The 144,179-nt window shown below is 37.3% G+C and overlaps 7 protein-coding genes across 7 annotated transcripts; 3 read left to right on the forward strand and 4 right to left on the reverse strand.

Moving 5' to 3' along the window:
* Nucleotides 1-5,841: 5,841 nt before the first annotated feature.
* LOC128855042 (pyrokinin-1 receptor-like) lies at nt 5,842-7,905 on the forward strand. The gene is made up of 2 exons (XM_054089629.1): nt 5,842-5,981; nt 6,957-7,905. Exons 1-2 carry the CDS (start codon nt 5,842-5,844, stop codon nt 7,903-7,905), a joined length of 1,089 nt encoding a protein of 362 aa, XP_053945604.1.
* A 590-nt stretch (nt 7,906-8,495) lies between these two features.
* LOC128855403 (ras-related protein Rab-1A) lies at nt 8,496-23,099 on the reverse strand. Its single transcript, XM_054090273.1, has 5 exons — nt 22,677-23,099; nt 9,860-9,980; nt 9,742-9,789; nt 9,435-9,662; nt 8,496-9,361 (listed from the first exon to the last, which is right to left on the reverse strand). The coding sequence occupies exons 1-5, from the start codon at nt 22,694-22,696 to the stop codon at nt 9,164-9,166; spliced, it is 615 nt and encodes a 204-aa protein (XP_053946248.1). The 5' UTR covers nt 22,697-23,099; the 3' UTR covers nt 8,496-9,163.
* A 1,529-nt stretch (nt 23,100-24,628) lies between these two features.
* Nucleotides 24,629-25,743, reverse strand: LOC128855404 (AP-2 complex subunit sigma). The gene is made up of 3 exons (XM_054090274.1): nt 25,621-25,743; nt 25,407-25,556; nt 24,629-25,229 (listed from the first exon to the last, which is right to left on the reverse strand). Exons 1-3 carry the CDS (start codon nt 25,621-25,623, stop codon nt 24,954-24,956), a joined length of 429 nt encoding a protein of 142 aa, XP_053946249.1. The 5' UTR covers nt 25,624-25,743; the 3' UTR covers nt 24,629-24,953.
* Nucleotides 25,744-27,726: 1,983 nt separating this feature from the next.
* LOC128855407 (isopentenyl-diphosphate Delta-isomerase 1) lies at nt 27,727-28,966 on the forward strand. The gene is made up of 2 exons (XM_054090276.1): nt 27,727-28,143; nt 28,200-28,966. The coding sequence occupies exons 1-2, from the start codon at nt 27,742-27,744 to the stop codon at nt 28,656-28,658; spliced, it is 861 nt and encodes a 286-aa protein (XP_053946251.1). The 5' UTR covers nt 27,727-27,741; the 3' UTR covers nt 28,659-28,966.
* On the reverse strand, nt 28,860-33,023 carry LOC128855405 (3'-5' ssDNA/RNA exonuclease TatD). Its single transcript, XM_054090275.1, has 5 exons — nt 32,456-33,023; nt 30,946-31,294; nt 30,770-30,881; nt 30,525-30,694; nt 28,860-30,446 (listed from the first exon to the last, which is right to left on the reverse strand). Exons 1-5 carry the CDS (start codon nt 32,682-32,684, stop codon nt 30,308-30,310), a joined length of 999 nt encoding a protein of 332 aa, XP_053946250.1. The 5' UTR covers nt 32,685-33,023; the 3' UTR covers nt 28,860-30,307.
* Nucleotides 33,024-47,590: 14,567 nt separating this feature from the next.
* On the reverse strand, nt 47,591-107,855 carry LOC128855409 (neuropeptide SIFamide receptor). Its single transcript, XM_054090278.1, has 6 exons — nt 106,874-107,855; nt 69,466-69,565; nt 53,881-54,329; nt 53,645-53,819; nt 53,011-53,576; nt 47,591-49,227 (listed from the first exon to the last, which is right to left on the reverse strand). The coding sequence occupies exons 1-6, from the start codon at nt 107,847-107,849 to the stop codon at nt 49,016-49,018; spliced, it is 2,478 nt and encodes an 825-aa protein (XP_053946253.1). The 5' UTR covers nt 107,850-107,855; the 3' UTR covers nt 47,591-49,015.
* Nucleotides 59,344-60,349, forward strand: LOC128855408 (uncharacterized). Its single transcript, XM_054090277.1, has 3 exons — nt 59,344-59,466; nt 59,539-59,648; nt 59,966-60,349. The coding sequence occupies exons 1-3, from the start codon at nt 59,455-59,457 to the stop codon at nt 60,102-60,104; spliced, it is 261 nt and encodes an 86-aa protein (XP_053946252.1). The 5' UTR covers nt 59,344-59,454; the 3' UTR covers nt 60,105-60,349.
* Nucleotides 107,856-144,179: the final 36,324 nt, after the last annotated feature.

Consider the following 144,179-nt stretch of genomic DNA (forward strand, 5'->3'; position numbering starts at 1 on the left):
AAGCCTTAAGGGGTAACACCACTGTAGAAATTTCAAAAAATTGATTTTTTTTTATAAGCTTAAAAAATTCTTTGAACCTTTTAGAATACAGAACAAAAAGTTTTATACGTTACCGAAGTTTATTTCATAAATATTTTAAGCTTTTAACCAAGCGTTAGTGACTGCTACCTAACGACTTCTCCAAATTTCGATACTTCAAATGCGTTTTTCTCAAAACACGTTTTCTGAAATTGGCACGCAGCATAACTCAAACAATTTTTAATATTTTTAATCAGGTTTTTCACTACGTCTGTATAATAACCTTCTTAAGAGAAGAGCGTAGGGGTTTTTCGATAGATTAATTTAAACGATTGTTATAATTATTTAAGTGCCGTTTTTTTAGTGCACAATAGAGTTTTTTCCTTCAAATGCTTGCTAATTCCACAAAAATAAATATTTTTTAAATCCCCTACGTGTTTCTCTAGCTATTTTTATCTAGATTAAGAAAAAAAATGTTTCTTTGTTCCAGATTAAAATTTGCACCCCCTGTGCTGCGTGCCGCGGAGCTCCTTCAAGAGAAACCACATTACAAAAATGTCTCCAATGCCGCCATTTTGTAAAATTTTTCGATCAAACTTTGTAGTTTTGTATTTTAGTATATAAGTAATAACTTCCCAAATCAGAGTGATTCCTTTCCCTTTCCTTCTGTACAAAAAAATTCTTTAAAAATCGTGTTTATTTTACGTGTGTACAGTGGTGTTACCCCTTAAGACCTACATCTTTATGCAAAATACGGTGTAATGACGTTTGTGAAATGCCTAATTCCAAATTTTTTTCTTCAACGCTTTCGGCTACAACAGCAATTTTGGGTTTTCTTCAACGCTTTCGGCTACAACAGCAATATTTTCGGCTGTTCTTGAGCGACGTGCACGGGTTTTATTCTTCACATCACTAACTTGTCGCAACTGCTCGAATTTTTTCACCAATTTCTGTATTGCGGTCCGACAAGGTGCTTCACGATGACCCAAAAATGATCGAGTTTTACGAACCATCTCTGCCAAATTTTCACCATTTTTATAGTGAATTGTAATCATTTCAATGCGTTGCTTAAGCGTGTATCGTTCCATTTTTATTAATGGCGTAGTTTCTACTTGTCAAATATCAAAAAATGACAACTTCAAAAGTGGCATCTATCGAAATAGCGGCCATTTCCAAATAACACCTGTTATTGGAAAACCCTTTATTTCCATGACTTAGAATGGAGAAAATGTAGTTGAGTCGACATCACCGCCGTGTAGGTGGTGTTATGGTATGGGGAGCAATATCGTACTATGGCGAGTTTGAATTGAAAATCGTGGACTACAAAATGACGGAAAACAGTTGTTAAAAAAAAAAGTTTTATTCCATAAAATGAATTACCTCTAATCAATAACTTTAATTATTCCTTCAAATTTGTTAGTATGTTTTGACTGCAGTCGGAAAATGAATTTCAAATAAGGGCTCTGATTGGCTTTTGTGGTAAACTCGGTAAATCTTTCACCGAAATGAACAAAACGCTTCAAAAGGCTTACAAAGCTTAACAGACGGCACAAGCAATTTCAATTGGGTAGAGAGCATTTAGTAACGATAAGCGATCAAGTCGCCCATAGAGTGGCATTAAAATGTGTGTGATTTCATTGAAAATAACACTCTTGTAGTTGAAAAATATATCAATGTCCTAGTTTCAAATGGTTAGGTGAAAGCCAGAGCCGTAAAATTTTTGGAAAAATATTTTTAGTATCAAACGAGAGAACAAAGACGTAACAATTGAACAAAACTCCTACTTTAACATTTTTCTGAAGAAAAGATTGCACAAAATTTAATTTTATTGAAAAAATTATACTGGAATCCACAAGGAGCACAAAATAGAGGACGTCCAAGGGGCTCATGACGGAGTAGCAACATCGATGACTTCGATCATATAGACGAAAACCTGGCATGGGCACAGGTTTAGGCAAACGCTCAAAGCCGATATCAATGGAAATCATTTGATCTAGCACTATGTGCCCAGTGATCGGCGCGATAGCAATTAATCATTATTCTTGAAAAAAAAAATATTTTCGCCAACTTAAAAATGCATTTTAATACCTGCAATTTGTGCTCTTTAACACAAACAGAGCGGAAGAAAAAATCGCAGCGGCAATATTAAGATTGGATATTAATAAAGTATAAGAACATCTTTTTTCGCCAGAAACTTCCAAAGGTTGAATGAGTGGGGAAGGAGCTAACGTGTTGCCATGTTGCAATATGCAGCCAAATCTCGGCAACTTGGGCCTAAACACAGAAAATGCGTGACCGCAGCCACTCCATGACACCATAAAATTGCCTGCATTCGCAACTTTGAAATCCTTGCTTTCGTTGGCAGCTCTCTATCCTTTCCCACCCACTGCTGACTTTGTTGTGACAAGTTTAGCCGTCTTACTTAGATATTTGGATCTCATCCCCAGTGGCTACTACGCTCATCCACTCTCTGATTTCAATAAGAAATCATTATTTGTATGTGTCTAATGTGAGCCACTCATTTGCACAAAGTTACTCAAAAAAATTGCTTTCGGAAAATACTCACTTCTTCAAATTTCGATTCCTCCTTTCACAAATAAATAAATATAAAGGGTCCTTCAAAAGACGCACCCAGATGTTGATTTAAAATAAAACACGTAAACATTTAGATTCTCTCGGATTTTCGTTATTCTTATTCAAATTCATATTTTTAACGTCCACGGGTAAAATTCGCCAAACGGTCGATTCATGAATGCCTATGTAATTGTTGAGATATCGGATATCGATGTGAAGGTTGTTCAGCAACATTTTGCGCTACAGCAACAATATTTTCAACAGAACGTTCAGTTTTTGGTATGCCAACCCTTTTTCTATTCTCAAAAGAACAAGTTTCTTCAAATTTTTTCAAAAAAATTGAATTTGCGACTCATTTGGACGATTATTTCCACGAATTTTGCGACCAGTTGTTCTTACAGATCGACTATTTCCATAGTAAGTTTCAATAATTTGAAATCGTTGTTGTGTTGTATAAAACTGTGCATCGGGCTACTTAGCAAATGTCAAAGATAACATAATAAAAGGCACTGTCTAGGAATTATTCTTTAAATACTCTTTATTTTATGAATGATTGTTCAGTTCCAGAATTACTACTACCATACTTTGCTATGGTATGCCCGCCCTCTTTGTATGGCGCAAAAGCTTGGACGATGACAACATCCGATGAGGCGTTCCTTTGAGTGTTTGAGCGAAAGATTCTGCGCGAGATTTTTGAACCTTTGCACGTTGGCGACGGCGAACATAGTAGGCGATGGAACAATGGACTGTATGAGCTTTTCCACAACATAGACATAGCGCAGCGAATAAAGATCCAGCAGCTTCGTTGACTGTGTCATGTCGTCCGAATGGATACAAACTCTCAGACTCTGATGAAAGAATGATCGCGCAAATCAAGAAGAAGAATACTTTGAGTATTGATTGATAAAAAATAGAGTATTTATCACCAAATATGCACTAGATGTAATTATAAAAAGTTCGGTTTTTTTGGAATAGAGTGTGCATGCACACACATAAATACGAGTTTGTAAGTAGTGAATAGATTGCGGAGATGATTGAACCAAATAAATTAATCTATACATAATCTGCGTTGTGGGTAAAAGTAGCTTTAATGCTACATTTTTGACGGTTTTTACTATGGAAAAATAGTAAATTTTCTTTATACTAAATATATACTTATATATGTAAGTGCGTAAATGAATTCAAATAATTATCTACATATTTATGTATCATAGTTAAATGTGGAGAGAAAGTGCGCAAAACTCCTACTAGGTATTTGACTATGGGCTTTTGGTGTAAAGTAATGAATCAAACTACACTGCGAACCCCGATTAAATAAATAAACAAATCGTATGCTCTTTTTGTAAGACGCTCAGATCAAGCTCGATCTCTTTAGAGCCATATAATCGAGAAGAAAATATTTGGTGTTTAATTCCTTGAACTTCTCCATTACAGACTAACATAGATAAAACCCGTGATGGAAAGAATATAGAGAGGCCGCCTATCGTGATGCCGTTACTTTGCTCTCAGCAAATTGGACAATGAGTGACGTCGTATTAGCACCAGTATGGGCAGATCACCATTTTTGTAACTTGATTTAGCATTTTTTTTTTGCTATTTAGTCTCGGAGTTTTAGCTCCTTCTTCATGACATTTTTCTAGCCAGTTCTAATTAAAATGTCATGTTTATAATTTTTTTGAATATACATTTCTTTAAAATGAGTTCAATAATTCATCCAGTTTTATTTAGTTTTACTTTTTTTTAACATCTGGCACTGCCCGTGATTGCGGTTGTTGTTGGTGTTCTTCTCCGCTACTGCAGTGTTGCCTAGCTTTGGATATAACAACGCACTAAAATGCCCATTAGAGAAAATAAAATATCAAATTTTTATTGAATTATTTAAAAACCTTTGAATGCGTGACAAATTATCTTTCAAATGCGCGTTTTTTTAAATAAATGTGTTATGGTTATATACAATTTAATTTATGAGTTTTTTTGTTAAGAGAACGACTTTTTTGCTGTATTTCTGGTTATGTAACAAGATAAGATACTCTTTTTGTTAAAATGTCGTTATGTTTTTTCAGTATTTTCTAGTATTTTGTTGCTTATTTTTACTATGAATACATCTCTTCATGCCCTATGTCCCACTAAGGATTGAGGACCGGAAGAAACGATTACACCTCTATGAATTTAACTCGCATTCACTAAATTCAAACGCTTTTTAAAATGTATAAAAAGGTTTTTAATGTTAAGGAGAGTTGAAAGAAAAAGATTTTATATCCTAACATAACCTCAAAAGGAGCGAAAATTAAATTTTCACTTTCAAAATATCAAATTTTATAAGAACCAACAAATTTTCATTAACGCTAAAATCTTCTCAGAGTGACCTTTTTTAATATTCCTTTGTTTAATAATACATTTGTTTTTAACTTACAGCTTCGGTAGGTTTAAATTAAGAATAAGAAACAAACACCAAACATAAAAAATTTCGCATTTTGGGTATAAAAAAGTACTAAATTTATTGCGAAGAGCAAATGGTTGGCAACACTGCACAACTAAGCTAATGCGACGTCACGCACTCTCTCATGAACGCAATCTTGCATCTATCATTCTTGGATAAAACCGATGCATTAGAGACAGATAACATTAGTTTATTATGCCGATATACTTACAACCATACCTCCATATGGTCAGTTAAACGCAATGCTTGCACGCCGACTCTCGCATTCTCTTTGATTACTTTGGAGCGTGTGCTGCTGCTTCTTAATAATGATAATTTAGTCTCTGCAGTGCGCCTAATGGCTGACACTGGGACCTTAAAGATCTATCCTACTACCTGTTTTAGAAGTAGTTAATACTGAAGTCCTAGAAGTAGTATTTACTGGCACTATGATGTATTACATCAGGTTCTCTTTAACCTAGATGTTCCCTGCTTAAGGTTGAGTATTGGTTGAAAACCAAATTCTTGCACTAAATTGTCCGCCTTGCGGGCGAGTTTCAAAATATCTGCAACAGAAGCATTGTTGCATAATCGCACGATCTTTTCCAGCAGCAGGTTAAAAAAGTTACACGACAGCGAGTCACCCTGCCTGAAAACTCGCTCGGTATCAAACGGCTCGAAGACGTTCTTCCCTATTCTGACGGCGTTGCTGGTATGGAGCAACGTCATTTTGCACAACCGTAGTAGTTTTGCGAAGATACCAAATTCAGACATCTCGACATATAGGAAACTATTTTCGTACTGTCGAATGCTGTTTTAAAATTGACAAAATGACGGTGTGTGTCGATTCTCCTGTCATGTGCCTTTTCCAAGAGCTGGCGTATTGTGAATATCTGGTCGAATGGTGTTCAATATTGCAGTTGATAAAATTTAAAGTAGAACTAGCTCAAGGTGGCCTCGGTAGTCTAGCGTAAGTGCACTAGCCTGCCATCCCAGAAGTTGTGGACTCGAATCCCACGTAAAGCACGACCCTCGCACTTTTCCAAACTTACCTACTTTCCTAGTTTCTAAAAACAAAAAAAAAAACAAATAAATTCATTCCTCAACCCTAAAAACCTTATCCTTCCAATTCGCACTTCCGCACAAAAGTCAGCGCATCAGTTGCATTGTGGCTTATAAAACAAGCAAAAAACAAAGAAAAAGACACAGTCATCAGTGGCGCCATCAAGAGGAAGCGGGCAATCACGGTAATGGCGCAGACGCACACCAAATTTAGCGAAGTCCTCAACCATCTGTGCGATCCTTCTGACAGAAAAATGTGAAACATAGAAGGCGTTGTTCCTAAGCAACGACAAGTGGGCTTTTCCACTATTTCGGACTGGTAGAGGCAGGCTAATCACCTACCCTGCCAGGAAGCTAAATAGATTAACGAAACCAACGCAAGACTGAGTTTTGTCGAGGCCCTATGCTCCCGAGTGGAGTGAACAAGGAAAGAAAAGCTCAAGGTAAGTGGACTGTCCCGCAAAATATGGGATAACATTTTTAGTTAGAAACCACCAGGAGGTGGGTGGCACCCAACGCATTTACTAACCATAGTCATTTGCAAAGAGCTTACAACAACGTTTCAATGTTCATTTAATACAAAAAATTTTCAATGGTTGTGTGAGATGTTTCATGTTTAGTTAAGAAGTATTTATAATTAAGCTGATTTTGTGGATGCGACCGCATGGCGCTTCAAATATTTTAGAAGAACTCTGCTGAGCTGCATGATCGCTGCCTGAATGCCCTAGCATAGCAAAATAGTTTCAATTGTTTAAAATATCGATGCACATACATACATACATTTTAATATACCTACACAACTATCTATGTAAATAATATCTCTTTTCTCTTCTATCCACTAATCTCCTCATTTACTTTACCTTTACTTTCCGCCTATCGGTAGTCCTATCGTTCTAATCGCCACCTTTCGCACGGAACGTTACTACGATGACACTGAGGTGGCTGTATGCTTCACATCAGCGGACACTTTTTGGTCAGCCTTCTACTTTATTGCTTGCATTACAATATTCTTTGTTTTGCCCTTCATTGTGCTGGTTTTGCTCTACACCGCGATTGCATACAAACTTCTGCGTCGCAACATCGACTTTCATCGACCCACCACCGCCGCTCACGTACCATCGACCACCTGCTTAAGCTCTGTTATACTGCGACAGCAGTCGCTGAATAAGCTACCATTCCAAATGCCGCAGCAAAATAGCGCAGGCGCTCAACAACTAAGCACCGGCATGCGCAAGCATCGCAAACAAGTGATTTTCATGTTAGTCGCCGTAGTTGCCAGTTTCTTTCTTTGTCTTTTGCCCTTCCGTGCTTTCACATTGTGGGTTATCGCTGCGCCCATGGAGGATATCGCCGATCTAGGCATTGATGGTTATTATGGTGTCTTATACTTCTGTCGCATAATGTTCTATCTGAATTCTGCCCTCAATCCAATACTCTATAATCTGATGTCATCGAAGTTTCGCACTGGATTCTGGCGTTTAATTATCTCCTGCTGCGGCCGAAACACAGAACGTACCAACGGGCGCCGTAATAGAGGAGCTGCAACCACAACCACGACTGCAAATAGCCAGCGTCAAATGAGAGCCAAGCAATCAGCAGTTTTTGACCAACGACGTCTCAAATTCAAGCGTGAATCAACATTTGTGGTGAGCTCGTCCATTTCCACATCGTCAGGCACGGAGCGGAGCAGTAGCGTATCGGCAAATGCCGTTCGGCCACTTATGGTTCAACGATCGGTCGTAGGTTCGGCAATTATCGATATAACCCGAAGTACGGTGACAAGTGCGTGCCCATTGGAAAGTGATGAATTTGTAATGCTTGAGAAAAATTAAAGTGGACTACACACTTATTTATGTGTATGTGTACCATATATGTATGTTTGTACAATGCGAAATGAAATGCATTTTTAGTAAGACTGATAAACCTCAAAGTCAATAATATTTTTCGTAAAAAGGAGCTAGCTGCTTGCGGTCCAAGGATAAAATGTTATATGAATGTTATTATTATGTAATGGTTTCCCAAAGAAATGTTTGTAAAATATAATCATAGAAATTAAGTTCATAAATCAATATAATAAATCGCCCATTATTATCATTAATCTTCCTATTATTACTTAATGAACTTCCAGCCAAGAGGGTATAAAACTCTTGTGTCAAGATTCGACTACGAGTTATGGTACATAAAATTTAACTGGGAATCGTCAGCACCGAAAACTTTGCTTTACAAATTAGTGCTTTAACGAAATAATTCAAGTGGAGTATGCCGTAAATTTTATTCCTGCCAGTTTTACGCTAATTAAACAGTTCCAGGTTTTCTTTTTTAAATTTCTTCCAGGTTTCTTTTTCAATTTCTTAAACTGGGTATACACAAACTTCTTGTACTTCTTGTACATCTCCTCTAGAGCATAAAAAAACAACATTCATTTAACTATTTTCAATTAAATTGCGTATGTCGTATGTACTTTTTATTTATTAAGTAAATAAACTAATATTTGCAGCAATTCAGTTGCCCAGACAACCAATAGTGGTCAGCTGGACTATCGAATTGGCTTAAAAACACAAAATTTTATATACTATGGATTTTTAATAATTATAAAATGGTAGGGGAAATTTCAGACGCCCGAAAAGACACTACATCATAACTTCATTAATATGATACGCTCACACTTTCGCCCCCACATCTGTTTGCATTTTCATTCCCTCCGTATTTACGCTTTTGTTTACATTTAGGTTTCATTTAAACATTAGTTATAAGTATCTTACTTAAAGTTTTTCGCGCTGTTTGTTGTGGTTTGTTTTATAGGTTCGCCGTCATAACATTACTTCATGTTGCTATGTACTTAAAAAAATGTGATCTTTTTTTTATTTATTATGCTTCTTTGTTGTTATCATCGTAAATTGTGTTCCCATTTTCATCTGTGTCATTATCGTTACCATCGCATTACAAATGTATTAGCTCAGCAGCATAATCATTTGTTTCTTTATCATCACCATCTTTGTTGTGATACCTTTTTTATTTTCAATTTTTTGTTTTTTTTGTATTTTAGTATAATAAAATAATGTGTGTATATGTTTTCACATTCGGAGTTATTCAGCAGCAACCGGACTTGGTGTTTTCCACTGGACGTCCTTGATCAATTTTAACTTTACTGGCATTCTCAGTGGCACTTGAAGGCGGCCCAACACGATTCTTTATCTCAGCAGCCATCGTCAGAAAAGCCTGCTCAACGTTCGTTGCATTTTTTGCTGATGTTTCGAGAAATGGAATGCCTAATTGATTTGCATATTCCTAAAGAGGGAATAAAAAATCAAATGAAAAATTAATTCTATAGTATAGGGTGGCCTAAATGCGAACAAATTACCGCAGCTGTTGTTGTATCGACGACTTTCTTTGTGGTCAAATCACATTTGTTGCCCACCAACAACTTGTTCACATTTTCGCAAGCATATCGCTCGATTTCCTCTAGCCATTGCTTTACATTGTTAAAAGACTCCTGGTCTGTGCAATCGTACACAACTATAATACCGTGAGCGCCACGATAATATGACGAAGTGATTGTACGGAAACGCTCCTGTCCAGCGGTATCCCACTGTTCAAAATATAAAAGAATAAAATATATTAGTTTTTCTGACGTTTTAACAATACGACACTGCAGTTTGGCTACATACAATTTGCAACTTTATAGTTTTGCCGTCCAATTCAATGGTTCTGATTTTCTGTAAATTAATAAAATTCGCATTAGGCATACACAGGATTTCATATATTTCTCATGCAAAATGTACTTACAAAATCAACTCCGATTGTGCTGATGTAACTCTCTGTATATGTGTCGTCGGCAAATCGCAACAAAAGACAAGATTTTCCTACGCCAGAGTCACCGATCAGTAGAAGTTTGAACAAGTAATCGCTGTGAACAATAAAATTGGATTAGCTAAAATAGGTTACTAAAATAAATATAGTAAATTTTTTTCACTTGAAAAGTTATAGAATATGATCAGAGCTTTGTCGCTTTTACTATTGCTTTGTACTATTTGCTTGTTTTGAAAATGTGATCAGACCCTTGCGTGAAATGCCACGAACAATCTGCGATCACACGTCAATAAACACAATTTTAAACACCTACATCCATACAGGTACTGATCCGCTAATTAACTATACCCAGGTTAAGTTTTACAAATATTTGGCTCTTTTCCACATAGGAATACATTTAGTGCGTATTTTTGGAATAACTTCAAGACACAGGAGTTCGGACAAACACCCAATCAAGGCACAAATTATAGATACATAAAACTTTTGATAAATCCAAACCAAACTTGTGTGGTACCCTTCACCCGAAGAAGGAAGCTAGGTTTATATATATATATAATTGGCGCGTACACCCTTTTTGGGTGTTTGGCCGAGCTCCTCCTCCTATTTGTGGTGTGCGTCTTGATGTTATTCCACAAATGGAGGGACCTACAGTTTCAAGCCGACCCCGAACGGCAGATATTTTTATGAGGAGCTTTTTCATGGCAGAAATACACTCGGATGTTTGCCATTGACTGCCGAGGAGCGACCGCTATTAGAAAAATGTTTTTCTTAATCGTGGAGCTTCACAGAGATTCGAACCAACGTTCTCTCTGTGAATTCCGAATGGTAGTCGCGCACCAACCCATTCGGCTACGGCGGTTTAGGCTTGGTTTAGGTACCTTAAAACTAGGGAGTGAAACCTTACGTCTATCCGACGATATGAAGTATCTGGAAGTAATCTTGGATAAAACATTGGCCTGGAAAAATCATTTATGGTACATCACAAATAAAGCTTTGAAAGCAACATACACGAGTCAAAACATGGCGCCCGCGGCCTCTGATGACATGGTCTTATAAGACAATAATAGTACCAATGATCACCTACGTCTCTTTGGTATGGTGGCCAAAAGTAGGCCAAATTAAAACTCAGATGACACTTAACAAGATATACAGAATAGCCTGTCTGAGCGTATCGAGAGCAATGCGAACTTGTCGCACAACGGTTTTAGGAATGGTCACTGGACAATTTCCACTCCAACTTGTAGCCAAACGGTCGGCAACTACTTTAGCTCTAAGGCTTCTTAATCTATTTCATCTTAAAGAAGACAATCTTTCAGGGCATGTAAGAGTTCTGGGTTCAATCCTGAACTCTCCGTGCCAGACTGTCTATGACAAGATGAAAAGAACACTAGAGCTCTGCAAGAATTTCGAGCTGGTCATCAGTGATCGCTCAGCGTGGAGAAATTATGAAACATCTTTATAACAGTGCTCACAGGTGTGATTTACTGATGGGCCCAAAATGGAGACGGCAGTGCCGGTGCGGGGATTATCGGACCACATTTCAAAAGGCGGAGATCCACAACTTAGAGCTATGTGACAGAGAATGACTGCGTAGAAGCACGCGTGGCGTCAATATCAACATTCTCACTGACAGTCAAGCAGCTCTACAATCGCTTGATAGCTTCTCATTCAAATCAAGGTTGGTCTAGCATAAAGAAACTTTGTTACGCTGATGTAGGTACCGGGATCTGAGGGGCACGAAGGTAATGAAATTGGGGACACTTCAGCGAAAAAGGGTGCAAACACTCCCTTTATAGGTCCTGAACCTTTTGCGGGGTAATTAACAGCTTCAAAATGGTCTTTCTAATCGAATACTGGAGAGCCCTAACGGCCATGCAGCAATAAAAAAAAAAGACTCATTGATCCAGAACGTATAAAGGTAGAGGCAATCCCTAAGTCTCAGTAGAAATGACATCCAACTTTACACTGAACTATTAACAGGACATTGTAAACTTATTTACCACATGAAAATAATTGATTTGGTAAAAAATGATTCTTGTAGAATGTGTAAAAACGCATAAGAAGCAACAGAATATGTTCTATGCGACTACCAGTAGTGGCACAACGCAGACTAAATTACCTGGGTAGAAATTCTACCTCCTGGTAGAAACTAAGCCTACAGCAGTTATAGAATTTATTAATAGCCTAAAACTGTTTGAGTAGGCTACATGGCTGCACAATATATCTTTTAAGGTCGCAGTGCATAAATATACATTTATAATAATAATATTAAAAGGTCTTTCAAAAGATGCGCCTAGATGTTGTTGTAAACTAAAAATGTAGATTCGTTTTCTAAACGTTGAAAGGTTGTTCAGCAACACTCTGCGTTACAGCAGCAATAGTCTCAACTGAACGTTCAGTTTTTTGGCCTGACAGCTCTTTTTCTATCCTCGACAGAACCAGTTTCTTACAATTTTTTGAAGGAAAATTGAATTGCCGATTCATTTGGACGATTATTTCCACGAAAAAAAATCACGAATTTTGCGATATGTTGTTTTTAAAGATCGACTATTTTAATTCAAAGATTTCAATCAATTTTAATGCCTTGTTCTTGTAAAATTGTGCATCTGCCTACTTGACAAATGTCAAATTTGGTATACAAAAAAGGTACCGTCTAGGAATTATTCGCTACCAACATGTACGTGCCACTTTTGAAATACCCTTTAGCTTTGGTCCATGAAGTTTTAATGAAATTAAAATTAATAAACATTCGACTTTCGCAATGACGGAAAATTATTTTTGTTTTTATTATATATACAGTTTGTGTCAGAAAAAAGAAACCGCGATTATTCATGAAGTATAAAAGATATAAAGGGTTTTCCAATAACAGGTGTTAGGTTTTAAACAGGACAGATGATTCACGATTTTTTACGGCCGTAATTGGAGTATATTGATCTGGACAACGTTTATTTTCAACAAGACGGCGCTATGTGCCACACAAGCATCGAAACCATTAATCTTTTACGGGAAAAGTTTCCGGACCGTGTTATCTCTCGAAGAGGTGATCACAATTGGCCACCGAGATCTAGTAATTTAGCACCTTATGACTTTTTTCTTTGGGACCACTTGAAAGAGAAGGTCTACGCCAACAGCCCAGGGTCGATTCCAGACCTCAAAGATGGAATTCGTGAGGCTATCGAGGACATAGTGCGTCCATTTTGCAATTCAGTTATGGTAAATTTCATGAAAAGGATATTTTCCTGTAAGCGTGGTCGTGGTGGTCATTTGCCTGATGTTATTTTCCACTATTAACGGCATACCTTCCTCTTTATAATGATCATTTATATTAAAAAATAGCATTTTTCTTTAAATATCAAAATAACCTCTTATTAAATAACCCTATATATTTGAAATTTTTTTGCATGAAAGTATGTACAAAACTACGAGTCACAATTACTCAATAAGCCTTGTAGGCTTCATCATTGTCGAGTATAGCCTAGTATCTTCTTCATGCTTTAAACCAGCTTTTCTGCGTAGCTCGTCCACAAACAAGACTAAATTTTGCGAACTTGACGCCCGAGTTGCTTTAAGGGGTTAAACGCAGTTATGAAGCAAATAAAAGACGGGTTGTCAAGGATTTATCCTGAAGAAACTTCAGAATATTTTAATTTGAAAATTTTTGGCGGTTATAAAAGCATCCTTCAAGAACGTAACAAAATTTTTTATTTATGAAAATGTTGATTATAGAGCGCGCTGCAGGCGATTTCTGGAACCTCCTTTAAAAAAAGACGATTTACGGTGTACATCGTAACTCAGGATTGGATTATCTGAAATCAAAAAACCAAACAAATTTTGTTAATATATTAGATTATCTAGTAATTAATCGTTCGGCTAATCAAAATAGTGAATTTTCACAAAATGGCAGCTTTTAAAAGAAATGATTTCGATTTTTACGTTAAAATTTGGCCGTAAATTGATTATAAAATGGAAAATAAGTATCAGATTTACAAAAGGAACGATTAATTACTAGAAAATGTATCTTTAAAGATTGAGTTAAAACGGTTGACCGATCAAACAAGCCGTTTTCGAGATATCGTGTACACCGACTTGAAAAATGCCGTTTTGAAAAAAACACGTTTAAAGTTTCAATACCTACCTTAAAACGTGCCGAGGCATCTCTACATATTTAGGTATAACTCCGAAAGTATTGCTTAGATCTACTTCAAATTTCGTGCGTATACTTTTGAATATATGTACATTACAAAAATGCAATAAAAAAAATCGATTTTTTTGAAAGTCATAACTGCGTATAACCCCTTAAACCATGGCTTGCCTTCCGGCAAGATGTGTTTTCATAGTTCCCCACACATTTTCGATGGGGTTGGCGTCTGGGGACTGGGAAGGCCAGTCCAATACTGTGACGCCATTTTCTTGTTTTGTTGTTTCTCAAAGTGTTTTTGTGAGAGCAGTGGTTTTGATGATGTGGGACGGTAGGATATGATCGCCTCCTTCAGTCGACGTTCGAGGCTGTTGATACTCACATCTATTCCCTTTTTAGCAAGAACTGATCGTGCTTGGCGTAGTCTCAAAGAAGGGTCCCGCTTAAAAAGTTGGACGATCGCTTTAGCCTGCTTTTTTGTCGTCACTCGTGTCAAGCCGCGCTCGGAAAAGTCATCAACATTTTTGTACACCTTATATCGCTGATTCCACATCACAACAAACTTTTTTGATTTTTTAATAACTTTTGCAGCCGCGGCTTAAGATAATTTCGGCCCTTTTGAATGCGTGCATAAAAATACCGCCTCAAAACGTTTCGCGTACTTCTCACTCATTTTTGTTTGGTTGCGCTTTCGGGAAAGTTTCGAACGACACTAACCTGAGTTAGCACTGGCATCGTAGCCCTTGAGTGGGACTATTATGCAGCAAAAAGCAGAACGAAATATATCTTGAAGTTACAAGAAAAAACCGGTTCTTCTCTTCTGACACAGGCTGTATTTTTAATTGAAATTATAATAATAGATTTCGATGTGGCAAAGCATTTGTTAAAAACAAAAAAAAAAAAATGAAAGAAATATCACCCAAACAAAGGTACTTTAGTGAATATGAATTAACACTAGATTTAGCAGCTGTGTGAATATAACTATTTCAACCAAAACCAGTCAAAAGGTTACCAGCTTTTATTTACCTTTAAAAGTGGCAAAATAAAATGAAGAATACTCATTGTAATAAATAAATAGATATATGGGCTTTATCAATTAAAAACAAAAAATGTTAATAATAACAATAATACATTCCATACATTCCATAGACATGCAAATTTGATTTTCCAAATATGCAGAAGGTTTAATTCGTTTCATTCCTTTTGCCATTTGCTGGTGATAACTATAAATAATAAGTTAAAGCAAAGAACCGCCACAAGTCGTGCATCAGAATCATGGTTTTCCGCAGTCCTAATAATTGTGGAGCTGCCCCAATGCATTTTCATCGCTTAGAAACTTGCGTCAGTCATTTTGACTGGTAGTGGTATAAGTGTCAATAACAAAAAATATGTTTGCTTTAGATAAAATAATATAAAGTCCAAAAAACTGATGCTTTAGTTACAGCCACAGAAGTCATCATAAGCGCAGAAATAGAGAACATATTTTGCCAAAGTGATAGCGATAGTTTTGAAGAAAATATTGGTATTGATCAATGCGGTGAAAAACTTTTGAGCAATTCTTTAATCCTTAAAAAACAAATATTTAAAAAATACCACACGCATTTCACCTGTAGTTAAAGAAATTCTAGTCGAAATTATTTAAGGGGGGACCCTGCTTTAGAGGCTTCAAAAAATCGATTTTTTTTTTTTGCATAAATGTCTTCCCAAACTATCCAAGAATGGGTCCTCAAAATTTCAGAAGCAAATTCAAAATATTTTCGGAGTTACAGAAGAAATTGTGAGCAAGCGTCGAGCAGGTATACAAGCGGCCGGATCGCTTGAAGTGCGATTTCTCGGTTTTTATTTTGCGATTTTTCCTAATTGCCGGGAAAGATAGGGAAAAAGTTAAACGTCCTATCGAAACGAGATAACATTGTATTCGGAATTAAATTATCTTCTAGTTGAACCTAAAAAACCTTAAGTAAGTTATGATTAACCCACTTTTTAAACAATCTAAAGTGAATTTGTTTTTCCAAAAAAATTATTTTTTTTTTTAATTAGCGAAAAATGGTTGAATTTCTCACTTTTGGTTTAATTTTCTTGGTTAACCTAGAAGCTATACTATACCAAAATAAAAACTTTTTGGGTTTTTGGTTTCAGATGAAAATTGCGACCTGCCTCTTTCCCGCTGCACGACACATGCACACTCGAGGCGCCTCGGCAAAATATTATGCAGGCATAATATGACATAATATTTTAATGAAAAAATTTGAGAAGACTGTTGAAATATATAACAATAAAACTAGAAATTTTCGTTTCAATCGAATATTTCTTTCCTTCCCAAAAAATCCACGAAAAAATCGATCGAGCCTCTAAAGCAGGCTCCCCCCTTAAATTTTTATTTAAATCTACGCAAGTGCTTTTATTTTAAATTAAAATGCAAAATATTGACAAATGTATTTAGGAGCTTGTGAGAAATCGTGGATTAAAAAAAATATAAGCAATTAGCTTTTTACTTTAGAAAAATAATGAGTTCTTATTTGCGAGAAAGCGAGAAAAGTTGTGTGTAGCCATCCAACAGTAACAAATTTATTCAAAAAAAGAGAGTCAGGATGATCATTTGAAAGGATCAGGGTAGAGTTGGAACTAGGAGGAAAACATATCCCCAAAGAGAAGGTGTTAATCGTGGGATTTGTTTAAATTATTGTTTTAAACACTTCATAAAAATTGGGACACCTGAAGGAACAACGCAATGTAGCCATAAGTTTAAGAACTGTACGCAGGAGGCTGCAGGAGTACCGCTTTAATACAAGGAAACCCCCCGCAAAAACCACTTTTGTCTAAAAAAAGTGAGACTGGCTCGATGTGAATGGGCAAAAACGCACCGTAACTGGTCCTTAATGCATTGGACAATGGTAATATGATCGGATGAAAGCAGATTTAATTTGCACTGCAACGACTATTTACCGTATGATCGCCGATTTCCAGGGGAACGCTGTGTTGCGATAACAGTTAAACATCCTGAAACCCAAATGGTCTGGGCACGCTTTTGTTTCCGTATACGGTACCCTTTACTCTATGTTGATGAAATGATGAACACTTTATACTTATGGTTAAGAAAAGTGTCAATTGTCTCTATTTCGTTTCTTGCAGGGCAGAAAATATTTGCAGATTTCAGAATATCGCATATGGCGTGGTCAGAAAATTATTCCGAGTGGCTCAACACACACCAAATTCTAAGGCAGAAATTTTTGAAAACCTGGTTTCTTCAATGCCTGCCCGGTCCCAAGCATTTATTGCCTGCAAAATTGGTTCAACTGCATATTAGAGCATTTACTCAAATATTTAGATATCAATTTTTTATATTGAAAACAAACGCAAAACTTACTCGGATGTTGCAAAAATTTTAATGCATAATAAAAATTCGCATGTGCATGTATAGAAAAATTACCTTCATAGTTAAAAACTAATAATTTTTTGGTCAAAAAATTTTCATTTATGAGGTATTATTTCCTATTTTGTAGATGTTTTAATTTTCAGAAAGATTTGGTAAGTTAACCTACAGTAAGTGGGGAAAAATGCGGATAATTTATTTTCATTATTTTTAATTGCCTAAAGTTATATAAATATATTCTAGGAGTATATATCATGAATAAAATTAAATTAATGAATTCTGGCATAAAATTGACTGCTTTTAATCCACAAAATTAAATGCGCTCCAAACGCAGAATTTCTATCAAATAAATGTGTACGCACAAGGTTAAAGACACATAATGAAATCCTCGTTAGAATTTATGGCAATTGGTATCTTGAAGGAATTTTTTTCTGACGAAATGAAAATGTTGTTTTTTGTTGTAGAAGTTCAAAATATTTCCGACTTAACCAAAACTAGTTCTATTTCGCCGACTTTTTTAAAATTCGACCGTAAATCTGCAAAGATTTGTGAAAAGCAATGCGAAAAACCAAAACCGTACCCATTAACTTCAGCAGCAAAAAATGTATGGATTATTTGATGCTGGTGCAGCAGTAACACAGGGATTGTTCGTAGAAGCAGTATTATAGCTACACACCACGATTGATGATAGAAAAAGTAGTGTGGAAGTATTTGAATCAAAAGTGCTTGTAGTTATTAAGACAGAGACGGTGCACCTAATATGTTGCTGTTGCAAGAAACCAAAGCCAAAATGTAAGTGAATCATGCAGTGCAACAATACTGCAACAAGTCCAACCTTAACAACGAAAATCGATTATTTAAATTTCGAAATCCTTACCGGAAGGGTACAACCAAAAGTAACTCATAACCCTCCCTCCCCAAGGATAATCTGAGAATGCTCACCGACATCCTCACAGGCCACTGCAGACTGCGAAGTCATCTCCACATGATCGGGATTTGGTCTACGGACTCTTGCCGTTTCTGCGACCAATCCCAGGAGACTCCAATGCACCTTCTGCTGGAATGCAGCGCTATAGCGCGGACAAGGTTAAGACATCTTGGCCAACTGCAGCCAGAGGAAAGGCACGTACCACGACAGTCGGTTCTACGTTACCGAAACGACCCGGATTTATATCCGGCCAAGAACTGTCACTCCAGCAGCATTCACCGTATGTAAGTATGGGGAATGTTTATGCTGCTACAACAACAACAACATATACACTCAATCTAACCCATCTCTATCCTGATCTTAGTAAGGGAACTGGGCTTGGCTAAGGTACTGTATGTGTAGATGGCACAAAAAACCATGAGGTCGAAGTGCAAACCTCATTCATACATCTAATCTAAATTTCGAAATCTCGGGAACAGCAAGATACTGCAAGATTTTCCATCGCGAAGAAGAAAAAAAGCGTCATCTTCAAGGAACGGGATCCCAAAACATTTACCTGCCTCTGTGTTTCCCCCTATGTTTGAATAAATAATAACCAAAAACAATTTTGCAATTCTACAATTCATATTTAACTATTTGTTGTATTTGTTATGTAAAAGTGTATTCGGTGAGGTACCGTGCACTAGAAAGGGCAAGTTTTCTGGGGCGGGAACTCTTGGTCGGCTACCAAGGGAAGGGTAGAACAACAACATACGTTTTTCGTAAGATTATCATTGACGTTGTATTTTAACCGATGCGCAAATATGCGGTGATATTGCGAACTCTCTAAAAATTTCAGAAAGAAAGGATTCTAACAGCAACAGATCAACGAAGGAAAAGAGAAACATCTACAATCCCAGATAAACCGCGAGCTTAACTAAAACCGCCCCTGCGAGAGGACAGTCCTAGTAGCGTTGGACCTGAAGAAGGCTTTCGATACAGTCAGCCATTCCACGCTACTAGATGATATTTATCAGTCGACACTCCCGCCAGGGCTGAAGAAGTGGTCCGCAAACTACCTGAGCCCTGAGCGGTCGGCACTCGTCAGTGATTTTTCGGGATCAAACATCAAAGCAGAGGAAGATTAAGCAAGGTGTACCGCAGGGTGGTGTCCTTTCTCCCTTGCTGTTCAACTTCTACATCTCGACACACCAATTCCGACGGTAAATAACCCCAAAATTTTGGGTGTAACCTTTGACAGTTTGCTCTCCTTCTCTGCGCACACAACCTCCAAAATCGCAACAAAGTCTTCAAATCGCTGGCCGGCAGCACTTGGGGCAAAGACAAAGAACTGTTGCTTTCGACATTTAAGGCAATTGGTCGGCCGGTTCTGAATAATGCTGCGCCTGTCTGGTCGCCTGGAACTAGTGACACGCAGTGGATAAAGCTACAGACATGCCAAAATACCGCCATTCGGACAGCGACCGGTTGCCTCCTGATATCTCCCATTCAACACCTGCATAACGAGACACAAATGCTCCTAGTAGTGGAGCACAACAAACTGCTCAGCAAGCAGTTCCTGCTGGGATGTTACCGCAGGTTTCACCCCTGCAGACACCTGCTTGACCCTGAGCCGCCTCCCAGGCACGTCAGGAGACACCTTTTAGACTACGCTGACGAAATCCAGGACAAAACTGACCGCAACCTACTGGACCGGACAGTATTTAGACAGTCAATAAACGACATCCACCGGGAGACCGTCACCACCTTCATGAACTCCAGTCCTGTGAATGCCGTAATCGTAGTCCAACCACCACCTATTGCAGACGAAGAGCTCCAGCTTCCCCGTGAGACTCGTGTAACACTGGCACAACTACGTTCTGGATACTGTAGCAGGTTAAACTCCTTTATATCCAGAATCGACCCCGACATTCCAAACTCATGTCCGGCATGTGAAGCTACCCCGCATGACACTAACCACCTCTTCACATGCCCCTAAAACCGAATCATCTAACAACCCTCTCCCTCTGGACCCAACCTCTCGAAACAGCATGTTTCCTGGGCCTACCCCTAGATGAGCTAGACGAAGATGACCGGTGATATGCCTACACTGACAGGGCTACCAATACTGTTAAAACAACAACAACAACAACAATAACAGAAACATCTACGTGTTCCCATGTAACCGGAACGACCCGGATTTATATCCAGCCAAGGATTGTCAGTTTGTATTCCCCGTGCACGTATGGGGAATGTATGTATATGCTGTTACAACACCGTCGTATAAAACTGGTACAATGAAAATGCTCGTCTTCGCCCTCCGAAGAATTCCGTAGAGGTTGTTGTTGTTGTAACAGCACAAACATTTCCCATAAATGTTTGGGGATGTTGCTGAAATAACAGTCCTTGGCCGGATATAAATCCTGGTCGTCCCGGTAACGTAGCAACGACTGTCGCGGGATGGTCCGGGAAGGTCATCCAAAATCAGATGAAAAAGTTCCAGAAAATCTTGATGAGCTGGGCGAAATGATGGATCAACATTATCCAGTATACTAGCCCTGTCTAGTGTACCGTATTCTTTTTTTTTTTAGCAACATCATCATGTCACATACCCTGAGATTGAGGCATCATTGGGCATTAGTATGACGAGCATCAATAAGGTTTTACATAAAAAAAAATGTGAACACGCACAAGTGGACCCCGCCCACACAATTTGAAAACAATCACTGAAATGCGACTGGACAATGAGATTCGAAAATTGGTTCAAACGAGTAATAAAGTGATCATCGATCATAATGGAGAATATTTTGAAAACCATTACAATATTTTCAACCACCAAAGTTCATTGTTCCATTGTTAAGTCAGAAATATTAATAGCAACCCTCGCTCATATAGAGAAAATAGCAGCAATAGTCATCCAAGCAGACGTAGAATGTCGATAATGAACATGGTAGTTAAAGGAATTTTCCCACATGGAGCTTGAGTTGACGAGTTGCTGTCGGATTGGAACAACACAAACAAGTTTTTTGTCTTCCATCTTTGAACTTGGAGCGGATTTTTTTCCAATGATGACACATTCGTCTTTTGTAGGAAAGGTTTCCAAAATAAACCGGTCGACGTTGCAGAGTTTCTAACTACCTAAACCAACCTCCTCCATTTTTGTTGTTGTGTACTATGAAGGGCGTATAGTTTTCCTTTTACTATGGCCAATAAAATTACTGCTGACACATTTAGAGATGGCATTTATTATTTTCTGTTATTCTACATATTTTAGACTAAAAATCAAAAATTTCTGATTTTTCTCTTAAATTCAAAAAATTGCGCTTTTTTGTGTTTATTTTTTTCTTAAATTATTATAGAGGCATTTTAAACGGAAATAACTATAAAATTTCCCGAGTTACCAAGCGCCTGAAAATTAAAAAAAAAAGTATATGTTCATATTTTAGAGCTTTCGCAATAAATTCATATTTTAGAGTAGCAGCCAATGGTGGGGAAAAAGTGTTCATATTTTGAAATGGTCATATATTTAATATTAATATTAATACGAATTCACTGTATATATATATTTATTCAGTGCCAGGACTTAGAAATAATTGCAGCAACCTTTCGAAAGTGTTAATAACATTTGGAAATTCTTTTCAACTGTTAAACCTTGGGAATACTTTGCCCAGAAAGTTTTCGCTATCAAAATGCATTTGATGTAAATGCATACAAAATGCCTTTTCACTCATCATATATGTATATATGTATGTGTTTAGTTTAAATTGTTCCTCCTCTAATACATAACACAACAATTCGACAGGGTAGGTATGGAGTTATAGAGATCAAAACGAAAAGTTCAATACACAAAACAGAGAATAAAGCGAGCGAAGCAAGGTGGCAGGTTGTAATCAGTTGTTAATGCTCCCAATCAAGGCGAGGGCAGAGTCTATGATTGAGTGAATAGCTCAGAGAGAACCGTATATAGTAGATCTCTTTTTAACTAGTGACTCATCCGCCCCATAATTCCATAGCATAAAACTTCACTATTTGCAATTAGGCAATATTGTTAATAACAATTATTCCCAAACCATTTAAACATTGTACAACTGCAGTTCCAGCTATGATTTGATATCGACTTTAAATGATATTTTCGTATTAAATTCCTGCATCAAATGTAAACACTCCCTACATATGAGCGCAGACTGCCACGAAGAGTTATTCGATGCTCATAGTATGTGGTACGACGTTGACGGTGAATGTGACGGCGTGGATAGACGAAATCGAGCGTCATCATCATATCAAATAAAATGAAAAATGACGTCGCAAAAATATTTAAAACGTATATATAATATTATTATGCAAAATTATTATAGAATTAAATATCTGCACTTACTATTCTGGATTCATAGCCATTTTTTGCTATGACTTTCGCTACGTTAGACTGCTTTCTGGGAAAACTAAAACTTTTATTAAATTTTCTGCTCGTAGACGAATTTGAGCTGTTGTTTTTAGTCTGCTACTGCGCTAATCAAATGATTTTTTCTTTCTTCAGCTGAGCCACACTTTCCACTGCTGTATTTCACCCCAGCGAAGTTTTATATTTATATTTCCTGCGATTCACACAGCTGTGAATATCTTTTATTGGCCTTATTTTGAAACTTATTCTTTTACTTTAAATAAATTCTTTTCTACTAGATATATTGCAAATGAATGCTGTAACTTTTTATTTTTCGCTGGATAATTTTCAACGACGGCAACGACGACGAAAGAACAATGGCGACGAACAAATGACGATGAAGAAAATTTACTAGTACATCTCGCTTTCACACAATCAATTACATTCTGTTGTCCTAGTCGCACACACACAAAGTAGCTCAATTTTCTGACACATCAGTTGAACGAGTGATATAATCGAATTGCTTATCGATAAACGATTGCTTTATGGCTGCCAAGGTTATAGAAATATTTTAAGTATTATCATCTTAACAATAGAAGAGCTCTAATCAAGATGTGGAGAATACAGAGTGCGCGCCATTCGCAGATCGCTACATTTGTCGTGAATCAAACCTCAATATTCTTAATTTTAAACTAATCAAAATAACGAAATTGGAGTCCCACGTATTAAATTATGAAAATAAGACTGAATAAAGCACCCAAATGCAGGTTTTCTATATGTTTTCCAGCACCATTTTTCTATCATTCTAGCTTTCCGTTATTCTTCCTCTCTTCACTTGGTAATTTGTTTGCCAGTTTTAATGTCGGCATGGCCTCGCCTGGCTAACGGTTTTCGAAATTCGCCATTTTTAGTATTTTTTACATCACGACTTACATTCTTATTGAAATTGTAGCATTCAAACCACCAAATACCAAAGTTAAAAAATATATATAAATGTTCAAGGCGAATAGAATACAGCAGGTGGCGCCTTCCGAAAACCGTTACTTTATTTTTCGTGATTTCGATCACCAGCTACGTCTTATTATCTTAATAATATGCAACAAATAAACACAAAAACAAAAGGAAGAGAAATTACTTGTTTGCAAATATTCAGTGATTGATTTGTTTATATTGTAATGAGAAAATTAAAATTAAACAAACTAATGAAAATAGAGTACCGTGTGATAAATTGTGTGTGTATGTATATAATTGGCAGTTTCTATTGCTTTCGCTTACTCTTCTTCTCCACAAGCAACTAAGTTCCCTTCCTTTTGCTTGTATATTCCCAGCGCATGACGTGGCAGTGAATTCGAACGGCGCAATCTTGTATTCTATCATTCTTGGTAAATGATGTTGTTATCCCTACCATGATAACAAATCAGCTGCCATGGTGAACAAAATTAAGAAAAATCGCTCATCCTTGATCAGCTGCCATGGTGAAAACAATTAAGAAAACCCTCTCATCCTTGATCAGCTGCTGTAGCGAATTCGCCTTATGTAGATTTATCTTAGCATGGATCAATTACCACAATATAGAAAATATTCTTGACCAATTAATCTCATCTGGCTAATATTTGAAAACAGTTTCCATTTGGATCAGAAACCAACTTGATTGCAGCACTTAGTAGAGCAACGCAAAGGCAGGTCTGCATATGTAACAACAAAGGGATAGAACAAAATGTAAAGTACTTATAGATGAGATTTTGCCCACTTAATAGATCGTTAGAGTGATTTAAGGTCCCTTCTCGTACCTGCACATCTCGAGGATCCTTTGAGAAAGCCATGCTGTATGTCTAGTTTAGTAGGTATTATGCATACTTCTGAAATTAGACAGCACAAGAATCTAAATCGCGCTCCGTTAGGGTGGATACAACGGACATTATTAACAAAAGAAGTAACTGCAAAGTATATACATATTTTATATCTACTCATATTTGTTTATTTAAATATCATTGTGATTTTGAGTGCGAGCATATACGTAATGCACATTCATTTATATTATGTCTATAATAACTTTATTTAACCAATACTTGTACCATGACCTAAATGGGCCAACAAGTAGCTTGAGAAATATACATATACTAACATAATAGTAGGGAACAAAAATGAAAAATTCGAGAACAGAGGTTCGACTATCAAAAACTCCGCCATCTGTTAGGTTAACATTACGCTTGTAGCATAACTAATTTTTGGAATTAACATACATAAATGGAATGCGTAGATGGCAGCAGCTTCTTATTCCAGCGAATTGAGAGTCAATAATTGTTTAAGCACCTTTGTCTGCGACGTTTCCCGTATCTCTCCAGCTAAGAACATTTCATCTACTACTGTGTAAACTTTATAAAAGTTGAACACTAGATCCAGTTCACAGACATTATGGAAATACTCATTGAGTACTTCCACAAAATTGTGTATCGCTTCAAGGTAGCACAAATTATTGTCGTTAACATCAACGCAGATGCAGAAATAGAGGCCGGCATAACGACGGTACACAATCTTGAAGTTTCGAAACTGTCAATGTAAAAATACAAACTTTGTTCAAGAGAGGAAAATTATTTTATGTTTATAGGTACATGAAACATTCCTTAAAAGTTGTGTTGCCCAGATCTTACTCCAGGTCAATCTGGCAAGAATTAAGAATGCTACATGCCCAAATTAAAATAAAAAATTTGTACATTTTCCACTCACCTCGACAAAATTTGTGTGCTTTGCATCACGCACTGTCACCACTGCATGTACTTCTTCAATCAGTTTTTGCTTCTCGTCATCATCGAAGTTCATATACCACTTTGCTAAACGGGTCTTGCCAGCGCGATTTTGTATCAGAATAAATCGTATCTGCCAAAGAAATAATTGCATACATAAGTATTTAACTTGGAGGGGCGTTGCACTGCTTACTTACCATGATTTTCGACGATTTTTGTGTTATTGGCTACTGCAGCAAACAAATCAGTCAAAATTCTGATAATGAATTTCACTGATTTTTTTATAATATGCATGAGCAGGGTTGCAGGCACAACCCGTATTCAGTGTTGTGCACAGTGTACAGATACTAACGGTGGCGACTTCCGAAAACGGCACTTAATATTTTGCGATTTTAACAACCGGGGAACGTCATAAGTTATGGTAATGAAAACGAATAAACAAAGCAAACAAAAGAAAGATAAATTATTTGTTTGAATTCGTTTTTTTATCTTTCACATTGTCCATTAAGATGTTAGCATAAAACAAAATGAGGAAAAACCGTCCCATTCGCACTATTCTCTTCTTCTAACTTCAAATGCAAGTCGACTGCTCGAACTGCATTAATTTCTGCATTCTTTTTATCATGATATTTTAATGTATAAAACGTTGGTCTAGTACCAATACCGTTAATAAATGTGCCTTGGTTCATATGCATATTTAAATTAAAAGAAATCCGTTAATTAAAATGTATTAAAAACTTGCATATATGACCGTATGTACAAAATGCTATCACAAAAACGGTATGTTTTTTACGGTATTCATTATTCATTGAAAGGTAAAAAACTCGGGTTCTATTTTATTAAATTTAATTTGGACTGGCTGTTCATTTTTAGAATCAAAGTAACACATAGACAATGCGAGTTGTAGCTTGTAACATCAGATGGACGTACGGAAATCTGGTGTTAATATATAAAAAGTGGGCATGGTGTTCGTTTGATCCCAATAATATTTAAATCTCATATAACTAAGGAGCGATACGTGTACGTAATTGAGACAACTTAGGAATTGTCATTTTTCAGAATTTATTTTCATTGGTTTATCATCATTTTGAAGTTTACAAGTGGGCGATTAAATGATACTATCTGAGGCTTAATGACACAGCATTCCAAAATATAGAGCGAATAGAAGGAGATTGTCAAAATGGAGTGTACTGTACCAAGACGAATCTATTAAAGGGCATAACACTTGAGTTAACATTTACATTTTTGTAAAATTTCCATGATAAAGAAAACAAAGAAAGCATCAACAAAAAGCAGGCTGCTTTGAAAATCAAGAAACAATAGAAAAATCAGCTGATCTAATGCCATCACCTTGAATAAACTCGTTTTGAAACTGAATGCTTGCATATCATTTGAGATGTTGGGATGCTATAGAATCATCGGTATCGGTAGCAAACGATGATTAAGATGTGAGTATCGATACCAATATAATATTTGAGTTGATATTTTACTCATTTGATATATAAAGCTTTCGCTATTGCAGTATGTTAGAAATAAAACACAGACGAATTATTATGAGAGGTACACTTACAGTTCAATCTTTTTTTTATGCGACCATAGATAGAGTGATAAATAGATTTATTGGAGGTACCTCATGGTCTTTTGTACGCTCTACTCATCACAATACTGCATCCAGTCCCATGTTTGCATATATTCCTATATAATAAACGTATGGATGCCGTAACGTATCATGATCACATACTGGGATTGATTTTGGAAGGGCACAAACTATAAAACGAATAATTACGAAGCAGAACCTTATGCAGTATCGGGAGGAAATACCCAGATGTGTATCAACAGTACTGCCGCATACAAGGGGAGTTCATAGATGCGTGCGCTAGAGAAACACCAACATTTACAGATATTTTGTTTTGCAAATGACAAAGTTTCAAAAAGAAAGTAAACAAATAAATAAGACAACCACGAAGAAGCAGGGCAATTTGACATCACAGCAGTCAACAGCAAAAAAACCAATTAGCTGCTGTAAGGACAAGGCGCATTCATTAAAGCTAGTGATACTAGACCGACAACAATGCTTTGTACGTTTGATTGTCATAGCAAAGTATTGGCAAAGTAGAAAACAAAGAATGAATTTGCCTTGTTTCAGTCTGGGCTGATGGCCACATGGACACGGTAAAAGGAAAAACGCAAATCAGCTGATTTACCATTACCACCTTCAATATCTTCGCCTTATGTAGGAAATTCAGCTTATGTGGTTTCGCTTTGGCCACATAGATATCGAATATCGATATAATTGATATCGCAGCAAAAGTAACGATATGAAAATTATATCAACAGTAATGCAACATCCCAACAACCTACACAAGAATTTGCCATACTACATATCATCTCAGAAGGCGTTGAAAATGTTATCAAGCACTAGTATGTCACTTTTCCGAGGATTTTGTCGACAAATATTAACTAGAAACTGTTCTGCGGCAGCGGTAGTTGCATCGGAGTCTGGAACCATGTCTAGAGTACATGATGCCCAACAGGCACTAGCGTTAAAGGAAAACTGTATTTTGGTGGATAAGGATGATAACGCCATCGGCGCCAGCAGTAAAGCTGATTGCCACCGCGTGAATCGTGAAACTGGCGAGGTCAAATTGCATCGTGCTTTCAGTGTCTTTCTGTTTAATTCGAAAGGAGAGATGCTTGTGCAGCGACGATCTGTGCACAAGGTACTTTCTTTGAGTTAATTGATTTTGTTCTTTAATCAAATTTTTTCATTTTGTAGATTACATTTCCCGACACTTACACAAATGCATGTTGCAGTCATCCATTATATGACATTGAATCGGAAAGGGAAGAGCCTAATGCGATTGGCGTACGGAGAGCAGCGCAACGACGACTCAACTATGAGCTTGGCATACCAATGTCACAAATTAAGCCAGAAAACTTTCACTTTTTGACGCGCATACATTATCAAAACACTGGAGATGGCGAGTGGGGCGAGCACGAAGTCGATTATATACTGTTCCTGCAGAAGGACGTTGATCTTCATCCAAATGAGAATGAAGTGAGTGAAGTGCGTTTCATTAAACGAAATGAAATTGACACCGCTGTAAACAAATTTGAGGCACCATTGACACCTTGGTTTAGGTTAATCTTAAAGCATAAACTCAAAGAGTGGTGGGATAACTTACATCAATTAGAGAGATTTGAAGAAGACAAAACTATATATCGCTTCTCTTAAGCTATGATGCAATAACAATTGAGCATGCTCATAAGCAAAGGAGGAAATAACCTTTTATTAGCGAATGGAACAAGGGAATTACACCAAAGAAATTTTCAACGGCACTTTGACCGAAAGGGGTTTTGTTTTGTTATTTTGGTATAAGAAATGGGATTCACTTGTAGAATTTATAAAATCAGTCATTTTCAATTTTTTTTCTGCTTTATTTTCGCTTTTTTTTTTTGGTTTATTTATGGTTGTAAGCATACATTTGTATATGTTTATTGGTATGTATATAAATAACAATAAAATATAGTAATGTAAAATGATCACATTTACTGTGTTAAGCTAGCCACTAACGTATGATATGTTCGCGCAAATTTGCGAAATTTCACAAAATGTTGGACGTTAGTGGCTGGCTTAATCATGCACATTACTTTTGTCTTACAGGCTATTCATACAGCTAGTGTTTTATGTATGCATGTATGTTATTAGTTGGCGAAGCACAATAAACATTTCGCAACACAACAAGAAATAACGAACAAAATGAATAATAAATATTTACAAGTTTTGGCGTAAAAAATCTTATGAAATAGTAAAACAAATAAATGAGAAACTATAATCAAATCAGCTGCAGCTTGACTTGGTTTTTCTATTTATTTAAAACTTCAAAGCACTTTGAATTGAATGCGTAATTTACGTCGTTCAATAGCTTTAAATGAACGTTTTGGTCCGGGCGCAAATTTGTCATGTCAGTGGTATTAAATATGTATGTATAACTTTCCTCTATTAAAGGTTATTTGCAGTGCTCAGCACTCAGTAGGACCGCATAGGCGTAATATAATGGAAGCATTTGCCCATATTTTGTTATATAAAAAAACGTATGTTTTGAATGCAAAAACGAGTTTTTTCTTTTTAATGAAAATACTCCATGGGACGAAATGAGATATTTTCATTTACTTTTTAAAGTACATACATAGCTTTTTCTTCACACACAGGTTTTAGGAGAGACGGGGACAAGCTCCATACGCGGCATCACAATAGGTTATGAGCCTAAGTATGTCCCACAGGACAACCGCTTCAACCTAACCTAACCTAGCTATTTCTTCTATCTTTGGATCAACATCCACATCCTGTTTCTAGTCTAGTCCATTATGCCACTTTATAATGTGTACTTTTTTTAGTAATTATTCTAGGATATCTAGGATAGATTGTATGTAGTTGCAACTAACACTAAGGCGATTCGAATATTTGTATTCGAATCGTTCAATTGAATCAATATGAGTATATTACAGATTGGCATGCGCTTTAAAAACACGTCGTTGTTAGTATTTATGTATATATATATATGTATATAACAAATAGTAAGTGTCGATTTCGTAAAATATTTTCTGTTTAAGGATTTTTTTAAATCGTTTGTATAGTATTTGTCGATTTTCACACTTGATTTAAGGCACTTTGAAAGTCTTGTAGTTCATAGTGTATGTATATAGGAATTCACGTAAGACACTATATTACCACATAAAAAAAATTTGGCACTTTCATTTTGAATTCCTCTCTATGCATTCACTCCTTATTTTATGATTGAAAAGCATGTGCTTTAAGTGTTATTTGGTCGCACTAAGCAATTCTATGACAGTCTACAAAAGTAAAATCACAGCCATTGATTTTTAGGATAGCCCAAAGAGCTTCAATGCATTGAATGCGGTGGCTAGAGCTACTTCATCTGGTGTTTTCTTCATAAAAGCAGCTATCATTTCCACTATGGCGGGCAAACTACAAGGCTCGTTACGCTGAAAAGTGCAGTACCTGGAAGTAATACAATTTTTCAAAAGTGCAAACAAATTTATGCATTTATGTGCTAAAGAATTTGTCTGCTGCACCCACCTATGTAAGTATAATAGCGAACGTTCTGTAATTCCAGTCTTAACATGTTGCGGCAGCTTAGAAGCTCTTGTATTTGGGTACATAAACGGCGAGTCCGTTTCGACCAGCAGTCTATCGATCGGAAGAGTTCCATTTTCTAAGAGTTTGCGTACTCCACTATCCGATTTGTCCTAAAATACATAAGCATGCGTAATGGTAATATATTAATTTTTTTTTACTATGTATATGTTTTCAATGGGCTCTACCTTGCATAAATAACCAGTTAAACTAATATAGAATCTTCTATTCAGATATTTGACTGCTTCGTCGGCCGTTCCCATGAATCCACGTATGATCACAGGCGGCAAATTCTCAAACCTGCAAGCACATTTATGTACATATTCTTGGTAAATTTTCAGGTATGTTTTTATATAAAACTTACTTATCCAGTATGTCGAGAACATTCTGTTGCGCGGAACGTTCATGTATAAGCAGTGATTTGTTTAAATTACAAGCTAAATGCAACTGCTTTTCAAAAATCTCCTTTTGTGCCTCAGGGTCGGAGAAGTCCCGTTGATAATCTAAGCCACAGGGGCCAATAGCGACGCATTCCTGCGAAGCCGCAATATGTTCGAACTCGAACCAAGTGTTTGGTTCCTCAATGATCGATTTGGAGTCGTGTGGATGGATGCCAGCAGTCGAATAAATTATATCGGGATAAATGCGTGATAAACGGAGCGCTTCTTTGCTAGATTTCACTGAAGTACCTGGAACCATAATTTTCTGAACACCTGTCAGAATATTAGAAAAAAAAAATTAATAAAAGAATAAAAATTTAGTTGTACATAAATATAACACTGCCTGTGACATCAGGGAAAATCACACCACGCCTAGATACGATTTAGCTGTAGCAACTTTGACTTCACTCAGGTCAGGTTATACATTTGCACAAAAATAATTATTTATTTGAATGTATGCGCATAATAATGGGTGTGAGAGCATTTTCGTGCGTATGCACATAGATATGAGTGTGAATAGTCATAATAAGACAAGGCGTTGTCACATCCTTATCTAAGAATATCGAAAAAAAATTTCATCAAAGTACTATTGTGTCTTCAATTTTATGCGCATACACATGAAGTACATAAATTATATACACTTGTGCTCATATAAATAAGTTACGCTATAGTGCATAACTAAATTTGACAAAAGTGCGTATTTGATTAAGAGACAAGAGGAAAAAGTTGAAAAATTAAAGTAATAAGATTTGTAAACAACTTATTTCTGAGTTTTTCTAATTCAAGTTGATCAATAAACTTTTAAGAGTAAAGCAATTCATTCAAAAAGATTTCCTTCTCATATAATTATTGTAAGTAATCTGAAAAAATAAAAAAAAAGTTTTAAAACAACATTATTTGTATTTTTCTCTATACTTTGTACTGCTGATATTTTATTTTAAGCCCCTTATAACTTCCACACATAGCTTACACATAGAGTAAACCAGTTATTGGCACTGTTCGGCAAATTATGGCAATTTGCAAAATCCTTTGTACATGAATCCAGTTATTTTGCCTTGAATTTGTAGCACCAGAACTCACACCATAATTGATGAGCTACCCTGTTTAGTGTACTTGGGATTTAATTCTTGCAGTGGGCATCTCACGTAGGGTATCCCAGTTTGAAAATATAATGGCAAAAAACCAATTTACGGTTTTCAAATGGGGCGACCCAATTATGAGAGCGCAGACGTATTGATCTTCCGCGGAACACTCACTTTACCACAAAACTTAGAAAATAGTAAAGCCTATGCGTGCAGTATTGCTATTAAAACAATGAGGCCGTTATGTCAAATATGTTACTTTAGATTTTTTCAATTTTTACTTCCTAGCGACTTAATTTTATGAGCACAAGTGTAGGTATATTGCCCTTTGTTATATTGGCATCTATCTTACCCGCATCTTTTGCTCGTTGTATTACTGATTCCAAGTCGCGACTATATTTTTTGTTTGTCAGATTAGCGCCTGCATCTATCACAATGAGATTTTCGAAGCAATGCTTCATATCTACTAAATCTATATCCACACCGACGTCCAAGCCTCCGCTAGTGCCTACTGGGATCATTACACCAGCGCCAGCGCTACTGTTGCCGGAAGAGGCTGCACCAGCTAAAGATTGAGCCATATCGTAGTTGCTTGGTTATTTGCTTAATTTCGGCAATTTGAAGAAATAGTTTTTGTTATCTGTATGTTGAGTGTGGCCTGCACGATTATTTATGACGAAAATAGGGATGACGAAATAACAATACCAATACACAGAAATCTTGCAAATGTAAATAGTGAACGTTGTTGACGGGAGTCTAGCCGTAATTGCCACGTTATTGATATAAAGATCAAAATTACAACGCAAAGTCAAGCACCTTTAAAGCGTTAGTTTTGTATAAAACAAAAAATTAAAATGTTTTAGAAATTTTCCACGACTGCTGGCAGCTGGCGGTAAAGAAAATTAGTAAAATACTAGAATTACAGTGTTGCCGCTAAGCTGGGAAATATTTTAATAGTTGGAAAACTCGAAAATAGAATACACAGGGTGTAGTGAAAACGAAAAATATTCGAAATATTAATGTTGTTTTCTCGAGAATGATAGAATGCAGATTGTGCCCTCCTTGCGTCGTAAGAGCCCATTAATAAACAATCAAAAGGAAGGGGAATTACTTATTTGTGGAGAAGAAGAGTAGGTGAAAGCAAGGAAAACAACCAAACACAAGAAATTGTACGAACACACACATACTTTCTGCCACGGCGTCTTCCACATAAAAACGTAACCGAACTGCGTTTGGAGGCACTTCGATTTTATTAGTTTGTTGTATTTTAAATCTCACAATATTACCAAGCTATTCACTGAATTTTCACAATGCATGCAATTGCTCCTTCTTTTGTTTGTTTTGTATTGCAAAGGGAGCTGACGTCAGACTTGTCAAAATCGCGAAAAATAAAACAACTGTTTTTTAAAGATGCCACTTAAGGTACCAATTCGCCTTGACGCAATATGGTAGAATACCATAGCGAGGCGAATTGAGTGTCCAAGGTGGCGCCATTAAAAACAGTTACTTTATTTTTCGCGATTTTGACAAGTCTGACGTCAGCTCCCTTTGCAATACAAAACAAACAAAAGGAGGGCGCCGTGGCCAGAAAGTGTGTCTATGTGCCTATAATTTCTTGTGTTTGGTTGTTTCCCTTGCTTTCGCTACTCTCCTTCTTCACAAACGAGTAATTCCCCTTACTTTTGTTTGTTTATTCATGGACTCTTACGACACAGTGAATTTGGAAGGCGCAATCTATTCCTCTATCATTCTTGATACCACGTCTTCCGAATTCAATGCCACGTCATCGCTTACGAGTATTCAAACAAAAAGAATGGAAATCAGTTGTTTATGTAGAGGAAGAGTAAGCGAAAGCTAGTCCTAATTATATTCATATACACACAGCGTGACGGCAAAAAACTGCTGATAGTTCGCAACTAATAGAGGAAAAAATAATTCAGAAAGTTACTCATTTTCCTGCTGTTCCCCTTTTTTGGACAAGAGCATTCCTCGTTATTTAACGACACTTGAGCACGAAGAAAAAAAAAAAACAATAAAGCAAAGTTATTGAATTTATGTATTTATTCAAGTTATGCACATAAATCTTTTTCCTCGAACGTACACATGTTTCTCCATGATTCCTATCTTTTGCGACGAACATTCTTCCTCTAATTCTTTAGGGTGCTCAAAAACTACTCCTTTATTTAGCGTTTGGCCCGACGGAAGGAGTAGCACTATGCCCTGGAAACAGTTAAAAAAACTTGATTTTAGAGAAACTTTGTTTGAGTCTCGGAAGCACCATTTCTTTCATTTACCTATACTTGGTCCTTCATAATATTTTGGCACAAAAAAAAAAAACATTTTTTGTGGCGATAGCAATGTGATGCCGTTTTGCAAAATTTTATCACATTCCCAAGATATCAGGCATAATATTTTAATGCTGTAAATTGAATGTGGAGGATGGTTCCATGTGTAGAAGTCCACGCAAGTGGGGAAAGTTATTGATCGCCATTCACTTGGGAGTGGCCAGGACGATTCTTCTACATATGGTTCAAGCAGCTCACAACGTCCGGGATTAGCCCACATATCCTCTGGTTAGCTTCCGAACACCCGTTCGGGAGTGAGCTAACGTGAGAAGGCGAAGCATCTCAGGATAGCTGGTTGTGCGCTGGGTTTGGGACCCGCCACTTAAAAATCCCCCCCAATGAAAAGATTAAAAAAGCCTCGGATGAGAACTGCCTTTACTGATGACGACCCCTGCAAACGAAATAAGGAATATGATTTGAGGGCATGCACCTGGAATGTCCGGTCCCTTAATGGGGAAGGTGCCTCTGCCCGGCTGGTTGATGTCCCCGTGAGAGTAAAGGCTGACATCACTGCCATCCAAGAGATGCGATGGACGGGGCAAGGTAAGAAAACCATAGGACCTTGCGACGTCTACTACAGCTGCCATGTAAAGGAGCGCAAATTCGGTGTCGGATTTGTTGTGGGAGAGAGACTTCGTCGCCAAGTACTGTCGTTCACTCCGGTGGACGAGCGTCTCGCAATAATCCGCATCAAAGCGCGATTTTTTAACATCTCGCTAATTTGCGCCCACGCCCCGACGGAAGAGAAGGACGATGCGACCAAAGATTCGTTCTATGAGCGCTGCCCCCGTCACGACATAAAAATCGTGCTTGGCGACTTCAACGCCAGGGTGAGCAAGGAGGGAATTTTTGGTCCCACAGTCGGAAAATTCAGCCTGCACAACGAAACATCCGGTAACGGACAGAGGCTGATCGACTTCGCCGGGGCCCGAAACATGGTAGTCTGCAGCACCAGATTCCAGCATAAAAAGATACACCAAGCTACCTGGCTGTCTCCTGATCGAAAAACGCGAAACCAGATCGATCATGTTGTGATAGATGGAAGACACGCTTCTAGTGTATTAGATGTACGTACTATCTATCGACTCGGATCATTACCTTGTTGCAGCCAATCTGCGCACCCGCCTCTGTGCAGCAAAAAACGTACATCTACCTACGCAAAGAATGTTCGACATCGAAAAGCTGCAATCACAACAGACAGCCAGAAGATTCGCCACTCGACTCTCACTCCTGGTCTCCGAAAGCACTGCCCAACAAATCGGCATGCGCGAGCAATGGAGCAACATTTCTCGTTCCCTACGTACCGCCGCCGAAGAAGAAATCGGATTCCGGCGAGCCCGAAAAAACAATTGGTACGACGAGGAATGTCATGCTGCCGCAGAAAGAAAAGATGCCGCATATAGAGCCACGCTGCGATCGGGCGCAACGCGAGCCATGTGGGATCGCTACAGAGAGCTGAAAAAGGAAGAGAGACGTGTTATCCGACAGAAGAAACGAGAGGCCGAAATACGTGAGTGCGAGGAGCTTGAGATGCTGGCCAATAGGAACAACGCCCGAAAATTCTACCAGAAAGTTCGGCGGCTTACAGAAGGTTTTAAGACCGGGGCGTTTTCCTGTAAGAACAAAGACGGCGATCTGGTGACGGACGTACAGAGCAATCTTAAATTATGGAGGGAACACTTCTCGAATCTGTTAAACAGTGACAGCTGCGCATGTCATAGAGAATGTGAAGATCCCGATACCCCAATCGATGACGACGGAATTGTAGTTCCGTTACCCGACCATGACGAGGTGAGAATAGCAATATCACGGCTAAAGAACAACAAAGCCGCGGGCGCCGACGGACTGCCGTCTGAGCTATTCAAACATGGCGGCGAGGAGCTGGTAAGGTGCATGCATCATCTCCTATGCAAAATATGGTCGGATGAAAGCATGCCTGCCGATTGGAATTTAAGTGTGCTCTGCCCAATCCATAAGAAGGGCGATCTTGCAATTTGTGCCAATTACCGCGGGATTAGTCTTCTAAATATCGCCTATAAGGTTCTAGGGAGCGTATTGTGTGAAAGGCTGAAGCCCACCGTCAACCAACTGATTGGACCTTATCAGTGTGGCTTCAGACCTGGAAAGTCTACCATCGACTAAATATTCACAATACGCCAAATCTTGGAAAAGACCCACGAAAGGAGAATCGACACACACCATCTTTTCGTCGACTTCAAAGCTGCATTCGACAGTACGGAAAGGAGTTACTTGTATGCCGCGATGTCTGAATTTGGTATTCCCGCAAAACTAATACGGCTATGTAAGATGACGTTGCTCAACACCAGCAGCGCCGTCAGAATTGGGAAGGACCTCTCCGAGCCGTTTGATACCAAACGAGGTTTCAGACAGGGTGACTCACTGTCGTGTGACTTCTTTAACCTGATGTTGGAGAGCATCGTACGAGCCGCAGAACTTAATCGCTCACGCACAATATTTTATAAGAGCGTAGAATTGTTGCTGTATGCCGATGATATTGACATCATTGGTCTTAACAACCGCGCTGTTAGTTCTGCCTTCTCCAAACTGGATAACGAGGCAAAGTGAATGGGTTTGGTGGTGAACGAGGACAAAACGAAGTACCTCCTGTCTTCAAACAAACAGTCGGCGCACTCACGTATCGGCACCCACGTCACTGTAGACAGTTATAATTTCGAGATTGTAAAAGACTTCGTTTATTTAGGAACCAGCATTAACACCGATAACAATGTCAGCCTTGAAATCTAACGTAGAATCTCTCTTGCCAACAAGTGCTGCTTTGGACTAAGTAGGCAATTGAGAATAAAGTCCTCTCTCGACGAAATAAACTAACACTCTACAAGACTCTCATTATGCCCGTCCTAACGTATGGCGCAGATGCTTGGACGATGACATCATCCGATGAAGCGACGCTTGGAGTGTTCGACAGAAAGATTCTGCGTAAGATTTTTGGATCTTTGCACGTTGGCAACGGCGAATATCGCAGACGATGGAACGATGAGCTGTATGAGCTTTACGACGACATAGACATAGCGCAGCGAATAAAGATCCAGCGGCTTCGTTGGCTGGGTCATGTCGTCCGAATGGATACAAACGCTCCGGCTTTGAAAGTATTCGATGCGGTACCAGCTGGTGGTAGCAGAGGAAGAGGAAGGCCTCCTCTGCGTTGGAAAGATCAGGTGGAGAAGGACTTGGCTTCACCTGGTGTGTCCAATTGGCGCCGGTTAGCACGAGAAAGAAACGACTGGCGCGCTTTGTTAAGCTCGACCAAAATCGCGTAAGCGGTTATCGCGCCAATTAAGAAGAAGAAATTGAATGTGATTGCAATGTAACTGCCTTCTTTTCTCGAACTAATAGGACTATGAATAAGTTCGTGCGGTTTTTTTTCGAAATTTGAAACTTTATTGACGTAAAATGGTTACAAATTTAATATTCAAAATATTGTCCATCGCTTACTACTACTTTTTCCCATCTTTCTGGCAATTCACGGATTCCCTTTGTGAAAAATTCGGTCGGTTTTGCCGCAATCCACGAATCGATCCATTTTTTGACTTCATCGTAATTACGGAAGTGCTGGTCAGCCAGGCCATGTTGCATCGATCGGAAGAGATAGTAATCGGATGGCGCAAGGTCTGGACTATACGGCGGGTGGGGTAGGACATCCCATTTGAGCGTTTCTAAGTATGTTTTGACCACTTGTGCAACATGTGGCCGAGCATTGTCATGTTGCAAAATAACTTTGTCGTGTCTATCGGCGTATTGCGGCCGTTTTTCTCGCAGTGCTCGGCTCAAACGCATCAATTGTCGTCGGTAGACATCCCCCGTAATCGTTTCATTCGGTTTCAGTAGCTCATAATACACAACACCCAGCTGGTCCCACCAGATACACAGCATAACCTTCAGGCCATGAATATTTTGCGCCGACGTCGATGTTGAAGCATGGCCAGGGTATCCATACGTTGCCCGACGTTTTGGATTGTCGTAATGGACCCACTTTTCATCGCCAGTCACAATTCGATGCAAAAAACCCTTTCTTTTGTGCCGTTGAAGCAGTTGTTCGCATGCCATAAAACGGCGTTCAACGTCTCTTGGCTTCAATTCATACGGCACCCAATGGCCTACCTTTCGGATCATTCCCATGGCTTTTAAACGTTTGGAAATGGTTGATTGATCAACTCCCAAAGTTTTTGCAACCTCTTCTTGCGTTTGAGCCGGATCTTGATCGAGCAATTCCTCCAATTCGGTATCCATGAACTTTGGCGGCGCACCCTCGCGTTCTTCGTCTTCCAAGCCAAAATCACCACTTTTAAAGCGTGCAAACCACTTCTGGCACGTTCGCTCAGATAGAGCATGCTCACCATAAACTTCCACCAAGATACGATGACTTTCGGCTGCTTTTTTCTTCATATTAAAATAATGAAGAAGAATTCCCCGCAAAAACACATTATTTGGCACGAAATTCGACATTTTCAAGTGTGGTAAAAATATTGTTGTTTACGCTTCAAATAAAAAACTTATACTGACGTTTGTGCCTTACGACAGTAGCTCTCCAATGAATGTTTGGAAATGTGGATCGATGGAATAATAATCAAGTTACGCCATCTGTTGTAAAACCGCACGAACTTATAAATAGACCTATTATTTATTTATTTTTTCACTGCTTTGTATTTATCTTTTCAGTTTTAAGTTCACTTCCTATTGTACTAGAATTAAGTTTTTAAAATTGGTGTAACTTCCATTTTGGAAATGTATTATAGAAGATTAAAGTTGAAGTAGTCGTAGTAATTCTTTATTTATTTATAAATAATAATTCATTTAAATATATAAATACATAAAGAAAGAAATAAAAAAATGCGTGGCAATAACAATGTTGTCTGTCACAGCTCAAAAACAATACTCTGCAATAAGAAATTCTCTGTAGCGTAAGGCTGAGTAATAAAGCAATATAGTCTTTTCCAATTGTGGCCACTAAGTATATATATTACTTCTGCTTCATTTAGCTTCTCTGCGTTTAGGTATCCTTTATCTGATCTCCTTCAGTTTAAATTGCAGAGAGTGCATATTTTCTGGGTATTTCCATACGTGATTGCATTTAGCTTTAGTAAACTACATCTTGCTTTGAACATTGTGGTAATGTCAGCTAGTCGCATATCTTCTTTGTTTATAAATGTTTATAAATTCGTGTCGCGCTTGACTGCGGTTTTTGCCTTGCCATGTTGAAATCTTTTATTTTCATTTTTGTAAGAAGTTGCACAGTTGCGATAATGCCAGTCTATGTGTAGCGGTGATGTTTTCTTCAACCTTCAGACCGAACTCCATTCCTATGTTGTTCAGATGCTTAAACCAAAACACATTTTTACTTAAGATGCCTTGTGTTAGTTTGTGTGGGAGTCTGTTGCAATTGTATTTATAAATGGTTGTCCAGATATACTTCAAGAATAAATGTGGCTATCTTCTAAATTAGTTTCTAATGTTATTGCGGAGTGAACTCGAGTAGTTTGAGTTTTCTTTTAATGAAGTAACGTTGAAGTTTATTTACTTCATCGAATAAGGCATACGCCTAAAATTGCGCTGCGTAGTTTTGTAACGCTTTACATAACGTTTGGAACAGCTTCCATAATGATTTTAATGAAATTAATGGCTTCCTTAAAAAATCGTTCCATGTGCAATTAGTACTAGCTTTTGCTGAAGTATTTCTGGCTTCTAAGTGCTTGCCGAATGCCATTTTGGGGTGTGAGAATGACACCAAGATATTTATATTCGGCCACTAATTTAATTTCTTTACTTTGGTATCACCATTTTTCTGCCTGCGAAAGTCGTCCACCTCTTCTAAAGACCATCATCTCCGATTTATTTGGCTTTACTTCCATATTCCATCCGGCGCAGTATTTCTCCAGGTTATTAATCATGGATTGCATGACTTTAGGGTTATCCGCTAGGAGAACAATATCATCGGCATAAAGAAGAAGACGTATATTCATGCCCTCAACCAATAGTCCACCTTCCAAATAGTCGGGCAAATCATTTAGGTATAAAGTGAAAAATAATGGCGATAACAACAAGCATGTCTTGTTTCACACCAGTGAAGGTTTCAAAATAGTCGGACACTTCTTTTCCCGTCCAAACCGCAAATCTGAGTAGTATTAACGTAGATGTTTTCCATCAGGTTCGTTATTTTACTAGATATTCCCATCTGTCGAAGTTTTTAAATCAACGTTGATTTAGATTAAAGTTGTATATACCCACATATTTTAGTTAAATAAATTAAAAATAAAATATTCGCGCATAAAGGATAGTTAGAGTTTAGTAAATGAATCCACAGCCTTTTTTTCAGCATGGGAAAAACTGCTTTTTTCTGCTCCTCAAGTTCTTCGCCTTCTCTCTCTTTTTGCCTACTTTGAGTTTAGTAAATGAACCCATATCCTTTTTTTCAGCATGGGAAAAACTGCTTTTTTCTGCTCCTCAAGTTCTTCGCCTTCTCTCTCTACTTCTACGCATTAGCCTTTTTTTTTAATATTCGTTGAAGAAAAAGTCAAAATCTTAACATTTCAATTATTTTTGATTTATTTGGGTATTTTTCTATTATCTATTTTAATGTAGTATGTACTTTGGAATATCTAACGATGATAACTTCTTGAATACAGCATGGCAATAAAATCGGTTATTTTTAGTATTGTACGTATATTTTTATCTTTTATGTTTAATGTTTCATGTGGTTTTAGCGTTAACGCTTACATGGTATTTATGGCATAATCTGCTGCATATTCTTTATGTAGGTATTTATTTGTTTAAATTCATCTCTTTTTTATCAGCTCAAACTTATAGTTCTTCTTAGCAAAGTAATAAAAAGAAAAAAATTGTCTGCACTCCCGCTCTCTTATTAGTAAATATTATTGAGTACAAATGTGCCTGCACACGCACACATACGGATTTGCTTGTGAGGCTTGTATGCACACACATACATATTTCTTTATATACTCATATTACTGCAAATTAATATACTAAATCATATGCTCTCTACTCGTATTGTTTCAGGTGTGCATTTAGAAAATATTATATAATATTATGTTCTATATTCCTCGAAGTAAATATGTAGTGCAATGTTTTGTTCTTTCACACATAACTTACATACATATGTACATATGTATGTGCATTTATAAATCCATATTTACTTTTAAGTTTGTATGCATCTAAGGTTGTCTGGGTACATTTTTAAAATGTAATACTTTGTTGAATACGTCATGTGAACAACGGTTTATTATAGCAATTATCGGTGCATACGAGAGTGAGTCAATAAGTCTCTCAAAATTAGAAAATATGGCGGGCTTTTTCATTTTTCTTGGCAAGAATTATCTGCTTAATAATTTTTGAAATAGTAAGCAATAAAAATTTTCCTAAAAATTGCAAAAATTATTATTTATTATTAATATTTATTAGAATAATATAAAATATTACACTAATTTAAAAACAAAAAAACAAAAAAGAGCTGCTTGGGTCTTCGGTGCTTGGTAATTATAAGATTATGTTTAAGTTTTAAGGTATAAAATAAATGACAATTTTACACGCTTTCAATTAGGCCGATTACCTTAATAAAGTTATATATTTTAATGACATTCTCTGTTGTGGTATTTTTCAAAAGTTCAGAGGGGATTTCGGAACCAAAGATAGGTACACGTTTAGTATTTAAATTTGCACGGATGTCTATTATGTATATAAGGTTACGTTCATCGTTACAGAAAGGACATGTGGGAGGAGACGTGGATAGAAGAAGGTGCTCACGGGTTAGCCTGGAGTGACCGAACCTTAAACGCACGAATACAGAAATTTGATTCCTTGATAACTGCTTTTTCACACTCTGGGTTAAAAGCTTTATACGGGTTCCTGAATTGCGCCCACGATGCATATTTTTGTCGAAGGAGATAGCTGTTTATGTAGGCTTGAAGGTCTTTAGAGACAAGTGGAGACTGGGATTGGTGCATGTATTTGGCCGCTAGATCTGCTGATTCATTTCCTAGAATGCCTTTGTGACTTGGAATCCAGACGATACGTATTTTGTCTCCATTTTTTATTAAGTAATCCCGTATTTGGGAGAGAATTTGACTACTACCATAAATGTTGGATAGCCCTTGTATTACCGAAAAGCTATCAGTAAATATGGCAAATTTACCTTTCGATTTCGACGCAAAGTCCATTGCTTTAAGGAGAGCGGTAGCTTCGGATGAAAATATTGAGCTATTACTTGGTAACAAGGCTCCTGTTATCAGTGCACCATTATTGTGTACTACAGCGAAAGTTGCGCTATAGCCGGATTTAAATTAATTTATTTCATTACATTCCATCAAAACAATAACGCAGAAGCAATCGAGACAGTGGACTTATTGTGGTAAATGGGACGATGTAGGACAACGGCAGTCGGTTCTACGTTACTGGAACGGCCCGGACTTGTATCCGGCCAAGGACTGTAACTCCAGCAGCATTTCCCGTTCATACGTGGGGAATGTGTATGCTGATAAAACAACAACAACAATAGCGACGAAGAGCAACGTTATAGCGACAGTTTTTTTAGAATTTGCGCTGTATACAGTCTGTGTCAGAAGAAAAGAACCGGTTTTTTTCTTGTAACTTTAAGATATACTTCGTTTTGCTTTTTGCTTCATAATCGTCCCACTCAAGGGCTACGACGCCAGTGCTAACTCAGGTTAGTGTCGTTCGAAACTTTTCCGTAAAGGCAACCAAACAAAAATGCGTGAGAAGTGGTATTTTTGAGGCGGATTTTTATGCACGCATTCGTAAGGACCCAAATTATCTTACGCCGCGGCTACAGAAGTAATTAAAAAATCAAAAAAGTTTGTTGTGATGAGGAATCAGCGGTATAAGGTGTAGAAAAATGTTGATGACTTTTCCGAGCGCGGCTTGAAACGAGTCTCGACAAAAAAGTAGGATAAAGTGATCATCCATCTTTTTAAGCGGGACCCTTCTTTGAGACTACCCCAAGCACGATCAGTTCTTGCTAAAAAGGGAATAGATGTGAGTATCAACACCATCGAACGCCGACTGAAGGAGGCGAACATATTCTACCGTCTCACATCATCAACAAAACAATAAAACAAGAAAATGGCGTCACAGTATTGGACTGGCCTTCCCAGTCCCCAGACGCCAACCCCATTGAAAAGTGAGGAGAACTATGGAAACGCATCTTGCCGGAAGGCCAGTCCATGATTCTAATTCAAAATCTAGTCCTGTTTGTCGATGAGCTACGCAGAAATCTGGTTCAAAGCATGAAGAAGATGCGAGGCTATACTCGACAACGATGAAGACTACACGGCTTATTGAGTAATTGCGACTCGTAGTTTTGTACATACTTTCATGTAAAAAAAATTAAAATATATCTTTTAACTTCATGAATAATCGCGGTTCCTTTTTGTCTGACGCAGACTGTAATTAACATCGATTATCTTGAAAAGGTAAGGCCATTTGACGAGGATTTTAAGCGCCATCGACTGCATTTGGATAAAATTGCATGAATTAAGTTAGGAATTCAGCGCCTAACTTCAGATTCAGCACCTTGTGATTATTTGCTGTCTCCAAATATGAAGAAAATATTGCATGATTCAAGGAAAAAAACGCCTATTTTCAGGGCGGAAATAAATCTTATTATTTGGCGTGCAAAAAAGGTAGAGGAATTTGATGAAGTGTATCGAGCATAAATAAAACCAATTTGCAAAATAAAACGCTTTGTTGTCGCGTAGAGAGGAGTGTTGCTTATATCAGTTTGTAGAGAAATATTGACCCATCATCGTACATTTATTTTCTTATTTATGTTAGCTGATAAAGTTTTGATTTTATGTATGATTTTGTTCTTGTATAATTATATTAGTATATGTTGTTAACATCTAATAGTTAATATTATACTTTATGTATTAAATACGAACATACAAAAGCGGCTAAGTACATACATACATATTTATATGTATGTAAATATATGCAGTGTGTTGCCTTTTATTCAGTTGAAGTTTCTTTCTTTTACTTTGATTAGTTCTATTAGTGTTTCACTATTTATAAATATTTACTATTCTCTAAGTAATCTTTGGTATTTATTTCAAGTATTTGTATTGTTTTCCTTGTTGCTCTTTCGGTTCAATGAACGGTTTGCAAACTATGATATATATAAATATATATATAATATATATATAAATGTATATATAATATATGTATATATAAATATATATATAATATATATATATATATATATATATATACTACATACATATATATATATATATATATTGTATATTATATATACCTTTGTATGTATATACTTCGTTACTGCATTTATGCAATTACGTGCACATCTATGTATGTATGCATGAAGTCTAGTAACTTTTATAAAACTTTGAACATTTTGTTAGACTATTGTATTTTGTGCCGAATGACAACGACGATTGCGTTTGATGTCTTTAATTTACTTAAATACATATTTTATATTAATGTATATTTCGTACATACATATGTTCGTGCGTGTATACACTAAAGCACACTTGTGAGGCATATGCGCTTTCAAACATACTCGTACGTACACTCTAACACGAACAATGTTTGGCGAAGCATTCACAAATGGGGAACATTGTGTTAGTGTGTTCGAGCTGGGGAATAATTACCGCTTGCTGTCGCTGAGCTGTTAAAAAGAAGTATGGAAATTTTAACCTATTTAATAAGTAAATGATAATAAAGTAATAATAAAGTGAGTTACAGGAAAATGGCAGGACGAATACGGAAATCAATTTTTTTAGCGTGCGACCATGCTTAAACATTTTCTTTGGGATTGAACCTTTCTAGTGGTAAGATCTAAAGTAGCATGACCATTTCTTTTTGAGCAAAAGTGGGCAACTTTTTTTATGATGATGGGCAAGATGACGCAAAATCAATCACCCTAAGTGAAAATTTATAATTTTTGCCAATTGTCGTACGTCAATAAATGTTTGACACTTGTGAAGTAGACTACTGCAGTATATAAACAGAGAACCAATGGAGCGCGTAAAGGTCAAAAAGATAAAAGATGGAGATAAAGATTTCTAACACTCACAATATTTTCTATTTTTATTTTAGTGGAAACATTAAAAAAAAAGATTAATGTTACTCCACCTTGTAGTAAACACACATATTTTGAATGAAACAAAATAAATTTTCAAAACGAAAAAAGATATATAATATATCACTTCAAATAAATTCTTAAATATTTGTTTGGGAAAATGGGTTAAAACTATTTTGTGCTCGATCTTTAGCTTCTGGGCAATGTCATGACTATTAGCATGTCGGTCGAATTCGATTATTTCTTTGAGTTTATCGATATTTTTGACATTATTGATATTTACTTAACATCAAGAATGCCTGAACGGAAACGACGAAACAAAAATTGCACGTAATTAAGTCTGTTCACGTAAAAATTATCCAGTAACTTGACAGTAACTTAATTTCCGAGAATTCCCCCTCAAAGAGAAAAATATAAAAAAAGTGCATAAACGCAATCCCAGTACCAATTTGCAAGTTTTACGAACAACTGATTAAATTGTTGGCAGGAAAAATCACAAAAATTAAAAAAGTTTTCACTTGAGCTACCTCGTATTAAATTAAAAAAAACTATATTAAAGCAAATAAAATGCAAAATAACGAGCTTACCATTACATGATGTTATTTTGCCTACAATAATTTGTTCCATTTCATCACCGCCGTCAGATGAAGAACATTTCTTTAGCAATTGTATTGCTGTAGCAATCACATCAATTCGCAAATTTTAATTCGAGTTTATTTTTACTTTCCGATCTGCTTCTTTTCTCACTTGTAAATTCTTACAAGTAAAAATTTATCCAGTAAAAACTTGCAACTTCCCCTCAAATGAAATATCATTTGGCTCTCTCACTTTCCTCTACTTTGCAAGTTTTTTGGGTACATGAACAGCAAAACGTTAAAACTTGTAACAATTGTTACAAACTATTTGCTTCATGAGCAGACCTATTAGCTGTTACAGTCTCGGCTCCATAAACACCATTCACAATTTCAGGGGCCTGGCTTGCATTTTCGCCTTTATTGCATTCAAAACATTAAAATGTACCTAATTTTCTCTTTGTTGACTTCCATTGTTAACACCCTGTATTTCACAACTAAATAGAACAAAAAAAACCAGGAAAATAATTTTTTAGTGCCGAATGTAAGGCCCCCAATGAGTCGACATCCAAAAAATCAAGTTTGGAGGAGTCAAAAACCAAGTCGATGCTCATTTGTTTTTACGATTCCAAGGGAATTGCCCCAAGGAGTTCATGCCAACGGGCCAATGCAGGTTTCTATCTTGGCGTTTTGAAGCGTTTGTTGCATCGCATTCGTCGAATTCACCTTGAATACCGCGAAGGAGGAGGATGCCGCTTATTGCATGATAATGCACCATCTCATCGATCCCCTCTTGTGATCGATTTTTTGACTTCTACCTATTCGGAAAATTGCATTTGGCAATGAAAGGAGAACGTTTTGTGTCCGTAGAGGCCATCCAAAAGGCTTGTACCGACATCCTAAAGGACATTCCGGATTCCGGTCAATGACTTGAAGTACTTTTTCGAAAAGCTTTAAGATCACGCAAAACAGTGCACCGAGGCCAGAGGGGACTATTTTGAATAAATAAACTCGAAGTTATTAGAACAAATCTCTTGTCGTTCCTATTTTATCTTAGTCTTGTTTATTTTGGACTTCACCTTGTATATATCAAATTGGCGCCTACACCTTTTATTGGGTGTTTGGCCGAGCTCCTTCTGCTATTTGTGGTGTGCGTCTTGATGTTCTTCCACAAATGGAGAGACCTACAGTTTTAAGCCGTACTACTTGTGCATGTGCCTCATAAATGTGCATAGCATACTTGCACATACATATGTATGGGTGTGAATCTAATTCACTTTTATATACAAGTAGGTATATCTGAAAATACTAAATATATATTAACAAAACCTTATGCCAGCATATTTTTTTCTTTTACATTCATGAATATGCCACTTTCAGTGAGGTTCTAAAGTAAGCTTAAATTTTTAATGATACAAAGTACATACCATACATAAACATATAATATAACACTTTTTCTCTAGCAATATTGATCTGTTTAACGATACTTGTAACAATTTATAAATGTAAAAGTAATAACAAGAGGTGTAACATGAAATATAATGCAATGTAAAACAACTACTATTAATGTAAAAATGTATGTATGTATGTAAATAGGCATTATTAATAATGATTTCCTCCAATGTTTCTATTCATGTGGGTATGTGTGTATGTAAGCAGTTAACTATGAAATTGTTAGACAGAATTATTGCTTTCTTCCAAATCAATCATCAATATAAATATATAAATCTTAAGAACGTTCTTAATACAAATTTTCGGTTAGTAGGTACATTGCATTTAGACCTCGGTGTGATTCAAACATACATATAATCATACATATGTGTGTGTATGTATGTATGCATATTGGACAGTTTTAATCATTTTTCTATTCAGCGTGATTTCTGAACTCTGATATACTAGTATGTATGTTTGTTTGTGCTTGTGTGTGTGTGTGTTGAGTTAACATTGCCTATTTATTCTTCTTCGATTTTGTCCTGCCTCCTGCCTCCTGTTACACATACTATTTATTTATATGCATGTATGTATATTTTTGATTTGAAATTCCGTCAATATTCTTTACTAAAATACTCATAAAAATACAAATTTTAATTTTGCATCACTTTCATTATCAAACATTTCGTTTCAGTAAGTCTGCATCTACAGTATAGCAAATATCATAACAATCATTTAAAACATTAAATTTGCATAGTTATACATATGTATGTACATATATCCGAAACTATCATATGAAACTCGTACAAAATTCATATCACCCATCATTACTTACCGTGGTTGGTGTGATGCCCGCCCCGAGAATTAAAAACAGTACTTAAGTTTATACGCACCCATAACTAAGCTAGACTTACGTACATACACATTTACAAACCTGTGTACATACACTACATACATATGTATGTGTATGTGTATGTGTATTTGCGTACAATAGGCATGCTATGTGCAGTTACTATCCCTTATCCTTACTAACAACATACGTCCTTACATAAGTACGTATATCAAATGTGCGTCCTGATTACTGGCATTTGCTGCTTCACTTTTGCTCTTCGATCTGTCAAACTACCTATAAGATATGTTAGATACCACAATCAATAGCGTGGTTTCATTACACCTATGTGCACATCTACATACTTACATATGTATATGCATATGCATACGCAAGCATGTAGGTATGAGCTCCATTGTCAAGTGTAATTAGTATAAATCTGTTTTCTTTTTTTTTGTAGATATAATGTATAGAAATTTGTATGAATAATCATTTATGAAATGGCTACTTTTGTTTAATTGATTATTTCGTATTTTCTCTTTTCATTTACTATAAGTATGTAGGTATTTAAAATTTGTTGTTGTTGTTTGTTAATTATTGTTAATTGGTATTATGCGTCTAAATTCAATTACTCAAATATTTCTATATTACGTCTGGGCGATGTGAGTGCATTGCCAAGCGAACTTTCAGTTTTCTTTAGTATTGAGACATGATGGCCGGTGCCGTCGCCTGTGCGATTATGGCATGCAATTATGGAGTCTTGCTTGTTGAGCATACCTCTGCGTTGATCGGCGAAAGATATAACAGAATCCTGCTTTACCAACTGGTGACGTTTGGGTTCTGCAAGAAAAAGAGTCGTACTTAGTGCGCGAAATTAACAGTTGTCTGTTAAAATTTATTTGCTCTTTAAAAACATTTTTAGTTCCTCGGCTGCCGGTTATTATTAATTTATAATGGTGCAATAACCTAAATTCTACAACATATTTATATTATAATATTATCACCTGTTATGTGTACAGACATATGTAGTGGAGAAATGTGCCTGTTAACAGTTTCTGCAGGGAATTTTAACATTCTTTGGTTTCTGATCCGATTAACATTCCTTACTGTAACAGCGCCCTCTGCTTTGTTTGTAAACACAAAATAGCTGATTGACAGATTTATTTTTGACGTGATAACGTCTTATAATTCGATTTAGCTGGCTGCACGCACGAAAAAATGTGGCGTTATCTTGCTCAATCGTCCTTATCTTGCTCATTCGTCGTTATCTTGCTTATGCGTCGTTACCTTGCTTGAACTGCAAGTGAGAGCGCGGAACGAACGTCAAAGAGCACAATCGGTACCCCGCATTCGGCAACGTTCGACATCTGGCTCTCTCCTACTTGAGTGAGCATATATAAGTATGTATATGCGCATTTGTATATAAATTCACATATTTGTATTTGCATATGCCTTCTTCCAGGTGCATGGTAATGAACCATTTCTCTGTTGAGAATAGGACGATGATAGAAAAAGGAGGAAATGAAAGGGGGTGTTTCGAGTGTAAAGTGTCTTGAAAAAGGCAAATTGATGATTTTGCCTCTTAGTGTTGTTGACTTATTAACGTCTGATAGACAATCGAAATTGAACATATTTTTCATGAATTTGATAAACGTTTCGTCAGTTTTCACGTTTGTGTAAATGTAACTTGACCTATTCCATTGCGATTCTATTTACCTCCTTCTCTATATCCATACAAAATATCTATCAAACAAATAAAATTAAAATTTTGTTTTGAAAATTGCAACCATTACATCAGTATTTTTTTATGACGTCGTCACGTTAAACTATCGTCAGTAAACCGACTTTACAGACAACCTCTTTTTTGTCAATGCGAATATTTTAATACAATGAGTTGCAATGGAACTCTTTTGTGCCACTCAATCACAATTTTTCTACATGCATTCCATTTTATCATTTTTTATTTTTGTTATTTGAAAGCAATTTTATTTATATTTTTCTTTTGGGTAGTTGTTCAAGAGTTATTTTGTTACGAATTCGACGTTCACTGCCCTGACAGAAGAGACTGGGAATCTTATATATGTTTAAGCGCTGAAAATTCACAGGACTGAAAACTTACCCGGGATCTCTAAAGCGAATATGTAATAGTCTAAACAGATGGTGGCGTTAATCGGGATATTTTACTTAATTCGGAATTATCTCAGGAATTAAGTGCAACTAATGCAGATTGACAACTAGACCTTATTCTCATAATTTAAGCGGATTAAGGGAATTTTCAATGACCACCTTGCCGAAAATGACAGTTAATGTCTATTGTGAAAGAAAAATAATGAAACTTTTAAAGAGAAGAACAAGAAAGACTGGATGCAATGCTAGCTTGCACTAACACATTCAAAAGTACATTAATTGCTTTGATATTTCGGAGCATTTTGAGAAATTGCAATTTAAGATTTTTTTAAATAAATAATTATTTCTTAGTACCAGGGCAGCTATACCCGTACTTGTTGCCTGCGGTTCCTCTTTTACTGACAAAACTATCCCATAGGCAAATCAACTGTTCACTAATTCGCGTACAACCGTCTGTCACACAGCAAGTTTATCATCAGAATTAAAAGCACCGAATCATCAGAATTAACCCCGAATAACGCCGCCGTCTGTCTCGCCAATGAAATACTAACTACTAACAGGACTATTGTTACCATTGCCAGAGCTTTGCATAACGACTTCTGTAAGAGCTGTAAAGGCGACGAAAAGTTAAGTTAAAAGTTCAGTCAGCCATATCAGATTTCTGAAAAATCAATCATTTGACATAGTCTCGCTGGAGGGCTGATTGGATTTACCAAAAGATCGGCATGTTTTAATGACATATTGGCATAGGAATAGGAAATCTTTCATGAGCATCACAACCGGCGCCTTCCAAATTAAGCATTTTTAAAATGTTGAGAAAATCGAATCGAATTTGCCTGACGCTAAAAATAATATGTAATGGGAGTTTTTGCATGATCCCAAGAGTTTAATTACTTTACGACTTTTGAATTATTTAAATGTATTTTAAGACTCGCTTCGGGACCCTTTATCTTTTTGTTTTGGTTAAATTCATTTCCTGTAGGAAAACCTCTAGGAAAAACTCGTAGTAACACCTCTAAACACCGCAGTACGTGATGGAACGCATATAACAGAATGGCGTTTTTTATAATTACCAACCAAAGGTTTGGTTTATGCTTTATATTTATGGCAAACTTTGTACCTAGGACGAATCGTGTGTGCGTCTTGATGATGTTCCACAAATGGAACCTACCGAATGATAATTCCGCTTAAATCTATGTGGCCACTGAGCAAGTATTTCACAAGCCAACTACAGTAGTAACACATGAGAGGCTGAATAGTCCCGGACCTAACACATAGATGACACTAGTTTTATTGCATTCACCACATTTTCTCTTAGTACTGACCTTAAAAGACGGAGTAGGGGCAGGGATCTATTGCGCAGAGCTAGGCACGAGGCAGCCATTTAAGCTTCCTGACCACTGCAGTATCTTTCAAGCAGAAGTCTTTGCTGTAGGTAAGGCTGCGGAAATATCATTCGCAAAGACATCAAGCAACACCAAAATAAATATATGCGTTGACAGCCGAGCGGCCATAAAAGCAAAAAACTCATATGAAATTTCAACTAAAAATGTTCTAAGAAGCAGGGGAGCCATAGAGAGATTAGCCGCAGACAGACGGTTGCATATCTATTGTGTACCCGGACAAAAGGGCATTGCAGGAAACGAAATTGTAGATGAGATTGCCAAAAGCGCTGTTTACAGACAATACGAACAAGAAAACGACATATTGAAACCTTCAAATACGGTATACAATGACATTGCAGCGGACATGAAAATACAGATAGACAAGAGGTGGAATAATCTAGCCACTTGCAAAACCGCGAAAATCATGTGTACACAGAGTGCAGATACCATAAACACGTCCGATTCGTACTAGCTCTGTCTAGAAAAGAAAGCAGAACTATCGTAGGTATGCTGACAGGCCACAATTTGCTAGCGGCGCACGCATACAAGATAGGAATTACAAACAACGATAACTGCAGATTTTGCAATGAACTGAAAGAGAGGGAAACGCTAGAACACCTTCTATGTTCTTGCCCTGCGTTAGCTAGAACCAGATTAAAATACTTAGGAGGTTAGAATGTCTCTCGTGGATAGAGCTTCAGAGTTTACTTAGATTCGCAAAAGACGCAGATGTCTACTACAAAGAAACGTAAAGTTCTAGCTCCATCTGGTAACACTAAGGATCAATAGGTCTATGTGATGTCTTTTAGCCAGCCAGGTCAACCTAACCTTAAAAGACAACAAATTTCATATTCTATTCATTAGTCAATATTTATCTCCCATTCCAGTCCATTGGTTTGGGAGGGGCCGAAGCGAATCGACTTGAAGGCTCAGAATGGCATACCATTCATTAATTTAGGAAAGTCGCAAGGATCGGACTGTCGGAAAATGAATGGAGGCAATCGAATGCATCAAAACCAATCTTGTCCCAAAGTGAGTGCACCTCGAACTGATGCTTGATAAGTACAATGCAGAAGAGGAAAATTATATTCTACAATTCGTGGTTACTTACCAGGTCTTTGATCAACAAAAGAAATCACCGAATCTTGTTTAACAAACTTTTGTCTTTTATATTCCAACATGGCGCCACTTGTACTGGGCGAACCGTAGTTGTGTGGTGTGTCCAGTTTAAAACTTGTGCCTCGTCGCGAATCAATAGAGATTGTATCCTGTGTGGAGTACGCGTCCTGAGATTTATCCAACTGCCCTATACGCCTTGCATCCATGTACGATACAATCGAATCCTGTTTGGTTAGCGAAACTTTCGAGCCGTTGCTATCCTGTTGACAAAGCATTCGACGCGATCCATCACTTGAGGCGCTCTCTTGCTTGATCAAAAATTGTCGAGAGCCATGTGAGTCCTGCTTCAAGAGCATCTGCTGTGACAAATTACTATCCTGTTTCAACATGGAATTTTGATGATGACGTCGAAGGGACTGATGCTCATAGATATAGGAAAGAGCATTCGTTTTGCGCAAACCGGGACTGCTAGGGCTCTTGCGTGAGCTGTTGTGATGATAGTGCGAGGACTTACGGGTGCTGGTTGTAGAAGAGGCAATCGCAACATTATCATAATATCTGGAAAATGTATTTGGAATTTTATTTATTTATTTATTTAAATTCCATAAATGTGCATCATAAATAACCTTAAACGACCACAGCATGACCTGGATTGCATAATAGCGGCAAAACCGCGTCGGTACTTCTTGTTGAAAAAGGCGTATAAAATTGGGTTGATGCAAGAATTGGATGAACCCAGCCACTGAGCGAAGGGAGTTACTTTATTCAGTATCTCACTTTCTTCCACCGAAATTTCTCCACCTAAAAAATATCAAAAGTTAATTTTCTATGCATATAACTGTTTGCATTTGTATGTACAAACCGAATTTAATTCTTGCAAAGATCACATAAAGCGGCAGCCATGACAATATAAATAGTATAACCACCGCTACCAACATTTTGATAACCTTCACCTTCGACTTCTGTTGCATACGATCCATTTGTGCATCCTTCGAATCGCCGGGGATTGAGCGTGTTGACACTTTAATCCAGATCAACACGTAACACAGCGTAATCAATGACATGGGCAGTAGATAGCAAGCCACTAGATGGGCTAGAAGAAAATATAAATTGCCATTCGTGCCAGGTGGCCACACCTCTTGGCATAGATAAAGATTTGGTGCCGCTGGGAAGGACTCAGCAGCCGGCACGAGTTCGAAGAAAAGCACCCACGGTATTGTTGAGCCCAAGGCAATAAGCCAAATGCATAAAATCATAAAACGTGCGCGACTTTTTGTCATCTGTTTAAGTGGCCACCAAATCGCTATGAATCTGAAAATATGCGAAAATTATGTACAGACAATGAGGTATCTATAAAAATTGCATTTAAGAGGCTATCATTGAAGTTTAGTAGAATATTTTTTATGACTAAGCACTTTGCACTTTGCACTCTTCGCTCGTAGTGGCTGCGCTGTTTGCTCAAACAAGAAATTTGCATATTTCCCAATTGTATTTCATATTTTAGCACGTGCTGAGACTTTCGCCAAACGCTTCCTCATGCCGTACCCACAGTTCGCAAATGGTATTTATACATTGTGTTTAAAAGGTGCCCTGAATTTCAATAAATGAATTTTTGTCGATTATTAATTGATTCCCTTCAAAGTAATTTCCTTCGCACTCAACAGATCGACTTTGAAATCACCTCAGCGCTTTCAATTTCTTTTAAGAACTCACCTACGCTTTCCGCGTTGGGATAAGTGTTGAGTTGTGGGAACCAGAAAAGAATTCATACTTGTGAATATGAAACACATGGAAGTGGTTTTTCTTCAAACAGTCACTTGCAAGATGATATGGGTGAGTCGGAGCGCGATGAAGAAATCACAATGCCGTCCTTTTCTGGCGCACATTTGCTCTCAAATATCATACTTTTGTCTGCCCTACCACACTACTTCAATAAAAGAAAGGTATCAAAAACCGTGATTGTTTATCGAATTTTGTCTGGGTTTTATACATTTGACCGAGAAGAGTGCTTCTAATGCGACAGTAGTGCAAAAATATTAGTATTCTCGACTCAAACAGCGCGTCAGCTTATTTCATTCGCAAACATCGTCCACGTAGCTCTACACTGAGCAGCAAGAAACAAATATTGCCCGCCATCTCGCTAACGCGCATTCGACAATCTTGGCGATATTTTTTTGGTGAAATTTTTCGATGTTTTCCGCACTCATAAAGGACAGAAGATCGGAACGAGGTAAATTATAAAATATAGATGGCCCCTTTGCACCCGTACGTAGGAACGTTTGAGTTTTCGACAATGTCAGGTCGCCGTAGGCAGTCGTTTATGTTTTCAAGGAACAGTCGTTCATATTTTCAAGGCTTTCAAAAATGATTTTTATAGGAAACTCAAAATTTCGGATAAACTTTTTGTTTGCTTAGCTGAATTCGGTATAGCAAAATATTCAAAATATACCAAGCCAATACTTAGAAAGCTTTAATACACATATTATTTCATCTAGGTATGGCCTATAAACGACTGACACCTGCTTTAAACTAGCAAAAAATGCTTTTGACAATATCTCAAGTATAATTTGTTTACATGAAACATTCCGAGTACAATGACGGGAGTAGAAGAAAATGGGATTTTATTTACGACCTTGTAAAGACATGTATAAGGTGGCGCAAAATTAATCACCCCATAAGAAGACTTAACATTTTTGCAAATCGCGTCGTACGTCAATCATATTTGAACTTTCGAACTAGACAGATTCAGTATACCAACATAGCGTTGTCTTGGAGCGCGTAAGGTCAAGAAAAAGATTTCCATTAAAATTTTTTTTTTATTTGGTAAAAAAGTTGTTGAAAAACAAAATTGGATGACTGATGTTGCGCCAGCTTCCACAATGGAAAACGCACAAACGTACAACCACTGCGGCGGCTTAGCAATCTCATATCTACACGATGAGTGGAAACCAAATTTAAAGGGGCCTCCTTTAAGATTTTGAATAGCTGGCGCAACGTAATGAAGGAACTTTTTATTCATGACCCAAAGCAACAACCGACCGATTACCGACCGTGCGATAAAAATCAAGTTTTTTTGTCACCTAAGAAAATTTCATATGCACGTGAAACCATAGATTTTATATAGTAATGCTACAGATTCAGAATTTTCTAATTTCAAAGTTCAGCTATTTTTTGACGTTTTTATAAAATAGGAAGAACTATTTGCAGTAATGCATACATCAGCCATAAGTATACCATTTTATCGTTTTGTTTTTCAAAATAACTCAGTAGGAAATTTTAAGAATATTTAAGCACACATTTTTCAAAGGACGAAAAGTAAAAAAAAAAAATGTTAATAGCTGGATAAATTCTCTTTCGTTTGATATTCATAATAATATTACTCTATGACAAGGTATTCAAAATCATTTTTTGAAAATTTAGTACTTTGAAAATTTAACTTTACTTCAGTTGAAAGGATCCAATAATGTCGAAAGGGAGAAAATACACCCTAGCTCTACGAAAAGCAATCATAGAGTTGCAGAAGACCGAATTATCTTACAGTGCTATTTCAAGACAGTTAAACGTTTTATAAACAAAGGATTTTAATGCTTTGAAATATTTTTCTGACTGTAAAATAGCACAAAACGTTCCCAGAATAAAGGCTATTAGCCCTATTGATAGGATGATCGTTAGATTGTCAAAACAGGATCCCAGAAAGAGTGCTGCTAATATGCATTGAGAAATTTTTGCTCACTTGGAAAAGCCAATAACGAAAAGAACAGTTGCAAAAGCAGGGCTTCACGGTCGACTGGAAGAAGCCATTAATGACACCATCACAATGACAGCGCCGAATTGTGTTTAAGCAAACACTTATTCTGGGCTCAAAATCAGTGGCGCTATATTTCCTTTATTATTTCTCACATAGAGTTGGTCTAGATGGTAGGGTGTACATGCGGCCAAAATGTGCAGCATTCGACCCCAAGTTCGTCTCACAAATCATAAAGCACGAGGGAGGCTCAATAATGGTGTGTGGTAGCTTCTCGTCGAACAGTGTCGGGTCAGTTCATCGTATTGAAGGTAATATGGATGCGGACAAAAATAGATACTTCAAAATGTAATGCTTCTTTATACGCACGAAAATTTACCGGTAATTTGGAAATTTCAACAATTTCCTATAGAATATTTTTGGAGTGTCATAAAAATGCACACCTGCAAATCCATTCCTGTTTAACGTTGTAGAGGTTTAATAATGACAATGCGCAGGTGCTGTGCAGCAGTAATAAAGCAGAAAGAATTTACAACAAAATTTTAATGTATAATTTTCCTTTTCGCCTACATTTTTTATGGTTTGTCTACTAGATTACAATAGTTTTGCTTGGTTCTTAAGAGTCTTTCTAGAAGAATTTTCGAATTGTATTAACTTTTGTGCATGAAGTAAAAAAAAATATATTTGTCTTCGAAAAAATGACTGATACAGACTGAAAACAAAATATTTATGCGATTTTATAGAAAAAAGTCTGAAATGGATAAAATTGGGTGATATTCTTAAGGGGTTAGGGGAAAAATTTATGATTTTCAATAATTTTTTTTTGCTAGTCAATTGCTTTATTTTATTTTTATTTTTTTTTTATTTTCAAAAATAAAAACATATCATTAATACATCCTGTTTCGACTTGACTTAAGCAAAATTTCAAAAAAAAAAAAATTAATAATTGTAAAGTTATCGCTGTTTGTGTGGAGCCCTTTTCTCCACAAGTCCCTTGCGAAGATCATCACAAGTCCTTGGAGATTCATCTTAAATCAATCGGACAAGAGAAATTAGTTTTATTAATAGGTAATCTTGTGTCTGAACGAAGCTTAGGAAATATTTTTCAGAATTTCGAGAAAAAAACCGACAATTAATTGTTTAAAAAAAATCGAAATTTTCGAAAAACAAAATCTTTTGATCAGGCATGCGTTTTTTATGTTTTTCAAAAGCAGTATAAATTTTATTGAAATCTACCAAGCGGTTTTTAAGTTACAGTTGATCACCAGTTCAGAAAACATAGTTTTGAGAAAAACGCATTTAAAGTTTTGCCATCGAGCTCCGGAGCGCCCGAGCGTCCTTTGTCAATTGTTGAATAACTCGAAAAGTATTTATCGGCTTCACTTCAAATTTTCACACAATATTTTTAAGATATTATTATTTAAGAAAATGAAAAAAAAACGGCTGTGTGTATGTAGTATATACAAGGTGGCGAAAATTAATCATCCAATTGTGTTTTCGAATAACTTTTTTACTAAATACAAAAATACAAGATTTCGTGTGATGAAAATCTTTATTTTGACATTTGCCAAAACTTAGCGTCTGTGTTCTGCAGCTGTTTAGTTCACAAGTGTCAAATATGATTGACGTATGACGCTAGTTGCAAAAATTATAAGCCTTCTAATTGGCTTATTAATTTGGCGCCACCTTGTACATAAGTTTAGCTACATGAAACAAACTTAAATTTTTCTGATGTTTTGAAACACCCTGTATAACAAAATTATACATATTTAAATAATTTAATTTATAATTTCAGAAGTATCAGCTGACATTGTAGGAATTTTAAATTTACTTTCTTTGCTGACCATGAGACTCTGTTGCTTGTAAATATACTTGCATATACTGTATGTATATTTAGTATTGTATATTTATACTAAATATATATACATACAGGTATGTGCATACTCGTACATATATGCAAAAACTTAAACTCAAAACATAGCTACACATCACACATCACATGGTAAAAAATGCCTTGCCAAAACTACCTTACTAACTGCTAGTAGAGCACTGGGCTAGGAAAGCAACAAGATTTATGAAAATGCTGAACTTGATCTTATTAGCTATCAATAACAGTGAATGAAAATACAGCACAGTAACAGCATTGAAGCAGCTGCTGCATCGATCATCGATAAAAAGTGGGTGACAGGCTAGTCATTCCTACATATACTAGGCATGTGCACATACATATGTATGTATTTATGTGTGTCGACATACGCACAACCCGCTTGCGCCGTTAGCGCCGGTGCCGCTATCGCTGGCGGTGCTTGAATGAATACCCGTACATTTGGTATTGCCTCAGTTGCCAAGTGCAACTTTTCAAAAGTTTCATTGAATAGTGTCAATCTACTCGGGGCCCACGGCAAACTAAATGCTTTGCCGTGAATATGCCATCACCTCCACCACTTCTACCGCTTCTACTGCTCGTATGCTAGCAACCAACTTTCTAGTTCTAATCTATTGCCGCGGCCGTCCAGTTTGCCGCATTTAAACTCTAGTCCAGCGCGAAAAATCGTCAAAATTGTATAAAAGCATTTGAGAATTCGGTACAATACAACAGTCAAACAAATCCCTCCGTTGCAATAACAACACTCCTTTCAATACTTTCAACAAATAGTTTCTATTTTTAAATCCTTTCTAACAAATTCAAAAATGTACAAAATCGTAAGTATAAAAGGAGACTACGGTAGATCAGAAAATTTTAAACTTTTCCACATTCCATGTTTCACATTACAGGTGCTTGTTCTCTCAGTGATCGCTTTTGCTTGCGCCGAGCCTGGTGTGGTGGTAGCTCCAACCGTGCCCGTGTCCCCGATCGTGCATCACGGCGCGCACTCTGTGCACTCGTAAGTACAAATAGTGGTCGGATGCCAGACAAAAAGGCATTAAGAATAAAAATTAAAATAAGTAAAAAATAATTACACTTACATACACTTTTGCATACATATTTACGATTTTCAACTGACTGCTATGAGGAGTCAATGTCGCATTGAGTCGTATGTGCATTGAGCTTTTATCGTTATTTTTCTTCTTTCTTGTCGTCTACATACTAAACTATCATTGAACATTGAACAAAATTGTATGGCGGTTTTATTTTTATTTTTCTTTTCTGTTTGTTATTTTACGCACTCCTGATTCTTGAGCATTTCGGTTTCTTTTGCAGTCACGTAATCCATCATCCCACTCCAGTAAAGACTGTTGTAACACCAGTTATTGCCAAGCAAGTGGTGCCGATCGTAAAACCGGTTGTGCCTGTAGTTCCAGTCCATCATGCCCATCCGGCCGTTGTTGTGCATCACTGAGTTGCGGCGACGTTGCGTCGGCAGTCGCCCCACGTCCATGACCGATGATGAACGAAAGGACTTCTCTAGTTAATCGAATGCAACAATGGCTTAAAGCGCTAATATATAGATTACAAGTACCCTCTGTCCCATCCTTTCATTTCTACTTTAATACTTTACTACTTGCATACTGTATGTACACTTCTCTACCAAATCCCCGAAATTAAATACAAAAAAGCAAAACCAACAATAAATTGTTCAAATCATTGAGTTCGTTTGTGTGGCAGACAATAAAGTATGGAATGCGAAAGTACATCAAATGAGAAAGAGGGAGAAACAAAGAGAGAGAGAGTGAGAGAGGGTGGGATGGCTTACCAGGATTTAAGCTTACACATTTACTTACAAAAATATGTGCAAATATGGAGTTTTGGTAAAACCACTTATGTGACTTTAGCAGGTTTTGCTTTATTCACAATTCTGTTCTATCTCAGAAAAAATTTAGTGTTTTACTCAACTTTTATTAAGATGGTTACTGAAACAAGGGTATGAATGATGATTCTTTTGTTTATTTGAAAATTGGAAAAGTAACGAATTACAATCACAATGATTTTAAAAGCATTAGCGGCTAGGCCATCAGCTTTATAAATGATTAATTGATTGAATATTTGGAGCAAAGCAAACAATTTAGTGACTTACAGAAAAATAGTGTAAGTCAACTTAAGTAGTTTTATCGAAAGTATGCAAATTTTCATATATGTATGTATGTGCTATGTAAATGCTAGCGACTGCATTACCGTAATCCTGCAATACCCTTTTTTCAGGGATCGAAATACGTCAATACATTTTTGAAAGAAAATTTACAGATGTTACCTTTTTATCATACAAAAAAGTAGTAAAAGGAAGCAACATTGCGAATTCAAGAATATAAAGGGTGGTTAACTTTCAAGGGCCGGTTTTAATTTTAAATAAAATACAATTTTTTTAGGAAATTATTGTCATTTCTCTTTATTATGATAATATTGATGTAGCTCAATTACGTATGGAACAAAATATTGGCCAAATGATCGCCGCGGCCTCGGCGGCACACCTCCATTCGATGGTCCAAATTTTCGATGAAGCTGAGGCATAATTAAGGTTCTATGCCGTTAATGTGCCGAATTATCTCATCCTTTAGCTCTTGAATTGTTGCTGGCTTATCGACGTACACCTTTTCTTTCAAATAATCTCAAAGAAAGAAGTCCAATGGTGTCGTCGACGTTTAGGTGTGATTCAGATTCAATATCGGCCCTTGAAATTTAACCATCCTTTACAATCCGGTTCACTCGATTAGAGGCAATAACTTTTATAGGAAAAAAGGTTATTAAAGCATCCGTATTTGATCTAGTAATCCAAGGTTTTCTGATAATTTAAGCCATGATTTTACTTTGCTCGAAAATAAACATGCATCAGAATATCATTTTATCTAACGGTATTTCACAGCAGTAAATCTTCCACAGCTGTAATATTGTGCTTGATTGATTGGTTCACTTGCATAGAGGCATTCAGTTAGCGTACATTATTTGTGCATTAAATCTGTGAAAAGGAATCGTTTTTTTAAGCGCCATTGTTTTTGGTCGAAAACTTCTTAATTCTAATTAATAAAATGGGAAACCAGAAAGGTTGAACAGATCGGGGGAAAAGACAAATCGCTATCTTAACTTTAGAAGGGCTTTCGAATCGTCAAATGGCCAAAAAGATTAGTCGAAGTCCAAATGTTGTGGACCGTTATGAGAAACAAGGTGCGTCTTATGGTCTTAAGCACTACAAAAGCAGAAATGCGATGGCTTTGACACAGAAGGAAACAAGCAAAATCCTTAGGATTGCAATAAATTCCGCCCACAGCAAATCCACTGTTCGAATGGATATTCTAAAAGCGCCATATCTGCAGCACAAAAAAAAAACACCTTTGAATAAATTTCGCAAAAACGTTGCCTCGATTTTGCAAGAGACCACGACCATATGGCTTTGAGTTCTGTTACAAATAGTGATCCCGGTGAATCGAAAAAAGTAGTATTTAGTGAGGAATCAATCAGGATTACAGTTACTGTTTCCATGTACAAATCCAAGGTTTTCTGAAAATTCAGTGAAGGCTGTACTTAGTTCGAAAATAAACATGCATCGAAATTTCATCAAAAATTCCATGTAATGGTATTTCGAAGCAGTAAAACTTCGCAACTAAAACATAGGCGACCATAGCCAAATGAGTGGGTGCATCACTACCATTCGGGCATGCGTATATTCGAAACTCCGTACATGAACATCAAATAATAGAAAAAGTTTTTACTCTAAGCGGTCGTCCCTCGGCAGACAATGGCAAACCTCCGAGTGTATTCCTGCTTCCTCCGAGTGTAAAGCTTCTCATAAAACCCATTTGCCGTTTGGAGTCTTCATAAAACTGTAGGTCTCTCCATTTGTAGAATAAAATCAAGACGCGCACCACAAATAGAAGGAGGAGCTCGGCCAAACACCAAACAGAAGTGGGCGCGCCAATTATTTATTTATTTATTTAAAACGTCAGCAGCTGTAATATTGTGCTTGATTTATTACTCCGCTTGTAAATACACTAATTTTTTGTTTGCGCTGCTACCTCATTTATAAATTGCTCTGCACGATTTGTGCAAATTCTCCGGATAGCCCGGTGAAGTTTCAGATCAGGCCGCTTTAATGATTCGAATTAAAGCATTTTTGTCTTCAAATTGTTGTACACCCTCATAAACCTTAGGATCAAGCCATCCCTATAGATTTTCAATAATGTTCAGATCTGGAGAATACGGTGCCATTGCTAAAGTTTCAACGTTTTGGGACGCAATTCAAGTTTTGACCACACTTGAAGTGTGTACAGGTCCATTATCCTCTGGAAAAGATGATTGCAACAGAGTTTTATAGCTGTTTACCGCTGTTTTGCAGTCCACGATTTTCAATTCGAAATCGCCCTAGTACGATAATGCTCCCTATACCATAACACCACCTTCACGGCGGTGATGTCGACTCAAGTACCTTTCCTTCTTTCTTAAGTCATGGAAATAGTACCTGTATCCATTCGGCGCTCCCTGATTGATTCCTCACTAGGTACTACTTTTTTCTATTCACCGGAATCATTATTTGTAAAAGAAATGGATTACTAGATCAAATACGGTTCCTTTACTATCCGTTTTCTTCCATAAAAGTTATTGCCCATAATCAAGTGAACTGGACTGTTTATATATATAACGGAGCTCTCTCTCCAATTTGTGATGTGCGCCTTGAAGTTTTTCCACAAAGCTCTTCTTACTTACAAAGTGATACTTTCATTCGGCAGGTTTTTTGTGTAATAAATTTAAATTACGGAGAGAAGACTCAAATTAAAATATTTTCCAATCTTTCAGGCACATTTTAAATCTAATATTTGAACCAGGAATTTCCAATTTTATTGACGTCTACTAGTATTTTTAGTGCAAAGAGGAATTTTAAGAAAGAAGATAAAATATTTCCTTGTAACCAAAGCTCCAAAAAGTTGCATTTAAGTGAATACAATTTAAAAAGTGTATTAATCTATGATATTTCCTGCTATGCCCTTATGCTCCACTGGGAGAAGAGGATAATTGGAAGTAAGTTCCTGCTTTAAGAACTGTCTGGTTGTATAGTTTTGAACTAAATCTAAATTTATTTGATTTTAGTTTTTAACAAAATACTTAATTTTTTTACTTAATTTGAGAAAATTATATCCCGGGTTCATATTAAATATATAAGGCCCGCCATCTATCGTTACGGATTTGAACTAGGTATTATTTGAAGAATGGTAACACTTAGTTGTCATCTGATTTGACAGAAAATTAGTTTTATTCTTCCGCTGAACGAAAATGGTTGTGTATACGCTCAAAGAACGCTGGGAAATATTGCGACATTACTTTGAAAACCATGGTAATGTTGCAGAATGTGTACGAAAATTACTTGATTGGTCCATTTTTCTTCGAAAATGAGCGAGGAGTGGCCGTAACCGTCAATGGAGAGCGTTACCGGGCCATGTTGAACGAATTTTTGTTCCGAGAAATTGAAGAGGAGGATATTGATGGCATTTGGTTCCAACAAGATGGCGCTACTTGCCACACAGCGAATGCTACGATCAATCTTTTGCGCACTGCCTTCGAAGATCGCATTATCAGCCGAAGTTCTGATATCGTTTGGGAGCCTCGGAGCTACGATTTGACGCTGTTGGATTATCATCTTTAGGGTGCCGTCAAAGACCAGTGTTACGCCAAAAAACCAGCAACAATTGATGCACTGAAGACCAACATACACGATGTCATAGCTGAAATACAGCCACATACAATCGAAAATGTGTTGAAAAATTGGACCGATCGTATGGGATGGTGCATGGCTAGCCGAGGCAGCCATATGAATGAAGTTGTGTTCCATCATTAAGAGGAAGGATTGTACTCCAAAATAAAAAAAAACAGTTTGGAAAAATATTGAGTAGTTTCTTTTTTATAGCATTTTTAATTCCGTAAAGTTATATGGCGGACCCTGTACATCCAGGGTACAACAAACACCACCAATATTGGCATCTCTAACAAATATCTGCATGAACTCATAAAAAGCCAACAAAGTAGAAGGATTACGATGTGATTGCGCCAGCTGATGGTTAGCGAATTTCAAATACATAATAACTCATAGTTTGAGTACTATAATGTTTTGACTATTAAGAAAACCAGTTTAGTTGCATCGTTGTGCATAAAGTCTTAATTAAATTCTATCATATTTTAAAGCGTTTATGTGGAACAACTGATTGAGGAATAAACAAAACTTCAATGACGTTTGAAGAATATTACTTTTAAAAAGTCTGCATAGCTTCTTTTGTTAGAAAAGTGTTTAGCTCAAAATATGACGGAATTTCGATAAAATATATAATAATACTTTACCAATACTGTTTGAAATCGGCTATCTTAGTATGATTGCTAGGCGTTGGGTACCAAAACAAAAATTGTTTTTAAAACTTTTGTAAAATAATCAAATCACATACATTTAAATGAGATAAGGGAAGCGACTTTTTGGATAAGTAGATTTTCCATCTTTCACTGCCTATCACAATAAACTCTGATAGCCAAGTTAAAGTCGTTAAAGAAGCTGACTACGAACTAGGCCGCGCGGATAGTACAGAGCCCGGCATTCGATGTGTAACCAATTTCAGACCGCTCGCGCAGCAGTCTGCACGGGCATCAGTTGTCTGTTAGTTGGCTAAATGACGGCCCAGAGTATTGTTTACAAGCGCGCGGAAGCATTTTGCCGAGAGTAAACGCGAAAAAAGAAAATCAGTATTGGACGTAATACGTAATAGGACGAAACGTAATAGTGTGATTGCATTATATTTGGCTGGAAAATCATAACCAGCGATTGTTCGTGAGCTCGAGCACCTTAAAGCAAATGGTAGCATCGCGAAACGTCATGGAGGTAGTCATCGAAAGACTGCAACGCCACGTGAAACGGTTCAAAAAGTGAAGAAGCGACTTGAGCGAAATCCCCGACGAAGTGCCAATGAAATGGCGAAAAAACTGAAAATGTCTGACCGTGGCATCCGCCGCATACTGAACAATTATCTCCAAGTCAAGCCTTACAACATCCAAAAGGCGCATGATCTCACACCAAAGCAGCAACAAGTCAGACTTGAGAGAACGAGGAGTTGCTTCGCTTGGCCGAAAACGGTCAATTTCCGAACCTTGTGTTTTCTGAAGAGAAAATATTTTCAGTTGAGTAATTCGTAAACTCCCAAAACGATAGGGGTTATTTGACTTACCGTTCATACTAAAATTTCAGTCATCGATTGGCCACCAAGAGGCAGCACCCGCCACAAGGAATGGTTTGGGCCGCTGTAACCGCAGGTGGGCGCTCTCCAATCGTTTTCATCGAGCCTGGCGACAAAGTAAATGCGAAATATTATTGGGAAAGTATTCTGGAGTTTGCTTTGCAGCCGTGGGAAAGCAAACATTTCGGTGGCAGACCATGGACTTTTCAGAAGGGCTCGGCACCATCTCACAAAGCTCGAGTGCACCAAGAATGGGTAAGAAACAACGTTCCAAACTTCATTCACACATTTACTCTCAAATTCACCAGACACGAACCTGGATTTGGATTATTCTCTTTGAGCCATTTTGGAGAGTAAGATCCGAACTAAGAGATTCACCAGTCTCGAGGCGCTGAAAAAAGCCATTGCCCGCGAGTGAGTCAAAATACCTGCAAGTCACATTCGGGCAGCTTGCGATTCATTTCTGGACCATCTCAAGGCCATAATCAAGGCAAAAGGTGATCTTATCGAGCAAAAGGAAATTTATTCTTAATTTTGTAGTCTTAATTTAGAAACTGATCAATGAAAAAAGATTTAATTTTATAATCTCATTACACTGTTTACAGGACAATGCCTTATGAGGGCGAATGACTTTTGACGCAGCTACAGCAATGAGAAGGTGGCGGAAAACGTCAAGCATTAACTCTGCCAGTGGCATCACTAGCGCACATTTAGAGCGTTTCATTAGACGAAAATAAACGTAATGGCTTCACATGGAAGAAAAAAAGTTCACCCGCTATGGTCCATATGGCCTAACTGTGCACAGTCTCTCTCTGCACTCTGCGCCTAATAAAGACAATCAGAAGTCGTTGCTCCCTGCATTTTGTATTTAGAATTTTATAGTGCAAAGAGAAACTTTACATATTCAAATTGTGCAGCGATTTCATTCAAAACTTGTATCAACATACATATAAATGCAAATAAGTATGTATTTAGCTCAACTCGCGTTTATCTAATTCATTAATTGTGCTAATGAAGTTGGCTTTCTTGCAAATACACCGCACGAAAAAATCATAAGACTAACTAAATTTTTTATACTTTTGTTATCAGTTTAGGCCGAACAATTTAGGGTTTTCATATTACTTTTTCAATTGTACATGTTTTAAGAATACCCTGAAATAAGCACACATTTCTCGAAAATTAAATTAATTATTAAGAAAAAAATCTTTAGAAGGAAAAAAGAGACAAATGTTATTATATTTAAAATAAACAAATATAATTCTTTTGGTTCGTTTATAATTTGGAGCTTAGTAATTTGTGTTGGATTTCCTTTGGTTATAACTTGTTGAAGTTGTCGGGGCATCGATTTGATTAATTATTTTTTTAATATTAGTTTGATGAAAAGAAATCCATTATTTTTGCGTAAAATGTTTGCACAAACGGTTTAAAACTGTTTTATGACCGATTTTTAGCTCTTGAGCGGTGCTACGACTATTAAAATCCCCTTCAAATTCGATTATTTCTGTGATTTTATCGATATTTTCGACATTATCGACATTTTCTTTAAAACCAAAAATTCCTGAACGGTGTCGATGAAACCAAAATTGCACGTAATTAGCTGGTTCCGTATCGGCACCATAAACACCATTCACAATTTCAGCGACCTGGCTTGTATTTTCGCCTTTATTAAGGGTACCGAATTTTCTCTGTTTTGACTTCCATTGAAACCCTAAAATGTACCGAAATTTCTCTTTGTTGACTTCCATTATTAACACCCTGTAACTCATAATTGGATGGAACAAACAAAAAACAGCAAATGCATTGTTTTAGTCTGGAGTGTTACCTTGACAACGAGCATAGAATTTAAATTGTACCGAGAAAATAATGGATTGCCTTTTCCCTAAACAATTCGACGTTAATTTCAGCAATTTTGAAAACCGATTGAGAAAGTATTGCCCAGACATTTTCCATTAGGTTAAGGACTCTTTTGTTAATTTGGTCGCATGAACGGCTGCACTGCCTTCATCGAAATAAATCATTAAAAGTAATAAGTAAGTAATAAGTACTTTATGTAGAGGTTCTATGTACTTCACACTATTCATTTTATAAACCTTATAGGCATTTTGCCTTTGACACTAAAGACTGACCAAACCATGACAACATCAGCTCCGAAACTACGAGCCACTCTCTCCTGCTTTTACTTCCATTTATCATGTCAATACATTTGGGAACCATCTGACTCGTCCAGATTGAATTGTTTTTCATTAGAAAAAATTAATTTTTCCCAGTAATCTTCCCAAAGTTAGTACTTTTCTGAAAATGTCAAACTAGTCTGTTTTCTTTTTTGGGTTTCTACCACTTTTCTTCGTACATCCGTACTTTTCTTTTAAATGGAAGTAAATGCAAAATGTTTCTATTTAGTTTTGAAACAATCTCTCACTTTATACAGGGTTTGATTGAAAAGTAATGAGCCTTATTTTTTTAAGCAGTTTTATTAAACCTTTTGGCGTATACAACTAATATTCTTCAAAATAGTACCCTTGAGCGTCAATACACCGCTGGTAGCGGTCCTTCCACTGCTGGAAACATTTTTTAAACTCATCCGCCGGAATCGCGTTCAATTCGGCTGTCACAGTTTTTTGGATCGCCTCGATGGAGTCGAAACGCCTCCCTTTCAGCTTTCTTTTCAGGCGCGTAATGCGGTGACCCGTCTCATGCCCAAATCATTGAAAAAAATCGAATGGCACAAACCAATCGATATGTCTAGGTCCTCATCAACTTCTCTAATGGGTGTTTCGACGATTGGCCAATACCATTTTCTTCACTTCATCATTCGACTGTTGTTGAAGTGCTCGGGCATCCGGCACGCTTATCGTCGTTCACATCTTCTTGGCCTCTGAGAACATTTTGTACCACCGATAAACGTTGCTTTGGTCCAAAGTAGCTTCTCCATATGACACAGTCAACATTCGGAATGCATCCGCGCACTTAATTTCGTTTTTCACACAAAATTTGATACAGGTTCTTTGATCCATCTTTTGGAATAAGTAAAAATCGAAGACGAGCCGAAACACGTGCAAGCAAAGCAGCTGTCAACAATTAACTGAACATTCAAAATAGCCGAGCTCGTCGATATGAGTGAGAGACATGAGTAGCAACATATCGCCACAAAAAAATCGAAATTCGAATACGAGTATATGTAACCTGCGAAAATTCAAAATTCGCGATACTTTTTGAACACACCTCGTACATTCAATGATATTGGGGCATTTTTCTATTACTGCTTTAGATATCATCATAATCCTCCTGGTCTTATAATCTTTTTGTGCGCTGTACATTTTTGCTGTGAACCAGAATAATTACCATATAATTAACCGCTGTGAGACTTAGCAATGCCTGTTAGCCTTTTTCGTTTCGTTTTGCTTTTTTATTTCTGCGTAAGTTAGGAAAAATGCTGTTGAAATTGATTTGACTTTCACTTACATACTAACAATCAAGGGCAACAATGCTAATTTACATGTTAGACGAGAAAGCTAAATTAAGGATTTTTAATGGGGCAGGAGTATGAGTAAATGTTTCACTTACCTATCTAACGATACAGCAATTAGACTATAGACAGATGCAGCCACGGATACGCCTTGTATATATGGGACGGTCTTACACATCAGCCATCCCAACATCCAGGCTAAAAGAAGAACATTAAAACAAAAGCAATTAATTAGAGTAAGGAACAATGAGACAGACAATTAACATAATGGGCACGCTGACACACACATATACTTGAATATACATATATGTATATATACACACACACATACGTAGAAAACTTTCGGCTTTTTCTCGCTAGTTAGAGAATAGTTTTAATTATATCAATTTGATTTTAATGCTTCTAATCAACGCGGGAAAACTCTTCAAAAAAAAATATATATATATAAACTTTTGTCTGAATACATTTTTATGTGACTTTTCCAAGTATTTAATGTAATATAAACGCAAAAAAGTAGATTAGTATCTGCTCATCTGGTGACACAATTTAGTTACCAACTTAGTAAAATTTATTCTGCAGATGGTAGCGGGAAAATACAATATATTTTATGCCGATGTTACTACAAGTCATTTAGGAGTATCAGCTACAGAAAAAGTGAAAATACATATCTAAAATTTTATATAAACACTTGTAATTTTCAGGTTTGGCCTTCAGCTATAGTGAAAAGCGAAATGGGGTGAAAAACATCGGCTACGACGTCACCGGGTACTCAGGAGTAGAATTCTGCCCGTTCATTTCACACGTATTCATCCACTTGTCGCAATCTATGGTGAAAAGGTTTCGAAGGTGAGCTCTTTAACATACCGTTTTTCGGCTCTGAACGAATTTGACAGGAGCAACTGATAGGCTGACGTCCCTTGGGGTGTGCGTATAAAAAAACTCGAGCTACTTCAACCAATGGCACTTCGCTGCGAAATATAAAAAGAAATTAACGCAGTTTTCGCTCATGAACAATGACTGAAGGAACGAGTGTGTGAAATGGTCGTGAAGAATTCGGCTGTCGAATCCCCAAGTGATGTGGTAGCCAAAGTTCTGCTCACAAAGTTAAAAAATAAACCTTGAAATCTATCATCCTTGGCCCCAATCAGTTGTTGTGCAGACGGCAACAAAGCAACATGAGCTATGGTTGTGTTGATTTTTTTTCGTATACAATCTACACAATCTTATTTTTTTCGTAACCAAACCGCTGTCATGACTCCGGTTACGTTCGTTAGTCAATCATCTGATTCTTTGAAATTTGCTGAGAGCCGGTCAGCGTTTTGATATTGGCCAAACCTTTTACATTTTTTCACAATGATTTCATACTATCTACACAAAGCACTGGGTAAATTTTTCATCATATCTCATTTATAGTAATATTAAAATTATAACTAAATCATTGCGCAATATGTACCTATAAGCATAGAAGGTATGTAAACTTCGGCCCAAGGGGTTATATACACTTAGAAGGCCGAAAAAAGCGAATTTTCCAGAATTTTTTCAGAGAAAATTTTTAAATTTACAGATCTAAAAATTTGTGCACATATTATGTTATCTTTTAACTGTATTTTAAGACTTAGTATTGGTAAAACTATTTATTTGGAAAGGAGCTACAGCTGATCTCCGGGAGCTCCTCTCAAAAAAGACGTTTTGCGGTGGCGATTATATCTCTGAACTGGATCCTCTGAAATTAAAAAACCAAACAGATTTTAAAGTGAAAGTAATGGTTAATCTAGTAATTAATCTAGGGAGTATGCAAAATAATTTTTTTTGACAAAATGGCGGTTTCCCAAAAAAAAAAAATCGATTTTTGACCAAAATTGTTATAAAATTAATTAAATTGTTTAATTGTTTATAAAAAAAAATATATTTATCTCTGAGAAAAAATTTTCGATTAATTACTAAAAAATATATTTAAGAAGTTCGTGTTAAAACTTGAAATTAATCGGTTCAGCCGTTTTCGAGTAATATTGGCCACCGACTTTGAAAACACCATTTGAGAAAAACGCGTTGGATAAAAAGTTAACCTTTTGGATAAAAAGTTAACCTTTGTGTGCACTCTTTAGTTTGTTAGTGTAGTTTAATGAGGCGCAAAATTAATTAATCTACTAGAAGATTTAAAATTTTTGCAAATGGCGTCGTACGTCAATTACATTTCACACTTGTGAATTAAACAGTTGCAGTATACGAATAGACGCTTGTCTTGTAGCGTAGAGTAAAAATCAAAGTACAAAAGTTAGTAAAAAAGTTACTCAAAAACAAAATTGGGTGATTCATTTTGCACCACCTTGTATGTGCGGTTTCTTTTTTCATATGGAGTGTCTGTCCGCCTGTGTTACAAGTGTCAGTTGCTACTGCATCACTAAGCATTTAACTAGCGAATAGCGTAACCAAGCACTTTTCTAGGCCAATGTAATGCAAGGCGAGAAAAGTTTAACTGATACATACTCCTGAAACTTCAACGTATGTATGCCGCTTATATGTATGTATCAGCGGCGCTCTTAGAACCACACCCACTGATGTTCCGAATACTCTTTTCTTCTTACCCTCCCCTAGGCGTGGTTGGTAAACAGAATGCAGGTAATCCTCCGCATCCGTTTGATATGGGTATCAGGGCACTGTGACATACCAAGGAATTGTAAGGCAGACAGATTAACGACAAAGGGACTACTTATTATTCACCCTTATACTAAAGTATTTGGCGCCTCATTTTTTATTGTATTTGTGTTGAGTTTCTTATACAAATAGCATTTAGCTGTAAATAATAAAGGACTTTCCAATAAGAGGTGTTATTTTGATATTCAAAGAAAAATGCTATTTTTAAATATAAATGATCGGATGTCTATTTCATTACAAAGAGGAAGGTATGCCGTTAATAGTAGAAAATAACATCATGAAATTTCATGAAATTTTCCATAACCGAATTGCAAGTGGCTCCCCTATGTCCTCGACAGCCTCACGAGTTCCATCTTTGAGGTCTTGCATCGACCCTGGGCTGTTGGCGTAGACATTCTCTTTCACGTGCTCCCATAGAAAAAAGTCATAAGGTGTTAAATCACAAGATCTCGGTGGCCAATTGTGATCACCTCTTCGAGAGATAACACGGAAACTTTTCCCGTAAAAGATCAATGGTTTCGTTGCTTGTGTGGCACATAGTGCCGTCTTGTTGAAAATAAACGTTGTCCAGATCAATACCATCCAATTCCGGCCATAAAAATCGTTTATTATCTCTCCTGTTTAACACCTAACACCTGTTATTGTAAAACCCTTTATTTAGCTGTGTTATATTAATGAAACAATGAAAATCAAAAAACTTCTCCAATATTTTAGGAACGGTAAAATTTCTTTCTTCCAGTATAAATATTTCATAGTAGTAGGTATTAAATGTAAGAGGAAATTAAATCAAAATTAAAAATGTTTTTGTCTACAAATACAAGTTTTGCAGGATGCAAAAATGTCCCATGAAATTTGTATTGCTCAATATGCTGGAAGATTCCCACTGCATATATATATTCCATAAAAATTTATGTTAAAGATTATTTTAACTAAAACCTACCAAAACTTTATGTTTCCTAGAAATATTTATGATAGAGAAAAATTCTGAATGTTTTCCGCTAGATGACTTTAGTGAGCCATATCTTGGGTCATGCACCAGTGGGCGCAAAATTAATCATCCAATTTTGTGTTTCAAAAACTTTTTACTAAATAAAAAAATAATTTTGAATGATGGTAATCTTTATTTTGACCTTTACGCGCTCAAAGACAAGCGGCTGTTTGTATACAGCAGCTGTCTTGTTTACAGGTGTCAAATGTGATTGACGTACGACGCCATTTGCAAAAAATATAAATCTCCCGATTGTGTGATTAATTCTGCGCCACCTTGTTTACTGTGATTCGAAGGTGATAAATGCTTTAAACCAAGTTCTTATTATTCTTAGAGTCCAGTATAAAGAAATAAAAAATGTAGTTTTCCTTCTATCAAATAATTTAAAAATTTCTTTTCAAATTTTGTGAAGCACAATTTTCAGAGCCAACCGAATGCATAGAAGTATTGGTAATGCAGATCTGTTCGGGTAGCCCAGTAGTAAAAAAGAAATTGTAAATAGAGCTCTCCTACTGCCCTTTCCTGAATTTCTACACATTTGAAAGCTCAATACCGAAGTCTCGTGCCCATATCTAACTCATACATACCATATTTATTTGTGATTCTGTTTATTTGCAGATCCAGACTTACACATGTATGTACACATAAATCTATGTATACGCAAATACTTGAGAACATTTCTTTCTAAACGCATTATCAGCAAAATAGTAACTGGAGCGCACTTGACTTTGCACCTACATATGTATATTTATTATGTGTTGTACATACTTAAACACATAGCTACTCTTTCCGCAAGCCTCCTTCAGTTTGTCATTCAGCAAATGATGCGTATACGCCGTGAAGGACAAGCGATGCTAGTGCAATGGCATTGATAAGCCAAACATATGAGTACATACAAACACACTGCTGAATATGCATATATGCATATGTGTGTGTGAATATACATATTTAGTATACAGGTGAGAAAAATGTCATTACCACCAAAGTGAATTAAGATGGCGAAAAAAACCCACATACGTTACACTTAATTACACTTGAGGTTAATACGTTCTAGGGATGTACATACGTACTTGTGTGTCCTTTTTATGCCCCTATTTATTAAACACCTATTAAATCTATGTGATAAATGTATAGTTCAGCACACGCTTGATTTAATGTTGTTATGGGAGTATAGCAGACACGTGTAAGAATAAAAGTTTAACTTGAAAAGTACCCAAAAAAATGGGACGGGGTTGAGAGTGCGCTTGTTGGATACTTGCAGTGATAGTGACTACTGAGAGTTGTAATGTTTTCTATGTGGGCGTTAATTTTTTTATTGTATAGTTCTATATTAAATCGTTTATATTACATACTATATACAGGTACATATAATTGCCTTAAATTAATTGCAGTTAATTCGTACTCCTTCCCATACGAGGTTTGCTATTTATATTTCTGGCCTTGGGCACTTCTAGTATTGTCAGGCGCTTTCCGAGAATTCCATTGAAAAGTTTGACATACATATAATATTTTACATTAAACATACTCAGAGTGAATTTCTTCATTTTCGGTGTTCTTTTTTTTTTCTTCATTGGCGCTATAACCGCTTCAGAGATTTTGGCCGAGTTTAACTAGTGGTCGCTTACCGAAAAATTCCGGGAAGGTAGTCCAAAATCAGTGGTTGTACCAGAAAATATCGACGCCGCGCGCGAAATGAGCAAGATGGTGCAAGATCATCATATCATTTTTAGGATTTTTTAATAACAAAACCATTTTCAACAAAGATTCTTAATTTTTCCATTGTGAGGCCAGAAATATAAACAGCAACCCTTGTATACACTCCGTCGCATACTTGTGAACAAATCACTATTTTTTTATAAAAATATACCACCTTGATCGAAAAGTTCCTGTAACAACCGCCAGGTGGCGATTTAAGTCAACTGATTGGAGTTCTATTTTTTAAATTTGATCGACATGCTTCAAAGATAATCTTTCCATGTGTGAATCTTCAAGTGCATCATTACTGGAGACGAGACGTGAGTTTATCAGTACGACACGCAATCCAGACATCAGGCGAGTGAGTGGCCATTATACCATCCAACAGCCCTCGAATTGACCTGATATGACTCCCTGCGATTTTTATCTGTATTTTTGCTATAGCCATCACAGTTTACGATTTTTCCATCACTTCCTTTCGGTAGTTAAAACGCGTTCCCGTAGTAGTTTTTGACTCGATCAAACAGAAAAAAGTCGCAGCGGACGTTATCAGGTGAATTTGATGGCTGTTGGATGGTATTCGCTTCCTTTTTGGTAAAAAAATCACCAATAGTGATGGCACTGTGAGACGGTGCAGAAACTACGAGTTGTTTTCTCACATATTCTTTCTTTTTTCGTCCGACCTTTTGGCAAAAATTCGTGGTGAACATCGCTTTCTTTCGAGACTAAAAAGCTTTTTGGTCTTGGCTTATTAGGAGCTCTCCACTCATTCGCCTGATGTCTGCATTGCGTGTCGTACTCAGCCCACGTCTCGTCGGTAGTAATGATGACTTTGAGGAAAGTTAGCTCGGATTCACTCAATGACAACATCCGATGAAGCGACGCTTGGAGTGTTTCAGAGAAAGATTCTGCGTAAGATTTTTGGACCTTTGCACGTCGGCAACGGCGAATATCGCAGGCGATGGAACGATGAGCTGTATGAGCTTTACGACGACATAGACATAGCGCAGCGAATAAAGATCCAGCGGCTACGCTGGCTGGGTCATGTTGTCCGAATGGATACAAACGCTCCGACTCTAAAAGTTTTCTATGCGGTACCAGCTGGTGGTAGCAGAGGAAGAGGAAGGGCTCCTCTGCGTTGGAAAGAACAGGTGGAAAAGGACTTGGCTTCACTTGGTATGTCCGACTGGCGCCGGTTAGCACGAGACAGAAACGACTTTGCGCCAATTAAGAAGAAGACGAAGAGACCAACTTTGCAGCAACACGATGCAAGCCCAAATCATTAACTACAATGTTCTGAACGGATCCAAGGTTTAAATAATCTACCAGCTTTCTGATAGTTACTTTCACTTTATTGATTTTTCCATCAGTTTTCGGCTGTTTTCTTTAGAGTATCATTACCGAAACAGTTTCCTAAAGCTTTCACACCATTTAATCTATTTTTAATACAAAATTTAATACAAACTTGTTATAGCAAATTTAAATCCATTTAAAAAAATCGAAAACTCGTACAGAGATATATTAGATTTACTCAGGACGGCGCAACTTTTACAAATGTCAAGTAATGGCGATTGGCAGGAATATTAATCACAGATGTAGCAACCTAACAAACAAAAAAGACCTCAAATCAGTTACGGTAGAGCGCCACCTGGCGGTTGTTCCTGGAACTTTTTGATTAAAGTGATATAATACATTCAAGTCCAATATCCAGTTTTGAGGCCTTTCTTATATGGAAATCATCCTTTCGCAGTTTTTAAGTGGGTGCTGTGCAAGGCGAATCTATTAAAGGTGGTATCGGTAAATCAGCTGATTTGTTTTTTTCTCTCGCCGTGTTAATGTGGCTGTCAGCCCAGTATGAAACAAAGCGAATTTATTCTTTGATTTCACTTTTGCCAATACTTTGTTTTGCTAATCAAATGTACAACACATTGTTGTTGGTTTAGCGCCATCATCTTTAAAATGCGCCTTGGTGCTGTGTTTCAACAAGAGTGAGTGTTTTTGGAACTAAATGAGATAATAAAAGACTGAGGCGCAAATTGCTTAAATTCATCCCTCCGATATGTCAACAATACTGTCAGCAATGCCTCCAATGGGAGCAACTGAATGGTAGTCTGGTAGTCTGACGATAAAAAGGCTCCAAAAATTTAGAGAAAACGATTTGTCGATATGCAATACCATAGGAACGACATCAAGACGCGCGCCACTAATAGTCGGAGGGGCTTAGCCAAACACCGAAAAAGGGTATAAGCGCCAATTATATATACATATGTACATACTTATATATAATACTATAGGATACATATTTTTTTCACACAAAACTTCCGGCGATTCCAATAGTATGAAGGGTCTTTGTTCACGAGACAATTATTTCCCATAACTATTAGTTTTTATTAAATCTATTCAGAAAATAGCAGGAATCACCACCACATTTTGTTACATTGACATCCTTATATTATAGTACATATAGACTACGTGGGAACTGCTCATGTCAAAGGTTATTGCACATAAACATTTTTACTGACATTTAACCGAGCGTTTTTCCTTCACCCGCGACATAAGGAAGTTTTTGCTTATATTTATATGAGCAATAGAGTAACAACCCAAGTGCGTATTCTCGTTTTTTTCTTTTATCCATGCGAGTCGCATGTTAATGTATAGCGGAATCCAAAAATTTGTTTCCGAAACAGCTTCCATACTCCTTCCTATTGCTTTACAAGAATTACATGTCACATTTTTGCGTAAGTTTATTCATCTGAGTGCCCATGTCTAAATACATACGAATGTACGGATGTGTATTTATATATACAAATGTACGTATTTTGGAGTATACACGCACGTGATTTTGGGCATAACTTTCAATGTAAATACAACAAATATTTATTAAATACCCATATCATATTAAAATCTAATCGAATGCGAAATACGTGAAGTGAAATTCAAAGCTTACTTTTGTCGCATTAAGCATTGAGTGAAAGCTTAAGTAGACGCGATTAGGGAGTAGCGTTGGAAAGTAAAATCGTTGACATATGTAAGCACATACATTTTCATAGACACTTCTTTGCAAAAGTAAAGTTTCGGCTTCTGCGGCAAGAATCTCTGGGGAGTACTTTGTACGGTTGATATCTGCTTCTCAGCGTAAGCGATACAGCAGCTAGAAACGGCAGAATATTCACGCATGTGTGTACATACATACATATGTATATGTGCAGTCTGTTTGAAAGACTCATATATTATCAATAAATATTTTCGGTATAAACAATAATGTTAGTATGGCGGGGGCAGCGCACCTAGGAACTTTCCGCTCGCTTATAGACGGGCTCTTTGCTCGCATCATCCCTTCTTTTCCATTGGAGTGTGAACAAAAATGAGAGAGTTGTTAAATAACCGCGCTTTGATGCGGATTATGACGTGATAAGCCAAAATATTGGGAGGTTGAATTAGTTTTAAAGGTTTTTTTCGAAGATTTGGGGCTTTATTGTGAAAAAACGGTACAAAATATTTTATTTGAAGTATTGGCCATCGCTAGCTACAACTTTCGCCCATCTTTCGGGCAATTTCCGGACGCCGTTTCTCCAAAATTCTGGTCGCTGCTTGGCTATCCATGACTCAACCCATATTTTGGTAGCCTCGTACGAGGAGAACCGCTGGTCCGCCAAATCGAGACTCATATGCCGGAACAAATGATAATCGGAGGGAGCTATGTCTGGACTATACGGCGGGTGGGGTAACACTTCCCAGCCAAGCGTTCCAAGGTATTTTTTGACAGGTTGAGCAACATGCGGCCGAGCGTTGTCATGTTGCAAAATAACCTTGTCGTGCCTTTTTACCGTTTCCGGCCGTTTTTCTTTCAATGCCCGGCTTAAACGCATCAATTGCAGTCGGTAACGATCCCCCGTGATTGTTTCGCCCTGTTGGAGCAGCTCAAAATATACGACGCCGACCTGATCCCACCAAATGCAGAGCATGATTTTCTTGCCATGAATATTCTGCTTGGCCGTCGACGTTGATGCGTGGCAGGGCAAACCCCATGATTTTTTGCGTTTTGGGTTATCGTAGTGGATCCATTTTTCGTCGCCAGTCACCACCCGATGCAAAAAACCTTTCCGATTTTGTCGCTCGATCAGCAATTCGCACGTAAAAAGTCGCCGTTCGACGTCGCGCAGCTTCAACTCGTACGGGACCCAATGTCCTTGCTTTTGGATCATTCTCATCGCTTTTAGACGCTTGCAAACGGTTGATTTATCAACGCCCAATGATTCAGCAAGCTCTTCTTGGGCTTGGCACGAGTCCTCGTTTACCAATTCCCCCAATTCCGCGTCCTCGAACTTTTTGGGCTGGCCAAGACGCTCCTTGTCTTCGGTGTGAAAATCACCACTTTTGAATCGTCGAAACCAGTACTCACATGTTGAAATCGACGGAGTATGGTCTGGGTAGGCCTCCTGCAGCAATTCACGGGCTTGGGCTGTATTTTTTTTCAAATTGAAGCAGAAAAGTAAAGCTTCCCGCAAATTGCGTTTCGACGGCACGAAAGTTGACATACTCGGAGCACGAAAACACTGCGTTGTTTATACTTCAGCGAAATGACAGATACTGATAAACAAAGCCTAGGGATGAGGCTTTGTCATGAATATATATTCAGTATTGCCAACGCGATAAAGTGATAAATAGCGCCATCTGTGTGTCACCTTTAAAACTAATTCAACCTCCCTAGTATGTGGCGACGAAGTCTCTTATCTCTCCAATACCGAATTTTCACTCCTTTAAGCTGCAATTTGTGGCACCGCACCGTAGCGATAACCGTAACCATAGCAATCAGCTGTTCTGATCAAACATATGGGCAGCACTGTAAACGATTATAGGTGCCGCACCATTAACGCCGTAACCATAACAGTAGCCGTATGTATCTATTGGATTTCGGGTTTTCTCCGTAGCCGTAAGCAGCTGTGAAATACTTTATATTTGTTTTGATATTTGCGATAAAAATTTGAATATTACAAATGTTTGATCAAAAACGAACCAAAATCATCGTTGAAAGTCATAGAATCGGGGTTGAATATCTCCAAAACCTCAATTTATTACATTTTAACTGATCATTTGGGCTTACGAAACGTCTGCGCACAAGTTAACTGAGGACCAAAAATTTCTCAGAATTCAACATTCGAAAGACCTCATTAAAGAGGCGCGAAAAGACGAGAACTTCTTTTAAACATTGTAACTGGTGATGAAACGTAGTGTTTCCAACATGAACCTGAAATTAAGTGTCAAAAGGCCAAATGGAAGGCTCCAGACGAGCCACCATACAAAAAATCACGTTTGGAGAAGTCAAGTCGATGCTCATTTGTTGGAATTGCCCATAAGAAGTTCATGCCAACGGGCCAAATCGTCAATGCAATTTTCTATCTTGGCGTTTTGAAGCGTTTGTTGCATCGCACTCGTCGAATTCATCTTGAATACCGCGAAGGAGGAGGATGGCACTTATTGCATGGTGCATCATCATCCCATCGATCCACTCTTGTGACTAATTTTTTGACTAGAAATCGCATTTTAACCATCAATCACTCACCGTATTCGTCTGATATTGCATTTGGCAATGAAAGGAAAACGTTTTGCGTCCGTAGAGGCCATCCAAAGCCTTATACCGACATCCTGAAGGATATTCCGGATTCCGGTTAATGACCTGAAGTACTCTTTCGAAAAGCTTTTAGATCTCGCAAAAGAGTGTATCGAGGTCAAAGGGGACTATTTTGAATAAATAAACTCGAAGTTATCAGAACAAAGCTCCTGTCGTTTCCATTTCAGAATGATTCATTGGCACATACTATATACTAGAATGCTGCGTATACCTTATAATGATTACTACAGAAAATGCTGAGCTCAAAAGAACAGGGAAAAAGCGAATGACTTCCTCTGTGATTTTTCGGGTTCATTAAGGAATTGGAGGGCTACTCGAGGAACATTTGAGTTCTACAGGATTTATACAACACATCCTACACAATATTCTCAACTCAGAGTGGAATAAGTGGGAAGAACTGATTTCCGTGCTAAACCTTTCTATTTAATAGGCAGTGCTCAGTAACAAATATTTACATAGCAGCTTCTTGAAAGTTTTCGCAGTTTTCAAATCTACGATAATTTCTTGTATGGGTGTGCCATAACGCTTATTCAAAATGAGTCAGACAGCTCTGTTTTGAAATTTTCTATAGGTTATAAATTTATATATCGCTTGCTATGAAAAGGTCTTTGAACAATATATGAAATTCGGTTCAATTATAGATCTGCAAACCTGCATTTTATGCCTCCCTCCCAGGTAATTACATCATTTTTTCATGAGATTGATTTTCTGTGCAATTTTATTTTGTTTTGTTATTATCAACTTTTAACTTTTATCGATGTACACTTGCCAGAAAAAGTATCCCTACACAAAGAAATGAAAGCAACATATTAAGAGATTCAAGGTTATATTCCCATCTGTGGAAGAGTGGCACACTACTCCAACATGGCTATATGATGGGACTAGGAATAGGAGGGCGTAGAGCACACAATTTTTTAACACTCGATACAGAAACTACAATTTTCCATGCGGAGCTTTTCGTCATTTTCGGCGATTCGAAAAATTAAAAATTAAAATACTTTCGAACTGTCAATCAGACCTCAAAGCCTTAAATAGCTTTACGTTTAATTCAAAACTCCTTATAGAGGGTAACAGTGCACTCAAAACAAACTGGCGACGCTTATTAGGTTTTCTGGATTTGGATACCAGGACGAAAGAAACGAGAAGGCAGACTAGTATGCCAAAAAAGAGGTAGAAGGGCCATTTATTGGATCAACCCGATTTTTTAGCTTTAACAACCTACCAACAACCCAAAACAGGGAACTAAGAAACGAATCCAAATAAAAACCAAGGAATACTGGAACGGCACAAATGACCTTAATCATTCCAAAAAGTTCCTTAACATTAATACCCACAGAGAAAAACCTGCTCTAACCCTACATAGATAAAAAGAGCCTCACATTACTCTGTGGAGCACTTACAGGCCACTTTGCCGGCAATAAGCATTTCAATATAATAGGACTATTTACCACTAGTTTATGCAGGTACTGCTGTGATGAGGAGTAGTCCATGGAATACTTAATTACCAACTGTGAAGCCTTAGGTCGCAGGAGACACTAGCGGATGAAGACTTACAATTGCTCCCCCCTAAGAAGCTGGCTCCATTCCTCGAAATACTAAATAATGAAATTAAGCAATTCGAGGCGCACAATAGATTAATCTGGTCGCCTAACCCGTACAACCATTGCAATTACCACTGCTTCTTAAGGGGGCAGATACCTGTAAAATTTCGAAAAAAAAATTCTTTTTTTCGTAAAATGTTAATATAATCCTTTAAGAATATGTTAAAAAATTTTTAGAAAGTAAATTTAAGTATTTCTTATATTATAGATCGTCAACCGTGACGACTCTATTCTTTGCGTTTGAGCGCTGGGAGAGGTATTGTTACATTGTGTAAAAAAAAAAAAAAAAAAATTCTTTCAAAGCAAAAATAGTACGAAAATTCGTCCCAAACTGATTTTTTTAAAGCTTTTTTTCCATTTGTTTTTAATTCATATAGAAATTAAGACATTAATAAACAAAACATTTTTTGGTTTTTTGTATTCAGGTCACTGACGCCGTTGCTGCAATGCTGGCGGATTGAGAAACCCCGCTGCGACCCCGAAGAAAGCCATTTTAAATGATTAAAATAAAAATAAAAAAAACAATTATATAATTTTAATGTATAAATAAACTGTATGCCAATTTTGAAAAAAATATATTGACTTCTTCACTTTAAATAATTTTCATGAAAATCAGGGAAAATATGGACGTTTACAGGCATCTGCAACCTTAAATTCTTTTATCTTACATTTGTAAATTTTTTTTTACGGGGTTAATATTGTATTAACTGCTCTGGACAGAGTAGTATGATCGTCCTAGCCGAATGCGTTGGTGGGCGACTAGCATTCCGAAGTGCATAGGTTCGAATTTCCGGGCATAAAACTTCAAATGATAAAAAAAATATGTTCTAATGGCGGGCGCCTCTCGGCAGGTAATTGCAAACCTCAGAGTGTATTACTGCCATGAAAAAGCCCTTCAAAAATACCATCTGCGCTAGGACTCAGCTTAAAACTGTAGGTCCCTCCATTTGTGGAACAACAACAAGGCGCTCACCACAAATAGGAGAAGGAGTTCGGCCAAACGTCCAATAAGGGCTGTAAGCGCCAATTATATGTTCTAAATATATGCACATACAAGTAAATAAATAAGTATACGTACAAACATATATTTGTGTATTGCAAAAATTCAAAATATATATGTATACAAACATACATGTAAATAAACAATGTGGTATATCTTTTCTTAAAAACAAGCACCTTCGTTTTTCATTATAATTCGTAGTAGGCTACACCTTGTCGACGATGCTGTCAATGTTGACATTAACATGCAAGTGATTGTTACCCATCGCTCGTTTTTGCTCTGCCGGGTTGCATTGGCTTGAACAGCAACTGCAACGCGAATGCTCGAATATAAATAACCCTGACGATTAGGTCATTGAGCAAAATATTTAGGTCAATTTAACCAGCCGCAAATAGCCTTGGATTCACCAATAACCTTTCACCTGCCCGCCATCCCGTCAGTTATCCCAACAATTTGCTCACACACACACATACATATGTACAACTATGATTGGACACATCACTACCTTAAATATGGTTACCACCTACACAGCTATAATACACGCCTTCAAGTTTCATACTATGTATACGTCAAGTGATTCCGCTTGAGGGGTGCTGGCATCCAAAGAAACATTTTGCAGACAGCTGCCACACATAAACTGTTAGTTGGACGCTTCTTCATTTACTACGTATATGTACGTGTATGTGTGCATAGTGTGGGTATACTTTTATTTCAACATAACATTCATCTACTCTACTTGCACTCACTCTCAAACACCTTTTCTGCTGTGGTAGAATGAGTGCAGACTTTGTTGCCCCGTTTATTACAAAGAGTGGGGAAGTTGGCGAGTGCAAGTGTTTTACTGAGACCCCTTTCTTAATTTTATTTCTCATTGAGCACGCTATCATTCGCGTTGATTTTCATTGCTTTCAATGCTCGTAAATGCCAACGTGCGTCTAGAGTATAGGTGAAATATGTGCATACACACTCACATACATACATATATAGTATGTAAATATATAAATACTTATATGCAGTAGTGTATAACACAACATAATGTACGATATAGCAAAGAAAGTTTGTATCACTTTACGGTTAGCATACTCATACTTGTAAGACCTTCTCTGTCAACCGACTCCTATTAACAACAGCCTGCATAGTATTTGACCTCCGAACCTTTTAACCATCAACCTATTATATAATAGTCATCAGCTATCAACAAAACGGCTGTCGAGTCTGAATACGAGACGGTTAGGCATCGTTACTTGAGTTTGTATGCAAATTTGCAATAATTTATATGCATGTGCAAACAATTACATACAATACATACTTTTGCACTTGCGGGTTATTATGCACATTTCAGAACAAATAACTAGAGCAGATATGTTGATACCTTTATTGAGTAGTGTGAATGCACTGTAGGTATATCAGGAAAGTTTTAGCACGGCAAAAAGCTTTAGCAGTTTAAAGTTTATTTTGTGCTGGTGAACTCCTGTTAGCCTTTGCTAGGTCAACACAGGCATGTCTACTCATTTACTTTCTAGTAGTGTTTATAAGTTTTTCTGCTAAAGAATTTTGTGCAGAGTTGTCATGCTGGTATATGCAGACTGTTTTTTTTTTTTTAACATATGTATGTATGTAAGTGCTGGTTATTCAGTTTTAGTATTTAAATATACGTAAGAATTTTATTTAAGTTGCTATTTATTTTGTATATTATTCCATAAAATGAATAATGAATAATGAAATTAAGATGGTTTTATAGGTGAAGTTAAAATAATATAAATAAATAGTGATTTGCTATGTAAGTGTTATTTATTAGTTGTAATTAGTAATTTTGAGTATTTTTTAAATTAATGTATATTATATATATACGAGTATGTATGTTATATTAATAAACTTCACGCACACAGATTTAAAAGAAATATTAAATTTACGATATCTTAGTTAATAAAAAAAAATATATAAAAAAATAGAAAAAAAAAAACACCTTATACAACCATTTGCCGTTCGGGGCCAGCTTAAAATTGTAGGTTCTCCATTTGTGGAACAACATCAAGACGCACGCCACAAACAAGAGGAGGAACAAACGTTTTCTTCAAAATTTCAAAAAGTGTTTCTAAAACTATTTTGTAAATTTAAATGCATTTTACACTAAAACATAATGTATGAGCTCTACGACGAGGTGGATATAGTGAAGCATATCAATATTCAGCGCTTGCGCTCGCTGGGCTACGTCGGATGGATGCAGAAGCTCTGACAAGATAGAGGACAACGACGTAGGGGAAAACAATGCCTCCGATGAAATGATCAAGTTGAGGGAACCCTATCATCGCTTGGTGGAACAAATTGGAGAAGGCGCGCGTAAAGCAGAGACGCCTGGCGAGACTTGTTACAGTCGGCCTTAATCCGGTACCGAGTTGTGATCCCTGATCCGGCTATATGAGTTAGTACATAAGTAAGTAAGTAATCATTTCATATACAAAAAAATCTGAAATTTAAAAAATATAGTCAGAGCAATCACTGAATCTATCATAGAAAATCTACGCATCCGAACGATTGCTACCAATACGAAGAAACCTATATCACTACATCCTTGTAAGTTGGGAAATGCTGATCCTTATTATTAGTGGCATTCGACTTTCTCCGCTGGTTATCGAAAGCCAATGCGATCCCGCATTTTCTATTGAACAGAGTTTTGGTTTCGGTGCTGGAACTAGTGGGCGTAAATTGCAGAAAACGTAAGTATTTCGCTTTCGATTTTACTTTTTAGCGACTCAGCACTAACTTTAAACAATTTTTAGTAATTTCACGCAGGTCTAAAGTTGTGAGTATAAAACAACAGCTGGAAAAGCTGGAGCTAAAAAATAATTTATAGTTGTTAACTTCGATCTATGGTTCAAAGCATCTCGACATCCTGCAGGACAACAACATATGGTTTTGCCCTTGTTTACCGCCAGACCCATTTGTGTGCACTCCTTTCCAATAGAGGTCAAAGCAGCGGCGGCATTCCGCTTGATATGACCGATGATAACGATGTCATCAGCATACGCAAGAAGCTGTGTGCTTTGTGTGCTCTTCAACATCATTCTGCATAGCCGTATCAGCTTTGTAGAAATACCGAACGCAGATATTATGCAATATAGTTGGTCGCGAATCTGGCTATCAAAGGCGTGTCGACGAATAGGTGGTGCGTGCCAACTTGGTCCTCATGGGTGAACAGCACGCCATTAAACTCCTATTTAAACAGTCGGAAGTTTTTTACACTCAGAAAAAATTCCCTCCCTAAAATAAAGCAAACCATTCTTTATTTTGAACTCTTCCAAATTCATTAAATTTTATCGCTTTTGAGTATTTTTTCTTTTAAATGACTATAAATGTGTTTGAAACATAAACCCGTAGTCCCCATTTTGATGTTACATTCTTCTTTGTTATTTTTTACTTTACTTACAATTATCTTATCGAATGCTCATTGCTTTTACGAACATACGTAGTTGATTGTTTTTTTTCTTCGTGATTACATATTTTGTCGTGCAATGGATGAATTAATAGAAATTTTAATTGAGTTGGAAGGCGAACCGTTTTTGAACGTGTTTATTGGTAAGTTTATGGATATTTTGTTTTGCTCATTTTAGTTATTGCTAATCATTTCAATTATAGAAAGGGTAATTTTTGAGCATAATCTGCTCAATTGGCAAGCGCAACAGGTATTTTGTTATTTTGTGCATATACACACATACAGATATGCATGCAAAAATTCATAATCTTCGTTTTACTTCACTAGGGAATAAAAACACAAGCCATTCACACTGAGGCATGCGCTTTATTGGCAAATGAATATCGTGTTAACAATGAAAAACTCTTACGGCCAAAAAAGTTTTTTTAATGAATTTTTCCAGTTTGTGTTTCAAAAATAAAAAACTAAAACCAAATTTTTTGCATTTTTATTCAATATTTAAAACATTTCATAATCTGAAAATTCAGGTAGATTTTTTAAAATTGAGAAAAAACCTATTTTTCTTTTAGTAAATTTTTACTAGAAACAAAATAACAGTTTCCCTAATTCCAGCAAATTTTACTCTGAAATGAGTAATATTTTTATTTTCTTTTAGCAAAATATTATCTATTTCAAACATAAAATTTATTACAAATATAAAAACAAATTCCTTAAATCGGGAAAGTTTTTCTCGAAAGCATGTAAACATTTTTTCTTCATTTTGAGAAAATATCAGATACTGAAAAGAGGATGCCTTTTCATAGGCGCCAAATCATTCCCATATTTCCTCATTTCAATAGTCGTTTTAACTTGAACCGAAGAAGTTTTTTTTTGAGTGTACAAACTTCCAAAGAAGCTTCCATAATGCTATGCTTCCAAAGGCTACACATACTCAGTACATAGAAACCATTTCTAAGTGTTTAGAAGCGCTCTTAACCGTTTCTTACTTGTGGCCAGTTGGACTAATCTCTTATGGTCGAACCATAACTTTGTCGTACTCAGTTTCACCAATTTTTTAAGAAAAGTTTTTATGCACATATATTCCCAGAGAGCTTTCGGAGAACCTTATTTTTTACTATCTATTCAGCAGATTTCCACAACTTAAACTTCTGACAGCTTCAAATGTAAAGGGTGTGTTTTACAATACAGAAATAAAGGGGGTTTTAATAAGTGGTGTTATTTTGATATTCAAAGAAAAATGCTATTTTTTATACAAATGATCGGATGTTTATTTCCTTATAAAGAGGAAGGTATGCTGTTAATAGTAGAAAATAACATCAGGCAAACGACCTCCACTACCACGCTTACAGGACAATATCCTTTTCATGAAATTTTCCATAACTGAATTGCAAAGCAGCTGCCCTATGTCCTCGACAGCCTCACGAATTCCATCTTTGAGGTCTTGAATCGACCCTGGGCTGTTGACGTAGACATTCTCTTTCACGTGCTCCCATAGAAAAAAGTCACAAGGTGTTAAATCACAAGATCTCGGTGGCCAATTGTGATCACCTCTTCGAGAGATAAAACGGTCCGGAAACTTTTCCCGTAAAAGATCAATGGTTTCGTTGCCTGTGTGGCACGTATAGCCGTCTTGTTGAAAATAAACGTTGTCCAGATCAATACCATTCAACTCCGGCCATAAAAAATCGTTAATTATCTGTCGATAGCGCAATCCATTAACCTGTAACACCTGTTATTGTAAAACCCTATATTTTGTTGGAATGAATTTTCTTTATTATAATCTCGTAGATAATCCATGGCTTTTATTTTGTCAATATGATATTCGCGCGATGTATGGCAAGTTTCAAAGTATTTTTGGAATAACCGATTTTGAGCTGATTAATTTTTGGAAATAAAAATTCAGTCAGCATGGCTCGATAGCGCTCAGCATTCACAGTAGCGGGAGCCCCCTCCTCATTTCGATAGGACCGATGATGTCAACAGTGCTCTGTGAACTTCGCGTTCAGATTTATTTTTTTTTCTAAATTAAATTTCCATAATTTGGAAGCGTGGTTCTTGCGTTAAACGATTCATGATGACTTGCCAAACCATACTGAATAGAAATGTCAACACAGTTTGAAATTCTCAGCTGTCAAACCGTAGCTATCGATATCGATAGTTTTCATGCAGCTAAAAAGACACTCTTTGCATGCGTCTAGATGTTATCCCACATTTGGAGAACACTGAAGTTGTATGCTGGCTTCGGAAGATAAATGATTTTCAGAGCAGCATTTTCAAAGCAGAAATCAGCAGGTTTACCAGTGGCTAAATTGATATTATCCTTTATCCCTTGACATTAGCCCACTTTTGGACTAACGCTATTTTAGTTAAGTCATTGCGATTGCGCACTGGTTTTTAAGAAACCAAGGGAAATGTCGCCAAAGATACATAAATATGTACCTAATAATCAGACAAGTATGTTCATATGTATTATATATCTTTTTTAGCAAATATTTGTTAAAATTGTTTTATGAACTCTTTCGTTCTTTTATGCCTGCACATATAGTGTATGGGTATGTACCTATCTATGGTTTTGTAGTTTTATGTGTAGATATATATATATATATGTAAATATATTTATATATATATATATATATATATATATGTACATACATACATATAGTCTTGGCGAAACATGAGACAATCACGTAACACCCATAACTCATTTAAACACACCATTGTCTGCAACTTAGCCTTCGACTGCCTACTACCCTACCAACATTAATTCCACACATGCTGACCACCATTATGCCAGTGAATGTGCCTTTTCTGCACACACATTCACACACCATACCATACATATGCATGTACGTGGAATATTATTTCCCATCACCTGAAAACTATCGGCCCAACACTGCCCGCCAACATTTGTACTCAACATTCATTGTTACTCAGTAATCAACAAAAAACCCACCACTCCTCAACTACATCCATACATATGTATGTATTTATGTACCACCAGCTAACATTTCAACTTGGCAAAAGTGTTGAATACATTCCGCTCACCCTATTGACCCACAAAAATGAGACACAGACTCACAGATTGCCACAATTTTCTGCTCTTACCCTTCGTTACAGAAAGTTACATACATACATATGTATATGTATTTGTACAGCCCAACAACATTTACAAAAGCAAATAAAGCGAAGAGTAAAACAAATAAACTTTCACTTTACATAGATGAGCATATGAAATTAGGTCAGTGCAGTGTCGATGATCCTTTGGCCTGCGCTCTTCACACAGCTGTTGTTAGTTTTTTTGTTGCTGGTTTGCTAGTATTACTATCACAACAAACATTAACCGACGACTATGCGGATATGCACTAACACCTGTATATACATAGATATTATTGTATAATAAAGGTGTACTCAGCCAAAACGAAGGTACGCTCACATTTATGATAGGAGGCAAAGTAAGTCTGTTTTTTCACTTACAAACGCAAATAAAACTGCACATACCTACATATATACTCGATTGTAAATATGTATGTGTGTATGCAGTTATTAGATATCAGCAACAGCGTATGGCTGTACACACATACATACATATTTGAGTAAACATTTAAAAATAAAGTACACTCACCCATAAAAGGGTAAAAACTGCAGAGACTCGAGCCTTTAATATTCAACAACAAGAAAACATTGAAGCGAAAATAAATCAGTAATGCTAAACTCCACCCACTTTCCTTCATCACCGCAACCACACCACACCACAACATTATTGAAATAATGTTAGTGTACTCATTTTAAATTCGGTCTAGGCAAATGTCACTAAAACCGACAAAGACGCAATTTACGAAGACAGTTTATTGAAGAGGGTGAAAATATGTACATAGGTACTTATTATATACATACATATATATTTATATAGCTGCAAGCAACGGCTAACAGAAGTATTTTGTATGAGAATACGATTAAGTAAATCTTTACATTTTATGGAGAACGACCGAACTGCGGTTTCCACTTGGACCACAAAAGTTGAGTTCGGTTTTCGTTCGGCTTCGGCCAGCTTATCAACTTTAGTTTCCGTAAAATTTTTCGAATATTGGTATCAAATCCAATTTTGTACTTTCTTTTTTTTTTGAATTGCTTTGAAATATCATCTGCTCCTCCATCGAGTGTCGCTAGTGTCAAAATATTCGGTGCTGTAAGTCAGTTCTTTACTGATAAACGGCGCCGCCGACAAGCTGAAAATTACCAAAAGCTGTGATTTCTACATTACAATATTTAATTTCTGAATTATATGAACTAAATATTTTTTTTTTTTGCGATTTTTACAAACATAAATCTAGGATGTTATGAGTTGAGATGCATCTTATGCTACTTTATTGCATTTTTGTTAATAAAAATACTGGATTTTTTAAAAATCTTGATTGTTTACTACTTGGATCCTTTAAAATGTTCGGTTCCGCCTTAAAACCGATGTTCGGTCATTCTCTAAATGTTTGTATTTTTTTTAACTTACTTATAGGATAAGTAGTATAGTACAGGATAAAAGGTTGACCACGCGAGAGGCCTCACTGGGACAAAGAATCAAAATTTCTGCATTGTGATATCATAGGGGAAAACACCATACAGGGGAAAAGAACCAAACAGATGGAAAAAGGCAGAAGGGGATTTGGATGAGAGGATGACGACCGACGGTGGCTAATTAGTGAGTGATTTTTACACCCGCAATATTCGCAGGTTTAGCAAAAAAGTGAGAGCGTAGGTGTATAAATCTTTGCTCGACAAGAGCAGAGCAGCTAAGAAGAAGGTGTTGAGTTGATTCCACCTTATCCTCAAGACAGCGTCTACAGAAAGGACTTGAAGCAATCCCAAGTCTTATCGGATGAACACTTAACGGACGTTGCCCGGTAGATATTTCTGCCGCTTTGTTAGCCTTAAAATTTCCCTCGAGCGCGATTCCCGTGATTTTGCGCATTTGAGTACTAGCGCAGCTCTCTGAGTTGACGCGAGGCCCATCTTTGCAGGAGTAGACTGCAGGTTCTCAGGGCAACCTTAATCCTTTCATTGGGCACCTGCCGATTTTGGTACAAAAATGAAGATACATTTTTTTCTAAGAGCGGCCGCGGGTCTCGGCAGGCAATGGCAAGCCTCCGTCTAACGCGTTTTGCATTTGCAAGGAAGTTGATAGGCGCAGAAAAAGTGATGCAAGACGAAATATTTTGACGACTTTATCGAATACTTTTGTCCTTGCAAACATCGAAAATAGTATGAATAATCTAGTATTTATTTCTCAATTAACTAAACATTTTGCAACAATCTAATTACTATCCCTGGGAATATTGTAGTCAACCAACCAACCTGAGCTATACACTCACAGCGAAGAGAGATTGTCGACTTTGTCTACAAGGACTTGGAAAGCTTCGTCGAAAAACTCTTTTCTGTTGTATTAAAATTAAAATTTCATTATAATCAACGTTTTTCTTCAACCTTCTTCAAAATGAGTTAAAATAAAGAACACAGCAAAAAAATTCTTTTTTTCACAAACCTAAATATTTTCAGCGACTTTTTTTGATTCTGTAAGTAGCGCCAATGCATGTCAAAGCCATTGAAGGAAGTAAGAAATTAAAAATATATACTTGCGATACTTAAAAATGAATTATAAATATGGCATATTTGCCACATTATCCAGAAAGGTATCTAACGGAGGGTTAAACAAACCCAATTTGATCGAATAACGAATTCAACAACAATGAACAAATACTTCCGTGGGCACAGAATCTCATTGCCACACACGTTTTTTTGTCATGATTACTTAGCGGTACAATATTTGTGTTTGCTGACTACCCATTTTCTTTAGAAAATCCGCAACTATTAGAGTACGCATTTAAAAAAGGAAATTCGTCCATTTAATACATAAAAAAATGGAAATTTGTACAACCAAGCGACTATGCAAAATCCTTCCATGAGTGAACTGTATATCTATCTATCTACGCACATATACATATGTATATATGTATATACAAATACAAACAATGATTTCAACTTTTGTCCTCAAATAGCGCACCGAAATATAGAAATATATACACACATATACATATGTACTTATAACCGCACGAAAATAGCGAAATGAGTTATGGCTCTTTGAAGTTTTCAAAAATGTGTAATGATACGTGAAATTGAAAAATAAGTAAAGGCATACTTCCAAAGAATGTGTACAAATTTAATTTTTACGTATGTGTGTATGTAGATATGTATTTATGAGTACTCGTATGCTCGTACAGTAGAGGACTTAAGTCTACTTACAGCAGCATATTTTCTTATTTCCCAAAAGTTATACAATAATTGAAAAACTGTTGATGTAGTTTTTCGGATTTCATATTTATTCATAAATTTACGGAAATTAAATTATTTCACGTGCTTTTTAACAAAAAACAAAACAGCGGTACAACAAAAGTCCACGTACAGATTAATTATTTATTTATTTTTGTTTAATTTTATTACTAAAGTCAAACATACAACCATAGGTTATTTTTACAATGATTGACCTTAAAAATAGTTTACATAAAAGGATTAACAGTAAAATCAAAATTAAAATTAAAATTACAGCTAGTGGTAAAGAAGTTGAAGTTGGAGAATGTATTAAAAAAGGAAAGGAAGGCAAAATCAGTATGTAGTAGCAGGAGCATGGATTAATTAGAAAATATTTAAATAATGCGGAACCATTTGGGTACATTCAGCAACTTTAGGTAAGCAAGGTAGCGAGGCAATTTATGTTTGAAGCAAGAGCGGTAAGGTAAGGTATTCCAAAGACGGACAGAGAACACAAAGTATTGACGTTCAGCCATCAAACAACTGTATTTCATCGGGACTAAGTTTAACGAACGACAGGACTTTGAAAACATAAGTCGATCTTTGAGGTATCTGGGTTCCTGAGTGTTTATGATCCTCTGGAGTAAAACTAAACATTTAAACCTAAGCAAGTCGTAAAAAGATACTGAAGCAATTTTTTTCGCAAAAACAAGAATATGGTCACAACGTTTTTTACAGTAAACGTATCTTGCAATGTTGTTATACAAAACATTAAGCTTACTACGGCACACAATATCACAAGGAGTGTATATCTGACAACCATACAGGAGCGTTGGTAAAAAAAAGTTTTACCTTGTAGCAGTCGAATGTTTACTGGTGTAAAATGTTGAATTGTCCATAAATTTCGGAGCATGCCATAAACTTTGCCTATGGCAATAAAGATGTGGTTCCTCCATGTCAAAGTTCTATTAAATGTAACCCCTAAATTTTTAACAATGTCCACATATTTATTCACAGCGTCATTCAGGTTGACTTCTGTATAGCCATCGAGCTTGATATATTTTTGTATATAACGATACATTGGGACTTATCAGGATTGAGAATTAATCCGTTGTCAAAAGCCCACTTGCTTGTGAGGCTCAAGTCACAATTAAAATTACTGATGCAAATATCAATACAGCTAATGGGACAACTAACATATAATTGAACGTCATCGGCATTAACATGGACATCACTATATTTAATCGCACTGAACAAAAACAGGTAGAAAGTTGGATATGGTATTTTCACCACATACTGCTTGTAATCATTCTCTAAGATATGTTTCCAGTGCGGCCGATTCCCGAAAAGTTGGCCAAAACTCTAAAAATTAAGTAATTGATTCAAAATTTCTTACTCGGGGGTTGTCGGGGTCGCTGATTACGAATTTAAGCTTAAAATTTTGAAAATCCACCCCCTTCCACCCCTATTGGCCACCCCCTCACGTGAAATAGCGTATATTCAAGAAAATAATCAAGATGCATGTAAATTTATATGTTTTCGGGGTCGCAAGGTAGCAAGTGATAGCAGCTGAATCTTATTTTATTCAGTAACCATTACTTTTTTGAGTAACCTTTAATAGGTTTCAAAGCAGCATATGACGGCGTTGTATTACTATACAGTTTGAAAACTCAAATTTTATAAAAAAAATTGTAAAAAATTTATCTACGTATTGCTGCAGCTAAAAATTTTGTGTCGAGGTATTGATATGTACTAAAGATTTCTCGTATTTTACTAACCTTCCGAAGATGATTCCATTTGGTTTTGTTCAATTTACTCCATTACAAAATCTTTCAAATGTGTACAACTTTCACTATTCATCGACAGTAATACGATGCTCAAACGAAGGCCACGTTGCGACTGAAAATACAGAGGATACTTAGGGTACAGGACGTTGCTATGAACGGTTTTCACTACTCAAGGCATTACTGTAGCCAACCCAAAGACAAAAAAACTCTATCTAGAAACTTTTTTTTTCGACTTTTGGCCAGCTTTTTGGGAATCGGCCGCACTGCGCGACGTTGAAAACCCAAATAAGTTCTTAAGCTTCAAGATTAAAAATTTATAATCTACGGAGTCAAATGCCTTGGAATGGTCAAGTAGAGTTAGAAAAGTCACATGATTTTTGTCAATGTTGAGCCTTATGTCATCAGACACTTTTTGGAGTGCTGTGATGCAGCTCTCTCAAGAACTTTAGATAAGAACGGGAATATTGCAATCGGGCGGTAGTCTCCATTCGGTAACTTAATTGGTATGATTTTCGCTCTCTTCCAAGAGTTGGGAAATATTGATGTGGTTACGATGGTATTCAGAGCATAGGTAAGATATTTTAAGATCTTTGGTAAGAGGCATTTTAAAAATTTTGGATGAATACCATACAGACCGGCTGCATTCGACTTGACACTAAGTATGGACTGTACTACCTCACAATCAAAAATGTGTAATAAGATAACTTAAAAAAACAAAAAAAAACAAATTAATTCATTTTAACACCAGCTTTTTTGAACACTTTTAGTTCTTTAGTAGGTCCACCACCGTTATCCAATTGCCGCTTGAAGGCGTCGTGGCATTGATCCAACTAGTTGGGTAAGTTCTTCCCGCATCATTTATCTTTATTTAACGATTTTGCGTCAGTTACTATACTTTATCGAATTTTTTTCTCTAAAAGCTTCCAAAAATGTTCTATTGGATTTGAATACGGACTCTGCGGCGGTGTATTTAGTTATCTGGGTGCGTAATACAGTATAATCTCGATAATTCGGACAATTAAATACCAGAGGTTGTCCGAAATATCGAATTTTCCGGATTATCGAGTGGGTAAAAAATTTAATAGAAATCAGTAGATCAGTAATTAAATGAAATAAACTTTTATTTAATCTTAAATTGATTAATATTCAATGAGTTATATGTACATATATTAGTTTTTATTCGGCCGTAAAATAAATCAATATAATCGTTTGCCGCAATTTTGTTTCATTTCTCTTTCTGAAGGCAATATCTTTGAGACTCACAAGTTTTAAAATGTTTCCGGATGAAAATTCCTGTTCCTCTGCATATTTAATACAATTATCAAAAGCGACAATAGCTTGAGAGTGCGAAATTTTAGGATCTTGACTTTCATTTTCGTCAAGACTGCTGTTCTCGTTATCTTCTTCCTCAATCTCGTTGATATCGAAATCAGTGTCGTCATTCAACCACTCAGTAATCTCGTTATCATTATATACATCAGGGGATATTTCAACAAGAAGATCAATTATTTTAGTTGAGCTGCTGGGCCGTAGCATCGCAAGAGGCAAATCATCATCTGAGTCCCATTCTTCGTCATAAAGAATTTTGTTAAAACATTTTCTGAGCACGCGTTCATCCACATTTTTCCAAGCATTAGACGATGAAAAAGCCACATCTTTTAATGTAAAGTTTTTTAAAGATTCCGGGAGATTGCTCGTTGGGCTGGACAAAAGTAGAGACAAAAAACTCTTTCGATAGTTTGTCTTTAAAATTCGGATAGCATTTTGGTCCATTGGCTGTATAAGAGCCGTGCAGTTTGGTGGCAAAAACATAACATATATGTCCTTATCGACATCCGACAGTGATTGGGGATGGCAAGTTGCATTGTCTAGCAGTAAAATGGCTTTGGCTGGTAAATTCTTTTCCTTTAAGTAACGCTTTACTTCTTTAACGAATGAGTTTTCAAACCAATTTTTAAAGATTTGCTCTGTCATCCAAGCATTTTTGGTATGGGAGTACCCAAGCGGAAGGTTTACATTTTTAAACGCTCTGGGGTTTTTGGCTTTCCCTATCATGAACAATGGAAGTTTATGTTCTCCGGTTGCATTACAACAAACTAGACGTGTTACTCTTTCTTTTCCAATTTCGCGCCCGATGCGGATTTTTCATTATGCAATGCAAGGGTTTTTTCTGGAAGTTTTCTCCAAAACAAAGCAGTCTCATCTGCATTATAAACCTGATCATACGTAATGCCCATTTCTGCAATTTTCTTTCGCAATTTTTCAATAAAGGGTTGCACAGCAGTAGAATCATTGGAAAGTTTTTCGCCAGATATTTTTAAGAATTTAATTCCATATCGGGAGCGAAAATTACTAAACCAACCATTACTAGCCACAAATTCCACACTTTGTCCGTAAATTTGGGAACAGAATTGTTTGGCCTTTTCTTTGATGATTTCCGAGGAAATCGGTGCATTGTTTCGTCTTGCGTTTACAAACCATTTATACAAGTGGTCTTCCATCTTTTCAAACTCCGCAGGTCGCATAGTTTTATGCTTTCCAAGGCCACATTCTGTTCTAGCTTTGTAACTGCAAAATATAATCAAAGGAGTGTAAACTCTTCTTACAAAATGTTTTCGTTTTTTACCTATCAATCTTTAATCCACTTGATTTTATGTCCGAAATTGTAGATTTACCTACATTTTATTGCGCAGCTAGCTATCGAATTAACTGTCCTTCACTTAGTTTCTTAAGAACTTCTTTTTTCTGGTCTATCGTTAAAAACGTATGTTTTTTCTTAGTTGCTGGTGCCACAGTTAAAGAAATTACGGAGTTAATGTTTGAAATTAGCTACTGAACTACACGTTACGCAAATATGCTTATGAATATGAACTAGGAGGCTGACGAGCACTTAAACGCACTATTCACGCAAAGTAGTTAGCAGGGGAGTCCCCTTTATAAAATAAAATAAAAAATAACGGAATTCCTTTTTATTTCAGCATATTCACTGGAAAATAAAGAAGTGCCCGAATTTTAGAGGTACATGAATACGTGGTGTCCGGATTACAGAGACTTCAATAGAAAACGTTTTGGTGTCCGGATTACCGCGCTGTCCGAATTATCAAGTGTCCGAATTACCAAGATTAGACTGTATTATATAACAGCCATTCTTGGACAGTTAGTGCCATATGCTTAGGGAAAATTCAACCTTGCCCGAGACCTAAATATTCTACTGATGGCTTCAAATGTTGTTTCAACATCATTTTTTATTTCAACATTTCAACATTGTTTTTTATATTTGTGTCGGTCCATAGTACCTTCAATAAAGGTCATCTTTCCAACGCCGGCTGCAGCTACAGCTCCACAAACCATTACACTAGCATTACGTCGTGCTGGACAGCAGATATCAAATTTTCCATATCCGCATTTCTTCTCCTCCATATTTTAGGCCTGCCATTACTTCCAAATTAATTGAATTTCGATTCGTCCATAAACAAAACCTTAGACCACAAATCCATTCCCATGCTAATATGGTATGTTCCCGTGCAAACTCAAGTCGAAGGCTTTTTTCTGAAATCAGAGGCATTTTACGTAGTGTCCTGCTGAAATATCCGCTATTCAGATATCTCTTAATAGTTCTTGGATGAACCCTTTTTCCGGATGTCTCGACGATATTCTCGGATTTTGGTAAATTTTCCTTAAAATGTAGCTTACATCACCTCTGGACAGCTTCTTGGGGCGGTTGTTCGCTTTTTATTTCCATACGAGTTTTCGTTCTATTCCATTCACTTCATATCGTATCCCCTCAAATAAATGGGCCAATGATTTAACAGCTTTGCAGTTTTTGAAATTGTTGAATCAGCATTTGATATGAACCCCTCAATGTTCAAAATACTATAACTTACTAGCTGATTAGGTGCTGATTTTGTATGGGGATTTGAACTTCATCATTGTTTTGAAAGGATAGTTTTTTATGAAGAGCTTCTCCGTGGCAGAAATACACCCGGAGGTTTGCTATTGCCAGCCGAGGGGCGACCGCTATTAGAAAAAAACATTTTTCTTTATTTTGAAGATTCACTGACGTTCTCTCTGAATTCCGAATGGTAGTCACGCACAAGTCTATTCGGCTACGGCGGCCGGGAAATAAAAAATATGCTGCTGTGTGTAGACTTAAGTCCTTCACTGTATAAACACGCATGCACACATGTGTGCTTTAATAAATATGTTAGAATGATGCTAAAAATGATGATAACGCTAAAAATATTTTCTTGAATATTCACTCATAAGCCATGAAACTGGAATTAGTTGTCGCTGTAAAATCATATACATACATATTTTTGAGGAGCGCAGCTGAATTAACAGGAGGATGGTTCCGTATGTAGAAGTCCCCGCAAGTGGGGAAAGTCACTGAGTGCCATTCACATGGAAATGGGCTGGACGAATCTTCACAAGCAGCTCACATCTTCCGAGCTTAGGCCAAGTATTTTTTGGGTAGCTTCCAAACACCCTGGGTAAAAACCCCTCCCCACTGAAAAAACGAACAAAGCCTCGGATGGGAACTTCCTATACTGATGATGACCGTTGCAAATAAACTGTGGACTATGATTTGAGGGCATGCACCTGGCCTCTGTCCGGCTGGTTGATGCCGTTAGAGTAAAGGCTGACATCACTGCCATTCAAGATGGATGGATGCAATGGACGAGGCATGGCAAGAAAAACATAGGACCTTGCGACGTCCACTACAGCTGCCATGTAAATTCGGTTTTGGATTGGTTGTGGGAGAGAGACTTTGTCGCCAAGTACTGTCGTTCATTCCGATGGACGAGCGTCTCGCAATAATCCGCATCAAAGCGAGATTTTTCAGCACCTCGCTCAACGCCAGGGTGGGCAAGGCGGGAATTTTTGGTCCCACAGTCAGAAAATTCAGCCTACACAACAAACATCGGGTAACGGACAAAGGCTGATCGACTTCGCCGGGGCCCGCGCCAGATTGCAGCATAAGAAGATGCAGTAAGCAACATGGCTGTCTCCTGATCGAAAAACGCGAAACCAGATCGGCAAGATCGGCATGCGATAGTTTTTGATGGCGCCATCTTTTTAATGAGTTAGGGCGTTGAAAGTTACATCCCTAGCTGACTTCCAGTGAATGCTTGGTGGCTTTTAGTTCAGTGGAAGCGTCTAAAGTGTCAGTATGTTTGTGTTATCGGTACAGAAATGAGTTTCGAACAAAGAGATTAAATTTTATTTTAAAATCGGTAAAAGGTTTACTGAAACATTTGAATTGATGAAAAACGTTTATGGCGATGATTGTCTATCTCGTGCCAGAGTTCATGAGTTGTGCCAGAGTACAAAGTCCCGAATGGAGGGTCCCAGATGAGCCACCATCCAAAAAATCAAGTCGATGCTCATTTCTTTTTACTATTCCAAGAGAATGGTCCACAAGGAGTTCTTTCCAATGGGCCAAACCGTCAATGAAGTTTTCTAACTTGGGGTTTTGAAGCGTTTTTGCATCGTATTTGTCGAATTCGCCCTGACTATGACTTCTACCCTTTCGGAAAATTGCATTTGGTAATGAAAGGAAAACGTTTTGCATCCGTAGATGCCATCCAAAAGGCTCGTACCGACATCCTGATGGACATTCCGGATTCCGGTCAATCTCCTGAAACACTCTTTCGAAAAGCTTGTAGATCGCGCAAAATAGTGTATCGAGGCCAAAGGGGACTATTTTTAATAAATAAACTCAAAGTTATCAGAACAAAGTTCCTGTCGTTTCTATTTTAGCCCAGTCTTGTTTATTTTTGACTTCACCTTGTATTCCTTGCACTTGCAAAACGGTTTATTACGGGCTATTTTACCATTCAAATTTGGTTCTCTCAGTGCTTGTTGCTGGATTTTTCCTCACTTGGCCAGTGACATTCCCACTCAGTGAAAGTTTTAAGTCATCATTTCCATGCATAAAGCGTTCAATAATGTGCTGAACTGTTGACGAAGTTAAATGCACAATTTCAGCTATTTTACGATAAGACATTGCTTGAAATGCTCCAAAACTAACTCCCGCTTTTCTATCGAAATAAAAAAAAAGCGTTCATAAAATTTAATATTGCATTATGTCCAACACACTCTAGAAACTCTCGCACACCTTTTCGTGAGTTGAAACTTGCGCCGGGAATAGCGGTACTTTTAACTGCAACTTTAAGCTGCGGCGTGAAGCTTCTGTATGTTTTTTTGCATTGCAATGAAATGAGTGGACACTTTTTGTGTATTCTATGCGTAGAAACGAAATAAAAAAATACTCTATTTTTCCATTTTTGCAAAATATTATGGAATATAGAATCTTATCTGTAGCAAATAAGGTGTGAGTGACTGTATATGATTTTAACATAGTCATAAACTTCTTCATTCTGTTCTGAAAGTTACAAAATTTCAATTTTTTATGCGGGAAAGAACGAAATTCCATAAGAAGTCGACTTGGCGTATTAGTGATTTTTCTTTGGCAATATTTCGTTACAGTCGACACTCGTTAATTCGAAATTCGAGGGACGCGTAAAATATTACGAATTATTGAGTGTTTAAAATATTAAATGATTCGAAATTTTTGAGAGAAAATAAATAAAACTTCGAACTATCAAGTGTTTTTATTTAACTGCTAATGTTTTACATATTCATAACGTGAATTAATTAATCTTTGAAAAGAACTCATTTATACTTCTCAATAACTTTTTAAAGAGAAAAAGTGCCTGATATACTGTTTCATTAGTTTCGTTTTGTAGACAGAAGCTTTGTAAGTTATCGAATGAGGTTCTTGCTACCTTAACTGCCACCTCTGCCAAAGGTTCGGATGTATCGCCTTCATCTTCTTCGTAGCTCTTTTCATTCGTATCTGTGGCTGATAAAATTTCGCCATCGGTTAGTGATCCTGAGACAGCAACATCTTCATCCACTTGAACATAGTCAGGAAAACTCACACCGCTGATGTCAACTATTGGCACCACTGATAGTTCTTCATCCTCCATAATTATTTGCGAATTGTCCTGATCTTCTTTTATGAAACCCGATTTTTTCGCTCCGTTCATATTTACTGCAAGTAGAACTGTCAAACTCTCTTTGCTATATTTTCCCCCATGACACTTTTGATCTTTAAAAGTAAGGGTCTTGTCCGGTAAGCATTTGAAAAATAGGCCAGTTTCATCAGTATTGAAAATGTCTCGGGCATCATAGTTTTCAATCAGTTTCTTCAATTTACCATGCCAATCTGAGCAAACAGCTTCATTAACATTTCCACTTTCTCCGCAAACTTTTTTTAACACGACTCCATTTCTCTTTTTGAAATTTGTAAGCCACCCTTCACTTGCCGCATAGTTTTGTATGTTTAGAGTAGACGCAAACTCTTTTGCTTTTTCCTACAAAGTTCCGCTAATAGATACTTTTTGTCCTCTACACTATCTAAGCCAAATGACCAGGCTTGCTTCCAGACGAGGAAATTCACCTTTAGTTGTTCCTTTCCGTGATCCAGCAGTTTGAGCAGCAGTAACTTTTTCCTTGGTCTTTATTATGGTTGACAGAGTACTGAGAGGTATCTTAAATTCTTTTGCACCATCGCTTTTCTTCTCACCTCCTTCTACTTTTTCAATTGATTTTTTCTTTTCAGCAATCTTCAAACATTTATACTTTTTAGGACTCATATTTAATACAATTTTTTATTCTGCATGCCAACGAAGCGATTCGTGCGGAAGCGTGCGTCAAAATGTGCCTATATTTTATGCGTAACGCACAACCCACGCACAGTAAAGGAATTTTCAGGGGAGTCTCAAATTCAAAGTTCTTACTAACACACAAAGAAACTTTGCAAATTAGAATTGTCGAGTGTTTGACCACATGAGTTCGAATTACCGCGTCGTTGCAATGATTTTTTCGTTGGAGTTACCGAATGCATAAAAATGCATGGACATAATTAGAAATATAAAGAGATTTTGTTGGGGGCTCGTGATAACTTTGAATTAATGAGAGGTTCGAAATATCACAGGTTTGAATTAAGGAGAGTCGACTGTATTAAGATTAGAATATAAGAAAAAAAATAGATTTGTTTCCCCTCTTACATATTTGTCTCTTCAATTTTCTGATGGTAAAAAAAAGCTTTTTTTATTTTGAAGTGGAGTGGAAGGTTTAAAAGTCTTAGGTGCGTGTCTATATTTTTCGGGCATACAAACACATGCACACATATAGTAAGCGTCACAGCAATGTTCACTTTTTGTTACTTTATTAAAAATATGTTTTATACTCTAATTCATACGCATTTACGTTCTCCGCTCTAATAAGGGCAGAGTGAATCATCGCCTCAGACTTTTTGATTTTGTGGAATTTTCATAGTATGCCACTTTATACAGGTGAGTAGAAAAGTATTGCAATCATAAATGGAAGAATATGAATTTTTAAACGAAATTAGTTATTTTTTCATGTAATCTACCTTAACTTGGATATTGTAATAACTTTACACTATCTTTATAATGATTTTCCGGAAGCTCTGCAAAATACTATTCTACAGCTTATTGTTGCATTGTTAACGCATATGGCGCTAACTTTCTAAACAAATTTCCCAACTGCCGTGCCTCAAGTAAAATATGGAGTTCTCCTTCAAATGAGATTTTTTTTTCAAAACAATATCATATATCCACATACAAACATTACATACACTTGCTCAAAATAATTTCTGGTGTTGTTAGCACTTTTTGGGCGTTCACTGTTTATCTAAGTAGTTCATCTTCAACGCTTGTACCAACACATTTAGGCTTTAAAACCCATCAATACATAAGTAGTTGAAAATGAAGTAGCAGACTCATTCAAGACTTTTATCATTTTTGTATGAATGGCTGTTGGTAAACCTTCCAAAGAATTTTAGCACTGCACGGTATTCGGCTCGGATTGGGGGGAAAAAACACTGGAGTGTAACATCCAAACGATTTGTAAACAAAGCTTGAATTGGAAGATTAAAATGAAAATTTTGTGCGATCAAATGAAAAATGAAATATTAAAATGGCACACACAATTTTAGTATAAGATGGCGCACATTTGAAGTAGCAACTCTTGATAATTTAGATGTGACAGCCTGGCGAAGCGCTCGGTACTCGGCCCATTGTTGTGGAATATATTGAACGGCGGTGTTCTTTGTGTTAGGATTCCAGAGAGAAGGAAAGTAATTGGCTTTGCCGATTGCGGTTATAGTGACGGCTAGAAACTTAGGCGATATCCGCAATAACACGATTCGTGCCATCCTGAGCGTGGAGTCTTGGCTAACTAGAAGTACTTTAGACTTGACGCAACGAAAAATCAAAACCGTTCTTATACCTAGTCGAAAAAAGCCTCATGGAATTGTAGACTTCAATATCTCAAACGCTTCCGCAATCGAATACCTAGCAATAATGATAGATAAAAGGCTGTCATTCAAAGCGCACCTTGGATATGTAAAAAAAAAGCATCCACCACAGTAACTGCGCTGTCCAGGCTCATAGCGAATGTACGAGAACCAAAACAAAATCGCCGTCAGCTCTTCGCTTATGTCTTACCGCCAAATAAGAGGATTGGAGTTCGCTTGAGAACCTGTGGTATACTTCTGTAAGATCGGCCTCGCGTCAACTCAGCGGGCACTGGTTTAGAACGCCAACGAGCAATATTCTTCTGCCAACGAGTAGATCGGGACGTTCAAGGGAATTTCTAAGACTAACAAAGCCGCAGCTCCCGAATTTGGTGGGTGTCCTTGCAGGGCAATGTCCGTTAGATATCCATGCGGCGAGATTTGGGATTGTTTCAAGTTCTTTCTGTAGAAGCTGTCTGATGGATGAACTGGATCAATTCAACACCTTCTTCTTAGCTGCACTGCTCTCGTCAGGCTATGGTTCAGACATCTGGGGTCTCATTTTTTTGCTACACCTGTGTATATTTTTTTTCCTTGTTCACTGCTCTCGGGAGCATAGGGCCACGACAAAACTCAGTCTTGCGTATGTTTCGTTAAACCGTTTTGATTTCTGACAGGGTAGTGGGAATGACCACCTGCCGTTGCTTAAGAACAACGCCTTCTTTACTGCTTGGAGCACCATCTGTGTGTCACATTTTTCTGTCAGAAGGATCGCACAGATGGTTGATGACTTCGCTAATGTGGAACGTCTGCGCTATTACCGCGGCTGCCCGCTTCCTCTTGCTGGCGCCACTGATGCAATGAGTAACTCTGTGTTTTTCTTTGTTTTTTTGTTTGCTTGTTTTAGCAGTCACAATGCAAATTATGCGCAGACTATTGTGCGGGAGTAAGGATGCAAAGATAAGTTTTTGGGGTTGAAGAATCGAATTTGAGGAATTTTTTTTGTTTTTTTTTGTAAGTAAAAGTAGGTAAATTTGGAAAAGTGCGAGGATCTCTCGGATGGCAGGCTAGTGCACTTACGCTATGTATATATATATCGTTTTGGCGCTTACACCCATTTTGGGTGTTTGGCCGAGCTCCTCCTCCTATTTGTGGCGTGCGTCTTGATGTTGTTTCACAAATGGACGGACCTACAGTTTTAAGCCGACTCCTAACGACAAAAGGAGATTCGCCATTGCCTGTCGAGGGGAGACGGCTGTTAGAAAGTACCTTTTCTTCACTTTAGTGTTTCACGGAGATTCGAACCTACCTCTCCGAATTCCGAATGGTAGTCACGCGCCGACCCATTCGGCTGTGGCAGCCGCCGCTACACCTGCGGATATAGTAGAATTAAATACCACACACCTGGTGAATTTCATCAGCAGCTTGAAGCGATGAACACAAATGTAATTAGCCACCGTTGGTTGGCCTCCCGCAAAGCCCCAGCTTACTTTCCCCCTCTTTGGTGTTTTTCCCGCTATCTTTCTTTGGTACGGCATCACAATGGACGAATCTTGGATCATTTGTCCAAGTGGGCCTCTCGTGTGGGCAGCTTTGCTTATGTCGTCAAAAGCCAAATTTTATGCGACGCACCCTCTTTGGGTGCCGTACTTTGTAATCTACCTGCCGGTTGCGCGCATTACGCACATGCACTGCATTTAAAATTGTGATCTACGATGCAGCCCTAGAAATATTTTGCATGTACGCTTTAGATACATCTGAAACGGAATCTACCCAAATGGCAAACACCAGAGGCATATAAGCTCGTCTGTTCATGAGGGGCTGAGAGAAAACTGCATTGATAAGAGGCAGACAGAGTGGGATAACTCTGCAAATGGTCGTTGGAGACACACAAATCTAGTTTTTCTCTTTTTTCAATCTAAAAAGAAACTTTAACTGGCCCAATTCGTGGGTGGCTCCGTCTCTGAAAGTATTCGATGCGGTACCAACTGCTGGTAGTAGAGGAGAAGAGGGAGTTGGAAAGACGGGCTTGGTCGCACTGGGTGTGTCCAACTAACGCCGGTTAACAGGAGAAAGAAACGAATGACTCGCTTTGTTAAACTCGGTCAAAATTCGTATTAGCGGTTATCGCGCCAATCAAAAAGAATAGAAGAAGAAGCTCGTGAGTGGGCACGGCTGCTTCAAATCCTATTTATACAATTCCAACTACGACTACTACGTCAAAAACGTTATAGAAGATGTTCACCATATATACTTCATATGGTCGCGCTTCCGTTCTGTAAGAGACGTTCGTCCTTCGCCGGAAACACTCGTGCAACAAATACTGTGGAATACGACTTGGTGGCCGAGATTATGAAAGAGATGAGACGTTTGAAAAGATTGAGATACAACAGAGGCGGCTAATTGGATTCTCTTTCTCAAAATGTATTACTTGAAAGAAGCTCTGCGGAGAGAGAGGTGTCGAATAAATAGACGAATTCACACTCTCGTCCAATCAGTTGTTGTTCAGACGCCCACGAAGTGACATTGTGTTGATTTTATTTCTATATCACTAACACAATTTTAGTTTTTTCGTAAATTAACGACTTAGTGACCCCAGTTACGTTAGCCTCTCAGCTGATTCTGTCGAATTCGCTGAGAGCCGAATAACGATTTGCTATTGGATACACCTTCTCAATTATTTTCACCATGGCCTAGCCTGGTTTGAGAAGGCCACTAGAGGGTACCACCAAATTCTTGACCTTTTGATAAAATTTCTTCGGTTTTAGTAATTTTTTTTTAAAGTTTCTAACTTTTATTTATGCTGTTTTTATTATTTTTCATGAAAAGAAAAGTAAACTTTGAGTTGCCTGCAAAAAGAAATGCTGTAAGTTTTTAAATGATGCACACTGTACATGAGAAGCTATCTATATTGAGCTTAGGAATATTTCAAAAGTTTTCGTTTCTGATTAGTATACACTTCATTTCTTCTGAATTAATACATACATGCATATACATATATACATATATTTTTATGCCCAATTTACTACTATCGCAAGGAAATTGCAAAATGAAAATTGTAATTTTTTTATATTTCTGTTCAATACTTACGCACAAAAATGTTGCTCATCAAAGTTGCGGGCAAACAAAAGACGATAACCAATATATCGGCAATAGCAAGATTGACTATAAAATAATTGGTGACAGTACGCATTCGTGGCGCCCTCAATACGACGGCAATCACAAAACTATTCCCAACCAAACCGACCAGAAACACAATGACGTATGCGATGCAATAGACAATCGTCATTAGCAGCGAGTGCCGATAGAGTACATCGAAGTCAGCCGCGCCAAGCTCCCAATAAACGCTGGTATTCTCGGAGTTAGGCATCATCGCTGCGGTTGGTGGGGAAATCGTGTCCGCTGCTGTTGTAATAGTCGATGATGGTGAAATATCTGCTAATAAATTAGCATACAAGCTCGTTAAAGTTCCACTACTGTACGAATTCGGTTGAATGTGGCTAAGAAGCAGCCCTTCCGATTTGATTGCAGTTGTTGAACCGGTTACCGTTGCAGTGGCGGTTGTCATCACAGAACCCAACAAAGTATCGACCACTAAACTGCTCGGCGAGCTTAAACGTAAAAGTGTTTCATTTTTCGCATAAATGGGCGAAAGGGCAGCAGGAGCAGCATTATTACTTGTGCCCAGTGAGGACAACGACATGTTAATATCAACGATCGACGACGATTCATTCGAAGCATGCAAGAGATCGTTATTCATTTCGGTGAATTGTTCCACATACTCGGGATTCAATAACAAATCAAAAAAATTATTTGTAATATTCTGCTGTTGATCAGCCAAGTTGGCTATATTTGTTGTAGTGGTTGTGATATCCACCTCGCTGTTTTGTTGTTGTAGTGTAGTGTCAAGCTTAGATATTGAAGCTTTGTTGTGGTTGAGGGTGTCATGCTTGGACGCTGTAATTGGCGTCCGATTGCGTAAAGGTTTCAACAAATTTGTGCCATTTAGCCGTTTGTACTTTTGCAGTTTCTGAAGAATATTTTGTGGATCGGCCGATGACACCATAACTGGGCTGACCTGTAGGCGGAAAATAAAATAAGAAAAATATTTAGAAATTTAAGAAACTTTTTAGATATGCAGCATATAAAGGGTGATCAATTTAAAGGTATCGGATTTTAATAAAACAACGATTATTCAAATTGGTTGGGCAATCTTTATTATTTTTCTATAGAACCATTCATGCAATTTATTTTTTACAGATAATCCCTTTCAAATGTTAGCCGCAACTGCGCCGTAATTCGGTCATCCCTAAACACCAATTTTGAATGACTCGCTGTAGGATTCCGGTCGGTATCTCGTGAATAACTTTAGTAATGTGGGCTTCCAAACCTCAACCGAAGTATCATATTTAGACTTTACATACCGCCACAAATGAAAGTCCAGGTGTCCATATCACACGAACTTGTTGGCCAATCCATTGGTCCGAGGCGAGAGATAATTCGCTCACCGAAACTGTATGGCAAGTAGTGCATTGTCGTTTTGTTGGAACCAAATGTTTTGGCTTCAAATGCTGGCTTCAATTTCCGGCATCAAAAAGTCGTTTATCATGGCGCGATAGTGTTCGCCATTCACTGTTACATTGGTGAGAGCCTCGTCTTTGAAGAAATATGCGCTGATGATTCCTCCAGCCCAAAGGCCGCAACAAACGGTTGCTTTCAATGGATGTAATGGCTGTTATTGTCAAACTTTACTTGTATCAGCATCTACCACACAAAGCTCACAATCATTTGTTAAACGTTGTCTCAGAAAAATCCTGCGTGTATGGTGGCCTGACAACTGGATTTGGAACGAACCACTCGCGGACAAAAACCCATTGCTATTGAAGTACGGGAACGTAAAAGAACGTGGATTGGACACACCAGCCGTAAACCAGCTAACGAGATAAGCAGAGTGGCGTTAGACTGGCACCCTCAAGGACATCGCCGCAAAAGACGTTCCAACGGCCTTTTTGACGAGTTTTTAGGAGTCGACGAAACCCTAACGTCGTCCCAGATCAAGGCAAAAGTGAATAATCGACAACATTGGCAATCTTTTGTTTAGGCACTATGCGTCCCTAATCAGCGGGAATAGCAACAAATAATAAAAATAATAATTGAGGTTTTTAATCAGGCGCAAATTATGAACCAATTCACAATTCCACAATTAAAAATCCATAGCAAATGTTAAAAGATGGGTAAGAAGATTTAGGAAAAAATGCTTTAAGAAATAATTTGAAAACCTTTTAATACACGCTTATAAAAAATTTAGGCTTTGCTAAGATATGTATACCCAATGATCAAAAAGTACCGGGAATTTTTTAATAAAACAAAACAGAGTTAAATTTCAGGCAAATTTATTTTATCTCCTTTAAAATATGACCCGTCTGAAGCAACACAACATGTGCCAACGTTCAACCCAGTCCTCCATGAAGGGGATGAAGGCCGATGAAGGGATGGCCTTCAGCTCCTTCGTCGCATTCTCTTTGATCTCCTCTATCGACTAAAATCTCATTCCACGAAGTGATAACTTCAACTTGAGAAACAAAAAGAAGTCGCACGGGGCCATATCAGGTAAATACGGTGCTTGCACGATGGTATTTACTTGGTGTTTGGTCAAATAAATCAGCACAATTTGGGCTCGGTGCGAATACGCGTTATTATCATGCAAAATCCAAGAATTGTTTGCCCACATTTCTGGCGGTTTGCGACGTACAGCATCTCTCAAACGCTTCAAAAGGGATAAATAATATTCTTTATTGACTGTCCGCCCGATGGAAGGTACTCATGGTGCACTAGGCCTTGGCAATAGAAGGAAACATTCAACATCACCTTCCTGGTACTTTTTGGTCATAGGGTATGTTCTTATGTATTTGGTTGCTTTTATATACAAATAAGAATACGAATGCGAATAAAATACGAATACGAATATGAATTGAATTTGAACACAAGCTATGAAAATATAATTTAGTATATATATTATATATGTATATTAGGCCGGGTCGATTTGTGGGGAGGCAAGAAAATTGCCCATTGCTCTGTGAAATCATATTCTAGGGATCAAAATAAGAAACTTTGCCGAAGGAACCATACCTCTAAAACGAATTCTGATGTCCCCCAATTTGGGTCGAACTTTTTAGTTTCTTTTCTATAACTCATTTAAATTAATTTTTTCATTTACATATGTTCTGACTAAATAAATTTCTTAAGAGAAAAAATAGATATTATTATAAATAAATAATAAATATTATTATAAATAAATAAAAATAAAGAAAAAACATAGCCATTTAGCTGATTTTTTCATGCAAAGGCCAAAAATGGTGTTATTTTTAAATTGGAGGACATCAGAAATCGTTTTAGAGGTATGGTTCCTTCGGCAAAGTTTCTTATTTTGATCCCTAGAATACGATTTTCACAGAGCAATGAGCGATTTTTAAATCGACCCGCCCTAATGTATATATACACATACCTATGTTCAATTTGTGAAACAATGAATTCTGAGATGGGCACACCTTCTGTCCCCTCCTTTCAAAGTTACGCAGCCAACATTTGTCACTGTCACATCAAATTCTTGTGTGTGATTGTCAAATTAATGCATTATATAACAAAATACTGGACATCTGCACCAATAGGCTGTAGGTTAGGTTGTGTGGTTGCCCATGCGAAGGTCCACCTGAACGAAAACTCCAAAGATCGCCTCTTTTGATGCCTTGTTGAGAGGATAAAATGGGAAAGACAGGAAATAAAGGGTACGGTAGAGGAGTTTAGGCGCCAATTATATATATATAATAAATATATCTAAATATAAGAGTGGTTATGTTTGAGGGGCATGAAGAAGATCGAACGATGGCTATTTACAGTTGTGTTAAGTGCTTCATACTACTGATGGAGTTCCTCAAGTGCATGATATCTAATCCACTATATCCGCAGGGGTAGCAAAAAAGTGAAAATTAACTAAGTGTAGAGAACACAGATCAATCTTTAAGTTGCTATCTGAGCAGTATCCACTGTTTTTGGCACCTAAAGATGACCTGATACCCATAGTTTCATTTGGAAGGAAATTTGATGTCAGATTTCCACTGCGTGAGCTAAGGAGCAATCCAGAATGCATGCAGGGAGGTTTGAGGGATATTTTGTTTACCGATGGGTTCAAGAATGAAATAGGGTCTGGAGCCGGATGGTACTTAAACGATAGTAATAAGTATCACTATGCTATGGGGGAAATGGCAACTGTTTTCCAAACAGAAGTTTTTGCCATCCTGAAAGCAGCCGAATAGATAATAGAGATAATAGAGATGGAGCGAGAAACAGATTGGAGCTTTCAGAGACAGTCAGGCTGTACTGAAGGCCCTGGAGAACTTGAAGCAAACCTCAAAGATTGTTCCAGAATGTATGAAGAAGGTTAAATATGTCGCAAAACAGAACAGGCCTGTGCTTACATATATTTCCGATGAATTGGCCAACCGTGGATCAGCGGTTCCCCCACAAGGGCCAGCGAGAGCACAACCGCTGCGGAGAAGGGGCTGAGATGATACCAACTCATCCACTTGGATACTTAACACAAGAACTATGTACCTAACAAATATTTTGCGAACAGTGTCCGGAAAGGACACCCACAAATTTCGAGAGCTGCGAGTTTGTTAGCCTTAGAAGTTCCTACGAGCATCTCTGATCTATCCGTGGCCGGGAAGATTTCGTACGTTGGTCCACTCGCTGAGTTATCTCGAAGCCCACCCTTCCAGGAGCAGAACAAAGATTTAAAGGTTTAAAGGAGCCCCCGCTGAAGACTATGGCGCCTGGAATACTTGGTACTGAGTTCTACATTGGCTATTTAGGGTTAAATGCAGTGTTACTTTTATTAAGTACAAACATCGAAGAAGTTTTGCTTTCATGCATAAATATTTGTTTCTTTTCTGTAGTGCTTCCAATATTACACAAAAAGTGAAACAAATAATTTTGTTTTTTCTATAATATGTTGATTCAGCTTTTTGATTAATAACTCATAATAATGACGTCCTATGATCCAAATAGTAATTAAAGGAACATATATGGTATACACATATGTATGCTCATTAAAATAGGTACGTTGCCTATATCTATCGATTTCTTTGTATATTACGAGTATATATATTTGTATAGTATGTATATACTTGTATATTTATTGAAATTTCAAATTAAGTAACGTTATTGGCGGCACTGATTCGATTATTTTTAAAAAGTGTAAGTTTGTGTGGCCACTTAAATAGATACTTTGCGGTTAACTCTTGCATTTTAACTAAGTGAAATATATTTAGTTTAAGGTAAGTAGCGAATTAGATGGTTTATTTAATAATTAATAATTAATAATTAATAAGAACTTCTTTCAAAGATGTGCGCATTGAACAGATGAAGAGTGGAGGCTTGTTGTCAAACTTCGAAAACAAAAAAAAAATTATACCAATTTAGCCGACACTCGGACGGTCCAACAATTTTGTTGTAAATGCTCTTAAGCCCAAAAAACCCACAGAACAAAGAGTTGGCTAAACAAAAACGACTTGCACATGATAATTTAAATGCGACTCTTGCCAATATGGATCCTTTTAAGTCATCAAAGCAGCAAAAGTTTTGCTCAAAAGCACGAGTCAAGATGTGGACCAGAGGGTATTAAAAATGGTATAACATACTTTGCTGGACAAAATAGTGGAAGTCCTCAAGGACGAGAGTTCCAACCGCGGTTTACAAAAAAATTTTCAGTATTCATTGACATCACACCATGGCAAAACTTATGCCTCAACAATATTTACAAAGCGTACAATCGTATATCGAAAATCGACGCTCTGTGAAAAGTGTTCAATGTGCCCATTTTCGGCTTAAGGGGTCGCTCTGGTCTAGAGCTCTAAAATTTAGAGTATTGTCAGGCATTTTTTTTGCAATAAAAAATTAAAAACGATATTGAAATTTTTTAGACTTTTTATCTAACTTCTTTTACATACAAAAATATAAAAAAAAAATGTTTTTTAATTTGAATAATTTTAAAAATGGATCTGAAGTTGACCCTGCCGAAAAATTGAACCTGGACGGTGTTGTCTATTTTGGGTCTTATATTCATTTAAAACACAAAAACCAAGAAAATAATTAAATCAGTATAAAAAAAAGAACTTGACATTATTTGGTGCGGTTTTGAATTTGACACTCTAAAAATCGAGTTTTTTTCAGTTTAAAAAAAATACGAAATAATTGAAATAATAATATGATTCTAGTACGAGTAATAGCTATTGGTGTTTTGAACAACATATTAATATTTCAGGCGATTCGGTTGAATAGTTTTTTTTTTTGACAACACCAGGCCGAAAAAGTCGATTCGTGATAAATGAGTTTAAAGTTTGAAGTACAGGAGCGCGCGAGCCGCTCTCTATCTAGTTAATGGGCTGTAGAAGCTATAATATTGGGAAATTCCGCAGTATATTCTTAAGATACTATACTTTCGAAAAATTGAAAAAAACAAAAAATCAATTTTTTGAAATTTCTAGACCACCGGGTCCCTTAAGGCTACATCAATAGGGATATTGCCATATTAGAGCTGAAGAGCAACCCGAAGCCATTCAAGAACAGCCATTACATCCATTATAAACTGCCGATTGGTGCGGCCCATAATTTTTCAAAGACGAGGCAGGCGCCAATGTAACAGTGAATGGCCAACACTATCGCGATGTGATAAACGACTTTTTGATGCCGGAAATTGAAGCCCGCATTTGAATTCACAACATTTGGTTCCAACAAGACGGCGCTACTTGCCATACAGCACGTAAAACAATGGTTTTACTGCGTCGTCGTTTCGGTGAGCGCTTTATCTCTCATCTTGGACCAATGGATTGGCCACCAAGTTCGTGTGATATCCCACCGTTGGACTTTTATTTGTGGCGGTATGCAAAGTCTAAATACTTTGTGAATAAACCAGCTTCGATTGAGGCATTCAAGGCCAACATTACTAAAGTTATTCACGAGATACCGACCGAAGTCCTTCAGCGAGACACTCGAAATTAGTGTTTGCGGATGGCCGAATTACGGCTTACATTTGAAAGAAAGAGGTAAATGTCATGAATGGTTCCACAAAAAAAAAAATTAAGATTGCCAAAACAAGTTGAATTTTCGTTGTTTTATTTCAATTCCGATGCTTCTAAATTGATCGCCCTTTATACTATTTATTATGTTAAGCAATTGCTTATTAAATGAACGATAAAAGTTGCTATTGCTTTTTCACGATCTTTTCTATTTATTTAAATTTTGTAAACTTTCGCGAAGTAGTTTCATTGAAATTTGTTATTGTTGTTATTGAAGTGCATTTACCGCGTTGTTGAGCCGATTGCACAACCTTTCCCGCCTGTGCAACAACTCAAGGTCCATACTACTATGTATACTTGTATTCTCTGCCAGAGGACCTTGTGCAGATATTCACGTTAAGGCCATCGTCCAGATTACTACATAGTACATACACCGACACATACATACATGTGTATGCAGTATGCAATTATAGTTGTTGCAGTGGTGCATACGAATACCTATAACCAAGTGAAAATATTACAGGCACAGCGCTTGAAAACCAATTTCGGTTTTTGTTTTGAAGGTTGAAACTCGAAAATTTCACATTTCACGAGGTTGAGGTGCTTGGTGCATGGCGATTGTGAAGGTGTGTTTATGAAATTACATAAAGTATGCACATACACATGGGCATGTGAGTTTATAATTTTGATATGTGTGCTTTACTATTAGACATTTGGAAGCATACAATTACAAGTACACACACACACACGCACACGCACACAATGTGTATTAAAATCACACAATGTGTATAAAAAAAAACGAAATTCACAATCAGTGTCGAAATTATCTACAATCTTACTTAAGTGCTATTCTTGCCACAAAGCCAACAAAATTACTGTGTCTACACCGAATTGTGTGTATGCACACATACATGCATATGTACACAATTGTATACGCATTGCTTACAGCTTGTATTTATACGGTTTAAATAGAGCAGTAGTAATTGCTGATATTAAGAAGCTTCACAAGCTCAACCTTCGCGCACAATTGGCCAGCTCAAACACTCACACACACGAACACGCACACAAACATACAGTATGAGTATCGATGGAGCGATAAAAAGTTTAGTAACAGACAACAAGGCGACAATATATGACTTGGAAATGTATCTGACACTAAAAGTGCGGACAACCGTTTCGTCTGAATGCCTGCTGTCCCTCGCACCCAAAAAGAGCAATGGCTCTGCTGTGTAGGCTAGTTAGTGCGCCCCCTCCGCCCCTCACTAAATGCTTTGTGTTCAACTTGGAAGTAAATTTATAACTGCCAATTTTTGTATGAATCTGTGTGTATGTATGCGTTGGCTTGAATGTGCGTGTATTTATATAGCCGTTTTATCCATTTTTGCTTTAATTTCTTTCTATTCTTTTGTCGTCGCCGTTGCTGCCTGAAGTTGTGACTCGACGTTGGGACACCAACTCCATATAAATGGCACAACCCACAGCAGCAAAGCAATAAATGAAATAGCACAAGTGCTCCGCATGACAGGACTCCAGTTGTGACCTACACTTTTATGCGCGCACAATACATACATACCAGTATAAACACAGATATGTATAAATGTGTGTGTGCAGGTGAGTGAACGAATACCCTGCAGGCAAAATATGAATTAGCGTTATAACTTCTAGATCAAATCTAATACAATTTGGCCAATTAGTAGCCAAACTGAGTGGTGCGAGCTGCCAGTGGCGATATCGGTCTTCAAAGTGTAACAGTGTCAAAACCGAAAAGGAAGCGATAATCATCGCGAAGTTTGTGACATCCTGCGCCCAACTATGGCTACTGATGCGAGGCGAACTAAGGCGTATTGGGTATGGGGCATGTTAGATGTTTTTTATGTAGTTAAATAAGTGCAAGTCATGTCATTGTGTCATATTATTAAATTCAGAAATTGTGTACAATCATTAAAGAGAAAAATAAAAATATTGAAAAGTTAAAAATTAGATGTATTACAATAATTTGGGGGGAAACAAATCCATTTTTTTCTCGGTAGATGGCTCTAGTAATCGATATCTCGTAAAGTATCAACCAAACAGTTTAAAGTTTATGCTCGTTGTCAAGGTAACATATCACACTAAAAAAATTCGTTTGCTTTTTTTTTGGTTCTACCATTTAGTTATGAGTTATAGGGTGTTGATAATGGAGAGAAAATTCGGTACATTTACAGTTCTTCTTTGATAAAGGCGAAAATGCAAGCCCGGCTGCTGAAATTGCGAATGGTGCTTGTGGCGCCGATACGGTAACAGTTAGTTACGGGCAATGTTGGTTTCGTCGATTCCATTCAGGCTTTTTTGATGTTAAAGAAAATGTCGATAAAAAAGTCAATAAAATCACAGAAATAATCGATTTTGAGCGGCATGTTAGTATTCGTAGCATCGCCCAGAAGCTAAAGATCGACCATAAAGCGGTTGTAAACCATTTACGCAAACATTTTAGCAAAAATAATGGATTTGTTTTTTCTCTGATCAGATTGGAGGTACTTTTTCCAATAGGACTTTTTTGGCAGATCACGCGTGACTACGGTCAAACACACCGACCGAAGTCTTCCAGCGAATCATTCAAAATTGGTGTTTACGGATGACCGAATTACGATGCAATTACGGCCAACATTTCAGAGGGATTATCTTTGAAAAATAAATGCCGTGAATGGTTCTATACAAAAATAATAAAGATCGCCCAATCAGTTTGAATTTTCGTTGTTTTATTTCTATTGATCATCCTTTATTTGATTTTCGAAGTAGCATCGCATATAAAATCCTTGTTTGGTGCACCAATGTTGTGTTCTGTCGGCTATTTTCACAGAGTTTTATGTCTCACAGATATAATTTTTCAACTATAACATTGATCTGGTGCGCTCTGCCTACCTGTTTCCTTAGCCGAGACCACCAGATCTCATCTGCCAAGTTTTGCCAGTACTCGTATCGCAAAAAATTATAGAAGTTGGTACAATTAACACTTCCTAGGGCCCAGGGCCTGACTGTGCAAAATTCGCTAAGCACTTTTAAATGCAAGCACACGAGTTTGGTATTAGTGGATATCTCTGCAGGGCATGCACAGCCATATGTGGGCGAATGGGCGAATGAATGTGGCTTTAAAAGGATAGGTTACGAAAAAAACAAAAAAGAATTAAATAAAAAAACAGCACAAAAAGGGTCGTGAGACTATTGTCGGGTAACTTTTGAAAATATTTAATTATAAACAAGTGAATAGACCTAAATAGCGCAACCGAAATAAAATGCGCCACATACGTACTTACATATATCTGTACACATATACACACACACATATATACACATATAGTATGTAATAAGCCTTAACGCGCTATGGGTCACAGGCTATGGACGCAATCAACAACTTCAAAACGGATATTGCACCGTACTTAAGCATGAAAATATTTCGCATACTAATCACGCACAAAAACACACACAAATCCAATTTACACGTATACACTTAGGCACATATTTATTTTTCCCCAAATCCATTACACCGTCATTAATGCACGTCTTTTATTTTGTTTTCATAGCTTTTATGTGTCAATATACAACAAAAATATTTCTGTGCACATTTTTTATTATGTTTACAAATGTCTGATCACTTAAGTCACGCACTTTTCCACAGCATCCAAACTTAATTAGGTAAACATTTGAAACCCACTAATCCATTCATACCAATTCAAATTCAACTGAATCATTTTGAATAACCGTACAGTGCACAAAGTCGAAGTATTGGAGTGTTCAGCGCAATGCACTCATTCGTGCTCCTTCCCTTCTGCAACACACGCACACACACACAGTCAAACACAAGAAATGTTACAGCAATTTCTGTTATGTTTGTAATTTTATGTGGTTTGCTGCATGTATGGCATACATCTAAGTATGTACGTATGTGTGTATATATGTATGTATGTATGTAGTTGTAGTTCTTTATCACAAATTTTGTTTATTTACTTATTATTACGAATATGACTTGCGTTAATTCATTTGCCTCCTTGCCTAGCGCGCGTGTGTGTGCGTTTATGTTTCGCTTTGGCTTTAGTATTTTTAAATTCCGTTAGCGCACTGTCGTTGTTAACGGTTTCGTGTTCAAAGCCATACTGTTGTCAATCGTTTTGTGTCAGAATGTTTCGTAGTCTAAATTCATACAATTCGCTGCTACTAGGATATGCGCCTATATGCATGTGTATGTGTATGTGCGTGCCTTTGTGTACTCTGTGTGGCACAGTTTCGCGATTTGCAATCTGCTTCGTAATTTGATGTACGAAACTTAAAGACTCACTACCCACTACGTACATACACTGCAAGCACTCACTAACCATTGCCGCCGTCGACTGTGGTCGGTTTAATGTTGTTGGCGCTGATGCTCCTGACTGAGGATTCTACTTTCGTTGCCTATCCTGCTTCGTGATACACTCTCTCCGATTATACAAATGTATATACGTATGTAACCTACATAAGCAAATGTTTGTTGCTGAGTGTTGAGTTGCGAATGTAGGTCCTTCGATACCTTGCTGCGCGCTCTCTCTGCGCTCGCTCAACTCGCATGAGTATTACAAGTGTTGGCCTACTAGCGCCCAACTTTCGTCCTTGCATACTTTGCATTAATGCTTATAGGTATGTATGTATGTAAGTTTATCGATAAAGTTTGAAGATTTATATGCACAATTGCCTAAGAGCGTATCGGAGCTACCATATCCGTTCGAAGAGTTGCTCAAAATATTTGGCTTTAAATGCCTCGAAAAACGAAAAACTTTAGCTGAACTTAAATCTATAAAGCTAATGTAAAAGTTGTATTTTGAGGCGTTAAGAGCACTCGATATAGCATGCAAATATATAAAGGGTGTACAATTTAGAGGTATCGGATTTTAAATTGATATAAAACGGAACGAAAGTTCAATTTGATTGGGCGATCTGTATTATTTTTGCGTAGAACCATTCATGACATTTATTTTTTAAAGTAATCCCTTTTAAATGCTGACCGCAATTGCGCCGTAATTTGGTCATCCGTAAACACTAATTTTGAATGACTCGCTGAAGAACTTCGGTAGGTATCTCGTGAATAACTTTAGTAACGTGGGCTTCCCATCCTCAGTCAAAGCTGGTTTATCCACAAAGTGTTTAGAGTCTACATACATACTGCCATAAATAAAAGTCCAAAGCTGTGATATTACAAGATCTTGGTGGCCAATCTACTCGTCCGAGACGAGAGATAAATCGCTCCCCGAAACGACCATTGTTTCACGGGCTTTATGGCAGGTAGATAGTGCATTGTCGTTTTGTCGGAACCAAATGTTGTGGATTCAAATGCGGACTTTAATTTCCGGCATCAAAAAATCGTTTAACATGGCGCGATAGCGTTCGCCATTCACTGTTACATTGGTGCCAGTCTCGTCTTTGGAGAAATATGGGCCGATGATTCCTTCAGCCCATAGGCCCCAACAAACGGTTGCTTTCAATTTATGCAATGGCTGTTATATTGAATTTTTCATCGTCAAATCGTATTCCACACTTGCCTTTATTCGTTATATTGTTTCCGATTTTACGAATCTGTACACCTTAAAGTCACTATTTACTTCGATCATACGGTGTAAGTTGGAGTATGCCATTTTTATTTGGAGGGCATATCTGCAGTGCCACATCCATAGTAGTGCATTCAAATTTTTTTCATTTTGCTCTTTAAACTTCACTGCTCGGATTTCTTCATACTATACAAGGTGTGCTTTACTAAATTTATAATCGTTTCAAAGTAAAAGAAGTATACTTTCACTCTGTTTTGTTTTCGATATTATAAATGAAACAATGAACTCGCCTTTACTGTTAGAGCGCATTCATTTTCACATACCCCACAAAAATCGTCCTAGAGCGGGTTAGAATTGTTTATGCCTCGAAAGCACGTTTGTTTAGAACATTGAATGAAATTAACCACATTTCTTCTTCTTCTTTGGTTCTTTGGCTTTTGTTTCATCGCTATATAAATATTATATCAAATTATCACTAAATAATTTTTATAAATAGTTGCGAAATATGTTCATATAATTTTTACTGCTAGTTCTATGTAGTATGTCGCCATAGGCGATTGTAGACAGCCGACGTAGCCAAATGGGTTGGTGTGTGACTACCATTCGGAATCCGGAGCACGTAGGCCCGAATCTCAGTGAAACACCAAAATAAGATAACTTTTTTCTAATAGCGGTCGCCCCTCGGCAGGCAATGGCAAACCGCCGAGTGTATTTCTGCCATGAAAAAGCTAATCGTAAAAAAAACTGTCGTTCGGAGTCGGCGTGAAACTGTAGGTTCCTCTATTTGTGAAACAACATCAAGAGGCACGCCAAATTGGGGAGGAGGAGCTCGGCCAAATAACCAAAAAGCGTGTAAGCGCCAATTATATATACGAGGTGTGTTCAAAAAGTATCGCGAATTTTGAATTTTCGCAGGTTACATATACTCGTATTCGAATTTCGATTTTTTTGTGGCGATATGTTGCTACTCATGTCTCATGATGATGTGAAGAAAATGGAATTGGCCAATCGCCGAATTACCGTTAGAGAAGTTGCTGAAGGCCTAGACATATCGATTGGCTCGTGCCATTCGATTTTTTTGAACGATTTGGGCATGAGACGGGTTGCCGCAAAATTCGTACCAAAACTGCTCAATTTCGACCAAAAGCAGCATCGCATAAACATTGCTAATGAGATGTTGGACTCTGTCCGCGACGACCCAAATTCGCTCTAGAGGGTCATAACTGGTGACGAATCGTGGGTTTATGGTTACGACGTGGAAACCAAAGCACAATCATCTCAATGGAAGCTGCCGCACGAGCCAAGACCGAAAAAAGCGCGCCAAGTTCGGTCGAATGTAAAAGTTTTGCTTACCGTTTTCTTCGGTTGCAGGGGCGATGTGCTTCATGAGTTCTTGCCACAGGGTAAAACGGACAATAAGGAATATTACCTGCAAGTTATGCGCAATTTGCGCAAAGCAATCCGCCAGAAACGCCCGGATTTGTGGAAGAACTAAAGTTGGCTCTTGCATCACGATAACGCCGTTGCTCACACATCGCTGCTTTCGCGCGACTTTTTGGCCAAAACCAACACAATAATGATGCCACAGCCACCGTATTCCCCAGATCTGGCCCCATGCGACTTTTTCTTGTTCCTGAAACTGAAGATTGACGAGATAAAGACGGCATCGAAGGAGGAGCGGAGCAAGATAAAAAAAAATTATGTTTTGAAGTGCTTCGAAGATTGGAAAAAACGTTCGCATAAGTGCATAATATCTCATGGGTATTTCTTTGAAGGGGACAAAATAGATGTTAATGAATAAATAAATAATTTTTGAAAAAAACACAAAATTCGCGATGCTTTTTGAACACACTTCGTACATATGTATATAAATATTTCTATGTAGTCTGTGCGAGACCTTGCGTATCTCTTGCATTATTTTGCAACTCACTCACGAATAAATAATTCTACCAAATTAAAAAAAAAATTACGAGTATGGCAACACCTCAGTAGAGTGACTTGATTTTGTTACTGTAACCATACTATTCGTATACTACCATCGATGTCCCTCAACTACAATGACAAACTTTGGACACCATCCGTTGCGCTCTCCACACTCTCCATTTGTAATATTCTTCCATTCGCTCTTTTGCAACCTTACAGCATAAATTAGCTAAGCCCTTAACAACCAGCAAGTGGATGTCTGTCAGATCTAAGAAGTGGTACAATATATATGTTTGGACGTCGTACAGGCTAAATTGAATACACACATACATATATATTTGTACTCACATAAACATGTGTATAGGCGCACGCACCCTTTAGGAAATGCAAACACTTATGAAATAAATTTCAGGCTCGACAAATGGGACACTGAACAAACATTTTTTTGTGATAAAACAATCAGAAGTGAAATCTCTTTACCTTTCGGCATAAGGGATGAAAACAAAAGTAAGAATAAAACATGTTAAAGGATTTATATCGGCCTTTTATAGTAAAAAATTTAATCATTTAAGAAAATATATATTTGGGACTAAATCTTATATTAAATTAAATCTTAAGAAAATAATATAAAATAGTATTTAATAGCTTGTATGCCCTCCGTTATTTATTGTAACTGATACTAGTCGTCGTGGCATTGAACTTACGAGTGACTTAAGGACACTAAGGTCGATATTTGCCCTTTCCTTGAGAATATCTTTTTTAAGGGGCAATGGGCTATTAAATCAACATCCGCCTTTATAAACTTGCTTGCTAAGAATCATAGATAATAAAATGCGAAACTCTTTCATTTTTAGAGAGAGCGTTTCAAAACTTGGCAGCATTCACACATTATGGGATTTTGAACAGCTGATAGGCGAAATGGCGGGCTGCCAGAGAAAACGCGCCAAAAATAACTAACGAAAGCAGTTAATTTTGGCTTAATGGAGAAATTACGCGATAGAAATGTTTATAATTATTTGTCTTAAAATTAATTTAATTCAAATTGAAGAGAGTTTGTAGAATTCTCCAAAGATTTTTATAGCCTTTTCGGCTTCTACTTTTAATTCGTCTTGTGTACATATATGAATAGATTTAACATACAGGTAATTTTATTGAAAACTGTTTGTTGGTTTATTTCTGTAAATTTGTATATATGTAAGTATTTTATGGTTGAAAATCGTAGGTAGGGGAGTTAAATTTGAGTTTGAAATATTTTGCAAGCATACTTAACTATTATTAGGTAATCAAAACTTAAAGGTTATCTGTTTCAGCTTTATTCTTATATTAAAAAATTGCAATATTGCATGCATTTATTTATACATTTTCGAATTCATTACTTTATTATTATTATATAGGATGGTATTTCAATTTTGAATAATTTTATTTAAATATAAATTTTTGATTTTTTAGCTTATTTATGTATTTTATGCTGATTGTGCTTATTTTTATTATAAGTAGGTGTATATGGGTGATATAAGGCTACTGGGCAACCGCGCGCTATATACTAACCTCAATGGCGGTGTAGAAACTAAAAATTCCCAATTTTTGTTTAAAAAACACCAATTCAATGTTTCTTCCGGTGTGGCATTACTTTCGAATGTTATAAAAAATGCACATTTTTCAGCGCTCTTACGAGAAAAAGAGTTTTGCATCTAGCCATCTGTGCTAAGAATGCTACAGAAGCTCTCTATTGGATTTAGGTCAGGATTAACAGCGGGACGATTCTGCATATGAATGTTTTTCTACACAAAAAACTCCTTTGTACACTTAGCACTGTGAATTGGAGCGTTGATACGTCCAAGACTCACCACGAAATTCTTCAGCAAAATTCAATGAAATATTATCCAAGACGCCTATGTAACTTTTCGGCGTTCATCTTATGTGAAATTAAGGGGTTAGGGGTAGTCAGAGGCCCGAAAAAATGATGATTTTTGACTTGACTTTAGCAAAATTTCAAAAAAAAAAAAAATTAATAATTGTAAAAGTTATCGCTGTTTGTGTGGAGCCCGTTTCTCTAGAAGTATCTTGCGGTGATCATCACAAGTCTTTGAAGATTAATCTAAAATCAATCGGAAAAGAGAAATTAATTTTATTAATAGATAATCTTGTGCCTGATAGAAGCTCTTTTTCAAATTTAAAAATATGGCGACCTCAGGAAATATTTTTCAGATTTTCGAGAAAAAAAAAACGGAAAATTAATTATTACAATAAAAAAAATTGAAATTTTTGAAAAAAAGTCCTTCGAGCAGGCACGAGGTTTTTATGTTTTTCAAAAGCAGTATAAATGTTATTGCAATCTAGCAAGCGGGTTTTAAGTTGCAGTAATCTCCAGTTAAAAAAATATAGTTTTGAGAAAAACGCATTTAAAGTTTAGCTACTTGCTCTCGAACGCTCCGGAGCGCCCGAGCACCCTTTGTTAATTGATGAATAACTCGAAAAGTATTTGTCGGATTCATTTCAAATTTTCACACAATAGTTTTAAGATATTATACTTTATGAAAATGCAAAACAAATTCAATTTTTTGGAAATTCTGAATACTCTTCACCCCTTAAGCAAATTGAGGTATTGCCAGGGTAGCTAAAAACGCTCTTGGTCATAAGCGAGCAATCAAGGAAATTTGGAGAGTGACGCGTTTGTCGTTACTCGCGAATATCTCCTCCAATACTTCTGACAACCATTAGGCCTATCGCGATTAAATTTTTTGCACCATTAAAAATGTTGGATTGCCATTCATCATCCCAGAACTTATGATTACAGGCGTATTCAAGGCTAGCGTAGTGTGGCGTAGTGTAAGCTTCGGCTAAGCCAGTCTATTTTGATATTTTAAATTCGATTTTTCACTCAAAATTTGCTGTATTCTTCTCTTCGTAACATTGAGAGCAAGTTCACGTCTCATTTGGTGAGGGCTGATGTTTTTATTGACAGCCAACCGTCTTATCTCTTCTCTTACATCTGTCGTCAATTTTAGGCTTTGGGGCAGTTCTATTAATTTTTCCATACATCAGGATTTTTCAAAAAGTTGTGGATGATATTTTTCTTTCGATTTACTTTGAACGCTATTTTGGGATTTGAGGCTTCCGATTCACTATACATGTATACATATATATAATTCGCGCTTACACCCTTTTTGGATGTTGTTCCACAAATGGAGGGACCTACAGTTTCAAGCCGACTCCGAACGGCAGATATTTTTATGAGGAGCTTTTTCATGGCAGAAATACAGTCGGAGGTTTGCCATTGCCTGCCGAGGGGTGGTCGTTATTAGAAAAATGTTTTTCCTAATTTTGGTCTTTCACCGAGACTCGAACCTACCTACCTTACGTTCTCTCTGTGAATTCCGAATGGTAGTCACGCACCAACCCATTCGGCTACGGCGGCCGCCTATAACCTAGTAGGTAGCTGCGTTCCTCTTGGCATAGTGTCCTTAAAAGAAAATTATTTATTTGCCAATGGAAGTTACTCCACAATTGCGAAAGCTTGCTTTCGGCTTTAAGAAATTCAAATTTCAAGCTGCAACTTTTAAACGTATCGGGACTTGAAGCCAAAGGCAAAACAATTTAAAATTACGTCCACACATATAAAAACATTATAAGGTAACTCAAGAAAATATTATGCAGCTATTGTAGAAGAAAAATTATGAAGTTGGTTCGTTCCATTTTGCTATTTATTTCGTTTAATGTAATTAGATTTGCTTGTTTGCTTTTCGTTGCTCATGACATGACTTTCTGTGGAAAAGTAAGGCATGAAATCGCTGTTCTTGCATATTACAACCATGTCCTTGCTGGTTGCCTACGTTTTTGATTTACCAGCAGTAAATACGAGTTAATATGAAGCTTTTTTGCATTTCAACAAAAATTATAAATAGTAGTTAATAGTAGTAAAATAATAATACTTTGAAGTGAAACTTCTTAGGCGTTGATGGATGAGCGAGAATGGAGAATAAAATTTCAAGGCCATGCAACGTTGTGGGCATTTTCGTTCCGCGAGAGAGAGGCGAGAAAAAGGAGAGATAGAGCTATACCTTATATATACCTTAGATACACTTTAAGCTATTTTTCCTGAGTTTTTTCTTGTGGTTGCTAATTTCTAGTGAGAAATAACACTGCCTACTCTTTGGCGTTTGTTTGTAGGAAATATATTTTCGATGCCTACTTTTTGGCGTTACATTTCCTTGGTGACTACTGTTTGGCGCGTTTTTTGGTCCGAATTGTTTTGTCGTTTTTTTGGTGTCTACTCTTTGGCACTTATTTCCGTTTCCTGGCTAGTGCTTGTCCGTATTATAAAGTGCTATCCATTCCGGCGTCGGATATTGGTATTGCCTTGCGGTAATTTGTGAGGTTGCTGCGGTCCTGGAATCGCTGCGTTTGTGCGGGTGATAAACGCTCGGAGTAGTGCGCGTTGTTGCCACAGTTTGTGTCCGGCGGTTACCTACACCGGCGACCCTTCTCCGTTTTTTGTAAATTTTGTCTATTCGTATTCTTGTTGTGAATTTATTTAGATATATATTCTTTCTCTCTCTCTCTCATTCTTTCTCGGGTCTCTCACTCTTTCTTTGTCTGACTTAAAAGTTTCACTTCTGTTATGTGTACTACGCTACACGAACCTTTTGTTAATTTTTGAGTATTTCCACAGGTAAAATCTGACAAACAGTCGATTCATGATTGCCTATGCAGCAATATTTGTAACAGAACGTCCAGTGTTCGGTTTGCCAGTTCTTTCTATTTCCTTAATTCTAGAGCCAACTCAGCTAACTTTGTTGCGACATAGATTTCAGCTTGGGGGTCTCAGTAATTTGAGAGTCTGAAAGACTCGAAAGAAGATCAGATTGGAAACAAAAGACAGCCGCTCCTACTCCTTCCGCCATTTGGGCCCATTTGTAAAGAAATTGAAAGTCACAGAAGCGAAAGTCGCATTAATTTCGTACCATTTTGTGCAAATATTTTTGAAGTTTATTGCTTGTTCCTACAGGCAAGTTGGTAGCTGCCACCAAAAAGTGCGATTTGTTTGAGTTGTGATATTTTTGCACTCTTCTGCAAAGTAAAGAAATACAATTTTTTAAAAGTGTTTGCAAATAGGTAGAAATCATTGATTCGTGCGAGAAAATGCCTATTGCAAGTGTGTATGTTATACGTACATTCATACTAGTGTAAGTGCACTAGTGGAAGGACACACCATACTTGGGCGAGGAAGAGAGCAATTCAATGACCTCAAAAATCAACATGCTGAATGTCATAAAAGCATTTTCAATAAATAAACCATTATCAGCAGATATCCAATATAATATTGAACTCTTTTAACATCCGTCACTTTCCTAAATCCTTATTCCAAAGCAAGTCAGCAAAAGTAAAAGTATTCGTAGCTATGCATTCGCATATGCAGATACTTAAGTACTTACGCACTCATACCAAGGCTGTAAAGCACATATCTACGGATCACGCTCCACCAACATTCAAAAGAGAGATATAAACCCATATACATAAACACATACATATCAAAGCTGCTTAAAAGCCAAAAAATAAAAAAAAAAATTTGGGTCTGGAATTTTATTGTTTTAACTGCGACCAGTTAGGAGTAATGCTTTATCCCTTTGAGAAAAAGGATGATTTGGAGTAGATTTTAATGGCTGTAAAAGCAAATTGGATAAGCCTTTGAACCCGCTCCGTCACTGGCTAAAGATTAAAAAAGGAGGAATTTATATATGTATAAGTGAGTAGTACATATGTGCGACATGTAGGAATCACTTTTTTATTTTGTTAACGACCCATTGTCAATTTGACAAATACCAACAACACCCCAAATTTAATGTTACTCAGAATTTGATTGAGTTTCAAATTGGCAGTAACGCCTTTTTGCATTTTTGGAAAAAAAATGTTGTTTCTGAGTTAATTTGAATGGTTGTTAAAACAAATCGAATGACGAAAAATTAAATAAAGAAAAGTTGCATATTTATAAGTATATATAATTGGCGCGTACACCCTTTTTGGGTGTTTGGCGGAGCTCCTCCTCCTATTTGTGGAGTGCGTCTTGATGTTGTTCCACAAATGGAGGGACTTACAGTTTCACGCCGACTCCGAACGGCAAATATTTTTTTATGAGGAGCTTTTTCATGGCAGAAATACACTCGGAGGTTTGCCATTGCCTGCCGAGGGGGAACCGCTATTAGAAAATTTTTTTTTTTTTTTTTAATTTTGGTTTTCCACCCAGATTCGAACCTGCGTTCTCTCTGTGAATTCCGAATGGTAGTCACGCACCAGCCCATTCGGCTATGGCGGCCGCGTAAATTTGTAAATTTACTTCAACCAAAAAAATATAACTTGTGCTTACAGTAGTGTGCAAAATTTGCGACTTTAGGTTGCGTTAGGTAAGGTTATGGTGGTAGTCGGTTTGCACAACCAACTCACTTAGACCTTACAGGTCCGTTCCGACCGGAAACCTCATTTATTTTTCTTTCGTTGAACCATTTTATGGCTCTTATGTAGCGCAGTATTGGTTCCATCCTGTAAGAGAGTTGAAAAAGTATTTACCTAGACAACCTGCGCTGATTTCAGCTAAGGCTGGACAATTACAAAGGAAGTACTCAACTGTTTCTTCCTCTTCCTCATCTCTTCAACTTCTACAATATTCATTAGAGAAAACTCCTAGTCTCAAGAAATGCCTGTGGCTTTTGTCTTTATCTTGTCTTTTTCTTGTTTATTTACGGCCATAGTAACCTAGCTGTCTTCATCTCTCCATGCCATATTGGCCTCTTGGATAATGTTATTCTTAACTATTAATTTGGTCGCGGCCATAGGTGTCCCAAAGGTACTTCAATCACTGAGCAGCTGGAGAGTAGTGCCTTTCTTGGCTAGATCATCGGTTTTACAATTTCCCTCAATATCTCTGTGCCCCGGAACCCAAATAAGGCTGACCTTGAATACGATAATATCATTTAGGGCTGCCCGGCATTCGATCCTAGTATAGTCGCATTCGATCTGAGTATAGCCACATTCATTGATTTAATGACCGCTTGGCTATCAGAGAATATATTTATAGTCGTTTTTGTTACGGCATGCGTATTTATATATGTAACCACTTCTTTTATAGCTAGAACTTCTGTCTGATAGACGCCTGCCAGTCTGGTAGTCGTCCGAATAGTAACCAGTCCCGATTTCTTCCGACTCCGACTTCCCTTACTCTCAGTCTAGCTTCTAGGCGTGGCCATGCTAGAGCACAGAATATCCATAAGGATGTTGGGATATTTGCCTTTAACAGCAATTGCGAGATCATCTGCGTATGCAATGATGTGGCAACCACCTCTCACCAGGGTTAGCAATAGAGAGTTTACCGCCAAAATCCAAAGAAGAGAAGAGAGGACGCCACCATGAGGTGTGCCTCTGCAGACCTGTATACTTAGCGTAGTGCTGCCTAATTTAGCCGTTACCTTTCTTTTGACGAGTATAGCTTCTATTAGGGCAATAACGTGTGGTGTAACTCCAAAATCTTCTGAAGCACTTACTATAGCGTTTGCATACTGTTGCATACGTAAGTAACCAAGGCAAACACTTTGTCTGATAAACTTGTTTCCATCAACCCGACGAGTGAGTGTAAGGCAGTTTCTGTAGATTTTCTCTTAGTAAAGGCATGTTGCGCCGAGCAGAACCTATTTATAGGTACAACGACCAACACGACCAACATGTATTCATCCATTATCCTCTGTAGAATCTTGAGCAGAAAAGACGTACGACTAATGGGTCTGAAGTCTTTGGGGTTAGTGTGTGAGGACCTGCCTGCCTTGGGTATGAACGAGACTTTTGTCTCTCTCCATCCTAGCGGAATGTAGCCCATGTTAAGGCAACTTCTAATGATGATTTAAATGAACGGTGAGGCGATATCCCGTGATTTCTGCAATTCCACAGGATATATACCGTCTAGTTCAGGTGATTTATAAGGACCAAAAGTGTTGAGGGCCCATTTAATCTTTGTGACTAATAGACATCCTAAGTTGGATTGCCTTTCATGATTAGCAGAATCATTTTGTTTCACCGGCTTGTTTCCTGGGAAGTGTGTATCTAGTAGAAGTCCTAATGATTCCTCACTTGACGTAGTCCATGTGTTCCCTTGACCGTGTAGATAGCTTAGGTTACATGGCGTCTTTGAAAGAATTTTTCTTAATCTGGCCGCTTCTGAATTTTCTTACATTCCTTTGCAATAATTTTGCCAAAATTCACTCCGCATGAACAATATGTAAATTTATTCCTTTTTAAATAAGCTGTTTATATAAGTGGCGACAATTGAAGCGATTTTCTACACAATATTTCTTTCCATAGTTGTTTGTGTATGTACGTACGTATGAATGTGCTTATTTCTTTCTAAATGTATTCTAAATACATTGCTCTCATCAAACACACACACAAACACACACCGCATCACAGCTAATAGAACTTATCACTGAAGCTTTATCGCTAAATTGTGGTTTTATGTTTAAAATTTTTAGCTTCTCATTGTGTTCTCACACTGATTACGACCATCCAGGCTCTTTAAAATTGGCGCCATATAAATTATTTATTTTTGTTACAATGTTTGATATCGGGAATAAAGCGAAATACAATTACATACGGGTGTATCTGCTATTTATTTCCTTATTAGAACTGTCGGCAAAGCGACAATCTTTCTCGTGCAATCCATGGGGCGAACATACAAAAGGCTCTGATCAACGTGCACGCAATTCATTAATCATAGCATACAAAAATAGTTGGTGGTCACTATCAATTAAAACTCTTTTCAAGTAAAAAGTTTTGTAAATTTTTCGAGAAAATCATTTTTGCCTCCTTGCTTTAATTCCTCCTTAATACTAAATTAGCAGTTAAGTACTCGTATATTAATCTACGGCGACACGCTCATGCATTTGTTGTCCAGCAGTTTATGTGTGTGCGTGTCGGGTACATGACGCTTGCCCGCGAAAAAGTCTAAAAATTTTGATTTTCATCATGCAAAAGCCGACAACAAGTATGTGTGACACGAAACAAGTACGTGTGTCACCCGACATGCACACATACATATAGGGTTTTTCAGTAAGAGCGCTTCAACTTTTGAACTTTTTTGAATAAAACACAAACGGTTTGACTTTTTTTTCAATTTTTTTTTTTATTATCGAGTTTGAACATATACATTTAAGTATGAAATTCGATTTCTTTTGCATGACCACCGCGTGCACGTTTTACGAAGTCCAATCGTTGAACCCAATTTTCGACCACTCTTTTGCATAAATCGGCCGAAATTCCTACAATTTCGCGTTCAATACTGGCTCTGAGCTCACAAATCGTCGCCGGCTTGTTACTGTAGACCAATGACTTCACATAATCCCAAAACGGGACGGCTTGTTAAATGGACCGTAAAATGGCCGTAATGCTCTTAAAGTTGCAGCAACAGAACGATTATTTTCATAAAAAATTTGCACGATTTGCAATCGTTGCTCAAGTGTGTAGCGTTCCATAATGAAATGTATACTAATATATATAATAAGTTTACAAATGACAAGCGAAAAATAAAAAAAACACCAGTCTAACGGTTAGACGCGATAGAAGTGAAATCTTCCGTAAAACAAACTGAGAGAGAATAAGACGAAAGCAGCATTAGGAGCAAGATAATTATAGGTTCATTATAATATTGCTATAAAGTTCATATTTTATTTTCTTCATTTTATTATTATTCATCCTCAATGTTTTCAATTTCAACAAATGATACGAGTGGCTTATGATAGCTAAAATATGATACAAATGCTTTGGTTTCGATGTTGTCAACATGTCTTTGAAATACTGCGTCAATGGTTGTTTTTGATCGTGTTGTCGATTCAGTGCGATTGTTACACATTTTTAAATTGAATATTGTATTGAGAACGTCAATTAAAGGAACCGCTGTGTCCAATGCAAAATTTACGTTAAAATCGCCACTTAAAATCATTGGAACTTTATTGTAATCTTTTCTAAGTATCCGCGATACTTCTGGTGTATACTTTATTAAATTTTCGTGAATGAATTCCGTGATGCTATTTATTGATTTTTTTTTCTGTCGATATTCACGACACTTTTCTGCATTATTTTTCGGCATAATTGCGGTAAATATTTAAAAATGAAAATATTTACGAATATAAAAATACACACGCGGTTGCTATTATGAGCGTCCCCAGCAAAACCTGCGTGACCGAAACTCTAACACAATTACATTTTTTTGAATGTTACAAACACATATGCACGCAGGTTTTGCTGGGGCGTGACCGAAACTCTAACACAATTAAACATATGCACTCGTATTTGTTTGAAAATCGACTTTTTTTTTTGGTTCTCCGTCACCTTTGGAAAATGTGTAAACAGTAAGCAAACTTTATTCATATATTTTTCCTCATTTTTGCATCAGTAAAATTAAACAAACGCCGTAGCCGAATGGGTTGGTGCGTGACTACTATTCAGAATTCACAGAGAGAACGTCAGTTCGAATCTCGGTGAAAACACCAAAATTAAGGAAAACTATTTTTCTAATAGCGCTCACCCCTCAGCAGGCAATGGCAAAACACCGAGTGTATTTCTGCCATGAAAAAAAGCTCCTCATAAACATATCATAAAATAAAATAAAATAACTGTATAAAAAAAATTTTTTTCTTGTGATTCGAACCAAGGATTTTGGATCGGAAGCTCACATTGCTAGCCGCTCGGCTATCGCGCCATGCTGTCGGCGCTGGCCTAAAAGTTATTTAGTTCGTCGCACGTGTATATGTAATATTCGTAGCCAAGAGTGTCGCTTTTTTCGTTTCACTTTTTCTCAAATCACTCCCAACGATTCTAAAGAAGTCTTCACTTCAAAAATATTGCGTCGTTCGCCCTCCCTATCGGAAAAAAGTTGAAGCGCACCTATTGAACAACCGTATATAAGCTGCTGGATAGCAAATGCGTGAGTGTGTCGCCGTAGCTTTACTCCCCACCACACATATATTTCAACAAACCACAAAATATACACAAGCTATGTATTCAATTTCCTCAGATGGTAAGAAGAAAATTATTTATCATAGCGTTAGAAAGAGAAAGACTACTTCTAAAAATTTATATAAATTGACCTCCTTCTCGGTGAAAACATAAGTATTAACAAGATAACCACTGTTTAAAACAGTAGTTGCTCTGACTCAAATATATTTCGGTGTGTATAAAATCATTCGGTAGGAATTTTCAAGAAAACAATATTACCGCCTGTCCAATATAATTCCTGAGCAAAAATATTCAGCTTCAACATTGTTTAAACAACAACACTATCCATTAAGGGATAATATTTCATATATCGTCATTCCTCTAATATCCCCATATTGCAGACATCTTCTGCCTATACATTATGAATCAAGCTGTAAAGGATTTAAAATCGGCAGGCCAGGAAGCAGTGAAAAAGCCAATATTGAAGGCACATCAAATACCAAATGGAAAAAAAATTGAAGATATTAAAAGCGTTGAGGGTGAACACAAAGTTTGGAGAGAAGGTAATGTTAGAACTAGACGATAGTGTACTGCTTCTTCCGAGCTGCTACAATACCATACAAAATTCGACAATTGAGGCTATGAATAGCAATACCTTTTATATAGAAAATATCAAACCTGGTGAAAAATATACTTCACCATTATATGAATTTCACACGGAATTGAACAAGCAAAATAAATTGAAACGTCGAGTTTCTAAAAAAATAATTTATTGCGAGCGGTGTAAAACTCAAGTGTCTGAAAATGTATAAATGTATGGGCAGCCCGCGCGAGAACAAATATACACCAAAAAAATTGTATGTAAACTATGTATAAATAATAAAGTTAAATATATCATATTAATTCCATATTTAAGAACCGAATTGAGACTTATGTTTTTGAAAAGGATCACTCTAATGATTTAATTGTTGAAAATTTGTTTGAAAGTATTTATAAAGTAGCACTAAGCCAAATGTATAGATGATAAGCGATTCGTACGAGAAAATCATATTGATACTTACGCTTACGAACATTTTGAAACACGATAATTAAAATATAAAATAAAAACAAAAATGCATTTTATGTATATTTTTAATATTGAATATAATTGTATTTTGTGGCCGGCGTAGCCCAATGGGTTGGTGCGTGACTAACATTCGGAATTCACAAAGAGAACGTTGGTTCGAATCTCGGTGAAACACCAAAAACACAAAAATGAACATTTTTCTAATATCGATCGCCCGGCAGGCAATGGCAAACCTCCGAGTGTATTTCTGCCATGAAAAAGCTCATCATAAAAATATCTGCTGTTCGGAGTCGGTTTAAAACTGTAGGTCCCTCCATTTGTGGAACAACACCAAGACGCACACAACAAATTGGAGGAGAAGCTCGGCCAAACACCCAATTATATTGAGTTACGGAATAAGTTCATAGCGTTTTTATATTTTCTTTAATTTTACAATGATTTGTTTGCTGTTAGTCAAAGGGTAAATATTCATTCGATAGAATTGTTTCTGCTCTACAAAACTATTTTAATTGCATTTTTGAGTTATTTAACTTTTTATTACAATAGTTTTGAGGTTTAGAAATGGAATACCCAGGAGGCAAAAATCAACATTTTCGACACCTGTTCTTCTTTGTTTTTAATGGAGGTCGTTCAAACCAGTCGTGAATTGACGAACAAAATGAACTGCGATCATAAAGCGATTCTCAATCACCTTCATTCATTGGGTTTTAATTGGGAGCCTGGGTGCCTCACAAAAAAACAAAGTAATTCGCCTTCAAATTGCTTCTCAGCATCTCGCCTGCCATCAAGCAACAGGTGGTCATAAACATATTCGTCAAGATGAGAAATGGTGCTTTTACATCAATATGAAGCAAAACGGCGGGGGGACCCCATTAAGATCAAGACCAATAATATCTTAATTATGGCAAACTGGAGATTGGAGTGGAATTTTGTTTGACATGGGCTGGATATTGTGGTATTCTAGGACTTTAGTAGGCAAGGGTGACACCTTACTGAAATGGCTTCTGGACTTATATCACGATAGCTTCCGTCCCATTAAAGCCTTGACAGGCCTCAGATAACGCTCTCTAAGCCTCACCATTTAGTTGGTCGTGTAGGTTCAGTTGAATTTTTCATGGTTAGTGCCGACCCGGCCTGAACACATGTACTCATGAAGTCATGGCATAGTATAGATAACCATGGGGTTATAAAGGAACTACACTACGGCTGGAGATAACAGACTTGAGTGCGGAACTTTTTTAAAATGAAGACTCAAAAAAATTCAATCACAAAAACAACAAAAATAGGGAGTGGTAACTACTTTATAGCGGAGAAAAAAAATGGTGACAATATGAGGAACAGCGGAACTGAAGTCGGATTGGCGGAAGCCAATGCGTTCCGGAAGGTATCAAATACTCACGGATTCCCTGTTCTGCGAAAATAAGATTTAGGAGACGAATGGTGATAGCGCGGATAGTAAGCGAACGGCATTCTACGGGCTAGGTGAGGAAATACGAAGCCTAGTTGAAATGCTGGAGGATGGAAAAAGGCGCTTAATACATCAGCCTATGAGAGATGCAAATGAGAGCATCACATATGTCCGGAATGTGAAGGCACCCCATACGACACTAACCACCTTTTCATATGCTCTTTAAAACCTACTTATCTAACACCTCTCACCTGACGGAACAGCATGTTTCCTGGGCCTACCTTTAGATGAGACAGACGAAGACGATCGGTGATATATCCTACACTGACGGGGCTTGTATTACTGCTACGACAACAACAACAATAATGAACCGGCAGCCATTGAACAGGGAGATAAAAAAAGCCAAAGCTAAAGCACAATCCAGACTCCAAGAGAAAACTGGATGTTTTGCACTGTTTTGGCGCCAAAACCTAAGCGAAGCAATTCAGAGAAGAATGGATCAGGCGTACAGCAGGATACCGGAACGACGTTTGGTTCACTAAAGGAAATTCAGAAGGCGGATGCATCTCAGTGGAGAGCGGAGGCAAAAAAACCAAGCCTAGCGAGGTAAGACCAAGAAGGGTTAGACCTGACGCGGTAGTCACAGAAGCGCATTTCTAATATAGCAACTGCATATACTTTTATATGCAGGCAAACAAGGTCAACGAAGGGAATGAATGGTAAACGTTTCTGAACCTCCTCAATTCCCAAAGATGAACCCACATAGAATGGATGCCAGATAATACTGCAATATTCGGGGTTCGATGTAACAAGAGAAAAATACAATTTCTCCAGCGTAGAAATATTCTGGAACTACTTTGAGTTCTTTACTTCGAAGTCAAGCTTGGCAATCATAAAGTCTATTTGTTTAGAAAACGGCATTTTCGATGTAAATATGACCCCAAATTCTTTCTTTTTACAAAATTGGACGGTAGTGCCCAACTTGTAATCGAAATCAATTGCAACTTTGCGCCTTATGAAGAACAAGTGAATTTACCAGCATTTATAGTTATCATCACACCAAGCTTCCAATCTTGTTAGTCTTACGCAGTCAGTTGCGTCCTCTGTGCGACTGTAAATTTTCAAGCTATCTGCATGCAAGCCATGACATGCGATGTCAAGGAAATGTATGGAATATCATTAGGAAAGATTAAGAACAATAATGGCCCAAGATGGTTGCCTAGAGGTAACTTTATTTTATATTATTTGTAGTAAAATGGAATCAAGGCCAATCATTTATTACAATAATTTGAAGCAAGTAGTCCAGTCCAGCAAGCAAGCCAGTCTGGCACTCCACAAGTAGCACTAAAGTGCCGTTTTGATACCATTATAAGACCATCAACGGGAAGATATCTACATCCAGCCAGAGCTGTTGATGTAATGGAAAAGATTGATGGGATTTAGCTTGGCGCACTGCCCCTGGCTGACGAAGGAAATATCACCCAGAGACCTTAATCGGGTAGATGCTAAGCCCGAATATTAACAGAGAAAGTGTTCAACAGTCTTCTCTGAAAGATCCCCACAGCTTCTGCAATGGGGGTTAAATGGTAAACCTAGCTTTTCCGCGTGTGTGCTAATCATCCAGTAACCTATAAACATCGCTACGAGTTTGGAAATTGAATGGGGAGGAGTCCAAAGGACTTTCTGAGTCCTCTGTATATTGTACTAGGGCCAAAGGGTTTTCGAAATAGCACATGAAGAAATGGAGCTCCATTTTTTCTGCGCTTTCATGAGAAATAATTAGTGCAGTTCCGCTTTAATAACTGGCAGGGGGATGTCGATGATCGGGTAGAAGGTCTCTGAGGCCAATTCAGTCCTCTTCGTGGCAAGCTCATCAGCAATTTCATTTCCCTCTATGTTTCTATATCCTGGAAGCCAGATTAGAGAAATGTTACCTGCACACCCAAAGGATTTCTTCTTTACATGAGTATACTAGTTTCGTTCTGCACCATGGTGTCGTCAGAGCCGTAACCACGGCTTGACTATCGGAGAAAATGTTAATATCTCCCGCGCTCCCGCGTTCCTTAGGCATTTTGCATGGCTGCAGGATCGCAAAGACTTCTGTCTGAAAAACAGTAGCAGTTTTTGGCAATTTTAAGGAAATAGATTAATTGGCTGATTTAGAGAAAACCCCTGCTCCGCCTCCCGATTCCAACTTGGAACCGTCAGTGAGGACAGAGGTGCAAGCTTCGGTGCAGATTTCCCCTCGATCCAATTCTGCCTATTTGGAAAGATTGCCCTTGCACGACCCTCAAACTTTAGTTTGCGGTTAGAGAGATCTGTTCGAAGTTCGGAGAAGTACGGTGTTAATTGCTCGAAGAAGCTGCCATGTCCCTTGAGAGATTGCCCTCAGAGGCCAACCTCCTTTAACCTAATTGCACTTTGAGCTGCGATGGAAATAACGTAAAAGACGACGGGAAGTAAGTACAAAATGACATTTAGGGCAGCACTGGGGCAAGTTTTACATACTTCGGTTATGCCAATGCATGCAGTCCTCCCCAGTTTAGTGATATTATAGCCCTTCCGAAGAGCTTCCCACCAAACCAGGCATCTATAGCTTAAAATTGGCAAAACCACTGCGTTGTACATCCACAGCGTTTGTGCCTATGGCTTGAGTCCCCATTTTTTACCGAACATAGATTTGCAGGAGTAGAAGGCTATACTGGCCTTTTTTACCCGAATTTTAATGTGTAGCTTCCCATGGCACCAGCTCCGTTTTGTCAGAGTTGACTCGAAGGTCGCAAGTGGCAGCCCACCGACAGAGGACAGGTAAAATACGACAAACATTCGATTTATGAATGTCTAATTGTTGCGGCCGCCGTAGCCGAATGGGTTGGTGCGTGACTACCATTCGAAATTCACAGAGAGAACGTTGGTTCGAATCTCGGTGAAACACCAAAATTAAGAAAAACATTTTTCTAATAGCGGTCGCCCCTCGGCAGGCAATGGCAAACCTCCGAGTGTATTTCTGCCATGAAAAAGCTCCTCATAAAAATATCTGCCGTTCGGAGTCGGCTTGAAACTGTAGGTCCCTACATTTGTGGAGCAACATCTATAATATATATATAATTGTTGAGAACGTCGAGATATCGATATTGAAGGTTGTTCAGTAACACTTTGCACCACAGCAGCAATATTCGTAACAGAACGCCCAGTTTTTGTTCTGCCAGATCTTTTACTATCCTTGGCAGAAACGACCATTTTGGAAGACCCTTTATTTCGCATTCAACATTTAGTTATCCTTATGAAATAAAAACATATCTCTTGAGCTACAATTCACGCGTGACGAAAGCTGCTATTCGTGAACGGCTAACTATTATATTTCAGGATAAAGATATTTTCCGAATTTACTTTACGAAACATTTTTAATGTTACATCGTTGGAAATTTTCTGCTTCTGTACACTGAAGGGCTGCTACACTCACTCACGCACACTTTGTCTTCGCACTGCCGGGCGCTTTAATTGACAGTAACTAAATCTTATTTTAAGTTGATACTGCCTTCGGCTGTTTTTTACGCCGTTTTTCTAGGGTAATTGAATTAGATTTATGGCAGTGTTGTGCTTTCTTATTCTACTACACAGCTTATCTCATAAATTTCCGACTGGATTAAGGTCAGATGATTGTGGGATGTCTTTAGAATTTGAGGAATGTTGTACAGCACCCAAACTTGTTTTATTTCGGTTGTGTGCTTCGCACTCTTGCCTTGATGTACATAGGTGCGTGCAAATAAATTCTTCAATTGAAATCTAATGGAATGCTCTTTAAATTTTCTTTCGAAACAAAGTCCTCTTTTTGTCATTGTATTTTAAATAAAAACGGGAGAGCTAATGAAACCAATCCACAATCTACATAACTACCCGTACCAGTGCAAAGGTGTTCTGGTCTTGAATAAAATATAGCCTTCCAACGCCAGCAGCTGCTATAGCTCTCTAAACTACGCCTCTACCACCACCAAACTTAATGGTTGATATTAAATTGTTTGGATCCATTGCCGCCTTTTTCTTTCTATACATTTTAAACTGGCCATCACTTCTACATATATTGAACTTTGATTTATCAGTGAAAATATACCCTCAGTTCGAGCGTCGCTTAAAAAGTCCGTGCGTCCATTACTGGCGCATATCAAGGTTATGTTTTGCTAGTAGCATCTCTTGTCCACTGCAAAACACTGGTTCCAGGCGACCAGACAGACGCAGTATAGTTTGAAACCGGCCGGCCTATTGCCTTAAATGTCGATAGCAACATTTCTTTGTCTTTATCCCAAGTGCTGCCGGCAAGCGATTTGAGGACCTTGTTGCGATTTTGGATTTTAGTGGCAATAGCGGTTGTACGCGCTGAGAAGGAGAGCAAACTATCGAAGGTAACTCGCAAGATTTTGGGGTTGTTAATAGTCGCAATTGGTGTGTCGTCACCTTTCACCTTAAGTTGCAGTTTGACCTCCATTGCCCAGGTGGGTAAGGGGGTCGCCATGGACTTGGCGGGGGAAAGTTGTAGGTTCCTTGCGGTGAAGAAGCGAGAAAGGCAGGCGAGGTAGTCGTTTACTTTGGCGCACAGGCCATCAATGTCATTGCCCGACAGGAAGACTCCCTCTGGTGGCTGGGGGAGTTTCGAGATGTAGAAGTTGAAAGCAAGTGTGAAAGGACACCATCCTGCGGAACTCATTGCTTTCTTTTCCCATTGTTTAGAGATTTGGTCTCGAAATAGCACCGACGAATAACGACCACTCAGGTAGTTCGGCAATCCACCTCTTCAGCCCTGGCGGGAGTGTTGACTGTAAAATACCATCTAGTAGCGTAGCGTGGCTGACAGTGTCGAAAGCCTTTTTTAGGTCCAAGGCTACTAAGACAGTCCTTTCGCAGGGACGGGTTTTTTTGAGCCCGTGGTTAATCTGAGTGTTTATGACGGTGAGCTCTGTGGTGGTGCTATGCACTCTTCGGAAGCCATGCTGGTATGAGGCTGGGGTCAGGTGTTTCGTGTAGAGTGGGAGTAGAAGGGCCTCAAGAGTCTTCACTACTGGGGAAAGGAGAATTATCGGCCGATCGAAGTCCCCTTGGTTGGCACGATTCCCAGGTTTCAGTAGTGGGGCAACTCTCCCTGATTTCCACTTGTCACGAAGTATGAGAGTCGCCAAGGACATACTGAAAACTCTTGTGAGATGCTCTACTCCCAATGGGCCCAGCTTTTTCAACATCAGCATGTTTAGATCGTCAGGGCCAATGGTTTTAGAGTTACCTATTTTCTAGGTAGATGATTGCAGTGATAGATATCTTGTAAAGTATTGTTCAAACTATTAACAATTTATACTCGTTGTAAAGGTGACATTTCACACTAAAAAAAAATGTTGTTATGTTTTGTTTGTTGCATTCAGTTGAGAGTTACAGGGTGTTGATAATGGAGAGAAAATTTGGTACATCTAACAGTTTTTCTTTGATAAAGGAGAAAATGCAGCCAGGCCATTGAAATTGTGAATGGTGTTTATGGCGCCGATGCGATAACAGCTAATTGCGTGCAATTTTGGTTTCATTAATTCCGCTTAGGGATTTTTGATGTTAAAGAAAATGTTGATGATGTCGAAAATGTCTAAAATCACTGACAAAAATAAAGAATTTCTTTTTCACCAAACTAATATTTTTGTAATCCCATTTATTATATTAACTGTTAATAAATTTTAAGGAATTAAATGAGTTTAATGCGATACTTATTTTGAGGAATTGGAGTTTTTTTTTCAAATTCTTTAAAATCCATAAACTCCTTCCGTTACATTAAATACAGCCCTAATGCCTACATATATGTATGTGTGTACGTGTGTATGTATGTATTCAAATACAAATGCGTGAAAATTTGCTATCATAAATCCCTATCACTCATCGCTGAATTCGCCTTTATGCTTCCCGCATGGCTAACTCCAAGCGACAACAATAAATGAACAAAAGTTATTAACACATACACACAAATATACATAAATGTGTATGTACAATTTGTATGTATAATCAAAATGGGATTCTTCTGCATTCGCGCAAAAGTTTGTGAACGTGTTGTCATATACATTTGCCAAGTTTATGCTTCTGTTATTTGCTAAATAAATCCAACATAAGCCAAAAATGTATCTGTGCATATCCATGTGTAGCTACGTATTATTGTTCACTTGTACGTATGTATGTACGTTATACCAGAGTAATTTATTATTTACTTATTCAAAAACCACTAACAATTAATGTTATAATGACTAACAATTCTCAAATTTTAAAACAAACACAAACAGCAACAACTCAAAATATGGGCTACAGCTCTTGAATGTTTAGGATGCCTGTTCGAAATTGGATGCCTGTTCAAGACTGGCATTACATAAGGCTATGGTTGAGACATTTCATAAGTAAAGGATACTACCGCGCCTTTGTATGGTAATGAATTTGTATTTATATAAGTATATCATCTTGACCAAAGGTTCCCGATATATGTATGTATAATCAGAAAATTCAATATACAAGTTTGCTTCTCAAAATGTATTCAAAATACTCCTCATCAACTTCAACGCACTTATGCCAGCATTTGATCCAGCTCTCGAAACATTTCTAGAGCTCTATTTTCGGTATAGCCATCAAAGCCGTCTTCGATTTTTCCATCACTACCTTTCAGCTGTTAAAACGCGTTCCCCGTAATAGTTTTCTGACTCGATCAAACAGAAACAAATTGCTGTTGGATGGTACTCGTTTCAGCGCTGAATCCAAAATCCACGAGTTTTTTTCCACAAAACTCTTTTTAGCGTTAGTTTCAAGCGCAGCTTTGAGTTTTTTCTATTTTATTTCGAATCATGTGTTAAACGCTGAAGAGTGAATTGCTTCACGGAAACGTCTCAAACACCCAAATAATAGTCCTAACCAACCGCCTGATTCAGGGACGCTTGACGGATATTTTCCTTACCGATGGGTCCAAGAATGAAATAGGGTCTGGAGCCGGATGGTACCTAAACGATAGTAATAAGTATTACTATGCTATGGGGGGGAAATGGCGGCTGTTTTCCAAAGGAAAATTTTTGCCTTCCTGAAAGTAGCCGAATGGATAATCGGGAGGAGATGGAGCGAGAAACAGATTGGAGTTTTCAGTGACAGTCAGGCTGCACTGAAGGCCCTGGAGAATGCGAAGCAAACCGCGAAGATTGTTCAAGAGTGTAAGAAGAAGCTTAATTTTGTCGCAAGATAGAACAGGCTTGTACTTACATATATGTGTTCGAGGACACTCCGGTGTTCAAGGAAACGAAATTTCCGATGAACTGGCCAACCGTGGATAAGCGGTTCCCCCACAAGGGCCGGTGCCAATAATCGGAATCAGTTCCGCAGGAATCATGAATTGGATCAACGCTTATGTATGCAATTTACATAAAGGTCTAAAACGCTGCAGAACTGCAAAGTGTTTTGTGACAAGTCCGAACAGGCAACTGTCAAACTTTCTACTAAAACTTCGAAGGAAAGACGTTCGGTTGATGGTCGGCATTATTACAGGACACAATCTATGGGGTCAGCATATGATTACCATTGGAATCATTGAGGACTCAGTGTGCCTGTTTTGCTTAGAGGAGGCGGATAGCACTGAGCACATTCTCTGTGAGTGTCCTGCCTTTGCTAGAGCATGACTACGAGCTTTGGGTTCCGATATCGGGAGAATGTTTTTTAAAACTGGAGGATCTTTACAGATTTGCCAAAGAACCTAGAAAACTCTCACAGGACTAACTACCTCTCTCTCTGTCTCTATTCTTTCCTATCTCTTTCTCTGATGCTTTTCTCCTTTTCTCCTTGTGCTTTCTAGTCTGAGTGTTTTAGGAGCCACCTTGGCTCGACCAATTCAAATTTCAAATTCAATTTCACGACCAATACAACTGCTATTGTTTAATTTTTAATCGTCCATCCGTTGTTGTTGTTGTGTTTGTTGGTGTAGCATAAACATTCCCCATACATACATATATGAGAAATGCTGCTGGAGTGACAGTCCTTGGCCGGATATAAATCCGCGTCCTTCTGGTAACGAAGAATCGACTGTCGTGGGAATAACCGTCCATCCGTGTCAACATGCGCTGGCACGAATAACAATTGAGTTCGTTTTAAAATCGTAAAAATTGCTCAGAAATGGTATGTACGAGAACAAGACAAGAATTTTTAAGAAAGTTGTGCGGCTTGTCTACTTTTTAATTTAGGAAAATAGTCATGGCACCGCGCACTTTTGAATCAAAGTGAGTACCCTCATACCATTACTTATTCAGTCAGCATAAATTGTTTCTAAGATTATCGAAACTTTGCTACTACATTTTTGTACCACATTTCATAATACAGCTTAACCCTCCATTGGGCACCCGGGTCTGGCCAGACTGGCTTTTCCGGCTGTGGACGTGAACATATTTTTACTATAGCTAATGACTTGAGTCAATTTAGTGATATCACTTTTTAAAAAGGATCTTCGAACAGGACGAAAAAAAGCCAGACCCGGGTGCTCAACCGAAGGTTTAAAAAAAGTTTTCAACAAAGGGTTAAATTAATACGTTTCTTCATCGTACATTCTTATATTAGACACTTAATTACTTGCTTAATGCAAACAATTTGTTTTCCTTTCAATTGGTAAACTCAGTAGTAGCCTAACTTTTCCCTACAGGGCATCTACGAAGTTCAAAACGCCTTATCTTACAATCTTTAATACGTTTAAATTATTCTTTCTGCCTTCCTACTTTCTTTATCTTGGTTTGTTCCAATAATAAGCAGTCAAATGTTTAAAAGCCGCCCACATCAAAGTGAGTTTAAGCCTGTTCGTTTATACATATGTATGTACGTATATTAGGGTGTCCCAGGCTACAAGGGGGAATTTTTATTTTCGGAATTTCAATACGCATACCCTTTTTTTTTTTTTCCATTTGACTCTAAAAACTTAAATATAAAATATAATTGAGATCGGATGTCATTAACCCGTGCCGATTTGATATCAAACTTTAAGTTTAAAAGTTAGTATGAAAGCTATAGGCTCACAATAGAGAAAAGTTTAATTGAATTTTTAGATTAATTAAATAAATAAAAATAAAACACATATTTAGTAATTATTTTCTTTTTATTATAAAAGGGGCATCAATCATCGAATTTTCTTTTTAAAGTTTGCTTTTTACAGTCGGGATATACCTGTCTGTGTTCATGTACGCAACGTAATAAACATTTTTGTTTGCTCCCCTTGAACACTGATCAAACCATGGAAGTCTTGCATTAAATTAACCGCTCTTTCTGCCGTATCATTAACTGCTTTCAGTCCTAGCAGCTTCTTTTTAGCCTGTAGGAACGAATCATCATTTGACCACGAAGAGGGGCACTTGTTCAGAAAACTGTC

The sequence above is a fragment of the Anastrepha ludens genome, chromosome 2 (assembly GCF_028408465.1).
Source record: "Anastrepha ludens isolate Willacy chromosome 2, idAnaLude1.1, whole genome shotgun sequence".
NCBI classification, from domain to species: Eukaryota; Metazoa; Arthropoda; class Insecta; order Diptera; family Tephritidae; genus Anastrepha; species Anastrepha ludens.

What these genes read in the sequence shown, in the direction of transcription:
- LOC128855042 (XM_054089629.1), top strand. Translation starts at nt 5,842, where the DNA reads ATGACGGTGTGTGTCGATTCTCCTGTCATGTGCCTTTTCCAAGAGCTG. An exon ending in GGTGGCCTCGGTAGTCTAGC is followed by an intron (nt 5,982 to 6,956) that starts GTAAGTGCACTA and finishes GCCTATCGGTAG; the next exon opens with TCCTATCGTTCTAATCGCCA.
- LOC128855404 (XM_054090274.1), bottom strand. An exon ending in AGCACACAAATTTTGTCGAG is followed by an intron (nt 25,230 to 25,406) that starts GTGAGTGGAAAA and finishes TTACATTGACAG; the next exon opens with TTTCGAAACTTCAAGATTGT.
- LOC128855408 (XM_054090277.1), top strand. An exon ending in GGCGCGCACTCTGTGCACTC is followed by an intron (nt 59,649 to 59,965) that starts GTAAGTACAAAT and finishes TTTCTTTTGCAG; the next exon opens with TCACGTAATCCATCATCCCA.
- LOC128855409 (XM_054090278.1), bottom strand. Translation starts at nt 107,849, where the DNA reads ATGGTGTCATCGGCCGATCCACAAAATATTCTTCAGAAACTGCAAAAG. An exon ending in CTTTGCAAGAATTAAATTCG is followed by an intron (nt 53,820 to 53,880) that starts GTTTGTACATAC and finishes GATATTTTTTAG; the next exon opens with GTGGAGAAATTTCGGTGGAA. An exon ending in TCATGCTGTGGTCGTTTAAG is followed by an intron (nt 53,577 to 53,644) that starts GTTATTTATGAT and finishes TACATTTTCCAG; the next exon opens with ATATTATGATAATGTTGCGA.
- LOC128855407 (XM_054090276.1), top strand. Translation starts at nt 27,742, where the DNA reads ATGAAAATTATATCAACAGTAATGCAACATCCCAACAACCTACACAAG. An exon ending in AGCGACGATCTGTGCACAAG is followed by an intron (nt 28,144 to 28,199) that starts GTACTTTCTTTG and finishes TTCATTTTGTAG; the next exon opens with ATTACATTTCCCGACACTTA.
- LOC128855403 (XM_054090273.1), bottom strand. Translation starts at nt 22,696, where the DNA reads ATGGCTATGAATCCAGAATA. An exon ending in GCACAATCGGAGTTGATTTT is followed by an intron (nt 9,790 to 9,859) that starts GTAAGTACATTT and finishes ATTAATTTACAG; the next exon opens with AAAATCAGAACCATTGAATT. An exon ending in TCGATACAACAACAGCTGCG is followed by an intron (nt 9,362 to 9,434) that starts GTAATTTGTTCG and finishes TTCCCTCTTTAG; the next exon opens with GAATATGCAAATCAATTAGG.
- LOC128855405 (XM_054090275.1), bottom strand. Translation starts at nt 32,684, where the DNA reads ATGGCTCAATCTTTAGCTGGTGCAGCCTCTTCCGGCAACAGTAGCGCT. An exon ending in GTTCTCGACATACTGGATAA is followed by an intron (nt 30,882 to 30,945) that starts GTAAGTTTTATA and finishes ATGTGCTTGCAG; the next exon opens with GTTTGAGAATTTGCCGCCTG. An exon ending in TCGCTATTATACTTACATAG is followed by an intron (nt 30,447 to 30,524) that starts GTGGGTGCAGCA and finishes TATTACTTCCAG; the next exon opens with GTACTGCACTTTTCAGCGTA.